The following is a 115,188-nucleotide window of genomic DNA, read 5'->3' on the forward strand; positions in this document are numbered from 1 at the left end:
GAGGGTCTGTGCATTATGTCAACAGTCGGTTGGTGTAGCTAAACTTTTTGGGATTATATATATACTTTTTTTTTGGTAAATTCTTTGGGATTATACTTAAATGGGTCTATCCATTGAATGGCCGAAAGTCTAAGAAAAGACAAAAAGAAGGGGTTAAAGTCTAAGGTGGTTTTTCCACAAATGTCTTGAATGTGATATTGGAACCAATTGATAATTAAGACAGCTCCTCAAGGGCCCTATGTATACAAGCTATTGCCATTCCAGTACTCTAAAATAAAACAAAATGTAATGATAAAATGAATTTTATATTCCCTTTGATTTAAATCCTCTTTAATTCTCTAAAAGTGCAGGTGCACTTCAGGTATAGTTCTAAGTATTGGTATCGTATCGCCTGATACCGGTTTTGTATGTATCTGATCTTGATATTGTGTTGATACTATATTGGTGGTACGGTACGGTCAAAGGATAAAATAGTCAAAAAATCTATTTTTAAAAGAGATTCAAGGGTAATTTTGTTTGCAACGGTCGATCCGTTCCGATAATGTATCAGTATCATATCGGTTTTGCAAATGACCGAGACCCGATCCGATACTGTGCACTAGAACCATGAGTTCAGGGTTGAGAACTCGACATTTGACAGGCACGACATCCAACGATTTGAGATCAATTGACCCAATTTTATTTTTCCTTCTCGAGCTCGATCGACACCATTGGAGAGGATTTTTTCTCCCTTAATATAATTCTCCTTTTCTATAAACTTCCGAATACGTCGGAAGGATATATCAAGTTCAAGAAATCAAACATTATACAAGTCTTAGGAAGAACTCCATCCCTAAAATCAGTTTATAAGGTGAGAGAGTCCAAAACCATATCAACTCACATAAAATTTCTTACGAAATCAATATGTGATTATCGTTCATACGACTAATATAAGATCATAATAGAATTTCACTTCTAAAATCGAAATTCTTTGACGATCCACTCTAGACATTCTTTTCTTAACTCAGACATTCCTTTGATATTATGTCACATTTTTCGTTTAAGGGTTAAAGATCAAGAATCAACTGTTCTGATACTATTGATATGAATCCCAAGAGATTTAAATTACCCCTATATCTAAATTTTTTTTTGGATAAAACCCTACAACTAACTTATATGGTGAAAAAGTCTTCTACTTTTTTTTGGGTCCTCTCCTTCAAAGGCAACAAAGTAGATAGACATCAAGTCCTTTGCAACTGATACTGATAAGATATGGCCTACCAAAAAAAAAAAAAAAAAAAAATACTGATAAGATATGGCATCAAAGAGGGCTGCTCTTCACTTGTCATTCTTAACAAGTGGAAAAGTTACCAAGTGACAGTGACATTACAGCTATCTACCATTTTGGCATTCAAGGGTCATGGGTCAAGGCCATCTACTATTCTTTGTTTCCCAATTCCTGTGGAACAAGGGTTTGGTGATGTTAGTTTCCACGTGATGGAAAGTGAGTGGAATGTCAGTTGGTTTGGACTTTGGACAATATAGAGAGAAGAGATATATATAAACACACTCTTATCAATAATCAATAGAGCTAGGTGAATTGAAAGAAAGGGGTTTGAGTTTTTGGAGAAGGATTTTTGGTCACTAATTACTGTACAACAACCTAATTATAGTTAATGGCAATTATGGGATTTGATGATCATGAGGAGCGTGGCACTGTGTGCGTTACAGGGGCAGCTGGTTTCGTTGGTTCTTGGCTTGTCATGAAGCTCCTCCGACGAGGCTACTTTGTTAATGCTACAGTCCGAGATCCTGGTTCTGTCCCGTCTTTTAGCTTCTCTTTACCAATTTCTTTTTTTGTATAATGGGAGGATGTTCTCTGGGTCGCAGCGCAGGTTGCGCCAAGACACATGAGTTTGCCATTCAAGGGACTCCCATGTGCCTAGGCGCAGCCTGTGCCGCCATGTGCCTGGGCGCAGCAGCCTACGCTGCGGCACAAAGAACAGCACCCCTTTTATAATATGTCTTCTTTTTCTTCTCATCAGTTCTTTTGGTAGCTTCATTAGCTTGCTTAATGAGTAAGTATTTTCATAAATTATGAGTGGTGTAGGATTTTCTTCAAATACTAAAAAGATAATGACCAAAGCTGAATTGTGTCATTAGACTACTTGGTTTGAAAAATGGATGTTATATACTGACAATCCAGCTGATGTAATGCTTTGAGAATCCCACATTTTTTTTGTGTGGAAAAATGCCTTGTCACTATCAGTTGTGATGCTTACACATGGCTATTTCATGGTTTTAAATATCGGTATCATATCGGGCGATATGTATCGGTTTTGCTAGTCACTTATATTGATATTGTGTTGTTACTGTATCAATAGCATGATACAGACAAAGGGTACAATGATTAGAAAACTCATTTATTAAAGAGATTTAAGAATAATTTTGTCCGATATAGTCGATCCAAGCCATAGTATTATATTGGTTTTACAGGTTTCCGATACCCGTTCCAAAACCATGCACTAAGACTATGGGCTATTGAGATATTCTTATCAACGGAGGGAATCAAAAAAGAAGGTCAAAAAATATATTTATTAAAAAACTAGAGTGATAATAAGTCGGTCACCATCCTATGTGGCATATGCATACAAAATATAAAAATTCATTATTGAGGAGGGTATTTTTTTTTTTAAACCCAAAATATCTCTTATTGTACGAGGTTTCTGAACCGATGGTCTTGTTGCCTTGGTGCCAAGTGAGGTGTAACCAACTGTCGTGACACCAAGTATAACTCAAACTAAAGTAAAGAAATACAGTCAAGATTTATTTTCAGGTTGAGTTCACCTCTTTGGACGATTTCATATCTCTGCTCAATGATTGAAGCAGAGTGGAACTTAGAATTGATTTGTTGCCTCAGGATTGTTCTTTCTTTCTCTGAGTTGAGCTGATTTATTGTATCCTCTCCTTTCAGAGAGGATGCTTTTCTGATCTTTATTTTGCTGCTGTGTTAAATGTGAATGTAAAATAATTGCAGGCAATGTGAACAAGGTGAAGCATTTGCTGGATTTGCCCCACGCTGAGACACGCTTGAAGTTATGGAAGGCAGATCTTGTCGATGAAGGGAGCTTCGACGGAGCCATCCAAGGTTGCACCGGAGTCTTCCATGTTGCTACTCCCATGGATTTCGAATCCAAAGATCCTGAGGTAGATCATCCATACATAATGAATTGGTAATTTGATAAAATGCTGAGTTCCTTAGGGGTTGTAAGTAGTAACTTCTTAGTCTGGATCACATAACCCCATAGTAAGAATGTTCCTGTTACAAGGCGCACACAAGGAAATGGGATCTTAAAAGGTAATTTAGGAAAATGCCTAGACCTAGGAGGGTATTGGCTGCTAGCTAGCCTTGTAGCAAAATCTTTTCCCCTTCCCATGAAGGGTCTGGCCGGATCTGTCCCTAGCCAAACTATATATGGTACTAACAACTTTAAAGATATCTTTACCAAAACAAAAAAATTTAAGATAGAAAGTGCAAGAGTGAAGGATACCCACCTAAAAGCATGGGGACTGGGGACAGATCTGGACCCTCCATGGGGTGTGGGACCCAACTCTGTCACTTAATACCCAATTCCCATGAAGGGTCCGGATCTGGCCCCACCCAAACTATATATGGTATTAATAACTTTAAAGATATAAAGTCCAAGAGTGAAGGATACCAGTTTAGTCCCACATCAGGTGTGTGAGTATGGTGTAAGTTGTGTATATTTGCCATTTTACAGTCGTAAAAATCGATTAACCTTTTGGGATTGATGTGTGGTTTGTGTGATTACACTTTCATTGGAAAAAAAGAAGAAGTGAAGGATACCCACCACCTATATGCAGACTACTAATGGCCTTAATTATTTGTTGTGTTTTGTTTGGGTTTCTTCATTAAGAATGAGGTGATAAAACCAGCAGTGAATGGGATGTTGAACATCATGAGGTCAAGTCTCAAAGCAAAGACGGTTCGGAGGATTGTATTCACTTCATCTGCTGGTACTGTTAACGTACAAGAACGCCAACTACCCAATTACGACGAGAGCTCATGGAGTGACTTGGAATTTATTAGGAAAACGAAGATGACTGGATGGGTATGCATCTATCCATCTATTTATCTCTTGTTCGGGGTTTTCACACAAAAGTAATTATCCCACATTGGATGTGAATAACCCGATGTGAAGACTTATAAAGACTTCGACATCCTCTCCTTAATGGCTAGTTTTAAGGATGAATTTTATCGAAGTCCCAACATGTATGTGAATGCTAATAATTCTCATCTTTTCTGTGCTCAGATGTACTTTGTCTCCAAGGTATTATCGGAAAAAGCAGCATGGGAATTTGCGGAGCAGAACAACATGGACTTGATCACCATTATACCAACTCTTGTGGTTGGGCCATTTATCACACCTTCGATGCCTCCTAGCTTGATAACAGCACTTGCACCAATCACTGGTGTGTGTTTACTCAATATTATTCATTAAGGGGCTGTTTGTTTGACGGGGAAGATGAGGTGGAAATGTTGTGGGACTGGATCCCACAATCTAGTGAGTTGGGATTTTTTTTAGTTTTCCCATGAATAGGATAGGGGGTGGGATTTTCAAGTGTCCCGTCAATAGATAAAGCATTTAATGTTGTCCCCTGAGATTTTGTAAGTCACCACCCCAGATTAACCAAACAAAGTTAAGATTGGATGGGATTTTGAAGTCCCACATCAGCCCTTTTCTACCCCAATTTCCCCAACCCAGCTAAGTTCCCCTCAAACAAATGGCACCTAATCGTTACTACCCATCATCCATTATATTTATAGCATTGTGACAAATTTTTGTTTGCAGGAAATGAAGCTCATTACTCAATTCTGAAGCAAGTTCAATTTGTTCACTTGGATGACCTTTGCAATGCTCATATCTTCTTGTTTGAGAATCCTGAATCAAAGGGTAGATACATTTGCTCCTCTGATAAATCCACCATCATTGATCTTGCAAAAATGTTGAGAGAGAAATTCCCAGAGTACAATGTTCCAACTGAGTAAGCTCCACACTTGTACAGTATATTGTTCTGGTCTGGTTCTTAAGGAGTCTCTCTGATCATTAATACTAGCTAGTGGTGCTTGTCATGCAGGTTCAACTACCCAGGTGAAAGCTTGGAAGTAGTAGATTTCTCATCAAAGAAGCTTACAGAGCTTGGATTTGAGTTCAAGTACAGTTTAGAAGACATGTACATGGGAGCCATTGAATCAGCTAAGGAGAAGGGATTGCTTTCCCCTTCTAATCCAACCAAAGTAAATGGCAAGAGCTCAAATGCTAAACCAAACTCTGAGGAAACTGAGAAAATCAATGGCATCAAAGAGGAATTAAAACGAGGGGCTGTGGAGATTGGGAATTAGATATGCGCATCATCATAGTAATAAATCTCTTCAATTTTCTTTTAAGTATTTTATGGTCTTTATGATTTGATGTTAAGGATGAGTTTATTACTCGTATTATGAGCTAATGTATCACATATTCGTACTGATGGTACTACTGCGCAAATTGAAGCTCAAATTAATAATATATGAAAGTTTTGTTTGAAGATTAAAGACAAATGAAATTGAAGAAGAAAAGGGAAACGTAATTAGCTGAAGTAGGCTTATTAAATTTGAGATGTGGATATCCCTTCCGTTCCCTTTGCATCTCCCTCCCCAACTTCCACGCTCTCTCAGCGTCCTCCCCTGAGCTCTGCTGCCGTTTCCACCCCCCTTTCCCTCAGTCTCCACCCGCTCTCTGTAATCCAGATGGAACGAATACTAAGATCCAAAAAGTTCACATAGTACTCCTCATAGTGAATTCGTTATGAGAAAAAACGCCAAAGATCCAAAATTAGACCCACTGTATAAAATGGGTTGGAAAGCATCACTTGAGTACCAGTAATTCATATAAAAAATCCATAGTAACCCAGATGACGAATCTCTCGGTCTTTTAACTCAATGGATCTCATTTGCTCTCGAAGACTCTATCTCTGTATTTTTGGCACCTCTGCGCCTGGGTTCTGATTCAGGCAATCTATCGAACAACTTATTTGCATAGAATGTTTCACATTGGTTGAATCATTCATCGATCAAGGGATATCAAAGGAAGGAACGTCTACGATGGCCAAGGATGCTAACAAGTAACATCGATGTACCAACCCCCTCTCACTTTCCAGCCATCCTTGTTGTGGTTGCAATCGCTGAAAGCTATGAATTCCTCACAAAACTACTCCCTTTCACACACAAGCTTAGGCATCTCATCACTAGTTCTTCAGCATCTCTCGCACTAACTCTCCTCTTCAATTACTTAATTCAACTCACCGTCCAGTGAAATTGTCACAAAGAGGAGCCTTGGTAGCTCCCGAAGTCGTAAGGCAGAAGCAGAGGATGTGTGTAGGAGAGGGAGCCGTAACCAGAGAAGAAAGGAGGGAGATCTGTGCAGAGTTTTGGTACGATAATCTTAGTTTGTGAAATTCCTCAATCCACCCTGAATGTATTGAACAATATGAATGAAAATCATGGGCAAAAATGTCGTAGTCAAACAATCGACTTCACTTGTAAGCGTGCTGTGGAAGATTACCCTAAAAACAAAATCAAATTATCATATAGGTCTATAACGAGATTTTTTTGAAGGGTAAAATAAAGACAGAAGTTTTAGAAGAGCACATTAGCACAATACAAAATGGAAGATAGCACCCCACCCGGTTGCGCCAAACATTTCATTCTTGCGCCTAACATAAGGGTGTATAAAATGACTATCACACTCCTGATCATTTTCGGGGTTATATGGGTGCAACGAGCATTTCACACATCCCTATGTGTAACATGTAAAATCTGATCTTTGGTGTGCCGACCACATACAAAGGGTGTTAGTTTATGTGAACAGATGAAGACAGAATGACATATTCCAGATCTATCAAAAGGTTTTAGCTATTTTTTACTTTCGTACTGTACTAGGCGGGTTTGTCTAGTTGTAACTCGGGTGGGTTACAAAAGACTTGTAACTTATTTTTCACTTCCCCCACTGCCTTATACAAGGAGAGTAATTAGTCTCCTTGCACCCTATATTGCTGCCATATGTCCTTCATAAAACCAATAAATTTTTTTTTTTTTACAGTTTCTCATTTTATCCTCTTTTTAATATAAAAAAAATAAGAGGTGTGTTTTTTTTTTTTTTAAACCCTGGTGTAGGGGTGTCTACTGGTTAGGTTTGTCAGTTTGAGTTGGGTCTAACCGGGCTTGACCAAGCGTGAAGCCTGCACCGTGATCGCGCCGTTTAGATAATTGGGCTGGACCTGTTCGGGCCTTGGGCTATACTTGGGTACTAGAATCGAGTCTTAATCGGGTTATGTGCCTATTTAAATCTAAACAGGCTTTAAACGGTATAACTCTAAAAAAAAATTATTGAAAAATTAAAAAATAAAAGAAGACTAATTTACATTATCCGATTACACCATAGAGGCGCACTCAATCCCAGCGTTCTTTCCTAACAACTATAATTTTCTTGTTGCAATGTGTACACACAATGACACAAGACCATTTGTGAAGCCTCATTAACATAGCAGCGATTTTTACTAGTTGATGACTCTATCTCTTAAAATATATAAGAATGCATAGAGCTGTATTTCTAATTGGTCGGTAAGAAACTAAATAATTGTACTATGAAATGACCTTCTTCTGTCTCTCTTTCTCTCTCTGGCATCTGGCCCAGTCTGTTATTGTGGCTTATTGTCAATCAAAACCCAAGTAAAGGAGATTAACCTCACCTCGCTTACGTTAAGTGTATCTAACCAATAAATGTCAAAGACTAACAAAGAAACAAACCAAAAGAAAGGGCATATGGAGGGAAGGGGTGGGAAAATTTACAAGTTAAAGGGTTAGGCTGTAATCGGGTGGGCTAGATCCGACTTGGAATCGATCGATCTAGTGGGACACCCACTTGGCTAGAACCCCATATTGGGACTATCTAATTACTAAATGCATTGGAATTTAATCGGACGAACTCGATTGGGCCTGGAATTGACACCCCTGCCTGATGCATTCGGAAAAAAGAAAAATACAAAAATAGACTGGAAGTCACATTCATTTTCTTTTCCAAATGTATTCCAAAAAAGGTAGAAAAACACCAGAACTATTTTTCAGTACCTCAGGCTGGTAGTGAGCTCTCAACTGAGACAAGGATCAAGTTGGCTTAGAGAGATGCTCGACATAGTGGGCCATTAGTCGGGGTATTGAGCCACTTGTAGTTGCACTAAGGATGAAAAGCATGGCGACATTGACGCAACACATTAACTTTCTATGGGTCTTCAAATGTAGTGATACATATAGAGCGCGGGATTTCGTTAGCCGGGAAAGTGTGAAGAGTTTTTGGGTTTGGTGGCTTTTATCTAGAGTGGATGAAGATTCGGTTCAATGGTCTAGTAATCATCTTTAATTCCTAAAAGTGTGTAGTGCGGCAGTGTTAGGTGGAGATATCGACACCTGACAGTTTGGACATCCAACGGTTCGAGCTCATTGACATCCATCGTTGAATGTTTGAGCTGTCAGGTGTCGACATCTCCACCTAGCACGGTCGCACTGCGCACTTTTAGGAATTGAAGAGAATTATTTTACACTAACTACAACTCTCCTTTTTTGTTTTTTTTGGGTTCAAAGTTGGGCCACCTGCTTGTAAAAAGACCTAAAAGGGTAACAATGGGGATTGAGGAGCAATGTTAGGCATGGGCTATGAGATGAAATAAAGGAAATGGAAGGGTAGATAAATAGAGAGGATAAAGATCCGTGACAAGGGCAGTTGGTTTCGTTGGGTCTTGGCTTCCATTCACCAATGTTTTTTTTTAGTTTATCTATTATCTTTTGGATAAATTTCACAGACACCCCTTGCATATATGCATTAATGATTAGACACACAAAAAACTTTCAAACTTTCAACCTTCCCCGAGAGTATAACACTATTATAACTTTTCATACCAAAAAAAAAACTCATTATATTTGGGTACTAATTTGTTTCATGGCAGGTCTAAACACCGTGAATTAGAAGGTGTGATTGCCAGGATGCAGGGTAGACTGGCTTCTTGGAAGGCCAATCTATTGTCCTTTGCCGATCGCAATGTCCTGATCAAATCATTGCTGGCTTCTACTCCTGCCTACTTAATGAACTGCTTTCGATTTCCTCTAAAAACTTATCACCAGATTGACTCTTTGTGCCTTAACTTCTGGCTGGGGAAAAATCGGAATCATCAGAGGAAATCTTGACTCATCTCCTGGGATAAAATGTGCACCCCCAAGAGCTGTGGAGGTCTTGGGTTTCGTAAGGCAGAAATCCATAACAAGGCCTTGCTGATTAAATTGGGTTGGAGGTTGCTTACTGAACCCCAGTCTTTGTCGGCTAAGATTCTTCAAGGGAAGTACTTTAGGTCCCGATCCCTCTTTGATCCTTCAATAAGAGCAAAACGGGGGTCCTGGGTCTGGTTATTCCACATTTGGAGACCTTGGTGATCAAAAGGATTGGTGATGGCTCTGATACTTTTTTCTGGTATGATAAATGGATTCCTCATCTATCAGGTAGTCTCGCTTCTTTACACCAATCCCCCCCTCCCCCCCCCCCTTCATAGGGGGATAGAATGTTGTTGGTAAGCTCTTTTCTTCATAACAATAGTTGGAATTTTTCTCCACTCAATCCCTATGTTAATCCATCTATTTCACGTGCTATTAGATCCATAAACATCTCTGACTCTCCTGACAAATGGCACTGCATTAGAGCTACAAATGGTATTCTTACTACCAAAGTAGCCGCTCGTGCTCTTACATCTATACCTATGAATATTTCTTCTTTTGATTTTGCTTGATGGAAGTTTTTACGGAAATGTCCAATTCATCCAAAATTTAAAATTTTTCTTTGGCGTTTGCTAAATGCAGGACTACCCACCAAGGCTACTCTATCGAATTGGATCCAAATTGACACAAACTGTGCTTTATGTGGGATTGGTGTTGAATCCTCGTGGCACTTGTTCTTTCTTGTGATTGGGTCAAACACATTTGGGCAGGAGGTCCTCTGGGGTTAAGAACAGATTCTATAGATCTGGCGGATCTGAAGTTTGTTTGTCTCCTCTTTTTCCTCTATTTTAAGTCTGATAAACACATGTTACTTTGGTTTTTTAGTGTCTTTTCTATAACTTGTTATTTCATCTGGACGGTTCGGAACAAGGCTGTTGTGGCGAGGGAATCGCCTGACCCAATTTGGGTTATGAACAGGATCACCAAATGGATTGCAGATCTTAATATTTGCCCCCCCACCCACTATTTCCTGTTTGTAACTAATAAAGATGAGGCGTTGTCTGTCCCTTCTTTATCTTTTTCTTTGCCTGTGATTAATTCTCCTATTCTAATCTGTGCAGGATACTCTACCACAGACATGAATACAACAGGATGGTCATATGCTTTTTTGATAGGTGGCAGACTGCAATATTTTGATATAGGAACCCTCCCTAACTTTGCCGAAATAGTACCAGTTCTTTTTGCGATCCGCAAAGGTTGCGATCGAGCGGCTTGCATTGGGTTGAAGATTAAAGAAGTGTGGGTGGATCATAAACTGATTACCGATACTCTTCCATCTCCTACCAGATGTCCTTGGCCGTGGTTTTTGTTTAAAGACTTTCTCTATATTTCTAACCATACCTAGAATGTTAGGTTTACTATGGAGGGTGATAAGTTATGTCTAACCTTAGTCAAGAATATGGCTAAGAACGCTTGTTCGAACCTTTGTAAATTTGATGATTAGTAGTTCTTTGTTTTCTTCATAACTTTAAATGTCCATTTTAATCCCATTATTGGTTATTTGGTTCATCCTGATATCATCTCGAACAACACCACCCTAAAGCTGTACACGTTACTCTTCTCCGTCAACTTGAACGACTTGATAGTTGGATCCTTTGCGGCTTGGGGTTGAGCGACCATCATTAGGGGTGTCAATGTGTTGGGCTGGGTCGGGCTTGGCCTTAACCCTAGCCCAACCTTAGCAGCCTTAGCCTAAACCCAAGCCCAGCTCGACCCTAACAGGGTTTTCCCAAGCCTGGCCCGGCCTTGATTGGTCCTGAATAGTAAACAGTCCATAATAGCCCAATGAGGCCACTTAACAAAGCCCCAGCCTAATGAGCCCACTTAACATATAACAAAGCCCCAGCCAATTTAAAATAGTCTAGTGTACATATAATATATATATATATGAATACATAGCCCCAACCCACTTTACAAAGCCCATTGTACATATAATATATAAATATATAACATAATACAAGATCGGGCTGGCCTTACCAGAGCCAAGGCCTCAATCCAGGCCCAGCCCTGTCTTGCTAAGGCCAGCAAAATACTAAACCCAGCCCAATCCTATCTAGAACACAGGCTCGGCCCAACCCTGTCCGGGCTCTAGACAGGTTAGGGTCGGGTTTTTTTGAAACCCCAAGCCATCATGTTGCGCTCAACTCTCAAGCCACCACATGAATATCATGCCAATCCAATGGTTGGTAGGCATTTTTTAAATTTTAAATGGTAATTTTGAATTAACAAAATAAATTATTCAGAATAATCTCCAAATAATTTCCGAATCTAAATTTATTAACTCTTCAAGCACAAGGGTATGGCTAGGAATCCAATTTGGAATTTGGAAAGAACAATTAAACAATTGAAAACATAAAGTAATGGTCGGAAAAGCCTAAGAACTCGTTATCAAAAAAGAACCGAAAAAGCTAAGAAATTATAAGAAGAGAGTTTCTCATGCAACCACCGTTATGAGGAGAATCTTCCGTGCCATGAAGAAAGAGAAGAAAACAACAAAAGTTCCAGAACCCATGTGAGAGAACAACATTACACTGTAATCCGGCCTGTGAAATTTTGGCATTATGTCCATCTACCATTCTCAAATCGATTTGGTAGGAAGTGGGTATCGGCCAAATTATTATTCGTCTTCTCAATTATTGGTATCGATTATCGATATGAATCAACAACCTGTATCGTCGGACGATTTTGCCCTTATTTTTTTCTTGATACATATTGATTGATATACCGATACAAGATTGACTAGGAATTGGTATCGACCTATGCCAATACCGATAAGTATTGGCTTGATCCGATACCACCGATTCTTAGAACCATGCTACGGAAAGATAGGACACCTACCATTCTCTACTTAACCTTAGGGTGGAAGACCGGAAGGTGGGATAGTGAGGACATTTGAAAAATTAGTAAATTTTGAATTATATCTAGAGACAAACACTTTGATCTATATGGGGTTTTTTGTGTTTCATTTCATAGTAGTAATTGAGGGTAGTATGGCATCTGATCATGATCTTGAGGAGCGTGGAACAGTGTGCGTGACCGGAGCAGCTGGTTTCGTTGGGTCATGGCTTGTCAAGAACCTCCTCCTCCGCGGCTACACCGTCAACGCTACAGTGCGAGATCCTGGTTATGTCCGGCCCCTTTCTTGGTTTTCTTCTCTTCACTAATTTTTTTTTTTTTTTTTTGTTTTTGCCCCTTTTTTGATCTGATCTGAGTCTTCTTATGATCATATGCTAGTTCTAAACTTCTATTCATCATCATCATCATCATCATCTTGATATAGAGATATATACTACGGCATTCTTTTATGCATTAGGTTTCAATTTGATGATGGCGATGCTATGATGTGTTTCACTTTTCCCTTCTTGATTAGCTTTGTTTATTAAGTGAGTCCTGATCCTCTATTTCTGCCTGTCCGGTACTATCGTGCGTTTCACACCCAAGCAAGCAAAAAATACCGCCTTACCCAACGAGAGTGGAAAACGAATTGGTTTAGGTGTATGGAGATGGACGGTGGTATGCATGTAATGGTGACCTTAAAATATTTGTGGATTAAAAAAATATAAATGTGATGGTGTGGGCGGAATAAATTACAATGAATTTAGTGTGTCGGTGATTATATATATATTTTTATATACATAGATTGAGATAGACATGAATTTGGATCCTCTGTGGTTTGGGGTTGTGCGGCCGTTGTGCTACGTTCAACTCTCAAGCCACCACCTCAGCACATATGGCCATTCAATGGTTGGGCATCGAGTCCGATTCAATTTTGAATTTTGAGCGATATTTTTTAGGAGCTTGATGCCCAACCATTGGATAGGTATTTGTGCTGAGGTGGCGACTTGGGAGTTACACGTAGTACGATGGCCGCACAACTACAAGTCGCAGAGGATCCAAATTCGATAGGCATAGTGTATATAAGGTCAGGTTGGGCTCAGCCCAGATCCAGTCCAACTCAAACTTCAAAATCCCAGCCCAGGCCCACCTTGTGGGTTGAACAATTCAGCCCAAGCCTTGACAGGGTTCATGGTGGGTTCAGGTGGGTTTGGATTAGGGATGTAAACGGATCGGATTCGGCTCGGATAGTGCTATATCCGCATCCGACTAGCTTTCGGACGGATTCGGATAGTGCTAAACGGATACGGATCGGATATTTTATCCGTTTACAAGTAAATATAGCTTTTCGAATAGCTATAGCCTATCCGTATCCGTATCCGTTTAGCTTTCGGATGTATTCGAATAGTGCTAAACGAATACGGACATGGATACGGAAACGGATTTCGGCTATTCATTTACATCCCTAGTTTGGATTGACCAGGCTTTTTTGATACTCTTAATAACATATTTTTTTCCAAAGAGGGTAAGTATTGTGATTTCACATGTGTAAAAAATGACGAGTCAAGACAATGACGTTTTTGTTGGAATGTTTAATAAGACAGATGACATTTTTTTATAATCACTTAATGATAAGTTATTTTCAAATTATTTTTGAAACCCTTTTCTATCCAAAAAAAAAAAAAAAAAAAAACTTTTTTGAAACCCCTTTTATATTGCTAATTTAAATGATTTTTTAGAATAAGACAAAGGACATATATAAAACCTAATTTTGCCACGCATCCAATTTTTCTGAACAAGATAAGGGACAAACAAATGAAGGTTACAACTTCTAAATTCACCAATTTGGTAACACCAAGTGTGTTTTGATAAGGAGTAATCAAACCAAGTTGCTTCTATACATATAATATAATTAAATGAGTAATCTTCGTCTCCATAAAAACTAAAAAAAATAAAAAAGTGAGTGATCTTTGTTTTTTCTTCCTTCTTAAATGTGATTGAATAATAATTGCAGGCAATGTAAACAAGGTGAAGCATTTGCTGGACTTGCCCCATGCTGACACACGCTTGAAGTTATGGAAGGCAGACCTTGTTGATGAGGGGAGCTTCGATGGAGCCATCCAAGGTTGCATCGGAGTCTTTCATGTTGCCACTCCCATGGATTTTGATTCCAAAGATCCTGAGGTGAGCCAGACCCACATTACAACTAGCAATAACCATCAATTTTTTGTGAGTTAGGTGGGTTGTACCTTACATCTTATATTTTTGTTGGGGGTACAACGTCTTGTATTCCATCGCTTGATTAGTTGGTTGATTTCGAAGGACCGTTAAGAGGAAAATTTGTTAAGGATTATATAGGTATTTCGGTAAAATTTCTGTATAAGATTTCACTATAAAGCGATTGGTCTTTCTCTGTAATTAATGAAATCCGAGAGAAATGTGTGGACGTAGGTAATATTGTCGAACCACGTAAATCCTTGTGTTCATTGTGTGATTGTTGTTTACGATTTCCATTCATTTTTTTATCATGTTAGGATTAGTTTTCAACAAATTCCTAAAGTACAACAAAATACATGTATGTTAACAATGGGCTTGTTGTGTTTGCGGTTTGGTCGATCTTCTTGTATAAGAATGAGGTGATAAAGCCGGCTGTGAATGGGATTCTGAACATAATGAGGTCATGTCTCAAGGCAAAGACAGTTCGAAGGGTGGTATTCACTTCATCTGCTGGTGCTGTTGCCAGACGAGAGAAGCAGCTGCCCATATACGATGAGACTTCATGGAGTGACTTGGAATTTATGAGGAAAAAGAAGATGACTGGATGGGTAGCATGCATGCATCTCTCTCTCTCTCTCTCTCTCCCTCTCTAATTAAGTCTCACATCTAATTATATCATGTTAGTGCTAATTTAATTAATTCTCATATTTTCTGTGCTAATCAGATGTACTTTGTCTCCAAGACATTATCAGAGAAAGCAGCATTAGAATTTGCCGAGCAGAACAACATAGACTTAATCACCATTATACCAACCCTTGTGGTTGGACCATTTATCACGCCTTGGATGCCTCCTAGCATGATAACAGCTTTTGCACTAATCACTGGTGTGGGTTATTTTTTCATTTTCATTTATCTTTGTTAGCCAGTGTCCCTAATTTTTATAGGGGAAAATGTTCTCTGTGCCGGGGGCACAGGCTGCGCCCAGACACATGGGGGTGGGCGCATGACCACCCTATCTCCCTGAGTGGCAGGTCCATGTGTCTGGGTGCAGCCTGCATTGCGGCACAAAGAACATGAGCCCTTTTTATAGTGTCTTCGTGTGTATATATATATATAACCAATGTGTATTGTATGCAGGAAATGAAGCTCATTACTCAATTCTGAGGCAAGTTAAATTTGTGCACTTGGATGACCTCTGCAATGCACATATCTTCTTGTTTGAGCACGCTGAAGCAAAGGGAAGATACATTTGCTCCTCTTATAATACCAACATCATTGAGCTCGCAAAAATGTTACGAGATCGATTCCCTGAGTACAACATCCCAACTAAGTAAGCTCTTCATCACTTGTACATAATATGAGATTAAAATCTTTTTCTTTTTTGGGTAAGCCCTAAAAAGCATAGTTGGAAAACTTGGTTTTTCGACTCGACTTGTCCTTTTCGAAACCTAGTGAGTCAGACAAGTCAAACCTTTTCAGGGCAGGTCATGTTTTTTTTTTTTTTTTTTTAATATCTTTATTTTTTTTTCCTTCTCTGAGTGTGAAGGTGCCGAAGCTATAGTTGTTTCACATTGAGAAGAAAAAAAGAGGATTAGTATTGAAGATAACAAAAAAAAATTCTAGGTTTTAGTTTTGTTGTAGATCAAACTTATAGTCTATGAAAAGTATGTGGCAAAAAAAAAACACTCTTGTGAGTTTCATATGACTTGGGCAAAAGTACTGAACCAATAAAAACTCAGACTGATTCGGACTTGGTCTATCATTTCTTAAACTCGAGTGTGTCTTTAGGACTCTTAACCAAGTTTCATGTTTTTTGACTCGATTTGGACGACTTTGTCTAAATCAAAACCTGATTTTCCAACTATGCTGAAAAGCCTGATCAGACTTCCCGGTTCCCCATTTTTCATTACCCCATAATTACTTTTGGGTTTTGGATAAAACTGAAAATTAACCATTAAAAATAGATCCGAATACATTTTGTTGGTCTGGTTCTTAGGAGGTCCTTTGATCATTAATACTAAAATGGTACTTGTCATGCAGGTTCAACTTCCCAGGTGAAAGCTTGGAAGTCGTTGTTTTCTCCTCTAAAAAGCTTACAGATCTTGGATTTGAGTTCAAGTACAACTTAGAAGAGATGTACAAGGGAGCCATTGAATCAGCTAAGGAGAAGGGATTGCTTCCCCTTGCTAATCCAAACCCAAGTCAATAACACTAGCTGGAACGCTAAATCGAAATGTGTGGAAGCTGGAAAAAAAAAAAAACAATGAAAATCAAGAGGATATAAAAGCAGGGGGCAGAAGAAGAGGAATATAGTGGAAAACCAGGTTTTGATTTAGCTGAGTTACAGGAATCCACATTTTTACTTGAAACATTTCTCTTCTCTAGTACTTGCTAGATTACCTCTCTACGGATTCTCTTATAAGCTTTTTCATAGTCAATAAAGACCATATGTTGTAAATCCTTCTTACAATTTCTAAATCTTTCCATGAGTCACTTAAGTAAGTAAATAGCTTTTGTCGTGAATCGTTTTGGCATAAAACCAAATTGGTTCTTCGTAATAGTAGTTTCTTGTCTTAAGTGTGCATCAATAACTTTCTCCCATAATTAGTTTTATGTCTCTATTGTTACTATAGTTCTGAATATCATCTTTATTTTTGTAAATTGAAATCACAATGTTTCTCCTCCATTCATCTGATGTTTTCCTTGTGGTCATAATCTTATTAAACAACTTGATTAACTAAGATAAACCATAGATTCCTAAGCTCTTCCACACTTCTATTGGGATCATGAATTCGAATACAAATAATTTTTAAGATGTAAGTTATTGAACTGACTCATTAGAATCTAACCATACATGCCTTTTGAGAATTAATTCTAATTCTGCCCCCAAAACCTAGAATTATGGTAAGCATAAGACTGATTCATATATATTTAGAAAATTCAAGGATAATTTCATTAAAAAAAATCACGGGACAGTATCAGGGAATGGGGCTACTTAGTTAAGTAGTAAACCAACCAGGGCTCCATGTAGAGGCCCATACAGCCAAGGCAATAGTGCTCTCTACCTATAGCAATGCTTTCCCAATACAGTACAAAGAGGTAGAATGGTAGTGGGTAGTGGGCTTCACCTCTCATTATCATCATATCTCAATGAAATAGTGGCTGTGCTTGAGTAAGAAATTTGACTTTGGGACTCTCTCCCCTCTTATAAATTTTGGTAAGAGGAAGGCAAGAGGGAAGGGGTCCCATGTTGTTTGTATTTTAATGAGAAAACAGAGAGAGTGGTGGTGCTGTCTCTGATGAAATCCATTCAGCAAACACAGCCAGCCTGTGATTCACTTTTCACAGAGTTCCATTTAATCTCAAACACAGAATTATCTTTAGATTGAAACCCAAATGGGCTAAAATCCCTGCAACTATGTCATTTATACTAGTATAATTCTCAGATTAATGTAGATTGTGTAACAACCAAGAGGGATAGTGGACCACTACAACTCTGTGTCCTTAGAAATGTTTGTAACCATTTTCACTCCATTTCTCTTTTTTATGGCTCCCTTTCCAAGATTAGTTGCAGCAGTAAAATAGAATAATTTCAAGTTATGGTCTGGACTTTGAACCCATCAATTAAAACTAACTTTCCTAACATAACAAACCCAGGCATTTCCCTTCGTTTGAGATTCTTCAACTATAACTCTGCTCTCTTCTATATATGAACCTAACCAACTGCTCCAACTCTCCATATTCCAGAAAGAGAAGCCCTGTTGTACCCATGGCTACTAGGCATTTCTCCTTTCTCTATCCCACCCTAATCGTCGTTCTCTTAGGCTTTTCTTTCTCTATGTCTCTGCCTCATTCAGAACCTATTCCACCAGAAATAGTCTGCAAGTCCACCCCTTACCCTTACTTGTGTACATCCATGTTCCTACCTAATAAGCCATCCAACATCTTTGACTATTTTCAGTTTTCTATACTAAGATCTGTGTCCACAGCAAGGGAATTATTGTATTTAGTCGACCAGCATCTTAGAAACAAGTCATCCTTGTCGAAAATGGCAATTCGAGCTCTCGACGATTGCCAGCTCCTAGCAGAGCTGAATATGGATTTCTTGTTAAGCTCCTTCAAAACTGTCAATTCCACAAACACTCTCCCTAGCTTCCAAGCCGATGATGTCCAGTCTTTGCTTAGTGCAATATTAACTAACCAGGAGACTTGCTTAGAAGGTCTTAAGGCTACACCATTGGCTTGGAATGTCAAGAGTGGTCTTTACACCCTTCTTTCCAGTGGGACCATGGTGTACAGTGTTTCTTTGGCACTCTTTACTCATGGTTGGGTCCATGAGAAGAATAAAGCAAAACTACGCAGGAATCTCCTCTTCTCTCCTCAATATCATCACTTACCTGTTACAATGTGGAGCAAACCCAATAATCAAGCAATCTATAACTACATTGGTGGAAGGAAACTACTGCAAACAACCATGAGGAATATCATTGTGAGAGATACAGTGGTTGTGAGACAAGATGGAAAAGGAAATTTCTCAAGCATCAATGATGCTGTATCTGCAGCTCCAAACAAAACTAGCATCAACAGTGGATATTTTGTAATTCATGTTGCTGCTGGAGTCTATGGGGAGTATGTATCAATTGATAAGAACAAGATGAATATTATGATGATAGGAGATGGTGAAAGCGTAACTCTTCACGATAACCTCTCTAAGCCACAAGAGGAGTCCTTACACAATACAAACTCTCAAGAGTCATCGTTAATTAAACTCTAAACTGTAACAGCTCTTATCCTTATCTCATCTTGAGTGATCCTCAAGTTACTTCTTAATGTAAACCTCTTGTACAAATACAATATAAATGCAAGCCTCACATACCAAATAGGTACTGAGGAATTCAAGCTTATATCAAACTTTACATGGTATCAGCAGCCTGCTAACCATTAGCAGTTCGATCCACTTTTTATTCTCTTTTCTTCCTTTCACGCTTCTGCTATGGCGACTTCTTCTTCTTCGTCGCTGACAACCACGCCTGCTGTGATCTCGGCTACCACTCCCTTCGGTTTTGGTGGCAACATCTCGCACATTTTGCAGATTAAGTTGGATCACACCAACTATCTATTATGGCGTGCTCAGTTTCTGCCCTTATTTAGGCTTCATGATTATCTCAAGTATGTCGACGGTTCCTTCCTGTGCCCATCGCCAACCGTTGCTGCAACCGCGAATGCCATTGACCCTGCTGCTACACCTCAGCTGCAACCCAACCCTGAGTATATCACATGGCAGCAGCAAGACCAGATGTTGCTGTGTTGCTTACTCTCGACTCTCACTGAGTCTGTCTTCTCTCTGGTTGTTGGTTTAGATACCTCTCATGCCGTATGGGTGGCTCTTGAGCGCCACTTCTCCTCTCGCTCTCAGGCCCGTATCATGCAGCTTGAGTTTCAACTCAGGTCCTTGAAGAAGGGCACTCTCTCTGTCGCTGAATATGTTCAAAAGGCGAAGACCATTGCAGCGCACCTTGCCGCGGCTGCTCAGCCCATCTCTGATAGCCAGATGGTTCTTAGTCTTCTCCATGGCCTTGGGCCTGAATACGATGGCTTTGTCTCCTCTATCACTTCCCGATTAGAGCCTATTGGCTTGGATGACTTCTTGGGCATTCTCACTAATCAGGAGGTTGTTTTAACTAGTCGCACAACTGAGGTGGTTCCAGCCACGCCTGCTGTTAATGTTGCTGTGAAGGAGACCACTCCAAGTTCAAATACCAGCCCATATCTTCACCGTGGCCGAGGTCGTGGTCGTTATCGAGGACGTGGACGGTACACCAATGACCATCGTGCCAAGGTAATTTGTCAAGTCTGTTCTGCAACTGGGCATTCGGCACTGCAGTGCTACCAACGGTTTAATCCCAACATCACCAAGCAGAACCACAATCCCACTGCTATGTATGCTGCCCCATCTCAGACCGGCACTGACGACTCCTGGTATCCAGACTCGGGTGCGACTCATCACCTTACTGCAGATATGGCCAATCTGTCCATTCCATCAACTTATCATGGCACCGATCAGGTTCGCGTAGCAAACGGATCAGGTTTGAAAATCTCTCATATTGGTTCATCAATTTTGAGTACACCTGTGTCCTCTTTTCGTCTTAATAATATCTTTCATGTTCCTCATATTCAAAAGAATCTTCTTTCTGTTTCTCAATTTACCAAAGACAATAATTGTGCTTTTGAATTTCACCCAAATTTCTGTTTTGTCAAGGATCCATACTCGGGGAACATCCTTCTTCGCGGCCAGAATAAGAATGGTTTATACGTACTCAATGGTGCTTCAGCTTCAGCTCATTCCTTGTCTTCAAGACCTTCCTCTGCAGCCACATCTTCTTTCTCCACAGCCTTTATTGGGGAACGGGTCTCACCTTCTGTTTGGCATGACAGATTTGGCCACCCTTCTCAACGTGTGGTGACATCTGTCATCAAACAAAATGCTCTACCCGTGGCCCAGTCCTCTAATTTTAATTTTTGTGAACCTTGCACTTTGAGCAAGTCTCATCGTTTACCTTTTACTAGTTCTTTCAGTATTTGTAATGCACCATTGCAGCTCGTTCATTCGGATTTATGGGGGCCATCCCCAGTACCTTCTATTGATGGTTTTAAGTATTATATTTCTTTTATTGATGCCTATAGTCGTTACACATGGCTTTTTCCTTTAACTACTAAATCTGAGGCACTCTCCACTTTTATTTCATTTAAAACACAGGTGGAAAAATATTTTTGTACCCATATAAAGAGTTTTCAATCTGATGGGGGAGGCGAGTTTCAAAAATTTAAGTCTTATTTGGATACTAATGGCATTCTTCATCGCTATTCATGTCCTCATACACAGGAACAGAATGGGATTGTGGAAAGGAAACACAGGCACATCGTTGATTCTGGCCTTACTCTTCTTAATAGGGCTGGTGTTCCAAAAATATACTGGGTACATGCTTTCCGTACCGCTGTGTTTTTGCTCAACCGAATGCCACGCCTTGATTGCAGCATAAGTCTCCTTATGAAGTTCTCTTTCAAAAGAGACCTATTTATACTGAATTAAGGGTTTTCGGGTGTGCTTGCTATCCCTGGTTACGACCCTACCAAAAGCACAAGATGGATCCCAGGTCACTCCAATGTGTTTTTATAGGCTACTCCATTCACCATAGGGGTTATCAATGTCTCCATGTTCCCACTGGTCGCATCTATGTTTCACGCCATGTTCTTTTTAATGAACGCCAATTCCCATTTATGGCCTCTTCAACAGTGGCTTCCCCTCACCCAAAACTCAATACACCGGTTACACTATATTTACCGGTTTCACCTATAACCCAAGGGGTCCTAGTGCAAGCACCTACACAGCCTTCGTTCCTCTCGGTTCCTCCACCCATACAACAGGTAGTTCCCAGTCCTACTTGCACACCCGAACCACCATCACCGGCTCCACCACCAGCTGTTCACCATCCAGCTCCCACACCTGTACATAATACACAAGCCGAGCAGGTTCCACATCCTCCTAGCACCTCGACTCACCCAATGCAGACTCGATCTCGCAGTAATATCCACAAACCAAAGGCCTATGCCACCAGCCTTCCACCTACTGCCCAAATCTCTTTGCCTCTTGAACCTACATGCTTCACCATGGCTAATAAGGATGCAAATTGGCGCAAAGCAATGGCTGTTGAGTTTAATGCTCTAGTGCACAATGGGACATGGGACTTGATTCCCTATAAACCCGGTATGAATGTGGTTGGTTGTAAATGGGTGTACAGGGTTAAGACCAAATCTGATGGAACCATAGACAGATATAAAGCCCGTCTTGTTGCAAAAGGGTATAATCAGGAGCATGGTTTTGATTATGATGAGACTTTTAGTCCAGTAGTGAAGCCTACAACCATACGCCTTGTCTTATCTTTCGCTGTCACGTATGGATGGCGTATCCGTCAGTTAGATGTCCAGAACGCATTTTTGAATGGCCACCTATCTGAGGATGTTTATATGGCTCAACCTCAGGGCTTCAGTGATCCACGGCATCCGGATCACATTTGCCATCTCCGCAAGGCTCTCTATGGCTTAAAACAGGCTCCACGAGCCTGGTATAATCGGCTCAGCTCTTATCTCCTTCACATCGGGTTCCATGTTTCAAAATCAGATTCCTCCTTGTTTATTAAGAAGGATATGCAGTCCATTTTGCTGGTGTTGGTCTATGTTGATGATATTATAGTCACAGGCAGTGCGCCTGCTGCAGTCAGATCCTTGATATCTACATTAGGGACAGAATTTGCCATTTCTGATTTGGGGAATCTGAATTACTTTCTTGGGATCGAAGCCCATAGATCCTCTACTGGTCTTGTTCTTACTCAAACCAAATATATGAGAGACCTCCTTCACCGAGCTGACATGGCTGATTGCAAGCCTTGTGTCACGCCAATGGCCACGTCTGGCTCCAAGTTGACAAAGGACTCTGGCCCATTATTCTCTGATGCCACCCTCTATCGTAGTACAGTTGGCGCCCTACAGTATTTAACGTTGACTCGTCCGGATCTCTCCTTCTCAGTCAACAAAGTCTGCCAGTTCATGCAGGCTCCTACTTTGACACACTGGATGGCTGTGAAACGTATACTGCGATATATAAAGGGAACCCTGACTTATGGCATCGTTCTTCGTCCACTGACTAGCTTAGCCCTCACGGCCTTCACTGATGCAGATTGGGCTGGTTGCCCTGACGACAGGAAGTCCACAAGTGGCTATTGTATTTATTTTGGTCCAAACCTAGTCTCCTGGAGCTCCAAGAAACAACCGACCGTGGCTCGGTCTAGCACCGAATCCGAATATAAAGGCTTAGCTAATACGGCTTCAGAAATTCTCTGGCTTCAGTTTCTACTTCGTGATATTGGGTACAAGTTGAAACAGCCACCTTTGATTTGGTGTGATAATATAGGAGCCACATACTTGGCTGCCAATCCAGTTCTTCATGCCAGGACTAAGCATGTTGAAATCGACTATCATTTTGTCCGTGACCAAGTCTCCAAGAAAATGTTGGATGTTCGGTTCATCTGTACACAAGATCGAGACGTGATGTTATGACCAAGCTTGTCCCACTCATTCAAGGACATTAGAAGCAAGCTTACGAGTTCAAGAACTCCGTTGCGCTTGAGGGGGTGTGAAAGCGTAACTCTTCACGATAACCTCTCTAAGCCACAAGAGGAGTCCTTACACAATACAAACTCTCAAGAGTCATCGTTAATTAAACCCTAAAGCTATGTGACTCTTATCCTTATCTCATCTTGAGTGATCCTCAAGTTACTTCTTAATGTAAACCTCTTGTACAAATACAATATAAATGCAAGCCTCACATACCAAATAGGTGCTGAGGAATTCAAGCTTATATCAAACTTTACAGTATCAATCAAAGCGTGATCACAGGCAGAAGTGGCAATGATGGGTGGACTACATTCAATTCAGCAACCTTTGGTTAGTCGCCTTTGTCCCCTTTTTAAATTTTTTGTTTTTGAGAAATAAAATTTTCAAAAAAAACTACCTTTTTTCTTCTTTTTTTTTTTTTTTTTTTATTTTAATAATAACTCCGGGAGCGTGCACGCTGCGCCCAGACAGGGGAGGGGGGGGGGGAATGACCCCCATGAAAGGCGGAAATGCTGCCCTTGTGTTGATGCTTCAACACACGCTGGCATAGGGGTCACACTCGTGGACGGAGAACATATTCCCTAAATTCAATTCAGAACTCGACACCTTTAAATTGCCCCTTGCCTTATTTCCAAAAGTTCTCTAGGATCATAGATGGCTTCATTTCCTAAAAACTTAAGCTTTTGGGTTGGATAATTCAACATGATTACAAAGAATTTTAATGTAATGTGTAGTAGAAGAAGAATAAGCCATAATTAGTACTTATGATTTGTTGCATTTAATATAAATGATTTTGGTTTAATTTTGCAGCTGTGGCTGGACAAGGATTTGTTGCAGTTAATATAACTTTCCGCAACACTGCAGGAGCAATCAAAGGTCAGGCTGTGGCAGTTCGAAATGGTGCTGATTTATCAACTTTCTATAATTGTAGCTTTGAAGGGTACCAAGATACCTTATACACTCACTCCTTAAGGCAATTCTATAGGGAATGTGACATATACGGGACAGTAGATTTTATATTTGGTAATGCTGCTGTGGTTTTCCAGAAATGTAATATCTATGGGCGTCTGCCCATTCATGGACAATCTATTACCATCACAGCACAAGGGAGATCAGATCTAAACCAGAACACTGGAACTTGTGTTCAAGAATGTAACATCAAAGCAGCTTCAGAGTTAGCTTCTAGCAATGCTAGTAGTACTAAGACATACTTAGGAAGACCATGGAGGCAATACTCTAGGACAATCTTTATGCAATCCTTCCTTGATAGCTTTATAAATCCTGCTGGTTGGACAGATTGGGGTGACAATACTACATTAAGTACACTATATTACGCGGAGTTAAACAATACAGGACCTGGATCAAGCACGAAAAATAGAGTTAGATGGCCTGGATACCATGAGATCAATGCTAAAGAAGCCGCCAACTTCAGTGTTTCCAACTTTATACATGGGGATAATTGGTTGCCTGCAACAAGAGTTCCTAACATTGGTGGTTTGTAATGGAGAAAACCTTTGGGCTTTTAATGGGTTTATCTGCTATTGAATGTTGGTCTCAACTCTAAATCACAAGGCAATACTGCCAAAATGTTATATATCTTGATGTCTTTCTTCCTTAGAAAGTTATTGATTAACACTCACTCTATAATTAAATAGGGGAAATGAACGTTTCCTGATCGCGTGCCTTGTGTGGCTCCTATGCCTAGACATAGAAGTGAGCGAAAGTACTATGTTACCCCCATGGAAAAGTGGAAATCCCGCCAAGGGTGAAGCTTGTGCTTGCACTCCCATTGGCCAGCGCACCAGTGCAGACTCTAGAAGCCCAATTAAATAATGGTCAAAGGTTTTATGTATAGTCGCCAACAAAAAGTGGGATTGGGATAATAGTGAGGGTCGAAATGACCAAAACCTACGGATGTAAACGGATCGGATTTGGATCGGATTCGGATCGGATGTGATCGGAGCCAGGAATTCCCTAGCTGAATACGGATACCTCTAAACGGATGTGGATGCGGATCGGATTCGGATCGCATGTGATCGGAGCCGGATATTCCCTAATTGAATACGGATACCTCTAAACGGATTTGGATGCGGATCGGATTCGGATCGGATACGGATCGGATGTGATTGGAGTCGAATATTCCCTAATTGAATACAAATGCCTCTAAACGGATTCGGATGCGAATCGGATTCGGATTTTCGACCATCCGTTTAAATCTCTGCCTTGTGTAACCCGAACCTTCCTCCCCCTAGCAGCTACAATTTACTCTCAATCCATATCTCTTATATCATGATTCTCTTTTCATCATATTCTAGAACTTGTTGAATCTTCAAAAACCCTCAAAATCATTATTTTCTTAATTTTTTATTATTAAGTATTCGGATTTTTTTTCGGACTGATTTTAATCGAAGTATCCAGATTATTTTCCGGATATCTCTAAACGAATACAAATGTCCCTAAACGGATACAGATAAAGATGCGGATTCGGATTTCAGTTATCCATTTACATCCGCAAAACCCCTACCCTATTTGACGAATGATTCTTTTTCCATGTTTAACCATGCATGAACCTTCCAAAAACGTTGCCCGATCATGTGGCCTCTGCACTAGCACAGGGCTTATATGAGGACGCTCAATGGCATCAATCAAGGAAGATTTTTCATTTCGTAAGAGGGTGGGGTGGTCATTTTAGGGGCTGTGTCAGGGCACAGGCTGCACGTGACCAGCAGCCTCCACCCCCCCCCCCCCCCCCAACACACTATGGGTTCTCTGTCATGGTAAATGGCTGTCAATGTGGCCATTTCTTGGGCAGACACAGCCCCCTAAAATGACCCCGTCTGCCCCACACTATATCCCAAGCTTTCAATCATTGGGATTTGGAATTTTAGCACTGGGGTTGGATCAGATCGGGCTTGACTTGGGCTGAGTTCTTGGCCAGAGCATGGTCCTACACTCCTACCCTACACATGTTGAGCCCAAGGAAGGCACGGGTTTTCATAAACCTGGCCCAGCCCGGTTGCAACCCTTGGTGTAGGGCTTTTGTTTCCTTCTTTACCCCTGAATATTTGTCACGTCAGCTCATTTGCCATTAACTTTGAAAAATTTTCAAAATCCAATTTTGGCAACTGTTTTAGCTAAAAAATAGAGAGTAAAAAATTGATACATGTGTGTTAAATATTTCCTTTGGAAGAGTTGGGGTTTGAGCATTTGGTGATATGGGTTGTATCTAAACCTGAAAATATGATGTGGCTAGTTCAAAGTATATACTACTCATCAAGTATTTAGAACAAGCTTATCTCAATTGGATTATGCAAAGCACACCTTCCCTATCATGATTTTCACGATTTTTTTTTGAGCAATGGATAGATAGATGATGATGATATAGACAACATGTTAATGCAGTGAAAACGGTATACAGTTAGACATCGAAAAAGTTTTAGGCAGCATTTGATGTGTATTTTTGGAATGTATTCTAGGTCCATTTCACATTCTGGGATGCTAAAAATAATTGTTTTTATGGCTCAAGAATGCAAAATCAATATAGAATACATACCAAACTGAAAGAGTAAACAAACTCTAGTTTCTGAAAAGAGATAAGATGGTAGAGTTTAAAGCTATCAGTTTTAATTTCAATAGGTTATAGGTACTGGAGACCTATGCTATAAATAAACCCATTATTATTACACACCCTTAATATATATCTATTATGTGACGAATTCAGTTTGGACTTGGGACCCTCATAGCCATAGGTAACCCCATTAGAGGAGTTCACGATTCCTTGTACGCTGCAAGTAGGAATTTCCCTATTAACTGAAGTATAACACTTAGTTGTCTTCCACTAGGCCAGGGTTGTTGAAGGATTGGGGCTGGAATAAGGTCAACCAGACAACACACCTTCACTTCTGTCCTCTAGAACATCATGGCCCAGGTGGGTTTAATTGCCTTCTGCTTGGGCTCGCCTGACCTACTGTGCAGCATTACTCTCAAAAACAAACACCAACAAACACAAACAGAGAAAAAGATGACACACTGATTTAAATTGGTTCATACACCAGTACAATGTGTTACATCCATGGGTGAAGATGAAGATGATTCACTGTGTAAATGGAAAAAGTACCAATGTGGAGATCTCTCAAGAACATCTGAAACGGTGCAAAAATTCTCACCTAGACTAGACACCCTAATTCGAAAATCCTCAAATCTCACTCTATGTTTTTTTAACATATAAGTACTCTTCCAAGCGGGTTGATCCATCAGGTCGGATCGCACCGCCAAACCCTCTTCTACCATCACAGACCTCAGAAAAAAATCTCATTTAGAACGTCACAAAAAAATGTCAGAGGAAACAGATATTCGAAACGGGTATAAGAATTCAAAACACACATAACAATTACCATTATTTTTGTCCAGTGCTGCAACCATGCTCTTTAAACTCAAGCAATTGCATGTGCAGCTGGCCACATTCATACGGTCTTACATGTTGTTCCAATTGGGAGAAAGTCAATACTACTCCGTGTAGGGCTTCCACTCAATATGTGGGGAAAGAAAAAAAAGTATTATTGAGCAGAAAAGGCCATATATCAAATCATGGAAGAAACACGACAAGGAAGATCTACAAAGTGCCACAATTGACACTACTGCCAATACCTAGAAAATTTATTAATTAGAAATTTATCCCATTAGGCCTTAATGGTTTTATTAAACTGTGAATACCTTATCTTGATTATAATCTTGTCCTCAAGGGACCTTATATACAGAACTAATTACCTAATGAGGTGTATCTAAATATGGAACATACAATCAAGGGGATACCTACAATCAAAGGGATACAATCAAGGGGATTACAACACAATCATAGGGATCACAACGGCTATGGATAAGGTCGACACCAAGGCATGAAGAGTCATGCTAACAGGTTTAAACTTTAAACAAGTAATTAAGAACTGTGGACAGTAAAAGCACCTAGAGAACCTAGCCATGGTGGAGAGGTGGACCAGTAACAGTCACTGGGTAATGGAACAAAGGTCAATATAAACCCATCAAGCTCTTCCTGACATTCCACCCCCACAACATTTAAAAACTTCCACAGAAATCTGCCAATCAAAGATGTATCAGTCAACAATACAAGAAGAGAGGTTTTGTTAACCACCACAAGAGAAGCTTCCTTTTGAGGAAATTCAATAAATCTCCATGGATGGACTTGAAGCTTAAAGAATGGCAGTCACGGGTTGTTGGACAGGGCAGTGATGGGGGTCACACCAATGCTCATGACTTGCAGTTGATCTAAATTAAATGACTCTGTTCCAGTTTCCAAATAAAATACCTCCGTTCACGTGTGCTTCTTAGGTTCCTTTCAGTGAATTTGATTTGGGAATTCGAGTTTTTTTGTCTTAGTGAGACAAATCCTTAGTTACTGCCAGCTTTAATCATCTCTTAAACTATTCTAGATCTCATCGCTATCTATGTCAAACTTCACCGACAAACAGATACAGAGACATATAAGATTATATATTAATTTTACTTAGTTTAGTATACTCTAGAACACGGGTCACAATTAGAATAATCTTGTTTGTTACCTGCTTCTTCAAAGAGATTGGTTTGGGAAGCTTCATGCCAAACATAATCATGAACATACGCGTAAACCCTTATGGTTTACAGGTTAATTTTCCATTTTTAAATTAAACCATCATCTGGGTTGATGAGAAGGACTGCTTAAAAGAAGCAGACCAGACCGGTGGACTTGGTGAAGAACCCAAGCTTGTTTTACTTAATTAAAACAGATTAGCAAAGATGTACAATATGGACTACTATTACAAGTCTCTAATTAACTTTTTCTACTCCGTTTCCTTTTCTTCTTTCATTTTTTAGCATATTTGAGCTCCAATGGTACAAGAAATTCACAGAAGATTGTAAAAAATTACAGCTTGGCTTCTCCATTATTAATGGAGATCATTGGCTACTGCGAATTGCACATGCAGATTACGCGTTTTTGAGGAGTCGTTTAAGTTGACCTTCTTCTACATATCAATTCAAACTCTCAGTTCTATATATAGTCTAAAACTCACTACTACTAATCTCATCTCTTCAAAATCTTTAAGCCCTTCTGAAACCATGGCTTGTAGACTCTGTTCTAACTCTCTCTGTTTCATCCCTCTCCTTGCCCTTCTTTTAGTCCTTTTCTCTTCTTCTACATCTCTGGCTGATGTATCATCATCAATCCCTGCATCTAGAGATTCAATCTGCAAATCAACCCCATATCCTTACTACTGTAGATCAGTTCTTCCATCCAATGATTCATCCAATGTATATGACTATAGTCGATTTTCTGTCAGCAAGTCTCTGTCTTCAGCAAGGAAGTTCTTGAGTTTGGTGAACAAGTATCTTAGACAGAAGAGCTTGTCAGTAATGGCAACTCGAGCCCTTGAAGATTGCAGGCTTCTAGCACAGCTGAACATTGATTTCTTGTTAAACACATCCGAGACAGTCAATTCCACAAACATCTTCCCTACCTTGCAAGCCCAAGATGTGCAGACCTTTCTTAGTGCTATACTAACTAACCAGCAAACCTGCTTAGATGGACTTCAAGCCACAGCATCAGCTTGGAATGTCAAGAATGGTCTCTACACCCCTCTTTCCAATACAACAAAGCTGTACAGTGTTTCATTAGCACTCTTCACCAAAGGTTGGGTTCATAAAAAGAATAGAACACATCAAGGGAGAGAGCTTATGTACTCTGGTACAGAAATTGATCGAAATGGTCACTTGGCTTTGAGAATGTCGAGCCACCACCGCCGGCTATATGAATCATTCAGTGGAAGAAAACTAGCTCAGACAAACCAGAGCAATGTGCTAGTGAGAGACATGGTAGTTGTGAGCCAAGATGGAAGTGGAAATTTCACTACCATCAATGCTGCCCTTGCTGCTGCTCCTAACAATACCAACATCACCGACGGCTATTTCGTGATTTATGTAGTCTCTGGAGTCTATTCTGAGTATGTAACGATTGACAAAAACAAATTGAACATTATGATGACAGGAGATGGTATAAGGAAGACAGTGATCACAGGCAACCGAAGCGTTGCAGATGGATGGACTACATTCAATTCTGCAACTTTCAGTAAGTAAAATTCTTTTCATCTTTAATTAACTCAAGAAAGATCTCAGTTCCCACATATGCTCACTTTGAGAGTGTACTTATTTTTTCGCAGTTGTTCTTGGGCAAGGATTTGTGGCAATCAATATCACATTCCGCAATACAGCAGGGGCTATAAAGAATCAAGCAGTGGCAGTTCGAAATGGGGCAGATTTGTCTACTTTCTACAGTTGCAGCTTTGAAGCTTACCAAGATACCTTATATGCACATTCTCTCAGGCAATTTTACAAGAAGTGTGATATCTATGGAACTGTAGATTTCATATTTGGCAATGCAGCTGCAGTTTTCCAAAACTGTGATATATATGCAAGGCTACCTCTGCCACAACAATATAATACTGTCACTGCACAAGGTAGAACAGATCCAAACCAGAACACTGGAATTATCCTTCATGGATGTAAGATTAGATCAACTGTGCAATTGGCTTCTAGCAATCTCACTACTAAGACATACTTGGGTAGACCATGGAGGCCATATTCCAGAACTGTTATTATGCAATCCTTCATTGATAGCTTGGTAGATCCAACTGGTTGGATAGATTGGGGTAATACTACAGTTTTAAGTACACTATATTATACTGAGTTCAATAATACTGGAGTTGGGTCGGTGACCACAAATAGAGTTCAATGGCCAGGTTTCCATGTTATCAATTCTACAGATGCTTCCAACTTTACTGTCTCAAATTTTCTGCTAGGAGATGACTGGTTACCTGCAACTGGAGTTCCTTACACTGGTGGGTTTTTATTAAAATTGCCTTCCTCGTTATAATTTTCTTGAAATATATATATATATTTTTAATTAAATAGAATGTAATTTGTCAAGCCTCAACGCTCTAAGTACAAGGAAATGTAATTGTATATTTGTATTGCTTGAGGATTTTTCTATACATTCAATTTTTTTTCCTTTGAAAAGTTTCAATAAATTCTCCTACTCCATCCTAGTCCCAGCCCCAAACAGGATTTTAGTAATCCGTATCGGTATCAGTCTTTGTCGATACCTATCCAATACCAATCGAGATCGATCCAAGATCCTGCACCAGTTCATGGGCCAAGGCGCTGGGATATGATTCCGTACTTTCTTGGCACTTTATAAGCACAAGTTTGTTATTCCATGAAGAGCTTGATCAACCATCTGCATTGGACCTCTTTCACAAAAATGAATAAAGTAGGAGAAATAAGGTCACTTTGAAAAATTCCTCTGGTGCATAAAAAATTATCACATTGACAGCCATTTACCATGACAAAGAACCATGCAGAAGATATACTATTGTTGATGAGCAGCACCATTTTGTCTTCAAACCTAAATTTTCGAACAACTACGAGAAAGTCCCACTATATAAATCGACTAGGAATCAATATCGATCTCCACTGATATTAATACGAATCGATCCATCCAATAGCGATTCCTCAAACCATGGCCCAAAACCCAAACCCAAACCCACCCCATTCTTATAATAAGACTTGTTTTTTTATTAGGTAGTTATCAAAAACAAAATAGATTTGTTTTTTAGGTAGCTAAAAATCTTATCTTTGGTTGTGGAGCCTCGCCTTGTAACATGCCATGTGCCTCACAACAAGGTCAGACTATGGCCTATGGGCTACCCCAATACGGTCCAAATGAAGTCAAATTATCTGGACACTTGGCCAACAGGCCAACCATTGTTAACCAGAAACAAAAGCAATTTTTTTCCCCTTTGGAGGGCATTTTCACATCAAATTTTACCACACGGGAGAGTAATGTATCAAATTTAATCATATTGATGTCTATAAAATATCGAAATTAGTCACATGTCGAATTTAAAATGCAGATTCATCCACATACTCCCTTAGTTAATCATATGGATACCTTAAAAAATTCTAAATTAGTCATATGTGAAATTCATGTATTATGGATTTTCTTGTATTTTTAATGATCAATTTCTTTTTAAAAATTTTTTAATTTTTTTGGTTGGATTTTCAAGACTTTATTTTGCCATTTTGTTGACTCTGGTTTGGCTTAAACTAGATATGTGAGGACCTTCTGGTCTACTTATCCACAAAATTTTTGTTATATCCAATTTACCACATGAAAGATATTTGTGGGGTTGCCAAACTAGAGAAATAACTAGTAAAAAGTGGATCTGGATCCTCTCAAATGAAGCATTCACCCAGCCACCGTCTAGTGAGCATGCAACAGATCTGCGTTGCACTCATCTCGACGCATGTCCAGTCAACTATAGAAATGTATATGACACAGCCCAACTGTCGAATGCCTTACTGGACTCTCCAACTCATTGGAGAGGATCCGTGCCAATAAAAAACAAGTCAAACCAAATGGTCAAACTGGTTAGAACAACTTTAATGGTTCAACCATATTTTTCCAAATCAGATTAGGGAATGGGGAACCAACATAGCCCGATGGTGATAAAATCTAGATTCGACTCATCAAACTTTAGTTTTCAAAAGATAATAAAAATAAATAAAATACAGTTTTATACACAAACAAAAATTCATGAATACTACCCTACCACTAGTCATTCTCCTTAAGATCATAGTTGCCTCTTATGATGCACTATGGATTATTGCGAATCAACCTCCAAGATAAAATTGTTTCTTAGGCCTTATTACTAAGTCATATCATGACTAAAATTGTGCTTCTTGGAGACTCAAAAAAATAGCTACTACTAACATCTGATGAATTTTGGATAATGCACAACAAAATATCTTTGACACGGGTGACCCGTTGGACAGAGATCATCCGATGTCAGACAAAGTGTAAAGCATGTTGGTAAGTTTTTAACAAACCCTGACATAGAACATACTCTGGCTGGCATTCAACATACAAAGATCGATGTCGAGGAAAGGTCATCTAATGCCTGAAAAACCATATCACATGTCGACAAAAAAAAAAAAAAAAAAACTTTTATATAAGTCAAGCCACAAGCAAAAAGGAACCACACAAACCAAACCCCACATTTGAAAGTGTATGTTTTATCCAAACAACAACAGGTTTAGAAGGAAATCACAACAAAAACCTTACAATGCCTAAAGGTACTAAGTTAGTAAGTTTTCATCCACTCGTTCTTTTTCCTTCAAATGATGTGACCATGTGATTGAATTCTTAAGTAATTACATTCTCAACCTCCATTCATAAAGTCAAATAAATACCTTCACTTTTTTTCCGCTTGAAACTTCTCTCCCTCTCTTCTCTTTGAGATTTTTGCTCTGAACATTTGATTCTTGCTCAAACAATCTCAGGAACTTTGGATTCAAAAGACTTTTGGTCCCTATTTCCATCATTCCTCTCTTTTCCTTCTCCATTTTTCCTTTCACAACCTTGCATAACTATACGAGAGCCAGCGGAGTAAGACCCACTCCACAATGATGATGAGCGAAATGATGAGAAAGAAGACAATCCTGATCTTGCTCATGCATCTTGGTATAGAGGAACGGTGTTGAAAATTACCTCCTTGTACATTTGCAACCGGATTTGGTCCGGTGAGGTAAGTGCTCAAACCCCGTGGATTGTCTCGTGTTCTACCACAACCTCCTATGACAAAAGTGTGAATCATTATCTTAGTTTTCAATTTTTATAATGGGAAAGAGAACACCACCAGTAACGCACACACCTTGAAACTCTGAAAATGACCAAGGATACGACGGTAATTTACGCACCCCGCACCCTTATATTAAATCACGGGGGTGGCGTATTCAATACAATGGGGTGGCGTTCTATTAACGGAATAGCAGATGAGGACAATCTAGTCATTAAAGATATGCCAAAGACTAGGTCGACAACTGATTCACATTATCCCTAAACTTACTTTACGGAAATTTCAAAATTTATAAAATAATTACCTTAATTTAAGGAACCGTATAGCTATACTATTGGAGTTTAAACTCTCCACTCTCCTGTATAAATGGATACCAATACGTCAATGCAAATCATCTAAGTTGAAGCTTAAGTCTTTCAAGTCTTTTACGTTCTTTCTCCCTTTTTGTAGTTTATCTTTATTTATTAATATTATTATTATTATTATTATTTTTGTAGAGTATATTATGGGGCACATACATCACTTGGAATATTCTGTTTTGCAAAAATACCAAATGAATGTGAAGCCCAATTTAACCGGATAGATAGTGGTGCCTAATCCCTGGACCACTTACCTAACACGAACCTGATCTTTTGGTCGGACTAGTTCGTATGGCATCATAAAATTTTATTTATGGGTCTCACCCTAGATATAGGTTGCAATTCACTCTGTAGTATTGAGACCAGACCCACCCTTTTGGTCAACTGTTCTCACACAGAAGGCCCCACTTAAATAAGTTTCCTATACGGTACTAGCTTAGCCAAAACAAAGTATGCCCAAAAATTGACTAGTAAACAATCATTCCTTGTTATCTATCTATAACTTTAAAGACTCCCTGAAATTTTTTAAGGTAAATGATTATCTGAATCACCTATAAGTTGCAGTTCAGCATAAGAGGGAAAAAGAGCTTAATTGAATTTCCAACATTAAAAAAAAAAAAAAAAAAAAAAGGCTAGAAAAGAAATAAAAATAACAAGAAGTGCATAGCTGTAGTATGAACTGCACTTAAATTTCAATTTGCTTCCCCTTCACATACTAGTAACTCGAGTCTTGTGAATCAAAACATCCAAGCGAAACCAGACACCTAGTAGTAATGTTCTTCCTTCACCAACACTATCGAGCAGATAACTCGGTAATTGACACTTCATTTATCGACTTTGTTGCTGACTTAGTTACCCTTGAATCATTTCCCATGGAAGGTTCATCTGACTCGATATTGTTATCCATTACAAAGGCTGGTGGCGAAGGCAATGGGAGATTTGCAGAGTATCTACTGAGCATGAGAATAATAGAGTCCATGGTGGGTCTGTTAGATACATTTTCTTGAACACATGATAGTCCAATGTGAATGCATCTAATCACTTCAGACCTATTACAGTTTTCTCTTAAAATTGGATCTATCAATGCCAAAGCTGTACCCTCTGTCCATTTTCTCCATGCCTACAACAATATATCAACAGACATGTGTAACTAAAAAATTAATTAAACTATGGTCAAGAGTTGAGAAGTGTTCCTACTTACATAGCTGAGAAGGTCCTCGGAGCTCCTTGATTGATTGAAATTGTTGCTTCTCTGACCAGTCACGATCTCTAGAAGCAAGACTCCAAAACTAAACACATCTGTCTTAACTGAGAATTTCCCTTGCGTTATGTACTCTGGCGCCATATATCCACTGCATTCCATATCTCAGTATAATTAGTTTCAAGTTAGAGGAGTATTCATAATATTAGTGAGAAGTATAAAAGATAAGAATTCCTGTTCAAATCAAATTTATGATCCTTTTAACCAAATATTCTCAACTTCTCTTGGTTGAAGTCAATAAAGACAGGCTTATGAGTGAAACATTTAGGTCCTGTTTGTTAGAGGGGAAGTGAGTGAAATGAAATAAATTAATTGTTTGTGTGGGAACTGAAGTGAAATTAGAGTAGAAAAATAAAATTTCAGTTGTAAGCAGTAAAGGGGGGGGGGGGAAAGAAGAGAGAGAGTTTTAATTCACTCTTGCCTTTTTCACTCACTTCAATAGTAACCAGAAGGATTATTAAAAAATTCTTCAACAGAAGGTGCAATCCATGGGCTCATAGAGTGTGAACTTACCATGTTCCAACAACCCTACTAGTACTGGCTTGAGTTTGGTCAACTCCAAAGAGCCTTGCCATGCCAAAATCTGCAATTTTTGGATTCATCTCCTCATCTAACAAAATATTGCTGGCTTTTAGATCACGATGAATAATCTTCAATCTAGAATCTTCATGAAGATAAAGAAGCCCTCGAGCAATCCCTTCAATAATTTTGTAACGCTCTTCCCAATCCAATTGTGAACATTTGACTGGATCTACATATCCATGATCCCAAAAGAAGTAATAAGTTCACTCAAATCATGCAGTATCTGCTCATCAAATTAAAAATTTTGAAAGACAACTACTGCAAACAAGAAAGTATTATAAGAATCACATAATAATGCTTCAAGGTTACTATATAGGTGGATGATTGTATTTAGAAGGTAAATTTTTCATCGCAGAAGTTTTCTTTTCAGTAAGAAGAAAATTGAATCTTACATTGCACAAAAAATTTTGAGGTACCTTCCTCCGACCAAAAAATCCTAATTCCTTGGTGATGTACATAAAAGTAACCACTCAATGGGCGAATGACACGTGGACAAAGACCAATCAATATAAGAGTCGAGGCATAGCTGGAGGGAACCGCTAGGGAATGGACTCTTAGACACCATGGCCAGTGCAACAACCAACTCCCCACTACAGGGCACATTTCCCAAATCAAGGGAAGGACAACCCCCATTCTGTCACGTACCAGTAATATCTAATCTCCCCAAGCACGAAAGGACCCCAACTGCCGCAAGGACCCAACAACTTCCCTGCAACGGCCTCAGCAACTACCCTTCCTTTATATAGCAAAGGGGGGGGGGGGGGGGCAAGGTACGATTCATTCACAATCTCTCGAACTTTCCTACAAATTTATTTGTTGCACAGGTCTGACTTAAGCGCCGGAGAGTCCCCCCTCTGAGTCCGCTCTAGGTCTCTTCAGTGCTCTTACCCTTTTGCAGCAGTCCACATCATCCGGGCAGATTCTGATGGCAACAGATTGCCGCCATCTGTCGGAAACCACAGAGAGAGTAAGAATAATTGACAATGACAATGACAAGTGGAGCACTCACAGCAGCCACAAACCAGAACGAAGAAAATCAGAACGCCCTTGAGCGCAGTCAGGGGGTTCAACCTTTGGAGCAAAGCTCTCCTAATTCACAACGGATTCCTCCGGCGGCTCCCCACAATGCAAACCATGGTAGTAGGAGCCAAAGCTGAGGTACTCAACGAACTTATCGCAGATGTAACCAAGCCTGTCCGGGTATGGAGCAGCCTGATCTGCAATCTCCAGTAACCCAAGCTCAATTTAATGCCCTACAACAGCAGCTCTGGGACCTAACGCAGGCCATCAAGTAGAACTCAGCCTTCAAGGCTATCATCTTTCTCCTTCAAGGCTTTTTGGAACTCAGCCTTCTCCTTCTTCAGTCGCTCCACAACCTCGTTGGCATCACTATACAGGCCCGCGACCTCCTCCAACTGAGTAGTCACCTCGGAGGTGTAAAGGGCAGCCTGCACACCAGAAGTTTAGAATATGACTAAAGCCAGTCAAGAGGAAAAGGTACCTGAAGACCACACTTACTGAGGCTATGGCAACATAGGTAGAGGCTGCCAATTTCCTGTTCGGTGCATTTCGAAGCCGCTGGGCATCTTTGGGAAGCCGACCGCCACAGAGATATTTTCTCGCCACATGCGAGCTCGCCATCACACTCTCGTCGGCCTATATCGCCCAAGCAGGGGCGAAGGGAACAACATCACAGGGGGTCTGAGGAGTATGCTGACCCATTCGGGCAGCCTCTTCCTCATGCAAACCGTGCCCATCCTCGGTCGGGAGGTTCTGGACATCCCTAAGGGCCTGAACGACAGTCCCCTCGCCCCAGTAGACACGGCTTTCTTCTGCTTGCCCTTCTCACTTGAAGGCTCAGCCACCCTCTTCTTTTCCTTCTGTTGCTCCTGTTCTTGCCGTTTCCTCTCAGCATTCTGCTCAGTTATCACCTAGGCGAATTCGTGAGGGTCCATGCTCACTTCAAGGAGGAAGAACAGAAATTTAGAATCACTCATCAAACCTGAACAAAAACTTAGCATTTCAAATCTAGTAGCTCACCAGGGCTGAGCCCGTATTTGATGAGAAAAGACTCCTCCTCCAGGCTCTTATACCGAATAGCTGGGAACCTCCCAGCTTTGATCATTCTCAGAGACTCTGCATCAGCCGTACTGAGTTTGAGAGGCTCGTTAGCAGAACGCTGGTTGGGCACTGACGGTATTGAAGGGAAATATTTCCTCTGCCTTTCACAAAGAAAAACTTGGTCTTCCACTCATGGATCAAAGATAAGACCTTGTCTATCAGTGTCACGTTTTTCCTTTGACGGAAATAGAACCATCCATCTCCACCCGGATGAGGGTAGAATATAACGCAATTGATAGGATCATTCTTAAGGGTAATTGGCCTACCGAACCGTTTAAAAATGACAATAAAAATTGATACGATCCTATATAAGTTCAGTGCTAGTTGAGCGGGGATGACACCATAATGGCGAAAGATTTCTTAATGCTTGCTCCTCCCTATCTCCATTCTGAAAGTCGACTTCTTTTAGTAGGATTGGAGATCGAGAAACCTCAACTCGCATTTTCCCGGGATTTTGCGTTGTAGACCTTTTCGCACTAATAAGCTCGATCAACTCTTAGGTTAAATTTCGTGAAAAGGAAATTGGAGACCAGCTTTGAAATGGTCCTCGTACAGACATACCTCATTAAAGTTCCTAAAGCTAGTCTTCTCGGCCTCCTCGGGAAGTCTAACTTGGAAGGAATCTGGGATGGCATACACCACCCTAATGTGCTCAAGTGCTTAAGGGGACAGGCTACTGACCTCATTTAGAGTACCGACCGGGAAGGCAGGATCGGCCAGGGTGGAGGCATCGGAAATGTCCTTAAAGAAGGTTGCCTCGTCAACACCAACCTCCTGGAATTGAATCGAGGTGCTCTGACCCACTATTTTGTCGAGTAGGATTTTAGGACGACGAATGGGATGAAGGATAAAGACAACCCGTCCGAAGACAAGCTCTTACTACCACTTTGAGTAAGGTTTAAAGGAGACATCATGAATCGAAGAAAGCAAACGAAACTTTTTGTTAACAAAAGGGTAGTTGAACGACGATCGACCAATGAAAAGCGAAGATGATCAACCGATCAAAACACCTCCGAGCAAATAAGAGACACAGTTTTTTGAGTGAAGCATCCAAGTAAGCCCCCACCTCGCAATGGCAGGGTAGGCGACGTTTGTCTCCTCAAGGCAAAACCTTTTGAATCCCCGAGGCAAAAAGCTGACGTGTCCCTGAATTTTATCAAAGGAGGACAGCAGATGGCGGCAACAGTAATTAGATACCTCGAAGGTTGAGATCGGTTTCCTCGATCAATTTTGCTTGGATAAAACACCAAAGCCGCTCGTAACCTACCGAGGATGCATGGCACCAAGCCGAGCAAAACCTAACCGAAGATGCATGGCACCAAAGCTGAGCAAATCTGGTCGAGGATGCATAACACCTAAGCCAAGCATAACCTACCGAGGATGCATGGCACCAAAGCGGGCAAAACTTAACCGAGGATGCACGACACCAAACCCAAGCAAACCTGGCTGAGAATGCACGGCACCAAAGCCGAGTATAACCTATCGAGGATGCACAGCACCAAAGCTGAGCAAATCCTGACCGAGGATGCACGGCACCAAAGCCGAGCAAACCTGGCCGAGGATGCACGGCGTCGAAGCCGAGCAAACTTAACCAAGATGCACGGCAACAAGGCCGAGCAAACCTAATTGAGGTGCACGGCATCCAAGTCGAGTAAACTTAACCGAGATGCATGACACCAAAGTCGAGCAAACCTAATCGAGGTGCACGACATCCAAGCTGAGCAAACCTAACCGAAGTGCACGACATCCAAGCCAAACAAACCTAACCGAGGTGCACGGCATCTAAGCCGAGCAAACTTAACCAAGGTGCACGGCATCCAAGCCGAGCAAACCTACTAATGCAGATACATCACCAAAAGAGGCTTATTTTAATGGGAATAAGTCTAGGGTTGTGTTATATACATGTTGGGCCTTTGATCCCATGGGTTTCCAATGTAATAGGTCACTTTTATGGACCCAAACTATGGGTAATAAGGTTACATGCCGGATTAGTTAGTAGATTTCTCTTTTAGTGGTCAAGTGATCACTTAAGTGATTATGTGACTTGGTTGAGTGGTCATGTGACTATTTAATTATTTTGTAAGTTGGGCTAGATTAGGATTCTATTTTGAGTCTATTTCAGTTTTCTAGTCAGTTTAGGTTACCTAATAGGTTTAGAATTGGGTTAGGCCTTTCCTTTTTAGTATAGGAGTCTATTTTTGAGTCTTTTATATAAGGTCGTAAGGGGGGCATGCACTAGACACGAATTTTTTATATTAATGAAAAGTTTTTTTGTTGCTCTTCTTCTCCATTGTTGTTACATTCAAGTTCAGGTTCAAGTTCTGATTTTTCAAGGATCTTCCATTCAAACAAGTTACAATCGAAGTACTTCTTCAACATAGTAAGTTTGAATCATCCCTAACCTTGGTCATTCTTCTTCTAATCCTCCATACACCCAAACCCTAGATTCACCCTTTTATTTTCAATTTTCCAAGACCTAAACTCTGTCTAGACCAAACCAGCCATCCAAATCACACCATAACCTAATCAAATTCTCCTCCTATACCTAGGAACACTCGATCCAAGTCCCATCCCAAATTGACCATCCTAAACCCTAGAAATCCATCTTCTTCTGTTTTCATTTTTCAAAAACCCAAAACCCTAACTCTAACCTTGCTGCCAATTCGTTCCAGCACACTTCCCTCCATTAAAACTTAACGTAACCTTCACTGGAAGACTCCCCTACATCATCTTACACTAACTCTACCATCAAACCCTAGGATCCATTAAACCCTAATCCAAATTTGACCAAAATACCAATTTTTGACCTACCCGAGTTATTATTCATAACAGATCCTAGTTATTGGCTTCTAGTTGGTCGCCTACCAATCTAGAACTACATTACCTACCCGAGGTGCACGGCATCCAAGCCGAGCAAACCTAACCAAAGTGCATGGCACTTAAGCCAACAGGGCCAAGAGTGCTCATGCCTGTGGCCGACTAAAATGGACTGAGCAAACTAAGGTCCTAGCCGACCAAAACCTCAAAGCAACCAGGGACTGACCAAAACCCCAATGCAACCAAGAACCGACCAAAATCTTGGTTCAAAAAAAAAAACTTAACTCCCTTGCACTCATTTTGTGTCCAAGGGAGTGGGTGGCATATGATGTACATAAAAATAACCACTCAATGGGCGAATGACATGTGGATGAAGACCAATCAATACAGGAGTCCAGGCATGGCTGGAGGGAACCGTTAGGGACAAACTCATAGACATCATGGCCCAGGCAAACTCGAACTTCGTGCAGCAACCAACTCCCCACTATAGGGCACATTCCCCAAATCAAGGGAAGGATTACACCCATTTTGTCATGTACCGGTAATATCCAAATCTCCCCAAGCACGAAAGGACGCCAACTGCCGCAAGGACCAGACAACCGTCCCTGCAACCACCTCAGCAATTGCCCTTCCTTTATATGACAAAGGGAGGCCCAAGGTACGATCCATTCATAATCTCTCGAACATAATCTCTCTTCATACTCCCTTTACAAATTTATTTGTTGCACGGTCTGACTAAAGCAACGGAGAGTCCCCCCCTCGGAGTCTGCTCTGGGTCTCTTCAGTGCTCTTACCCGTTTGCAGGCAGTCCACGTCATCCGGGCAGAGTCCGATGGGAACACTTGGTATTCTGATTCCATTTATAAATATGAAGGTAATTTTGTTCAGCTAGGCACACTAACGGATACAAGTTCAAATATAGAAGGAACAGAGTCAAACCAAAAATAAATTAATCAAGACTTGTATTTGGCACGAATTCATAGATGAGCAGCTTTTCCTCTCCTTTCAAGCAAAAGCCAAGGAGCCTAACAAGATTCCTGTGCTGCAACTTGGCCAATAATATAACCTCGTTCTTAAATTCAATTTCACCCTGTCCAGAATTTCTTGAGAGCCTCTTCACTGCCACTATTTGTCCATCCAAAAGCTTACCCTGAGTATATATAACATACTTTAGAAGATTTAAAAAAGTGTATCTTCATCTATGTTGAATTTAAATCACCTTCAATTATTTGAAACCTAACATTACATACTGAAAAGTAACATATCTAGAGGTAATGCAAAGACTTGGTATCTTGTAAACAGCCCCAAATCCTCCTTGTCCAAGCTTATTTGCATCAGAGAAATTGTTTGTAGCAGCTTTTATTGTATCAATGTTGAATTGTAAGTAGTTGGCACTTATAATCTCATCCTGATCATCTTTATCTAAACAGAATATGTAAATCTCACAAGTAAATATTTCCTAAACAAATGTGATTCAATGAATATAGATGCACCCTCGGGTGGTTTGAATTGTATTTTACAGTTCAATGCAAATTTCTATTGTCATTGATGCCTTTATGAATGTGCATGGCTCCTTACCATGAAATTTGTGCTTCAGCTTCCTCCTTCGAGAACGTAGATAGAGGATGGATACAAGTATAACTGCAGTAAATGTTCCGACAACAACAACAACAATGATAATAACAGATGAATTTCTCCCTCTATTTGCATCAGTACCTGACTCATCAAACAAACAAATCAGGAACCTTCATAGTTATAATGGACTGGGCCAAGTTGTTGAAGACATAATTTTCAATCTAAATTGAAGATCATGTTAATTTATTAGTAATATTCTTAACATCTTTACGAAGTAGATTGTAATGAAGATTGAGATAATCATAGAATTGTTCAAAACTAACATTCTAGAGATACATATGCAGTTGTATGCATGCTTGCTAATAATCAACCTCCTCTACCTACCCCACAATTAGTGACCAAAACCCCCTGATTGGTGCAGCAGGATTCCATATATATTTGTTCATAGGAGGTCCATGTAGACCTTGTTACTATCACCCCTAAAAATTTATGAAATAATCAAATTTTGCTTCCAACATAAAAATATGATTGATTGGCCAGACCAATCAAAAGAAGATTGATCGATCACATTAAATCGAGAATTATCATCATTGACCAAGTTCATGAGTCAAGAACTCAAGATTGAACCAAAACTACTTCATATTTGTTGTTATGGTCATCAAGAAAATTCAAATTAATAATTCTTTAAGATATCTATTGCCTAATGATATGAATAGAACATGCAGATTAGACCCAAAAAAAAAATTTATTGGGGAAGTATATTACCTCAACTCAACTTAGCTTTATCCCAACTACATGGGTCGGCTACACAGATCTTTAATTTACCCTTCAACCAACTCTATTCAAAGCCATATATACTCATTACAAGGCCTAAGCTATGCATCTCTTTACAAGGCCTAACTATGCTAGCATATTACTTAAATAAAATCCTATATATAATATATATACACGTACCTCCAGTGCCAATAGTTGGGGTCATTGATGGAGGCAACGAAACGGCCGATGTTTGATAGAAAGGATCGTTGAGCTCATACCTTACAAAACAGCTCGGTCCATGAATCCTCCCACCTTGCCTTCTGGTCCCATTGCAACAGTTTGAAATACTACCCACAGCCCCAACTAGGCATCTGTTGCAATCAGACTGTGCTAAATCAGGAGTGCACTGCACTAGCCCGTATATCTTCTCAAGGCTTGTAAAGTTTGCGTTATTGACTGCAAAGTACTTCCGGGTAGAAGATGAGCCCGTTCACACGGCCTGACTCACAAGGTCACTCAACAAATCCCCCAATGTCTGATCAAACTGAACCGAATTGGAGACAATGTTTTTATTATACACAGAATCTCCCGGATCTTGTTCCATAACTGAGAATACAGACCGATTTGGGTATCGTAACGTACACCACTCATACCATATTATGGCCTCTTTTGCAGTGGGACAACGTTGCCTAACATCATACCTGGCTACCTCAATGCATCTACTACAGATTTTTGGGGTAACATCACCTCTACAAAGGAAGAGACCATAAACTTTGTCGGCATTCTGGCCGGTGGTGGTGTTATAGAATCCAGAATCGATTGTGGCATTAGAGGATAGTGAAGAGAGGAGGAGGTTGAGGTTGGTTTGGTATGTGCTATTGGCAGTGTAATTTCCTCCTAAGCAGTTGTGAAGCATATAGACAGATTGTGCAGTACAGTACTGTCCTAACAGAAGCACGGAAGAAAGAAGTAAGAACAATCTTTTGAAATGCACTTTTGTGGCCATATGGAGCTATATGCTTCTTCTTCTTCTTCTTTTGGTGGGATATATAATCGTTTGCTAGAGAGATGCTGGCTATCTGTGTTTCTGCAATTTTATTAACTATTAAACTGACTTATTCCTTCTTCCTGTGGTGGTGAGTTAATAATTGGCCTGACACATTGGTGGTGTTTTTGCAATTCAACTTTCAAAAACAGAGTAGGAATAAGTCAATCAATATTGCGGTTCAATTACGTTGAAGAAAATCAGTATGCCCATTGAAGTATATGAAGGATTGACAGCGACAGAACAGAAAGTCTCAGGGAATGGAAATTAAGGACCAAAACAACTGATTGGAACACTATGTGATGCATGTGTCGATGTTATCTATGGGAAAGCATGGCCCTGCGCATGTGTAGGGCCAACAAGAGTGCATGAGTTGGCATTATGGGGGTGGGATTTTCACCTTTCATGGGGGCGGGGTGGTCATTTCATCCCCCTCCTGTGTCTGGGCATGAGAGCTACACTCCCTCATAGAGAACTTTCTCTTTTTAAGGTCAAAATAGAGAAGAGTTCTGATGAGAACATCATACCATCCCATCGAGGGTTCAGAGTATACCAGAGGAGACGTCGCAGAGCTCAGTCGTCCACTGCTTCTGGATTGACGACGAGTTCCGCGGTTACCGTATTGCTCAAGCAAAGCCTGTGGACCCCACTTGCAGCAGCTTTCATTATTAGCTAGTGATTCTGATTTCTGATTTCTATGTATTACTATTTCTATTTCTATTTCAGTTTGTAGTTATAAGGTATATCTATTTATTGGTTATGTGAGGAGAGGCTTTTCTTTTCTTTTCTTTTTTTATGACTGTACTCCCCTGATGCAGATTCATCATCAAATAGGGCTTATTTCATTGGGAATAAGTGTAGGGTTGAGATACATATATGTTGAGCCTTTGTTCCCAAGGGTTTTCATGTATTAGGCCACTTTGTGTGGGCGAAATAGGGGTATATAGGTTGCATACGGGATTAGCCGATACTTAGTTTTTATTTTATGTTTTTAATTGAACCGGTTTAAATTGGTTGCATCCAATTGGTTCAATTGGTCCAATTTAAGTGAAGTGATCCTTATTGGCTAAGAGGTTCTTATATCCTATTGCTCTTGGGAATCTTCTTTATTTTAAGTAGTTTAAGTTGTTTTAAGTCATTAGGACTCTATTTTGAGTCTATTTGAGTTTCTAGTCGGTTTAAGTTGCACTAATAGGTTAGGGATAAGGTTAGAGCCATTTTTTTTAGTGTCTAAGTCATTTTTGAGTCTTTATATAAGTTTGTAAGGGAGGCCGGCATTGGACACGAATTTGATTAATGAAAAGCTTTTGTTTCTTTGCCGCAGGCTTCTCTGCTTCTCTGTTGAGTGAACCTTGTGAGTAATATCAAGGCTACCTTGTGGGTAATATCAAGGTGAAGGGATTGGTGGACTCCGATCGACTTCTTGCATCTTGTAGATCGGGAGGTCCTTCTTCTAGTTCTTCAAAGCTACTACCATTGAAGATTTAATCTTTCAAGTAAGTAGTTTATTAATTCAGCATTTAACCTTCTTCTTCTAATCCTCTAACCTAAGCTCCATCTACTCCTATTATCACCCCTTCCATTAATCCATAGATCCATTAGAACCCCAAAACCCTAAATCCAGTCGCCTAAATTGCAGAATTTTGTAACTCATCCAAACCCTAACTTCTTTATACCAAAATAATCCCCTAGACACGCCCATTAATACCCTATAAACCTCTTTCCTAAAATGCCCTAAACCTAGATCTTACAACAGTCCATTTTCATAAGGCATCCTACCCAAAACCTAGAATTCCAACCTCAACCAAATTTGATCCAACTTATACCATTAGACTCATAAAATTCTGCACATCATTACCAAATAAAACCTAAGTGAAACCTAACCATAACCCTAATTCCCTAATTAGCCTAAGTGTCCCAATCGGCCCTTGTTAAGAGATCCATTCCCTGGTTCCTAGTGGGATTACTCCTACCTAGGACTACATTATCCCGCCCAACAATTTAGATTTCCCCCTTTATTTTATTTTCTTTTCTTTTAGAGTTAGTTATAACTACCTCCTGTAACCACCCACCCCAGCCCCCACAGCTTGGCTTATTTCCCCTTTTAGTACCTCTTTGGCAAAGTGGAAAAATGAACGAAAAGAGCTAATTACCTCCTGTAACCACCCACCCCAGCCCCCACGGTCTGACTTGTTTCCCCTTTTAGTGCCTCTTTGACAAAGTGGTCCCCCTCTCTCTCCTTCTTCTTCTGCTAGAATTCTGCTCCCCTTCTTCTCCTTCTCGAGGTCTTATTCTTCTTCTGTTTCTTCTTCTATTCTCCTCTTCCAGGTTCTCTATATTTATCCCTTCCCCCCCCCCCCACCCTGTGTACTGTTGTCTTGTTGTTTTTTTCTGCTACACTGAATATGAACAAAAGCTGCCATGTATGAAGACTGGTTGGTACTTGCATTCCCCATAAATCTGGCCAGTATTACTATTGGTTTTCAGTTTTTTTTTCCTGCATCAATTGTTGCTGTCTTAACAAGAATATAGGATGCTACTACTAGTTTACTACTCTTGTTTAGCCTTGCCATTTTGGGAATCTAGAAAGTTCATGCATGTAGTATTTGACTAACTGCTGCCTGAATTTGACCTCTATGGTACTCAATTGGAATATTGCTTAGTCTAATGTATTTAGCCTAGGATTTATATTGTTCAATGCTTGTTTCTTTTGCTGTCTATCTCATGTATGCATTCTATATATGTTGCTGCCAGCCCTAACTAGACAACCTCTAGGTGTATTTGGAACCTACCTTAACCTAGAATTGTTGCCTTTGTAGGAAAATGTAGTCTCTAGGTTTTATCCTACATCAATTTTAGTATCAGAGCACGGTTTCCCATGTCTAGTTGCTGCTGGTTTTAGGTTCTATCAGTGAGTTCAATCCCATTGCATGCCTTTACGTAGTGATCGTGATTACCATATCATGTCTACTACTCTCAATACCCCGATGTCGCCTAAGCAGTGGGCTAGGTTACTTCAACAGAATGAAGAGACCTTGAAAACCTTCCAAGCTAACCAGGAATTGCTTAGGGCTGCTCATGAAGAGTTGATTGCTAGTAGGACAGACCGTAGAACACAAACTGCTAGCATCCAAGCCATTGACCAAACTGTCCAAGCCATCACGGCAAGGCTTGTAGCCATAGAGACATCTGTCCTAAACCCTGAAGGGTAACGTGGCCGTGATACTCAAGGCATTAGACGTAGGTTAGGGACTCCCACTCCCGATGTGGAGAACCATGACTATCAAGGGCGACATAATTACTTTGATGGTTATAACAGAATGGGGGATAACTTCTTAGGCAGTGGACGTGGTTGAGGTAGAGGTCGAGGACCAAGGTCCTGCTCAATTGGATTAGACAGATGGATAGGTACTTTGACTTCTATCATACGTCTGAAGAGCTCCGCTTCAGGTTTGCTAAAATGAAGCTTACTAGACCTGCCCAAGACTTTTAGACTGAGTTAGAGTATCAGGAAATGAGTCTAGGACATGAAACTGTCTCAACTTGGGTTGAGATCCAAGAGAGACTCAAAAGGGACTTCTTGCCTATCACATATAGGCTGCAATTATTGAAAGACATGAACACCCTGAAGAAAGGGAAAGTATCAGTGATTGAACCCATGACTAAATTCAATGAATTGAAAATCCGAAGCCGGACTCGTGAGGATGTCAAGCAGACACTTTCTAGGTTCCTTACGAGACTTAACTATGACATCCACTTACGCACGGCACTAGTGAGAGATGTTCCACAAGCTTTCCATACAGCTCACGAATTAGAATGGTCCTTGAGAAACACCTCCCAAAAGAAGATTGTTTTCCAAGCCGGGGGAGTCTAGTTACCGGAAACCAATCCAAAGTCCCTCTACTCTTCCAAAGCCACCCGTTAACCCTCGACGTCAATTTGACAACAATCTGGGTAAAGGCCTCTTGGGAGAGGTACCCAAAAAGAATGGCAAGCAACAATGTTTCAAATGCAAGGGATTTGGACACTTTGTCAGAGAATGTCCCAATAGAAATCTTTATATGGAAGGACAAGACCATGAGGATTATGAGATACTCAGGAGAATGAGTATAAGAACCATAGGCCTTATGAGACCATGTCAGATGAGGAGGTTGAGGAGATTGATGCCTCCAGACTTGGTGTTATGCAATATATAGTCTCGCAACCTAAGGGCAGTGATGATTGGCGATGGACCAACATCTTTATCACTTACACCTGCCACTAGCGCAAGAACTGTCGTGTCGCCATTGACAGCAGTAGCTGTATGAATGTGGTTGCCCAGAGTGCCGTCACTCGAATGGGACTCAACCAGAAGCTCAGCCCAAACCTTGTAAGGTTGCTTGGGTCTATTAGTCTACTATTCCAATCACATTGAGATGTTTGGTTCCCTTGCACTTTGCAGGTTATGATGATCAAGTGTGGAGTAACGTTTTAGAGATGGAAGTCGCCCACACCATCCTTGGTGGACCATTGTTGTATAACCAAGATGTGATCAATTATGGGAAATCTAAACCCTATGTATTTGAATTTAAAGGGAAGAAGATTAGACTGATCCCCTAGCGCTCCCAAAGAGGTAAAGTTCCAGAATAAAAAAGGGAAGCACCACTACACCAAAACCCTCAGAAAACACTCAACATAATGAACTGAAAACAATTTGAAATTGAGTGTAGAGATTCCGAGGTTGTGCATGCTCTAGTTGCCTTACAAAGTATTCTAGCTAGTAAATTTACCGAGGCCCCTAGAGAGGTGTAGCCTCTGTTGAGAGAGTTTGAGCATCTATTCTCTGAGGAATTACCGGATGAGTTACCATTTATATGTAACATTTAACAAACCATTGATCTAGTTCCAGGTTCTTCTTTGCCAAACTCACCTCATTACTGTATCATGCCAAGCTTAAACGGCAAGTGAATGAATTGCTTCAAAGAGGATTCATCAGGGAGAGTCTTAACCCCTGTGTGGAACCTGCCTTGCTCACACCTAAGAAGGACGGTACTTGGCGACAGCGTATGTACGTAGATAGCCGAGCCATCAACAAAATCACAATCAAGTATAGGTATCAATCCCTAGGCTTGATGACATGTTGGACATGATGGTTGAATCATCCAATATTTTCTAAGATTGATCTCAAGAGAGGGTACTACCAGATTTGGGTTAGACCCGGGGATGAGTGGAAGACTGCCATCAAGACAAAGGATGATCTCTTTGAGTGGTTAGTCATGCCTTTTGGCTTGACTAATGCACCTAGTACCTTTATGAGAGTAATGAATCAGGTGCTACGACCATTCAATGATAAGTTCTTGGTGGTTTACTTTGATGATAGTCTCATCTATAGTAAATCCCAAACTACCCACCTAGATCACTTATGACAGTTCTTTCAAGTACTTCTGCAAGAGAAGTTTTTTGCTAATCTGAAGAAGTACACATTCATGAGTGATCAGGTCATTTTCTTGGGATTTGTTGTATCAGCACAAGAAGTATATGTTAATCCTAAGAAAGTACAAGCGATTGTAGAGTGGCCAAAACCGATTAACATCCATAAGGTACGAAGCTTCCATGGCTTAGCTACCTTTTACAAGAGGTTCATTTACCGGTTTAGTTCCATCATGGTTCCCATTACCGATTGCATTAGAAAAGGGGAGTTCAAGTGGACAAAGAGTGTTACGAAGGCTTTTGTTGAAATCAAGACATTAATGATGGAATCTCCAGTTCTACGTCTTCCTGATTTCTCTAAAGTCTCTGAAGTAAGTTGTGACGCATGTGGCGTTGGAATAGGTGGCGTCCTTGGATGAGAAGGTTACCCCATTGCTTATTTTAGCGAGAAGCTTAATGAAGCTAAGCAACGATATTCCACGTACGACAAGGAATTTTATGTGCTAGTCTAGGCTCTGCGCTACTGGCGTCATTACCTTTTACCTCATGAGTTCGTGTTGTTCTCCGATCACCAGGCTCTGAAATACTTGAATGCTCAGAAGAAATTAAACCCAAGGCATGCTAAGTAGGTTGACCTTCTCCAAGAGTACACCTTCGTACTCAAACATCGACCTAGTGTTGAGAATATAGCAGCAGATGCATTAAGCCGGATGAACATGTCCCTCCTTCCCATGAGTGCAAAGAGTCGGGTTAATGTGCTACTCCACACGATGAGTGTTGAGGTCATAGGTTTCAAGCGAGTCAAGGACCAGTATCCCACCTGTCCAGACTTTAGTGTGCTTTACACTTCCCTGAGTGGAGACTCTCCTGCAAATCACTCAGCTTACCTACTTAGAGATGGTTTCCTTTTCAAAGGAAGTAGGTTGCGCATTGCCAGGACTTCACTTCAAGACTTCCTGATTTGGGAATTGCATGCTGGTGGAGTTGCCGGTCATTTTGGTTGAGATAAGACCTTTGACCTTGTTGAGGACCGATTTTATTGGCCAAGCTTGAAGAGGGGCGGACGAACAGAAGCACTTAAAAAAGAAGTAAGAACAATCCTCCTTTAAAATGCACTTTTGTGACCATATGGAGCTATATGGCTTCTTCTTCTCCTCCTTTTGGTGGGATACATAATCGTTTGCTAAAGAGAGATTTTGGCAATCTGTGTTTCTGCAATTTTATTAACTATTAAACTGACTTATTCCTTCTTCCTGTGGTGGCTAGTTAATAATTTGCCAAACACATTGGTGGTGTTTTTGCAATTCAACTTTCAAAATCAGAGTAGGAATAAGTCAATCAATATTGCGGTCCAATTACGTTGAAGAAAATCAGTATGACCATTGAAATATGAAGGATTGACAGCGACAGAACAGAAAGTCTCAGGGAATAGAAATTAAGGACCAAAACAACTGATTGGAATACTACGTGGTGCATGTGTCGATGTTATCTATGGGAAAGTGTGGCCCTATGCATGCACGGGGCCAACGAGAGTGAGTGAGTTGGCATCATGGGGGTGGGATTTTCACCTTTCATGGGGGTGGGGTGGTAATTTCATCCCCCTTTTGTGTCTGGGCATGGGCAGTACAGAAACTTTCCTCTTTTTAAGGTCAAAATAGAGAAGAATTCTGATGAGGACATCATACCATCCGATTGATGGTTCAGGGTATACCAGAGGAGACATCACAGAGCTACGCCATCCACTGCGGCTATGTGATTGACGACGAGTTCCACGGTAACCGTATTGCTCAAGCACAGACTGTGGACCCCACTTGCAGCAGCTTTCATCAGTACCTAGTAATTCTGATTTCTGATTTCCGATTTCTGGTTTCTATTTATTACTATTTCTATTTCTATTTCAGTTTCTAGTTATTAGGTATTTTTGTTTATTGATTATGTGAGGAGAGGCTTTTCTTTTCTTTTTTTTTTTAAACCCCCCCCCCCCCCGGCACGAGTTAGCTTTCCCCCTTTATTTTATTTTCTTTTCCTGTAACCATCCATCCCAGCCCCCACGGTTTGGCTTTTTCCCCTTTTAGTGCCTCTTTGGCAAAGTGGAAAAGAATAGAATGAAAATGAATGAAAAGAGGGATTGCTCTCTCAATTTCTGCTCTTCCTCTTCTTCTTCTTCTTCTTGAATTCTGCTCCCCTTCTTCTCCTTCTCAAGTTTTTATTCTTCTTTTCTCCTATCCAGGTTCTCTATATTTCTCCCTCCCCCCCCCCCCTTTTGTGCTATTGCCTTGTTATTTTTTTCTGCTACACACTGAATATGAACAGAATCTGCCATGTATGAAGACTGGTTGGTACTTGCATTCCCCATAAATCTAGTCGGTACATCGGCCCTTACTTTTGGTTTTTAATTTTCTTTTTCCTGCATCAATTGTTGCTTTAAATTCTTCAAATTGAACATGTTGTCTTAACAAGAATACAGGCTGCTGTTACTACTCTTGTTTAGCCTTGCCATTTTGGGAATCTAGAAAGTTCATGCATGTAGTATTTGACTAAGTGCCTGAATTTGACCCCTATGGTACTCAATTGGAATATTGCTTAGTCTAATGTATTTAGCTTAGGATTTATTTTGTTCAATGCTTGTTTCTTTTGCTATCTATCTCATGTATGCATTCTATGTATGTTGCTGCCAGCCCTAACTAGACAACCTCTAGGTGTATTTGCTAGAATTGTTGCTTTTGTATGAAAACTTAGTTTCTAGGTTTTATCCAACATCAAGTTCTCTGTGGGAAGCGTGGCCCTTATGTGGGCATAAGGCTAATGGGTGGGTGGGATGCAGAGGAATGGCAGGAAGGTTTTAAAACTCAGAATCGGTCAGAGAGGATTCCAATTTGAATCGGATCGGAATCGGCCTGAATCAGTTTAGGAATCGAGAATCTAAGCTATTTTATGGTAAAATTAAATCAGTTTAGGAATCAGGAATCAGGAATCGGGAATCGGCCCATGAATCGGTCCGATTCAAGATGGTTTATAAAGAAAATGACTAAGAATCGACTGATCCGATTCCGATTCAGGAAGCAACTATTAGGAACGGTGGAAATCGGAATCGATGTCAGCTGAAATCGATCCGAGTCGACCGATTCACCGATCCAATTCCCGATTCTTAAAACCATGCATGGTAGTCATTACCCTCTTCCTTTTTGAAATTCACCAAGTTAATAGTGATTGGATTAAAATCCTCTCCGGTACCCGCATCTGCCATGCGGTGCAGTGTAAGCGTCGGAGCTTAACACGTGAAAGATGCTTCATCCAATGGTACATGCTGGATTCACCCAGTTTTTTTTCTTTCTTCTCGAGCTCAGCACCATTGGATGTCTGATCTTCCATGTGTCGAGCTCCAGTGCCCGCACCATCCAAGCACCGGAGAGGATTTTTTATCCTTTTTTCTCACGCCATCATTACAGAAGTCTCGCCCCCACGAGAAGACAAATGGGCTTTTCACTCTTGAAAAGTGAAGAGAGGGTGTGTGAGGCGGAGGTGCAAGGGAGATGGCGAAAGTGTTCAATGACGGAGGTCACTCGGGGATCACAAAGGGGACTACCGGAATGATCACGGCCAGGGTAGACGGTGGGCTGTTCAGGATCTGCGGGTCTGTTCTGGAGGTGTTGCTGCGGAAGAATAGGATGCGCATAGATAGGGAGTAGAGCGACATGGCTAAGTAGAGAGAGTGGGAGAGGGGAAAGAGTGCTGGGGAGTAAACTTACCCCAAAGCACAGAGACTAGAAAGTTTTGTACCGATGATGGAAAAATCCAGAAGGAGGTGGCTTAGATTGCATGAGAACGGCCATGAAATGTACAATGGACACTCTGATTTTGCCGCCAGAGTTGCGGCGCTGTGACATGAGTTCCGTTATAGGCATCGAGATGAAACGACACCAACTGACAAATCAAGGAGTGACAACCGACTCCAACAGCAAAAGCTTTAAATAGGGTTTTCACTCTCACCAACCCAATTCTCGGAGAAAAATTAAACTTATGCAACAACAGAAAAAATAAAAACAAATGATCAAAATAGAAAATCCAAAAAAAGAGTACGTCCGCCTACCTCTCCATCGATTGATTGATTGATTGATAGCGAGATAGAGAAAAAGAATGCAAATCGGACCAATAATAGTCGTCTTCTTCTTCTCTCAAGTCTCAACTAATGGTGTGGTGTCCTCAGTCCTCACTGCTGCTGAGTTTTTTGATTCTCAATCTCAGCGAGTATGCTGTCTTTCTCACTCTGTTTTTGAGTTTCCTGTCCGAAGTTTGATCCAAGGGTTTATGCCTTAATGGCTTTGTGGAGGTTGGGAGTGTATAGTTTTGGATTGGTTATCGGTTACATATAAACCGATACGATATCAGCATGGATCGACCGGATAAGTTAACCCCTGATTTTCCATAAATTAAATTTACTATTTTAGCCCTAGTCCATACAGTTTCACCGTATCCGCTGCTGTAACTGGAGCATTGTTGTGCGCATCGTGCAGCGCAGCAGCGGCCATGTGTGCACAGTGGGGCCCGCTATGCACACATGGCCGTTGTTGTAAACAGTGGGGCTCGCTGTGTACACATGGCTGCTGTTGCGCCGCACGATGTGCACAGCAACGCTCCAGTTACAACAGCAAATAAAAATTCATCGCAATGCCGTTTGCTATTGCTATAAGGGCTGCTCCCCTTTATACAACTTGGCTTCGCTGTCGCTCCTATTTAGTGGTTGGCTTTCAAAGTAGTATTTCTACAATCATGGTTTGAGGTATTGGTATCGTATCGTCCGTATTAGGCAATAGTACCAGTTTTACAAGTAGTCATTCCTGATACTGTGTCTATACTGGATCAGTGACACGGTACAAACAAGGGGTCAAATAGTCCAAAAAAATCATTTTTAGAGGAGATACAGGGGTAAATTGTCTGATATGGTAGATTCGTTCGTTTTACAAATGACCAATATCTGATCTGATATTGTGCCCTAAAACCAACCATGCCTAAATTTTGAAAGAAATTATTGTCAACTTCTTTCAGACATTTTTGAAATGCCCTTAATAACCAACAAATGGCAAGTATTTTTTCTTGTGTTGATCCTATTTCAATGGGAACTGGATGAGTCAATCCACCTACACTCTTGCTTTTACTGCTATATCAGGAGTTACTCCACGTATTATTTAACATAAAACAAATAGTGGATTTGTTTTTGTGGTGAATGATAGATGCCTTAGCAGGAGATGTCTTATCGAAAAAGATGATAGAGCTCTTTTCATTGTTGACTTTTGTCCATATGCTTTTTTATTTCAAATCATCACACACTTCCCCCTTTTTCTTTTTGTTATTGTAATTTTTTTATTATTGTGTGATGATTTATTCACTTTTCATACATATAAATAAAAAGAGGGGAGAAAGTTCTTTGTCCGGGAGTGTGGCCTATGCTAACACCCCCATGAGTCTATCTCTCTCCTCCATATTTGAAAAGATACATCTACCTCCTTGTTTTAAGGAGGAGAGAGATAGACACATGGGAGTGTTGGTGTAGGCTACACTCCCGGAGAAAACTGCTTCCCAAAATAGACTATAAATCATGTGGCACTGTTCTCTGTGCCACAGCGCAGGTTGCGCCCAGGCACATAGGGATGGGCACAATGACCATCCTGCCCCCCTGCACAGGCTACCCATGTGTTTGGGCACAACCTGTGCTGCGGTACAGAGAACATTCTCCCAAAAATCATATCTCTTATGTCAATGACCTTTTTGAGCACTCTTTCCCGATGATCAAACTGGAGCATACGATACTCATACCTCAAACCATAATTCTTCTTTTTTTCTTTTCTACTCTTTTTATATCCAACCAAACACAATCTTAATAGCAGATCTACATTGACAAAGGTTTGTAGTGTTGGGATATCCACACATAAGGCAAAAAGAATAGTCCCACATCGGATATGAAAGAGGATGTGGGTGGGTTAATAGGTACTTGAGCACCCTCTCCTTAAAGGCTAGCTTTTGAGGATGAGATCCAAGTCCTTATCAAGTAGTATCAAAGTCGGGGCGTGAAAATTTCTGTTTGGTTGAGGGTTCTCGGGGTTTGATCTCAGGCTCCATGTCAGCTCCCACGTGGAGGGGGAGATCGGAATCTCAGGCTCTACGCATTTGTCATCCGCGTAGAGGGAGAGATTGTTGGGATATCCATGCATAAGGTAAAAAGAATAGTCGCATATCGGATATGAAAAGAGATGTAGGTGGGTTAATAGGTACTTGGCCACCCTCTCCTTAAAGACTAGCTTTTGAGGATGAGACCCAAGTCCCTATCATGTAGAAGGATTGAAATGCCTTAGTAACTGTGTTTGATGTTTCATTTATAAAAATACAATTGAAAATCCATTTTAAACAGATTAGATCAATAGATGTGCCATTAAGAAGCGATTTTGTAACCTTGCTAGGCAATTAGCCATGTTGGAAAAGTTCAAGGACAACAAAGACCCCATTACCAATGATACTCTTTTTTTCCTGGTGAAATAATACTCTGTTGAATCAACCAACTAGGTCACGAGAATATAATTAGAAGGAGGGTGGAAATATAAATCCCATATTTACAAAATAACAAATGAGAGTGGGCTTGGTGCAACGGTAAAGGTTGCTCCATTGTGACCAAGTGGTCACGGATTTGAGTCTGGAAATATCCTCTTTGTGAAAGTAGGGGTAAGGCTGCGTATATTATGACCCTCCCCAGACCCCACAGTGGTGGGTGCCTCATGCACTGAGTACGCCCTATATTTTATCAGTATACTACATGATTTTACACATGGTGAGCTTTCATTTCAATGTCACAGATTTAATGATTCTGATCCAACGGAAAGGGTTCTTCCTCCTCCGTGGGTGAAGCGCTAAGTGTATTGATGTTCAAATGAAGAACACTAAACAAATCCCTAGACACTTGCAAGAGTCTCTCTGTATCAAGCATGGTTTTCACCAGACCCACAGGAATCTGGAAAAGAGTGTTTGGCCCATTAAACTTGTCAAAACAATAGAATCCAATTCCTCTTGCACTCTCTGTTAACTTTCTAGCTTCAACATTTTCACTATGCTCAAAAGCAAAGAGTGCTTTCCAGGCCAAATCGTCTACCATAGTAATTCCAGACAAGCAGTGCTTTGCGAATTGCTTCACATTAGGGTTATCGCTGTAATTCTGTAAAAGAGAAGCATCAGTTTGAAAGGCCTCGTTCTCAGTGATTGTAGATTGGATGGCGATCTCAGCAAGGCCATGAAGATCTGCATCATAACTTCTTCTATATTTTTGTAGATATTTTAAGCATGTAGGTGCTTGTGTTGTCAGCCAGCATGCTTGGTGGATCAAGTTCTCGTCTCCATTAACAAATGTGAAAGAATGAAGGAAGAAAGAGGGGAACAACCAGAGAGGAAGGAAAACCAGCAAAGAACTACTTAGAAAGTTGTGGAAGGTCATGTTCTTAACGAGATAGATTATGAACTAAACAACAATAGGAAGGTGACAAAGTAGAAGATAGGTGGACCAGATATTGTTCTAGTACAAACGATCTTCGAATCCACAAGGTAGAAGATAAGGACGAAATTGTCAAATTTCAATAGATTTCAAGCTGAAAATTACAAACTCTAAAGAGGCCTTATATAATAGGTCAAAGACAATTTGAAATTCAAAAAAAATGCATTGAAAATTCAAAATTATGCCAAAATTCAAATTCAAATTTCAAATTTTGGCGGGCTTTTTCGCCTTCGAAACACGTCCAAAGGGCCAAAAAGCGTATACTCTCCATAGGTCACTGACCCCTGAAGAGCTCATTGAGATCTTCGATTTGATATATAATTTGTCCTACTTTGCTTTAATACCTCTGACCAATCCGGGTGGACTTGGGCTGGTCTAATCGGTTCAAGAACTCGTCTGATATCTCCTTCACATCAGAAGGTAGGATGAATAGTAAGGGATCTTTATCCTTTCAAGTCCGGTGCACCGCTCAGTGCACCCACGTGGTGCATCAGACGGTGCAAATTGGGAGGATAAAAATCAAATGCACCTTATAGGTTGCACCGGACTTTAGACGATAAAAAGAGTTCCTTTTTTTTCTCTTGGCCCTAAACTTCCGCGTTCTACCAGTTTTATTCTACTTACCCTTAGAGGAATGATAATGTTTCTTTGGAATGATAATGTTTCTTTGTGACAAGAGTTACTACTGCCTTTTGCTTTTTAATAGTATTGGTCTCTGCTTCAAAAAGCATATTTGTAAGTTCAGTTAAGTTGCATATCTCCACCTTATTCTTGTGGAAATTAATAATAAAAGAACTATAGGAATTAAGTAGAGATGTAAAGATGATCTCAATCTTGAATTGTAGATCAAATAATGTACCGAATGACTCAAGATCCTGAAAGTATTTATTCATCATCATCATATGGTCTAGGATCGATGTTCCTTTAGATATTTTGGTTGTATCAAGTGCCGGAGAGATTTTCTGGCTAGCAAAACGATCCTGCTTGCCAAAAGTTTCCCCATGGTGCTTCATATGCTCATTTGTAGTATCAAAGTCATCATATGAACTTTGAAGGCTTTTGTCAATAGAACTAAGTATGTAACTGGTCCCAAGAGTGTCCTTTTATTTAAAAATCTCCTCGATGAAAAAAATCTTCACTATCAATAACAATAGTGTGAGGTAGGGGAGGTATACACGATGTGAGCACAATGTGAATCTTTTCATCTCTCAAGACAAGCATAGGCTTTCTCTTCCATACAATATAATTTGTGCTGGCCAGTTTATTATCGTTCAATAATGAATTAATAACAATGTTGTTTGTTATACTGGACGACGTAGGAAAGTCTAACAACAATGTACAAGTAAATTAAAATGCGATTATAACCATTAAACACAAAATAACGAACAAGTGCAACATGATTCAATGGTCTCACACAATTTTGGCTTCCCTCATAGCCCGAAAAATGTATCGGAATCTACCAAGCCCTTAACATGCACAAGTTGTCATTTCGAAGTTAATTGTACATGTCCTTTGCTGTCAATTCTCTTCATAGAAAAAATAAACTCCTATATAATTGGCCACTTGAGTGTTAGTTTTGCCCGTAGGAATTTCTAAACACTTAAATCAAGTACTTACCTTTCTCCTAAGAGTGAATTGCTTTGGGATAATACCCACATGAAGGGCCAAATCATACCTGCCATGTCTGCTCTTTATCACACTGGAGATGGGAGTGAGAAACCTACCAATCAAATTCAAGTATTGGCTTGTTGGAATTCCCCAAGAGCCCTGAAGGAGGTCCCCAGACCCACCATTAATAAGGAGGCCACGAGACCCTCACCGCTTAAAGGTTCTCGTATCATACTTGCATTTAAAGTTGAGGGTAAGGAAGAGTATTCACTAAAAAATAATGCACTACACGACATACACATGACATGCTATAATTAACTTCCATACATCACATGCATCAAGTAACACGTAAAATTGTAAACTACCTCACAATACGAAAACATAGGCATACACATCAATCATGTAAAATAATAATTACAATTACTTGTAAAAACATTTTAATGAACTATCCATCTAATATTCAGAAGGTCTTATAAAATGGGCCTAAGGTAAATGGGTAATTTGGTTTTAACCAATGCAAAACAAGTTCTATCAAAAAAAAAAACCAATGCAAAACAAGGCTAAACTTGTAATTTTCATATCATTTTCCTAATTATATAATGGAAAAAGTTTTCATACATGGCTGTGTAAGCCGTGTATGTGAGAGGGTCTCTCACAAAGAGTTGAAAAAATCATAAATTTCCACCCATTAATTAATGCCTTGAAACTCCCACCTTCTCACATACACGTATGTATGAAAACTTTTCCCTTATATAATTTCAAACAATTCTTAAATTATACAATAAAAGCTGATATAAATTACTGCTTATGTCAATAAACCCAAAATAGATTCAAACCGGCTCATAATCAAGTCAAACCCAAAATAGGTTCGTGTCCAACTCATAACCAGACATGGGTTGACCCATTTCCAGATTTTAACTATTAGAATTTATTGGGCATGATGGGCTTTAACCCCAACACTCATATAATTCAGCTAAGAGCTCCCATGGATCGAACTTGCAGAGATTGACCTTGACAATGAAAGTAACGAGAGGGATAAAGAATTGAAGAAGCCACCTTCTTCAAGTAGCGACCAGCGAACAATAAGTTCTTCATTAGTGGGGTGGAATCAGAAGCATGTTAGGCCGGTGGGGGAGCTGCGGCTGTTGCAAGCTCGTTGTAACAGTGCTTGCCATAACTGAATAATTAATTAATCAGTTTCAATTTGGAAATTTAGAATAAAATAAAAATTCTATTTGATTTGATTTTGATTTTGATTTAAGTCCATTCACCCCGACTAAGAACCAAATCGGTTTACACCCTTATCTCTAATACATACATTCTAAACAGATCAAATTTGAATTGAATATAGCATTATCCGATAGGCATTTGATTAGCTTTCAAATGGATTCAAATAGTTTTTGGAAACCAATTTTTCGAATATGAATTTTCTCTAAATAGATATAGACATGAATCAAATACATATTTTCAATTATCCATTTACATCCCTAGTGGAAAATCTGGAGACTAGAGAGTGGAGTCGAGGTCTGGAGAAAGCAGCGCTGCAGCCTTATTGCTTACATGGAGCGGTGGAGAACTGGAAAAGGCAAGAATTCGAAAAGACGAGAAGGTAAAGGGTTGAGTCCACGACCTCACTAGGGTTGATGTTGAAGTGATATATTTAAAATTACATAGATGTCTTCATGAATCTTTTTATTTCATTTAATTTATTTTAATATATCACGAATTTAATAAAAACATTTTAATATTAAAAAATAATATTCATAATACTATTATTTAATTATAGGGGAAAAGAAAACTTTGGTTGCATGGCCCATGTGGCTCCTGTAAACTCTGACTAGACACAAAAGCACACGCAAGTATTGTGCTGTCCCATGGAAAGGTGAAAATCCCGTCCAGAGAGATGCTTACGTGCGCCAACACATACATGCAGGCTCTAGAGACCCAGGCAACCATCTCTTTCCGTTAATTATATTTTTATAATCAACCTAAAAAATAGGTAATATTTAATGTGATTCTTAATTTGAAAGTATTTATATTTATAATATTAAAATATATATCTTTATTAACATCCAATTAACTTTCGAATACCTTTTTATATAGTTTTAAAAACCCCATTTTTTTTGGACCAAAAAATATCTATATTTTTTGAATATCTAAGTTAATACAAATATGAACCGGATATTGGATTTTCAACTATCCATTACAAGTTTTACAACCCTATGAGGTGCGTTTAATAGTCGCTGCCATAGGGAAGAAAGAAAAAGACCCCCAACGAAAGAAGTAATTAATTCGTCGAACGCCACGTGGCTAATCGTGATCAGGAGGTTAACCGGATAACCGACTTCGCCGTCCCTTAATATTTCCCGTATAAATATACAGCCCGCCCCAATTGCGCAGCCCTAATTTTCATCTCTTATTTCCGCTCTCGCACGGGAAGGGGAGCCCGAGAGAGAAGACAGGCGAAGAGAGATCGGATTTAAAACAGGTTTGTTTGTTCATTCCTCCTCAAAACCCTACTCTTATTTGTTTGGTCTCACGTAGGGTTTAGTTTATGAGTTAATACTGTTAGAATTTTAAACTCTATTCCTGAATCATGAATCCTGGTATGAAGCAATTTTGTTATTTCTCCATTAGACTGTTCAAATTCGATAATTGATGTCCTGATCTGTTTTTGACTCTTCCTTTTTGTTTGTAGTTCCTGTCAGATCAAGTGAAGAATTAGGTTTTTTTTTTTTTTTTACGGTTTGGAATCCCTATCCGAAGGGTTTTGTAGCCTCAGCTTTTTGTGTTTTTGTGAGAACGATTCTGAGAAGTAAACATGGCATCCATAGACGCTGAGTTAGCTAGTACCCAGGAAGAAAGGAAGAAGATGGAGCAGCAGCTCGCATCCCTGACCTCTGTTACCTATGATGTTGATCTTTATGGCGGAGACAACCGGTTCGAGGGTTATGAGCGATCCATTCCCGTGAATGAAGATGAAGAAAATCTAGACGCCATGGATTCTGAGGTTGCCAGAAAATTGGCTTCTTACACGGCTCCTAAGTCGGTTCTGAAGGAGATGCCCCGAGGTGCGGATGAAGATGATGACTTAGGTTTTAAGAAACCTCAAAGGATCATTGATAGGGAGGATGATTATAGGAAGCGGAGACTTAGTCGGGTGATTTCACCTGATCGGAATGATGCTTTTGCCATGGGCGATAAGACTCCCGATGTGTCTGTTAGGACCTACGCAGATGTTATGAGGGAGGAGGCATTGAAGAGAGAGAAAGAAGATACTTTGAGAGCCATAGCAAAGAAGAAGAAAGATGAAGAGGAGAATAAAACCTTGGAAAAGGAGAGGGATGCTGGGGCTGCCCCTGAACAGCCCACTCAGAAGAGGAGGAACCGGTGGGATCAGTCTCAGGATCCAGAAACTACTAGCAAAAAGGCAAAAACTGCATCTTCGGCTTCGGATTGGGACATGCCTGATTCAACCCCTGGAATTGGTCGGTGGGATGCAACGCCTACGCCTGGGAGGGTAGGTGATGCAACGCCTTCCTTATCTAGAAGGAACCGGTGGGATGAGACCCCAACTCCTGGCCGTTTGGCCGATGCTGATGCCACCCCTGCTGGTGGGGTAACACCTGGGGCTACTCCGGCTGGCATGACATGGGATGCTACTCCTAAATTGGCAGGGCTTGCTACCCCAACTCCCAAGCGTCAGAGATCAAGATGGGATGAGACACCTGCAAGCATGGGGAGTGCCACACCATTGCCTGGGGCTACACCAGCTGCAGCATACACACCCGGTGTGACTCCAGTTGGAGGGATTGACCTTGCAACTCCAACTCCAGGAGCTATCAATCTTCGTGGTGCCCTTACACCTGAACAGTATAACTTACTCCGATGGGAGAGGGACATTGAAGAGAGAAACCGCCCATTGAGTGATGAGGAGCTTGATTCGATGTTCCCGCAGGAGGGTTATAAGATCCTTGATCCACCAGCCTCATATGCTCCTATTAGAACACCAGCAAGGAAACTTCTTGCTACACCAACTCCTCTAGGGACTCCTCTTTATGCGATCCCAGAAGAAAACCGTGGGCAGCAGTTTGATGTTCCAAAAGAAGCACCAGGTGGGCTGCCATTTATGAAGCCAGAGGATTACCAATACTTTGGAGCGTTGTTGAATGAAGAAAATGAAGAAGAACTTTCACCCGAAGAACAGAAAGAGAGGAAGATCATGAAGCTTCTGCTCAAGGTTAAGAATGGAACTCCTCCACAGAGAAAAACAGCATTGAGGCAGCTCACTGATAAAGCTCGAGAGTTTGGTGCAGGTCCACTGTTTAACAGAATTCTGCCTTTGCTTATGCGGCCCACGTTGGAAGATCAAGAGAGGCACCTTTTGGTCAAAGTTATTGATAGGGTGCTATATAAGTTGGATGAACTGGTTCGTCCTTTCGTTCACAAAATTTTGGTTGTTATTGAACCTCTCTTGATTGATGAGGACTACTATGCCCGTGTGGAGGGACGAGAGATCATTTCCAATCTTAGCAAGGCAGCTGGTTTGGCCACTATGATTGCTGCAATGCGACCGGATATCGACAATATAGATGAATATGTCAGGAACACAACTGCTAGGGCTTTCAGTGTTGTTGCATCTGCTCTAGGAATTCCTGCACTATTGCCCTTTTTGAAAGCTGTGTGTCAGAGTAAGAAATCCTGGCAAGCTCGTCACACGGGAATCAAGATTGTGCAGCAGATTGCCATCTTGATAGGTTGTGCAGTTCTTCCTCATCTTAGGTCCCTTGTGGAAATTATAGAGCATGGTCTCAATGATGAGAACCAGAAGGTGAGAACGATTACTGCATTATCTCTGGCTGCTCTTGCTGAAGCAGCTGCTCCATATGGTATTGAAAGCTTTGATTCAGTCTTGAAGCCTTTGTGGAAGGGGATCCGGTCACACCGTGGGAAGGTCTTGGCTGCTTTTCTAAAGGCAATTGGGTTCATTATTCCTCTTATGGATGCAATGTATGCTAGTTACTATACAAAAGAAGTGATGTTCATACTTATTCGTGAGTTTCAATCACCAGATGAAGAAATGAAGAAAATTGTGTTGAAGGTGGTGAAACAGTGTGTGAGCACAGAAGGAGTAGAGGCTGACTATATTCGTAATGATATTTTGCCCGAGTTCTTTCGTAATTTCTGGGTTAGAAGGATGGCACTGGATCGCAGAAACTATAGGCAACTGGTAGATACAACTGTGGAGATTGCAAACAAAGTTGGTGTTGCTGATATAGTAGGGAGAATAGTTGAGGATCTTAAAGATGAGAGTGAACCATACAGGCGGATGGTGATGGAGACAATTGAGAAGGTCCTTACAAACTTGGGTGCATCTGATATTAATGACCGCTTGGAAGAGCTTCTTATTGATGGAATTCTATATGCTTTCCAAGAGCAGACCAGTGATGACGCTAATGTGATGCTCACTGGGTTTGGGGCAGTAGTCAATGCTCTTGGCCTCAAAGTGAAAGCCTATCTTCCCCAGATATGTGGTACCATAAAGTGGCGCTTGAATAACAAGAGTGCAAAAGTGAGGCAGCAAGCAGCAGATCTCATATCAAGGATCGCCGTTGTCATGAAGCAGTGTCAAGAGGAGCAACTGATGGGTCACTTGGGAGTTGTCTTGTATGAGTATTTGGGAGAAGAATACCCAGAGGTATTGGGATCCATACTGGGAGCACTTAAGGCAATCGTCAATGTGATTGGCATGACAAAAATGACTCCCCCAATAAAGGATCTTCTTCCTCGTTTGACACCAATTCTGAAGAATCGGCATGAGAAGGTTCAGGAGAACTGTATTGACCTTGTTGGCAGAATTGCTGATCGGGGGGCTGAGTTTGTACCTGCAAGAGAGTGGATGAGGATATGCTTTGAACTACTGGAGATGCTGAAAGCCCATAAAAAGGGCATCAGGCGAGCCACTGTGAACACATTCGGGTACATTGCCAAGGCCATTGGACCACAGGATGTCCTGGCAACACTGTTGAACAACCTTAAGGTGCAGGAGCGTCAGAACCGTGTGTGCACGACTGTGGCGATTGCAATAGTTGCTGAAACTTGTTCTCCTTTCACAGTTCTGCCGGCCCTGATGAACGAGTACCGTGTGCCTGAGCTGAATGTGCAGAATGGTGTTCTCAAATCCCTGTCTTTCCTTTTTGAGTACATAGGTGAAATGGGGAAAGACTACATATATGCTGTCACCCCATTACTTGAGGATGCTCTCATGGACAGAGATCTGGTGCACAGGCAGACTGCGGCATCCGCAGTCAAGCATATGGCCTTGGGTGTGGCTGGGTTGGGATGTGAGGATGCTCTAGTACATTTGTTGAACTATGTGTGGCCCAACATATTTGAGACATCACCCCATGTTATAAATGCTGTCATGGAAGCGATAGAAGGAATGAGGGTAGCCTTGGGTGCAGCTGCTATCTTGAACTACTGTTTGCAGGGTCTGTTCCATCCCGCGAGGAAGGTCCGAGAGGTGTATTGGAAGATCTATAACGCTCTCTATATTGGAGCGCAGGATGCATTAGTGGCTGCTAACCCTGTACTGGAGGATGAAGAGAACAACATTTTTAGCAGGCCTGAGTTGATGATGTTTGTATGAGATGTTGGTTGCCTTTTCAACTGATGGAAGAGCCTATACACCATATCTTGATGGCCAGATTGACATTGTGCTTCTGCCTGCAGTGTCTTTTAATATGGGTAGTACATCTCTGTTAGTACAATTACTCTTTTTTTTCTGTGGAAATTATTACATTTACTCTTGCTTTTATGCTACATGCCTATTGTTATTTCTTGATATAGATCAGCTTAAGAACTGAAACATGACGGTGTATGGAGAAGCTCTTCTGGCTCTAATATGCTTGGTATTATTATTGATGTCATTGTGGCTGTTTGTCATTCATCTTTCTTGTCAGAGATCTTAAGTTGGGGTATAGCATACTAGATATACCTGCCATTTCGGTTCATTATATAGGGATGAGTCATGAGTTGAAGTACAAGGCTTTATTCATGCCACCAAGGGTTAACCCAAGAAACATGAATTTCATAATTTGTGAACAAGTTTCTTTTTATTTTCGGAGGAGGATACTTGTTGGAATATTTTCTTGCTATATTCTTATTATTTGGTTGAGTTCAATAATTCTTCTAGGAAATGATTGCTTTTTCTTCCAACGGTTTATTTCACAGGTTTTTCATCTACCCCCTGGGCAGTGGTTTGGGTGGGGGTGTGGAACTCAAGCATTCACCATCACAAGTTCAGGCATCCTTGAGGAAGCCTTTTTGCGAGAGGTTCACACAAGTCGCAAGAATTTTGAGCTGGGAATGTATTTGATCCCAGGCCTATTGTGGTACCAAACCCATTTTACCCTCTGCATTTGGTACAAGAGTTGTGAGATTTGAAATGGAAGTTTAGTGTATGACACAATTGAAATGCAAAGTCAGCTCAATTACTGCCTATTGTTGTGGTGGGGAGTGTATTTTAAAAGATTGGTTTCAAGTAAAGCAACATCTCTAAGATGGTTAAGGTGGTTAAGGTATGAATAAAGAGAAAAGCATGTGATATGATCGTCCGGGTAGGCTTCCCTGATTACTTGCCCAATCTTTCTGGTATTCGTAGTTCTTGGTAGTCTGGTACAGAAATCAGTCTTGGGCAAAGCAAGATTGAAGTTTCTTGTGAGTGCTCATTTCAGTATGCTGCCGCTCATTTACTGTTGCGGGAACGCTAGACTGAAGTTCACCTCAGGAAAATGATCTACGGTTCAAGCGTTTGCTAGAATTTGTGTTCCTCTTCCTTGTATTAGAGGCTTCTTATATGGTATCATCTCATGTGGTACTCAGTTGGGATGGTGAACGCTTGACTGCCATTGTTCATTGTCCAATACAATGGTTTCTGTTTGAAGTGATCTGATCTTTTATGGATTTACAGCTTTGGGGTTTTTTTATTTTGGTGGTGGGGTTTGGGGGGGTGTGTGAGGAGGGGGAAGAGAAGAAAATCTATATAAAGAGAATCAAGGAATACAAATGTTGTTTGCATTCAAAACCTTCCTACTAGGTAACTTAGATTACCTAACCGAAGTAGCTATACAGTGAGCTAGACTTATTTACATTCTATTACCTTATTTTTACAGGTCGGATTTGAAGAGTAGCTGAATGTCTGCACATTTTCCATGGTTAATCCTTGGTGTGATCAGGTTGTAACCACCTTTCCAACTGAGCTGAATCCTTTTAGATTTCTAGAGACTTTATGCCTTTCAAGACTGCGTCTTTGATTCCTTGTTCAGTTGCTTTTTGCTGCTGAACTTAGCAAAATCCATAACCAGACGGTATAAAGATTTCATCATTTCCCAAGAGTAGGTAAGGTATTTATTTTGCTTCTTTCCCCTGCTCCAAAATGCTACCATCGGTGATATGAGAAGAGAAGTACTACCTTGCTGGTTGAGAACAAGATTTATACACATGTTGGTGCTGTAGCTTAAAACCTTCAAAATTGATGAATTAGGCAGCACTAAGAATAAGGTTAGAGGTTTGGAGCAAATGGGAAGAAAATTAAGGTTTACGGAAACTGTTCCGTAATCTTCCTGTTCAGACTTGGGAAGTTGCATCTATACTGGTATTCTTTACATCTTCAACTTACGGCAGGATAGGCATGACCTATATTTCATTGACCATTCCTTCACTAGGACGTAGGGACAGCTGAGATTGCTGAAAGAGATTGGGCTCTGTGATGCTATATTTTGGAACAAAGCACAGCAATTAACGTTTCAGATTTTCCGTATGACCCAAACTATGAAGTTCTTTCATGTAAAGTAAATTTTTGATTGCGTATCTGTGATGACATCTGGTTTTCAAAGTAGCTATTCACCTTTTCAGGAAAGAGGAACAACAAATTTTTAAGGGAGACCCTTAAAAAGAATTGGCGAAAGTCTTCCTTCACTGTCTCCACCGGTGAAATAAACCCATGACCATGATCATTATTACCTCCTCTAACTCTATTGACGAAATCGAAACTCCCCTTCCTTTTGGAAATCCAACGGTATTGATATCCATGGTGAAGAAATGCCTCATGAGGTTCAAAGTGGTATAATTATAACAATTTAGAACCTAGTTACAGTCTACAACTATTGAGCCCTGGCTGGGTAACTAATTTTCCGATTACTTGGCTTGTTTTTCTGGAATCAACTTAAGATATGGTTCCAGAAATGGAGTTGCGTGTGCAACAGCTTTCGCGTGAGGCGCTGTTACTTGTTAGAGGCGAAGTGGAAGACTTGACAGCAGGCAAAATTCAACTACTTCACCTACTTCACCTACTTCATTGCCTCCAACCGTTTACCATACCTCTATTGAAACAGAATGGTTTCATGATTGGTCCTTCACTTACTTCATTGCCTCCAACCGTTTCCCGTACCTCTATTGAAACAGAATGGTTTCATGATTGGTCTTTCCTCTCTGTTCGTATCTCCTCCGATTAGTTCACAAGATTAAATGGCCAACAGGAATCAACAGACTGCAACTTTCAAGAAAACGAGAACTTTCCCAGGACACTTGGGGATGTAGTTTGTCCAAAAGTGAAAAAATGAAGTAGGGGTTAAGTCTCATTTACAGCATTTGGACATAAAGTGGATTAACAATATGAAATACCTGAGATTCACAAATAATATGGAAGGGAAAAAGGCCTCTAAGGCAGCATAGGTTATGGTTATGCTAGCAATCTCTTTCCTCTCCACACATTATTTACCAACCGTCTCCCACCTTCCCTATCGGTTCTCCTCACCCTGCCAGCTTAAAGATCATTCTTCTTACTATGAAATACTTGAGGACATAATGAAGTTCATTCTTAATACAATTTAACTAAGGAGAGATTGGCAAAAATTTGCCCCCCATGGAATGTCTGTTTTACATTCAATAACCAGGATAAAAAAACACTAACAATTGCAATGCCCATGAAAAGGTCAGTAGAAATATTTCCACAGATTACAATGAAAGTGGCTGATTGAGGAAAGAGATTTTATTATTTCTGTCTCGTATTTCACTGCGCTCGCTTTTGTCATATCCATTACGGAACTCAAAAAATTTGACCAGTGCAAAAACAATTTTTTTTGGATGCTAATTGTAAAAACAATTGAATTACAACAAGAGCACAATAAAAGGAACACCCCTGATTCATCCGAATCAGTGAGAAAAAGAGAAGCTACTTGCACCTTATTAGTGAGGAGGCTCCCCTACTTACAACAATGAAACGCCCAATTGTTAGAGTTTTGGTTTTCTTGCTGGGGAACACGAAGCCTTGTCTTTGTTGTTCTGGTGATCGTAGACCACACCCTAGGGGTGGAAGGACTTTCTTCTTCGCTCGTCTCTACCTTCAACAATCAACAACAATTTTCTCTTGTGATGTCATGTGACTCCTGTCCACCATAAAAATGACAGGTTCCAAGATTAGCTCCAAAAGCTCCTGTTTTGGTCCTCCAAGCGGCCAAATGAAACTTAGAACTGACCTACTCTTGCATCCGTTACAGTCAGTTTTTTCTGCGTTAATGCCTTCTCTTTGGCTTTCAGCATGAGCTGGTCAATTGTTCCAGGTAAAGAAACTTCGATAGCATTCCTAGAACTACTTGTACAAATTTACTCTCTCTCTCTCTCTCATTCCAGATACAAGCTCACTTGCTTTTGGCCTTTTGAGAAAATTCAAGATATTTAGCAAATTCCTCCTAAGATACCAAAAACAAGCAGTTACAACAACCAAAAGCTGTAAAAGCAAGACAAGAGATTTTAAGTTCGAGACAATGGTAATGCAGAAAACTAAAAAATTAGAAGTCAGCATCTAAGAAACAGCACTATGAAAAGTAAGAATTTAAACCCAATTAAGTCGAGCTGTCAGTTTTAACTGATACCTTGTCCTGAAGTTCCTACCTTCCTCCTGCAGTGCCAACTTTTATTGTTGTTCCTACTAGAAAAGAGGTAACAAGTAGGACAAACATAACAAAAGAAAGGCTTACTCCTAAACAGTCAATCACCCAAACCTATAACTCCCCAAAGCCCTTGCATGCACATGTGGGGGTGTGATTGTTTACTCACAAGTTCATCTATTATTAGGATAGAAGTACAAAAAGCATCAAGGATTAAAGTTTCAATTACCAAAATTCTTTATTTACAGAGCTCACAAATAATTTAATCCCTTTCCTCTGTTTTGTTCTTCAATGTAAATGTGGAAGTACAGTTTCTCCAAATATCCACCAAAAGTTCAAATCAGAGTCACCATCTATTAATTTGTTCAAGTATCCCAACAGCCAGCGAATGGAGCAAAGGGATTATAAAGGTCTCTCTCAACTTAAATATAGATAGCCAAAACCAGTAAATATATCTCACACAAAGTACTGAAAAACTCCATCAATACCCAAGAAATTGAGGAAGAAAGATCAAATTGATCTGATAAACTATGATGTGTGGTTGAGTACCCAAAAAAAAAGGGCGTACCCAATGCATGAGGCTCCCGCCACTGCGGGGTCTGGGGAGGGTCATAATGTACGCAGCCTTACCCCTGCTTCGCGAAGAAGCTGTTTCCTGAATCAAACCCGCAATCACTAGGTCGCAATGGAGCAACCTTACCGTTGCACCAAGGCCCACCAAAAAATCTTTAAAAAAAATAAATTATGTTACGTTAGTGAAACAATCACAACACAAGTACATTATACTTTATGTTTGCTCTTAAAATAGAGGCATCTGAATTGTCTGAGTGACATAGCAAACACAAGCAGAGAAAGGAAATGAGTTAAGTGGGCAATCAAAGCTATGTCGAAGTGCCCAAGTATCATGGCAAACAATTTTCAATCTCAAGGAAAATATAAAAAACTTGTACCTTGGGCAAGCCCATGACTATAGGGAACCAAGCTAAGTTACTGAGACTGGCAGGCACAGGATTTTAAACTAGAATAAAAATAGAACAAAACATTTGGAGCCTAGGACATACATATGGGAGATCTGAAAATGTTATCTACATTGCGACAATACAATCTATTAGATTCTCTAACATCATTCCTACCACAAACAACCATTATACTTTAAACCATCACCAATCGGTAATTAGTTCCAAGTTCAAAAAGTGTGTTGTACCCAAAGCACATTCACTTTTTTAATGGTTTTTTTAAAAAAAATTCCCTGTGTTATTTATAAAAAAAAACTGAATATTCTAAGTTCATACACTACATATGAATGTTAATATTTTGTATAAGAAAATAATTTGTGTTCTGGGAGGGGGGGGGGGGGGGGGAGAGAGAATTCCCAAATGTGTTATTAACATACAAGGCTAAAGGAGCAAAGGGAACCACTATGAGGCCTACTGGATAAAAAGCATTAGCTCTTATTTCCATCTAAGATCAGCCATGTACGGATACAGAGAACACTTCATTAGTGAGCCCCAAAGGATCAGCAGCTTTTTGGCCTTTGAAATTTGAAGCCAATCAATGAGAGGACTTGAGCGTAATGACTGGAAGTCCTAGAAGGACCAAATAATGTGGTTTGAGGTCACATAATGAATAGGTTTCAAAAAGAAACAGTAAACCAGAACTGCAGATAAGGTTAAAGAACCAGATTCAAGAGAAAAGCAGAACCAGAAAAGGCCATGATATCAGATCTCACCAATTTGCTGATCGAAGGATCTTTTTATTGAGGTGAACAGAATATCAAAAGATGAAGTCAATCCAAGGGTCAGATTATCAGCTATACTGTAGACAGGATCGTTTAAGAACAAACAATCGACAGGAGAAATTATAATGTTCAGAACAGAAATTAATTGATAATCAGAATCGGGGGGGGGGGAATAGCAGAAAAAGCTCAACGTTAACAGGAGAACAAAATCGTGAATAAGAACTAGAAAACAGAAACCAGATTTGAAGCAGCACAGAAATATGGATATTAACTGAAGTGAAATAAACTAATAAACAGAATAAGAAGAAGATAAAAGGAGGATATGACCTTGGAATCACCACCAATCAAGCCTACTGATTCGCCGCAGCAGGGGTCTACTGAATCACCACAGAATTTGAGACAGAAAGCCAACTTTATTCAACATCAAAATCGTGGTCAGGCTGTGAGCCAATTAATGCATTTAAAGACTAGAAGAAAGGTTTTCAAACTGAGGACCAGTCAGAATCCTTCATTGACAAACTGTGAAATCTCCTCCAACCGCAGGTTGAAAAGAAGACTCCTAAACTGACTCGGAAAGCTGCAAAAGTGGAGAAAACAAACTCTAGACAGGGATCAAATTTATAACTTATTCCAGCCTGATTACACCACTAATTAAGAAATAAAATAATTAAATAACAGCCTAAAGAGACCCCACAACCTAGCTCTTCAGGTGAAACAGAAACCTGAATTGCAGACCACTAAAAACTGATCCATAGTGGTCCAAACCAGAACCACAAGCTACGATTCTGGTCTGGTCTTCTTTCTCCTGTGTTGGTACTTCAAAGAGTACCTCTGATCTACATCAACCCTCCTGGCTTAAAATAATTTGTCCATGACGAATGCATATAAAGGACACATGGTGCCAGTAGAAAGCCAGGTTGAACCTCTCGAAGCTGTCTGCGTGAATCCACAAGCAGTTAGAACTTGGATGGTCCTTCCACTTCACAAGAAATGAATGGAAACCACCTCCCTTGCGAGTGATAGTATACATGTCGTCCACGACTTCCTCGATCCCACTGTTAACGAGTGGTTCTAAATGGGGTAATCTCAATATGTGCTCAGTATCTCCCTCATCTAAGTGATGTCCCAAGTAAAGTGTAAGATCAACCATGACATTCTTATGGCCATATCAGCAGGCAAATCAAGCACATAATAATGAGGTCCAACTTTCTTAAGGACCTTGTAGGGACCCATCTTGTGTGGGTGGAGCTTCATATTTTCACTAGGAGGGAATCTCTGAGGAACAATGTGAACCATAACCATATCACTCGATTGAAACTCCATGTAGCGATGACTACGATCACCTGAAGCTTTATAGGCATGATTGCTCAGGGCTATCCGTCGTAAAAAATCAGCATGTACGGATGTACCTCTATGATGTGGCATATTAACTCATCCGCTTCAATACTAACGTGTGCTTGAGAGAGAATGGGAACAAGATCAATGGGTCACTTTGGTTGAACTCAGAAAACAATCTGAAAAGGAGTACGATCCATAGTTTTGTTCACCGAACTGTTATATGCAAAATCGACAATGTCAAGTATGGAAGACCATGCCTTTTCATAATCTCGAACAAGGCAACAAAGAAATTTGCTCAAACTATGGTAGACAACCTCCGTCTAGCCATTTGTGTGAAGATGAAAAGCTATAGAGAACCGATGTTTAGTATTGGTCTTCATCCACAATATCTTCTAGAAATAGCTCACAAACTTGACATCTCTATCTGATAAAATTGAAGCTGGCAGCCCATGTAGTCGCACAACCTCTTTGAAGAAAATAGAGGCTATACGACAGGTATCAAACGTCTTGCGACATGGTATGAAGTATGCCATCTTCAAAAACTTATCAACCACAACAAGTATAGAGTCCTGCCTTTCCCATGGAGTTGTTAGTCCAAGCACAAATTCCACACTGAAGTGTACCCAAAGTGCGTATGGGACAGAAAGTGAAGAATATAAACCTGTGTTGTGCTTAGTCCCTCCCTTTGGCGAGCTGATAAATATGGCATCTCTTGATCACATGATCCACATCCTTTTGTACTCGTGGTTAATAATATCTGCTAGCGACCTGTAGAAGGGTTATCCTTGTCGAAATGTCCTCCAAGACCTCCACCATGCAATTCCAGTATAAAATGGTTCCATAGAGACGACTCAGGAAGAGGGTGGACCTCTGCGCAATTGTAAGGTTGCTCCATTGCGACCTAATGGTTGCGGGTTCAAGTCGGGAAACAGCCTCTCTGCAAAGCGGGTGTAAGGCTGCGTACATTTGACCCTCCCCAAACCTTGAAGTGCCAGGAGCCTTGTGTATTGGCTACACCCTTTCTATAGACGACTCATGAATGCATAAGCGTGTCCCCATAAAAAGATACCCATAGAGAAGTGAGTATTTATGATCTCTTCACCTTGCTATAACATCTGGTAGATGGCTGAGAAATCCTTATATAACACATACTTATCCTTGATGTGGTCTATACTCGTCACATTGGCTGAGAAAGTATGTAGTGTTAACACTTTTATGCTCAAAGCGTCAACAAGAGTTTTCGCTTTCCCAACCTTGTACTTAAATACAAAGATAAACTCTTGTAAGTATGCGACCCACTTGGCATGCCCATTATTGACTGATTTCTGCAAGTGGAGGTGCTTGAAAGCCTCATGCTCAGTAAAAATAATAAACTCTTTGCCTATAAGATAGTGTCACGAATGTTTTAGCACTTGTACAACTGCTGCAAAGCTTTAAATCATAAGTAGAATATTTCCTGTTGGAGGAGATTTCTCATTGTACAAGGGATGACATCCTTGCATGAGAAATCCTCCAATACCAACATGTGAGACATCAATAGCAACCTCAAACACCTGGTCAAAATCCAGCAACTGTAAAACGGGAGCCTCAGTCATCTTCCGTTAAATAATCTTGAAAGCTTCGGTAGCTACGGGTGTCCAAGCAAACTTCCCCCTGCTCTGCTTTAGACATTCGGTGGTGGGAGCTATAATCGAATTGAAGTCTCTAATAAACTTGCAATAAAATTAAGCAAGGGCATGGAAGCTTCTGACTTCAGTGAGGGTTTTGGGAACCGGCCAATCTAGGATGCTCTTGACTTTTTCTGGAGCAGCCTCAACACCTCTCGAAGACACAATAAACCCAACCTTAGATAGCATGAAAAAGCACTTCTTAAAATTGATATAGAGCTTCTCAAATCAAAGTACTCTCATGACTTGCCTCTAGTTCAATATGATCGTCCTCTTGTTTATTATAGATTAGTATGTCATCAAAATAAGCAACCAAAAGCTATCAAAGAGTAAAAAAGGCGTAATCCAGTGCACGAGGCTCCTGCCACTGCGGGGTCTGGGGAGGGTCATAATGTATGCAGCCTTACCCCTGCTTTCGTAGAGAGGCTGTTTCCAGACTCGAACCCGTGACCACTTGGTCACAATGGAGCAACCTTACCGTAGCACCGGACAGCATGTCCAGCACATTATCTAGTCATGGATGGGAAACATGTAGTTCACTGTAATCTTATTGATGGCTCGGCTGTCATTAGTATGTCATCAAAATAAGCAACCAAAAGCTATCAAAGAGTAAAAAAGGCGTAATCCAGTGCACGAGGCTCCTGCCACTGCGGGGTCTGGGGAGGGTCATAATGTATGCAGCCTTACCCCTGCTTTCGTAGAGAGGCTGTTTCCAGACTCGAACCCGTGACCACTTGGTCACAATGGAGCAACCTTACCGTAGTACCGGACAGCATGTCCAGCACATTATCTAGTCATGGATGGGAAACATGTAGTTCACTGTAATCTTATTGATGGCTCGGCTGTCAATGCACATACGCTAAGATCCATCCTTCTTCAGTGTGAGTAAAAGCAGGTACTGCAAAAAGGCTCAAACTCACCTGTATATAGCCTTTTCTCAACAAATCATCAACATATCGCTTCAACTCTACATGCTTTTAAGGGCTCAATCTATAAGTGGGCATGTTAGGTAATACAAATCCTGGCACCAAATCAATAGCATGTTGAATATCACACAGCCCATCTGGTAACTCCTCAAGCAGTAAATATGAAAAGTCCGATATCAAGTCCTGTATTTGCTTTGGAAGTTCAACCTCAGGCTGAGGGACTACTTCCCTAGAGACAAGAACCAATTAGTCTTGAATCCTTGTTGGACGCTAGAAAATTCTTTCTACATGTGGTCTCTGGTTCTCCCCGACTTGAGAATTAACTCTCCTATCGGGAGCCTTCAAATTCTCCTCAGCACTTAAGGCTTTCTGGAAGCAATCCTGAACATCATAGACACCATGTACATTCAGCTCCTTTCAAATCTCAGGATTCAGTCCTTTTTTAAACCATGAGACTAGTTGTGTGTCATTTTCCTCAATCCCTATACACGCAACAAGAGCATCAAACTGTTTCCATGTTCCCTTCGACTGATAAGCTGCCCTGCCATATAGTATTTAGTTTATCATATAGTCGAGCTATATAAGCTTGGGGAAGATACTTGTTCTTCAGGGTTTTATCATCTTTGCCCATGTGGTAAATACTGTACCCGTGTCTGTAACTTGCGCTCATTATTTTTCCACCACTCTTTGGTCGGTCCTATCAGTTTAGCCCATACAAGCCTCAACTTCCTGTCCTCTGTCAAAACAAACCAGTCAAAGTAATCATCCAGACAGGCAAGTCAGTCTCTAAATAATTGGGGATCGAGTTTCTGTTTTCTCTTTCAGCCTAAGCTTCACCTTTTGAGTGTCATCAGTACAGTGGTTAGGTTAGCCATTCTAACCAAAGTACAGAAAGTATCCTCTAAGGTAGGTTGTGGTGTAAGAATCCTCTCTGGACCTCTCCCAAAAACTCTTGTGGTATGGTTTTTAGTGAATGATCAAGCAAACCCTCATCAGTTCTATGATACTGAGAATTTTCAGGCATGTGGTTGTGGAGAGATTCACCACATTGCTATTTTAGAACAACACCAACAGCATCTGACAATTCTCTAAAATTATCAAGCACTTGTCTGAGACTTTCAGACAACAAATTGATGGAGTTCTGAATGCTGGCCATGTTAGGATTCTCTGAATCACTGCCTGTCATGGCTCTAATACCAAGTAATGTTGTTCTAGGTCACCTAATGAATAGATTTCCAAAACCAACAGCAAACCAGAATCAGAAATAAGGTTAATGAACTAGATTCAAGAGAAAATCGGATAACAGAAGATCAGAGTATCAGATCTGATCAATGTGCTGGTCGAAGGATCTATTTAATTGGGTTAACAGAAAATCAAACTATGAAGTCAATCCAAGGGTCAGATTATCAGATATTGAAGGATCCTACTGTAGAAAGGATAGTTAAAGATCAGAAAGACGACATGAGCAATTATAAGGTTCAGAACAGCAACTAATTGTTAATCAGAACAGGGAATAAATAGCAGAAGAAACAAAGCATTGACAGGAGAACAGAATCATAAAATCAGAACTCGAAAACATAAACCAGATTTGAAGCTTTCATAAAATCATATCTGAGATAGGACACATGTAAATCGATGGAAAGATGAAACTTTGAAATAGAAAATCAACTAGAACAGAACTATAGAGATGAAGTGAAATAAACTAAAAACAAAACAAAACGGAACCAGAACATAAGAACTAGAATGCGCAAGAAGAAATTGACTTAGCTTGATAGATGAACAAAATAGGAAGATAAGAAAAGGAGGATAAGACCTTGGAATCACCACCAATTGAGCCCACTGATTGACCATAGCAGGGGTCTACTGAATCACCACAGAATTTGAGACAGAAAGCCAAGTTTATTCAACATCAAAATCATGGGCAGGTTGTGAGCCTATTATATTTATTTAAAGACTTCAGAAAGGTTGATTCAAACTGACATCAGGAAAACTGAGGACCAATAGGAATCATTCCTTCACTGAACATGAAAACTAGAAACCAAAACAAACTATGAAATCTCCTCCAACTGCAGGTTGAAAAGAAGACTCCTAATCTGACTAGGAAAGCTGGAAAAATGGAGAAAACAGATCTAGATAGCACCGGAATTTATAATACTTAGTCCAGCCTAATTACACCACTAATTAAGAAATAATATAATTAAATAACAGCCTAAAGAGACCCATGACCTGGTTCTTCAGGTGAACCAGAAACCTGAGCCGCACACCAGTAAAAACTGGTCCAAAGTGGTCCAAATCAGAAAAAACTGGTCCAAAGTGGTCCAAATCAGAACCGCAAGCTATGGTTCTGTTATGGTGTTTTTTCTCCTGCGTTGGCACTTCAAAAAGTACCTCTGATCTGCATCACCAAAGCAGGCACAGGTGCCAAAGTTCACAGAAGGTGACCTTCTACGGCTGGAGGCTTTACGACAACAACCAGGGACTACATCAATCAAGTAAATGCCAAAAGGAACTACGAGGTTGGACCAGCTCTCCACAGCGAAAGGCAATGAAAGAGATGTGAACAAGACAGTCTCAATCATGAATAGACCAGAATAGCAATCTGCACCATAGTCATATCGATTTGTGAAGACTAATTGGGGTTTCATCTCCATTAGCAGCTCCAATGTGATGTTGGCAGATCCCTGTGGATGCAAGATGGGCTGCCTAACTTTGGCCTCAGTCTTATGGGGTCTTTGGCTTGAGAGGAACTGTAAGGCTTTTGATGCTGCTCAATTAGCACAAAAGGAGGAAGATGAAGAAAATTGTATTACTAAGGTGAAGGAACAAGTACAAGAAAACGAGGGTCAAAGAGGACCACTCAACTCCAGGTCTCTTGGGGACTCTCTCAATCAAGTGTGGGACACTTTTACCACTAGAGGACCTCTAACACTCTCAATGGGGCTTCAAGCACAACCAAAGATGAAAAATAGTAGAAAATAATTCCTTCCCTTCAAATACTAGACAATAACATATTTAAAGAGGAGGGGGGGTATAAGAGCCGTAAGGGGAAGGGAAAGAGAGAACCAATGGCTCTTTGGAATTTTTTTTTTAAAAAAAAGACGTTTGTAAGGGGAGGGGGGGAAGGTGGTGGTTGGCATTTAATGCCTTTGAGGGTTCTTGTCCCCGGATTTTAAAATGACTGAAAAATCTAAGGAGCTAACAATTTTTTGTTTGGGATGAGGAGATTTTCTAAATTTGACCACCACTGATGCAAGGACTAATTGGTACTCCTTTATGGTATGAATGCAGCTTCTGTGGTGGTGCATTGCATGGTACAGTGAGGCCTGTCGTATGTTTTGTGAGGGTGTTTTACACCCTATGCAAATAAATTTCTGTGAGGGTGTTTTACACCCTAAGCAAATAAATTTATCTGACTTAACAGACAGCCACACACACACACAGATGGGGCAGGAGTATGGTCCAGATAAAAGGGCAGATCTTACCGGGGATATCCTATGACCAGACAGCTCTAGCCAAGGAATCCAGGAGAGATTAATAAAGAGACTCCAAAAAAATTGACTCTTAAGCTTACCAGTTCCTCATATTTCTAGGCGCTAATCACATATGTTCAAGAGGATGTGAACATTGTAACAAGACCATGGAAGCTTATTGGAAGTTTGTTATCATTTAACACCTTAAGGATGATGGATGGCCAAACTGCAGAAGGAGCTTCATACTGCACTATATGTCATCCCATGGCTAAAGGATACCAGCAAACAATCCTGATCATTGACAGAGACAGACCAAGAGGAGATTAAGTGCTTCAAGAAGCTGGTTGTTTGTTTCTAAGCTGCCATGACCAGAGAAATCCATAACCCTGAGGAGAAGAGGTACAAGTTTCATAACTTCTATTATGTTGGGTTTCCAAACAATAACTTATGCAACAAAGTGATAGACATCAGCCTCTCCTCAATCTTAAAACAAGAAGTCTGCCTGAAATTTTCAATTCCATTCAACACTAGACCGCATGTGTGTGTGAGAGAGAGAGCTGTATCTAGCTTTGATGAGGATACTTCATGCCTTAAAAACTATAAAAACTTCAAATGATACTAATTTCCATTCAACTAACTCCACTAATGGAACCATATAGCAGTTGATTTATAGGTCGCACCTAGGGAAGGAGGGGGAGGGAGCAAAGCCAAAAACCCACTGCCTAAGCAACCAGGAAAATATCAAATTCTGCAAATAAGATTCTCAAAACAGCTTGAAACATAGAAGGATGCATAGTAGATATCTAATTTAGTGGGGTAAAGCTCCGGATTTAACTAAGAGGGGACAATGAAAAGCTTTTGCAGCCCATGCCAATATCATGTGAGAGATTTGGAAACGGAGAAGGGTATTCCGGACAACATTACCACCATTCAGGAAGCTCTAGCTCTCAGGCTTTATGCGATTGAAGTCCGCCGGGTTGTGATGTTCTCTGACTGTCAAGTACTTGTTCACTGCCTGGATGATCAAAGGTCCCAACCACTGACAGAGATCTCCACTATTTGCATGGATATAAAGCTTCTTTGGGAAAGTCAAGATTTTAGTTCCTTTGCTTAAATAGATCAGAGAACTTGCATGTCCATAGCATTGCAAAATGGGCCTTGGTTACCCTCGGCAAGGAGTTTGGAAGTCCTCTTTTCCTGAGGATCTCTTGTATTATAAACCCGTTTTTACCCAATGAGGCTTAATGAATTTTTACCCCACCAGGGGGTGTTGCACCAAAAAGAAATAGACAAGTAATCCTCCCATACGCAAGCCAGAAAAGGGAAGCATTATAACTCTAATTAAGGAAGAAAAAAAGGACTGGAATTTAGGGACAAAATCCCATCCCATCTTAACTATCCTATGTATCTATCCTACATTATTGCAAACAACTAATTTACAAAGAACAAATCAAAAGCCTAAAATAAAATATCAAACCACAATTGCGGTGATCATGCTCCGGCATTATTTTATTTTTAGTATAAATACCAGAAATATGTAAAAATTTACAATCAATCCCAAATTACTTTCCTCATCAGTCAGTTAACCTATACCATGATATTCTGGAAAGAACTGTCTTACTAAATCATCCAGGGCTCCAGCAATCCAAGAGGAAAAGGAACAAAAATAAATTAATCAGAACTACATTGGAGGGAATTAGTTAACATTTACGGGATTCATATCAACTCATAATATGGAAAGATAGATTATCAGAACTATAAACCAAAATGGAAGTAGGAAAATAGATCAAAAGAATCTTACAGACTAACATAATTCTGTGTAAATGGCTCTGGATTCCTGAAAGTTGATCTCCAAATGGCACTATCCGCTAGGCACAAAAATAACCTCCCCAAAAATCAAAAAAAAAAAAGATCACCTCCCCTGCTTTACAAACACACTCAAATCAAAATGTGTCTCTTTTTCCAATTCTTAGTTTCCTTAGAAGTTCATGAACCATCTGGGCTGGAATGTATGGAGAGACCACCTCAGGAGAAATTACAAACTATTTTATGGGATCCTTTGGTCACAGCATTCCAAGCTGAAGTTGAATTGGGATCAATGTGGAATGTGGAGCCCGATCCTCCATGCCCAATTATCACCCATCTATTATCTTCCCTTTCAGCACCCAAAATAGAAAATAAATCTTCTCTAAAGTACACCAGAACTTCATAATCTAAATCCTAAGTGGGAACTTTCTGGGCAAACTTTGTTCGAAGAGATAACAATGGCTGTTCTCTCTCTCTCTCTCTCTCTGTGTCTAACATCTCTGTAAACCCGAACCAGATGACCCAACTTATGCTATGCCCTGTGGGCCTCGACCGAGACGGTCCACTCTGGACCGGGGTTGGCCCCGACGAGTTTGCTTTATCTAGTCATGAAAATGGTTCAGTTCAAAACTTATCAAACTGGATGGATGAGGTTGTCGTCGGCTCGTCGCAACTCGGAGCGAGAGCTGTTTCGGATTGAACTCTCACTGTATGTATTCGAATCGATTCCACCTACCTTTTGTGTTTGGAAATTCTTTGCTTCGTTATGCAAATACAATTGTTAAAAATTCCAAGCTTCATTCAAGTCCTAAAGTAGATTTTCTATGTTTCAGCTTCCGAACTTTGTAAAGACCCTAGAAAAATTTCTGTTGTGTAGCTAAGTTAATGTGTATGAAAAAACCCGGGGTTGCCGTTGATAGTATTGAATAAGAACTTAGAAACACTACAATGCCAGAATTCCAAAACGGAACAGTTTTAAGGGGAAAGCGAAAATGAATATTGTTCGCCAGAGAGTTTCACTGTTTAATCACAGAATTGTTTGTACCTTCAATTCTGGAGTGGAGAATCACAGGAATTCGAAGTTATTCTTCGCATTGCAGATAATCCTAGACAATCCACCAAATGGTTTACTCAATTGTCGACAAATCTTCACATTCTGCAATCCATTCCATGGTTCTTTTGGAAGGCAAAGGATCGAATTGGGTTCTCAAATGTCTTGGCTTGGGAGCCCCAAAAGGTCTGGACCCTTTACCTTATTGAGGGGTTATGGAAACGAAGCTAGTCATAGATCAGTTTCCTGCAGTGTTCTAGTCAGAAGTATGGTTTCTATTATTCAGAAGACAGATCAGTGGGATTCGTTGCTCAGCAGGCTTTGTGATGTCTCTTCCTCCATTATCACCCCTCCCATTGCTGTCCGAGTTATCAAACGAATTAGGAAACCGGATGTGGCTTTCAAGTTCTTCGAGTGGTTAGAAGCGCATGGTGGCTTCAGTCATGACAGTCTAACCTACTCAGCAATCCTCAAGGTCTTAACCAAAGATTCCCATCCTTCACATGCTTCCATGGCCGATGCTTTGCTTCATAAGAAGATTCATCTCCGTTTCAATGTAACCCCTTCTGACTTTGACATTGTGATGCAGCAATGGGTGAGAGTTGGGGAATCAGAAAAAGCACTACAGTTATTGGATGAGATGAGAGCTCATGGATTTGTTCCCTCTCATTCATCTTGTAATGTTCTTCTGAATAAGTTACTCAGTTCAAAGCACAAGAATCTGGGTTGGGAGTTGTTCTACCAAATGCTGGATGGATGGATTGATGCGTTGGATACCCAAACCTTTAATATTGTGATGAAATGTGCTTGCATTGAAGGGAGGACTGATGAAGCCATAAACCTCTTTAATATAATGAAGCAGAGAGACTGTATGCCTGATCTTGATAGCTTCAATATCTTGATCAAAGGTTTTTCTGAAAAGGGGGACACACAGATGATCTGTAGGATTTTCAAGCAGATGCTGGATTTGAAGGTTAAGCCAGACAGTTACACTGTGAACCTTCTCATCAAAGAGTTATGCAAACTGGGCGAGCCTGAATATGGGAACAATTTGTTCAACTACATGAGGAGAGTGGGTTGGATTGACAGGAAATTTGTATATACTCAGCTGGTAGATTCTCTCTGCAACTATGGCTGGTGGTTAAAAGGTTTGAAGATATTTACGAAGATGATCCGGAGAGGTCACCATCCTAACATCAGTGTCTACAATAACCTCATATGCCGCATGTGCCTGGGTGGTAAAGTAAGTGAGGCCTTCCGACTGAAGGATCTTATTGCATCCAAGGGATTTATGTCAGAAATTGAGAATTATAATGCCTTGATGAAAGGAGTCTGCTCGGCAGGCAGAATGGACATGGCTAACAATCTTTTACATGAGATTCAGGATCGGGGACTGGAACCTGATCTTAGAATGTGTAATACAGTACTCCGTGGGCATTGTATGATGAGAAATGTGACTGAAGCCCTAGAATTAGTGGAAAAGATAAAACGAAAAGGTTGGCACCCAGATATCGAGTCATGTAATTCATTAATAACGAATCTTATGAGCGAGGGGAAGGATGAAGAGGCAATACAGGTGAAGAATTGTATTCAGGAGGATCAGAATATCAGCTAAAAGAAGTGTACCCCTCAAGATCAATGAACTCTTCAAGGTAGATACTGCCCAATGCTGCCAAACTTCTAAGAGAAATATGCTTGTGATCTCTAGCCAGAAAAAAGATAGTTATATGGTGGTTCCATGGTTGAAGGATATTCTCAAAATGGAAACTTTTCAGAAACTCATACTATATTTTGTACTGGTCCAAACTGACTGCAACGGATATGGATTTGGAGCAAGGAACTGTGGCATCTATCACATATCGGCAGTTTTAATATAGGTTATTTAAGATTAATGATTGGTATACCTTTGATAAGCTCAGCACAATTCCATCAGCTTCTAGTATGATGAAATGTCATGGCCTTCACATGTACACAAGTATATATGAAGATCCCATTAATGGATTTATACACTCATTTATCAAAAAAAAGAAAAATTAAGAGGGGATTGGTGGTATACACTCGTATAATATGTGAACTGGTTTGTGTGATTACACTTTCATCAAAAATAAAAACATTTGAACTGGTTTAACTTTTCAGAAACTTGCTCATGTGAATCATACTTGGTGAGGTCCATATGAGAAACTAAACTTAAGATAATGAAGAATATAAGAACCTAATTTCCATTCTCTACAACGTGAAGCAACTAAGACAAGGCCAACAATCTTATCGTCTCTAGCTTGAATGCAATTAAACAATATTGATGGATTGATATATTATAGTATAATATCTGAACAGTCTCACTTCTCAGAAACTTGAACGTGTGAATCTTATCGTTGGTCAATGTGAGAACTCAAACTGAACCCCAACGTCATTTGCTTCTAGATACTACCAACACAAGCCCAACAACGTTATAATTACTGACATGAAGGCCACAGCCAACCACTGGAGAAAAACATCATTTGTTGTGTGATTCCACCTGCTTGTGTATTTCCATTGTGTTAACAACAATCATATTGACTTTTCCTCCAGGGTCCAGACTCTGGATCTGGCTCCTCTGCGGGGCACATGTGCACTGCACACCATGCCCCATACGGGATAGGAGCCTAATCCCCAGACTCCAGACCCATTTTTGTCCCCTCCAAATATCAAGGAGAAAACTTTCACTTATCTCAAAGTTTCTGAATGACACCTCTATAAATGTATTTAGAATTTGACACCTTTTGACTATCCCCGTTGTCTTATTCTTAAAAATCTTTTAAGAGAGGGGTATAAAAGGATTTTCAAAAATAAATTAAAAATAACATATCATAACAGTCTTATGCTTAAAAGTCCTTCATGTGAATCTATAATCCATTCTTATGTTTTTTTTTTTTAAATGTAATCCACTCGTACTTTGTTGATGAATATGCTGAATAGGCTGAGTGCTCCAATCTTTCATGGATCTGAGGAATATAAAGAAGAAGAGAACAACTCGGAATGAGGATAAACCAGCCTGGATTCTGCTTTGAAAACTCCTTTACCTATCCTTTTATTTGTGCTATGAAGAAAAAACTTACCCAACGTGTAGTTACCCCAGACTGCCAGACAACAAACTGATGAAATGATCTCAAATGTTAACCTGGTTAATAATGAAATTTACAAGATCTGGGAGAGCCGGGTACCTCCAGGAAGTAGGTTGATCAGGTCAAACTTTTCAAAAAGCAGGATGAATTAGACCATGTCAAGTTGGAAAACACCCAAGCTGAATCGAAGTTTCAAACCCATTAACAAATTTAACTCAGGAAAGGGTTAAGGGAAAGACAGAAGCGAGCATACTTTGCTCTGTATGGAAAATTTGTCTGTAAGATTCTCTACGTTGAACACTAGGTGTTGCCATATTCAGTGGATAGCACTAGAAATCAATCCAGAACAACCGTTTGGATTTCATCAATACCAATGTAAAAGACCTCCAGGGCCAAAGCTGAATGCTCGAGGTCTAAATCAGCAGGAAAAGACTGTTCAAATTGAGAAATGTACACGAAACTGTGATTTCTACAGATCAAGGAAACACCCCAAATCTACACTTTATCCATGATTTACAGATCAATCCCAACAAATACACTTCAACCCAGAAAAGAAACATACAAGACCAAGACTGCACAGGATAACTGAACCTCCAATTATGGAGTCCTGCAGAATCTAGAAACGAATGCAATTTCGTAAGTAAAATCATGTTTGATGTCCACTACGATCTGCATAGATGAGCATGGAATCCACAGATACTGCTCATAGATATAGAAGCCTCCAGACTATCTCCTTGCTCGTACACTTGTAAGACATCTCCATGGTCTCATCCGAGGGCCCTTATCTAAAAGCATCAGCAAGCCCACATTTTCGGCCGACAGCCCAAACATATACCTGATTACATATTTAAGAAAGAAACATTGCAATAAATTAACTGTAAACAGGCAACCAAAAGTCCAACCATTGATCTGCTGATATGAGGTTATCTACCTCAAAAGGCCATCATAATCCATAAAACCAAACAGGTGACCTCTGCATATAGGGTATGGAGTTTCAGTTATTGATCATATGGTTATGGTCAATGGATTACTACAACTTTCAACCGACGACTGATTTAAGAAGTGGGCCAGCAATTGATGGCTAGGATCCTAGCCATCAATTGCTGGCAGGAACATAGAATCAAAGGGGAAAAAATGTCTACAATATAACAATAATATAATCGAAACAAACAAAAGAAAAACAATTCACTCACTTGCTTCGGCGTGCTTTTTTTCTCCAGAAAACAAAAGGCACGATCCACTGAACACAAAAGTAGGGTAGATATAATAAACTCTCAAAAAAGATTATTTGAAAAAAGAAGAAAGGAATGTAACTTAGCACTCAAGAAATTTAAACATCAGATTGCACAAACTGCAACATCATCAGAACCTACGAGGTCCCACTTGATGTCGCTTCACAACCACAGAGAATAACCCCAACTATAAGATAAACTTTCATTAGTGAAATGAAAAGTATTAACACATTTTCACTCAAACCCCAGGTGATAAAACGTAGTAATAGACTTTATTCCTGAAATGCATACCCATAAACCCACATAAAGTTTTCGACGCTTACTCAAAAACTAATTGATAGTATGAAAAGAAACCACCATAATCAGAGAGAAAACATTAGATGATGCATTCTCTCCCCAAACTTTCTCTAAAAATATTCACTTTGGGAGGGGAGAAGGAAAAACAAAGGCCAAGGAAAATTCTCATCAAATCCAAGTTGAAGTGTTTGGATTTCCAATGCTCCCTCAAATCGCTAAATAGCCTAATGCTTTCCCATTAACTAGAGATTCAACAAAAGCATGTCAGAGATAGACCACAGGGTGTAGATGATTATTACTTCTTGGTCTCTGTACCTCATTAAATTTCAAATGTCCACACAGTTTTCCCCCTTTTTGACTTGATACCGAATTTCAATTTTTTTTAAGGGGCAAGATATTCCACTCGTTTTTCCTCTCTTTGTTTTATTTTTGAGTACATCTTCTGTATTATGTTAATCCCAAGCATCTAAGAAACCCTTCCATCTTCTGTAGCATTATTTACTTAAATGAGTTTCGGTTCAGGTTTTCCAGACTCTTTTTGAGTACCAGAATCTCTTCTGGTTCAATTTAAATCGATCGAATTTACAAAATCATAAACTCTTACAAGTATCGTAATGTGTAATTGCATAACACTTGTGACTAAACAGTCTAGCATACTAAAGAATCCTCTACAAAGTACAAACAGACAAGGGGGAAAACTAGAAGAAACAAATGCATGGAGCTGCAATAAACTATGATAATTATGATGTTGACTGATGACAATTAGGATGACCAATATATTGCACAAGCTACTGAAGAAAAAAAATAAGACTAGTGTTTAGTAGAAGCAAACCATATAGGAAAATTTTTGCAAAGGGAATGCATCAATTATAAAAAACAAAGCATAACCATAGATATTGGTGGTGGGATGTAAAAGTAGGATTACCTTCAGAACTGATATGAAGGAAAAGCACCCAATCAGAGATGGCTTCCTCACAGGTGGAGATATCTTTCTTTCTGGTGTCATTTCTTTATACAATTGTTGAGCTATTTCCCTCAGTAATACTAGTTGTGCTTTATCAGTCCGCATCGAAATAATTGCCTGCTTCATTGATTCCCTATCTGCCTCAAGTGCCTGAAGCCTCGTATAGAGCTTTTTGACATCAGGATCACCTATATCAGCCCGATTCAGTGAATCCCTTGGAGTGTTTAAGTAATCTTCACAGATTCCAATAGCAGGTTTGTGCTCTGCACTTTTGTTATAAGATATTCCATTATGGACAGAGTCAATGGTATATACACGGTCACTCATGTCATCTCCAAGATCTGATGCATTATCAAGCTTTCTCAAATTAGAATACTCCTCTGTGTGTGAAAAATAATTCATCTTTTTGAAGCTGGGAGCAGGCTTTGGACTTTCCATCCTGCAATCCTGAGCCGTTTCTTTAACTGTACCATACAATGAACCCGAGCTGTCAAGGGAGAACATCCTGGCATGCCCAGGCTGCTTGGGAGACTGACCAATCACCCCTTTCTCAGAAATGTTCCTTGAGCCAGAAAATTCCTTATCCAAATGTTTGCTGCTTGGATTTCTCTCCATTTGATAGATTCTGTATTCTAAATTCTGCAAATGTTCCCGGGTATAAGGGCTATCAGCAACAGGTCGAGGGGTTTCACCAAAGGCATATTTTTCAAGATCGACATCATCCTCAATATCCGGATGACCCTGGGTTTCATTCATCTTGCATCTTAAAGGAGGGTAGTCATATGGGGGAAATCCGAATGGGGATTCAACATTGTCATCCAGGTCGGGGTTACAAGTCTGATCACTCTTTTTGCCCTCCACCTCTGCCTCAGTGAGCCCAAAACTCAACATCCTGTGCTTATACGACTGTATCTCGCAGGTGAGGGCTTGGATAGCCTGATCTCTCTTATACAACAAGTCTTCCAACGCAAGAAGCTGTTGCTGATCATGGGCCATTTTCTCCTCTGCAAACCGTTTGAATTGCCGGGCTTCCATCTGGATCTCGGCTTTTTCCCTCTGCAACCTCAATATCATAGACATGGCCTCATTTGCAGCAGATGATGAAGCATTCCTTTCCTCGTCCAATTCAGTGTAGAGTTCCTGAATGGTCTGCTGCTGGCTGCTGAGCGTCTCTCGCAGAGCAGTACATTCATTCTCAATCTCAACTCGAGCAATGGATGATTGACTGAAATCGAGTAGAACATTTGGGAAACCATCTTGAAACTCTTCAAACTTTCTTTTCACAGAACGGTGCCAAGTGACAGAGCCACCGTTGATCATCTTGCAACAATAGCTACAGCCACAGCCACAACCTTCAAGCAAATCTGTTGAAGGTGGCGAGGTTTCGCAATCCTTAAACATACTGGCATGAAACACAAACAAACTTCAAAAAAAAAAAAAAAAAAAAAATTCCAGTGAAAGATAAAATCTTTTCTATCCGGGAAGCTCGATTTCTTCCGTAGAAGATATTCCAGATCCTTTTAATGTCCCCCTTTGCCAAACCCAACAACCGGCTATCCCTTTGAGACCAACAAATCTAACAAGAAAATCTCAGTTGTAAAAATGAAAAAGAAAATTCTCTTCCTCTCTTTCTCGCTCGCCCGTCCACCTGTAATCGAAACAAAGACAAACGTCTTCAACTTTTCTTTTTCCCTTCTTCCCAACACCATCATCATGGAAAAACATCAACATAAACAAGAACCAAAGAGAAAGACAAGACCATAATTCCCCTTACCTTAGGTGAAGCCAAAAAAGAGCTCAAATGAGAGGTGTCCGGTAGCTCACAGATCTAATAAGGGCCAGCAAACGGGTGAAACCTGATCGTTCCCCCCAGATTTTCCGGAGATTGAAATTGCAGCGGGAATTCACAGTAATGGCGTTTGCAGAGAGCAGGAGGCGAAGCCAAAGAAAGAAACAAGAAGAACAGTTTGATCAAATTTGAAACCTATACTGCGTCGATGGTTGTCTCTTTTGTTCCTTTTTAGCTTTTCTTTGGGCTGGAGAAGACGAGACAGATAGAGAGAGTTTTCCCAAAAAAGCTGTAACAAATTGGTTGTGTTTGTCGGACATGATAACAATATAACCGTGTCTTTTTCGTTTGTTGGATTTTCTTAATCTGATATAATCGACATCGAAAACTTAACCTGGCAACCTCCTTAATTTAACCATCCCTGGGACCTACTTCTGCTGAGTCAGCATGTCTCATAATCAATTAATCTTAGCTATTTACCCAAAAGGAAAATTTTCTCATAATCACAGTACCAATGACTTATAGGGCAATTAATTCTGTACTATTATTATTATTGTTACAAAGGTTTGAAGACTCCGGAAAATATGTCATGTCTTAAAAGAGATTTTCGTGTTAGTATCATCTAAGGTTATGTTTGGATGTCAAGAAAAGAATACAAAGAATTTGAAAAGAGAGAAATAGGTACATAAAACAAATATTGAAAAGAGAGAGATAGACACATAAAACAAATATCGGATCATGACTTCTATTTCATTATGTTTTTTTTTTTCTTTTTTAAACATATGAACATAACTGAAAGTGTCAAATAATTTATAACTTTTCCAACGAAGATAAATACCGTCATTTTTGCAAGACAATAACAACTTTTAATATTATACCCTTTCAGAAATATTTGAATCTCTTGCTTAAATTTTTTTTTTTTTTTTTTTTTTTGGACCTTCACATACATAAGAAAGAAGCAAATGTTTGTATCAAACTTATTTTCCATTTTTTAAAACTTTATCTCTAAGAAGGGCGTCGTCTAAGATTGAGATTATTTAGGTGAATCTCAAGTGAGGTCATTATTGGATTGAAACACATATATTCATGAATTGCATGTTTGAGTCAATTAAGTTACTTGGTTAGTTATAAAAAAAATTTAAGGATTGGGTTAAAAAAAGATGTGAGATGAGAATTTTAGAATGTTAATTTAACTCATTTTTTTTTTAATACTAAATCTAAAATGTTAGTAAAGGAAACAGAGTATGAGGTGATGATGAAAATACAATATAAAAAGATGTGATTATTGAAAGATAAAAATGAACTATACTTCTTCATGTAATTAAGATAGAATACAAGTTGTTGTATTAGTTGAATAATTCTAGCTCAAGTTGCTTTGTTACATTTAATTTTATTTTATTTTTGTGTGTGCAAACTCTTGAAGGAGAATTTTATTAAGCTACACTGTGCAAAAATTGAACTACATTAGACAAGATTCTCAGTAAAAAAGGATCCTTTGACACCTTGGTGAGGATAACTCAAAGTCCATTTTGCAACACTATAAGCATGCAAGTCCTTTATGCTACTACCAAAATGGAAAGAGTAGAAATCAAAACTATCCTTTTTTACATTATAAACTGTTAAAAAAAGTTTAGATATAATTTAAGAACGTGTATAACATGGTAATCAAATGATTTTTGTTGTTTTTTTTGTTTTTTTTTTTTAAAATTTGGCAAGGATATTGAAAGGGAACACATGTAAAATCACCCTAAATAATTATTGTCCTTGCAAATGTTGACATCTTTTTTTAGTTCTTCCATACTCGAGCAACGAAGGGAACAAGTTCACGCAACCATTGTGTTTCAAATCGACTGCAATGGCAGCTGGCCCACAAACTACACTCTACAACACTAAGGCAGGATCCTAACGATCTAATCTAGTTGGCCATAATAGAATTGTTGAGGTGTTTAGGATTATCTAAGGAGGACTTGTTCTGTTGCCAATTTAGAGGCTGGGTAACATATTGGGGACTTCTAAGATCTAAATATAATAGGAAAAAGGTTTGAAAATATCAACACGCTTTTTTCGGTAACTAACCAAACCGTCACAGCTGACATTCGGAAATTTGGAATGTGCCAACTATTGTGTGCATATCATGTTATGTACCGTTGGTTTTTGCAGTTGGAGAAACTTTTCTTGATTTGTCCCAAATCCCAGCTGAACTAAAATCCTCTTTAGTATCGGTAGGGCGACAGTCCACATCCGACGGTACAACAGAGACCATGTGTGTCACCCAACTTCAAACTTCAAAGTTGGTGGGTGTGGGTTCTATCAAAAAAAAAAGTTGGTGGGTGTGGAGTCATTTACTGTCGAGCTGTCCTTGTCGTGTGTTCCAGACACAACAAAATGGTAAAGACCACCTTACCCCTGCTCAGTCCAAATTCTTCAACCATAGCGTCTATTAGTTTGTGCCTTGCTTATTGAAGCCTGGTCAAAGTTTGTACTCAGGTTCAAGTCTCCTCCCAATCGAAGTACCCTTTTCCTAGTCCTCCTAAGGTCCCATTGGGCACCCCAATCACTTTCTTTTAGGCCACCATAATGGTGGTTCCACCTTGGCACCAAAAAAATTGTTGGTGGGTATGGGACCCTCCCCCCTTCGAACCCAAAAGACAAGAGGATTTATCTTATCTAATTTAAATAAGAGAACACCTGAGCTTTTTTATTATGTGGGTAGGAGAAACCTAACTTGGTGGTCCATACCCCATTGGTTTTATCCATTTTATTTTCTTGCAACAATTTCGTCTATTTCCGTCTATCTATTGAAATAAAAGCAAAATTTTAGTAATACGGTATTAGTGACTGCATCAGTCTTGGCTGATAGTGATATCGATATTGATATTGATATAGATCGAATCGAACCATTTTATCCCTAAAAATACCCTATATCATCGATTTTTGACCATTTTACCTATTATATCATTATGGTATATCAATATGGCTGATAGGATACTGATACCTAAATACTCCATGCATAAGAGTCCCTGCTCTTCTCAATTCTCAAAATGATTGGTTAAGATGATAGTTTGGAACATGTTTGGATGATTAAACTAGATTGTAGTGGATATGGGCACCATAGTGTTTTGATCCACAAAAAACAAAAACTATAATATATATATATCAGGAATAGAACGGTACCTAGTCGTGCACAAGACGTGGCGACCACGCTTAGACACAAAAAGTGCCTTGGACGCAGGCCTGAAAATTCTTTTTTACATGGGATAAAGCGGTAATTTCCAGGCACCAAAGGCACTTTTGTGTCTAAGCGTGGTTGCCACGCCTTGCACACGACAGGATAGCATTCTTTTCCACTAGTTATATACATCTCCATATCCCAAAGGTGGCTGTTGGGGTTTTACATTTGGAATGTCTATTGACACCCATATTTTTATCTTTCTTCCACTATTTATATTAAGGGTGCAAGTTTGGCCCTGTTGGCCTGAACCCGCCTTGACCCCGAACAGGGCTTCAGCTGAGATATTTGGCCCTGAGGACGGGTCAGGGCTAAAAATTTCTGGCCCTGAGTTAGGGTCGGGTCGGGTCAGGGTTGAGGCATCGGACTAAGCTTGATCCGGCCCGGCCTGACCTTGAGGGTGGTTCAGGGTTGGATTTTTCTGGCCCTGAGTTAGGGTCGGATCGGGCCTAAGCCCAGCTAAGGGAACTTAAGGTTAGGCTAGAGTTCTATAAAGCCCAGCCCACCCCGACCCTGTTGCAGCCCTAACTTATATACATCTCCATATCTAATATTGAATGCACCGTAAATAATTATTGCCCTTGCCTTCATGTTGACATCGATTTCTTTTGATTCTTGTGGGGTTTGACTATTTCAACCTTTTAGTCATTGATACTCTAGAAGAATTTCCCTTTGTGTTATGGAGACAATCTATTTTTAATGCTTTCTATCACGATTTAGTGTCCCCTCCCTCGCTTTTCTATCACTTTATTATTTAATTTATGGTCTCACAATATTTGTAAGTCATATTCATTTGATCTTGTACTCATCCATAAGCAAGGAAAATATTATATCCATTGGTCTTATGTTGTCTATCTTCAACGTAAATGATTATGGTAGGCATATACTTCAAAATAATGAGATTGTGCATCTTGTTTAAGTTAAAAAGGAAAAATATTAAATTTTAACTACTATGAAATCCAAGAGAAATAATAAGAAGAGTAAGAGATGGTTGGTCATGTAGCCCCTCCACCAGTGCAGGAGCTAGTGAGAGCATGCGCAGGCATTTCGTGCACTCTTGTATCTTGGCCTAGAACCACACAACCAAATACCTTTCTTTTCCTCAATAAAAAACATACCAAACTTTTTTATCCCTTAATTAGAAGTTTCTTAAATTTTGTTTTTTTTACCGATGATAGTTTCTTAAGATAGTTGTGTACGTCGATTCATAACTGATGGACACAACTTTATGATGACATAATAAGGTGTCTATACTTTTCAAATTCCTTAGTTTTCAGATAGTCAAAATTCCAAACCATCCCAATGAAGATTCGCACAAGTTGTTTTGACGAAAAATCATATGGAATAGTCATTAGGGATTTGAGTGCCAGAATTAATAAAAGAAAATCCTCAAATTTCTATATATTAAAAGAAGTGGCAATTCGCACAAGCCATCCCATCTCTTGACCTAGCTACTCCCACGTGTCTTTTAAATTGTATTATTTTTTATTGGAAAGATTTTATCTAATAATCCATAATGAGGTATTTTATTTGTTATATCTTTTAGGTTTTAGGTCAAATATTCTCTGTGCCGGGGGTGCATGCTGCGCCCAGACACATAGGGTGGACAAAATGACCACCCTACCCCCTGAATGGTAGGCCCATGTGTCTAGGTGCAGGCTAGGCTACGGCACAGAGAACATCAGTCCCTATCTTTTGATAAAGGAATCCATAATTATTTTTTTTCAGAGTGGCTAAGGGGCGATATAGTCACTACTTATTTTTAATTATAAGGTAGACTAGTCACAAGTGACCATAGTTTTTGAGAACTTTGATTGCATTAGTTAGATTTAGGTTGTGGATTTGAATATAGCCACCTAATGTCAAACTTTACAACCTACATCGATGTTTTTTCACCCTTTCCTTAAGAAGAACCCCTTGTGAGGAGTGGATCAAATGCCCTATGTTGGGAATTTAACCCTGGATGTCGGGTAATGCTTGATGCATTGGAGGATCGGATTGATCTTATATGTGAACTTTATTGTACAAAACTTCAATTGGGAGTACATGGATTACCTGTCAACTGCAATCGAAGTCTCTCTATGTGATTTTAGTTCTTCCATACTCGAGCAATGAAAGGAACAAGTTCATGCAATCGTCGTGTTCGTCAGGAATGCACACTGATACTCTCCAACCTAAGGTTTTAAAAAAACCCTAATTTCTCACCAGAGAGAGAGGAGCAGTCAAAATCATGGACTGTTCCCTCCCCTTCCTTCTCTTTTATAAAGTAGGTTGCTTACTTTGAGTGGGCAACAATGTTAGAGTGCATTTGGGATTTTGAATCCCAACGACAAGAATCTTTGTCATTCCCTATTGTCTTTGTATGCTACAAATTGGGAAAAGGAAGGATCCCATTGGGTATCTTACTAAATCCAAACAACGCATAATATCAATTAATGTCATCAATAACGTTATCAAGATATTAAGAGATAAGCTAGTACCAATTATCTACCTAAAGAATAAGAAGTTGTAACCTAATCAAATTAATTACATATTAGTTCTCCATTAAAACAATATGACATAATGAACTATAGGACTTGTAATTTAATTATTGTCAAAACCTCAATCCATTATAAACTAGCTTTTTGTCTCGGTTTGATAAATCTTACTTTATAAATGTAAAATTGTATATGTTAAAAAGTTTTTCAATGTTTAATTTCATATAAAAAATATATATATATTGAAAAAAATTTTAACATGAAAAATATTACATGTCAAAATTTTGTAGTAAAAATTTTAAGTAATATTTTCCTGGTAAAATTTTACACAAAAATAAATTGAGACAATAAATAAAAAAGTGTAAAACATAATGAGAAAAGAGTTAGAAAGGTTTTCAGAATAATTTTTGAAAATATCAACATGCTTTTCGAAATAACTAACCAAACCGTCACAGCTGGCATTCAATAATTTGAAATGTGTCAAGCTATTGTGTGCGTATCCCTTCTTAGAGGAGTTGGATCAGCTACCCACATGGGGAGCAGTGGGATCTTTATCACCTCTAGTTTGCTGACCGGCCCAGTTCCCCAGTTCCTCTAACAAAGGGGGGCTGAAATGACCTCTCTACCCATGCCCAAACACCCTGCCCGGGTGGGGTCCACCATCCCCCTATTAGAGGAACTGGGGAACTGGGCCGATCAGCAAACTGGAGGTGATAATTTTCCGAGAGCAGTGGGGGTGTTCCCCAAAAAAACCAAAAAAAAAAAAAGTTATTGTGTGTGTATCATGTTATGTACTGTAGGCTTTTTGCAGTTGGAGAAAATTTTCTTGATTTGTTCGAAGTTCAAACTTCAAAGTTGGTGGGTGTAGCGGTCAACCGATTCAGGTACCGGATTCTCTCAAGCGTGCTCAGAATTTTTTATTTTTTATTTTTAGTTTCTAAACATAGCATTGACTGGTTTATGCCTGGCTTGTTGAAGCTTGGTCAAGGCTAGTACTCAGGTTCGGGTCCCCCCTCTCAGTCGAGGTACCCTTTTCCTAGTCCTCCTAAGGTCCCATTGGGCACCCCAAGGGCCCAATCCCCCTCTTTTAGGTCACCTTAATGATGCACTTTGACACTAAAAAAAATGTTGGTGGTATGGGACCCTCAAACAAACTCCCCCCTTCAAACCCAAAAGACAAGAGGACTTATCTTATCCAATTTTAAAAAGAGAACACCTGACCTTTTTTCTTAGGTGGGTAGGGTACACCTAACTTGGTGGTCCATACTAAATGGAACGTAAGCCAAAACCTTGCTATTGGTTTTGTCCTTTTAATTTGCTTGCAACAAGAATATATGTATCATTTCATCTACTTCGTCTATCTATTGATATAAAAGCAAAATTTAGTAATATGGTATTAGTGACTGTATCAGTCTTGGCTAACAGTGATATTGATATCGATATTGATATAGATCGATAGCATTGAATTGAACCAAACCATTTTACCCCTAAAAATACCCTATTGACCATTTTACCTCTTATATCAATATGGCCGATATGATACTTCTACCTAAATACTCCATGCATAAGAGCCCGATAGTTTGGATTGTGTAACACGTTTGGATGGTTAAACTAGATTCTAGTGGATATGGGCACCATGGGGTTTTGACACTTTGACCCACAAGAAACAAAAACTATAATATATATACGAGGAATAGAACGGTACTTGATCATGTGCAAGGCGTGGTGACCACGCTTAGACACAAAAAAGGCCTTGGATGCCTAGAAATTCCTCTTTTACATGGGGGTAAGGCGGTAAGTTCCAAGTGCCAAAGGCATTTTTGTGTCTAAGCGTGGCAACCATGCCTTACACAAGATCGGGTAGCGTTTTTCTTCCCTATTTATCTATATCTCCATATCCCAAAGGTGGCTGTTGGGGTTTTACAATTGGAATGTCTATTAACACCCATATTTTTTTATCTTTCTTCCTTATACTGATGTGGATTTGATACCTCTCTTTCTTTCACTCCTACTGACTTTCTGGTTTCTGCAAGTTCTTAAAAGTTAAAACGGTCATATTAAAACCGAAACCCATCAAAGAGAAGTAAAGCAGAGAAGCTTGATATTCACAATTCAGTAAAGGAAATTAAAACGATCAAAAATGGTTAGAGGCCACCCACCAAGCCAATTTGAACTGAACATACTTGATCATCTTTAGATTCCGTGAGCATTTGAAAGTTACGGGTCTTAATTATGGGAAAAGCTATTACATGTCACCTATAGATTTACAACTAGCTACTTCTGGAATAGAAATTAAACCATAAATTTATCGTCCCCCTCCCCTTTAAATGATTCTCCTGCCCCTCCTATATGATGTCTCGATCAGTAATCTCATTGGTGTTGTCTGCTAGTGTATCGCATGCGACCTATGTGTCTATCTCTCTCCCTTTAGATTTACCCAATTGGATCCAAACCACATTCTCTTTCTAGAATCTATTCTGTACATAAGCAATGAAATGCTTCTCATTAAACCAAAACTCATTTCTCTCAACCTTTTCTAAAACAGAAGAGAAAATCAACTTAATCCCCAGTTCTAGGAAAACCTTGGGTGGGGACTTGAGCATATTGAGTACATGAAAAGTTAAGTTAATTGTCTGTTACTGACATGGTGAGGATAGAAGAAAACCTCCCTCCAAGGACACTGGTGTCTGGTGACAATTCTCAGCCCAGCCCACCTACTCTACTTTATGGGCCAAATTTGGGAATCTTTTCTTTTGGGAGAGGATTCCCTAAAAGGCAGCATCGCCTCTGCACCAATGCGGAGCCAATAGGCATATACGTGTGTGAATCAATAAGGGTGAAATCTCCGCCTTTCATGGGGTGGGGTCGTCATTTAGCACTCTTTTGTCCTTCTATTTTTGGTTGTCTTCATGTTAGCAATTAGGGAAAACAAAATTTAACTGGACCAGTAGCCCCTGCGCTTAGACTCATGGGGGAATGAAATGACTGCCTTTACCCCCATTATACCTCCGTGCACGGTGCATCCTCTCATTGGCCACAGCACATGTACAGGACGGGAGGACCTAGAGGTCCGGTTAGCATTCTCTAACCCTAGCAGTTGTTATTAGTACTCATTAAACGATTTAATTCCACATATATTCCCACCGTCACTGGCACCCAAACATTATAAAGCATCTTTGCGCCTTGCGGACCACTACAAAATTCACGACGGCCGTACATATGTTATTTACATGAGTTATTCAATTTACAATAACCTCACTGATATGAATGCGTTTGTAGTCCAACGGTTAGGATAATTGCCTTCCAAGCAATTGACCCGGGTTCGACTCCCGGCAGACGCAGAAAATGTTTTTTTTTTATTTATTTCTAATGGATTCCCCCATAAGAGTTTTAGTACTCAGGATCAATCCGAATCAGTCCGTATCGGACAAATTTACCTTTGTTTTCTTCGAAAAAAAATGAATTTTTTTTTTTTTTGTAATTTTAACCCTGTCCGTACCGATCTACCAATTCAAATCGGCCGGATGCAATACGAATTCCTCAAACCACGATCCCCATTTGAGTATTCAGTGAAAGCAAGCAAAAAGTATAGGCACCAGACAAGGTAATCTCAGGATCACATTACAAATTTCTTTTCTACAGTCTCACGTTTCAATTTTAATCAGACATTTCCCAGAGAGAAATGTAAACTATATCAACAGAAAGAAGGTTGAACAGCAGGTCTCATGGTACGAAGGATGAACAAAAAGATACACAAACATAGGCATGGCTCATAAGCGTCTTGAATATCCAGAACCCCCGCACTTCTTACAAAGTATCAATCCTGCAGGGAGATGGGAACAAGAATTCAGCACGGAAATAAATGTAAGACTATTAGGAAATTTGAATGTCCCATGCTCTCTCATGGATGGCAATTCTATGTTTCTGAGTCCTACAGACCATAAATCAGATGCACATTGAAGCAAGGGAAAATATCTGGTTCATGCCCAGATATTTAAAAATTTCCTGATCCAAAAACGAACCAAACTGAATTTGGATTCTTTACTCTTTTGACTGAGGATATTTTTTTATAAGATCAAGAAAAGATGGAGAGTTACCCATATGGGCTCATTACTATTCTGTCTATAATTAACAACAGCCACCTTTTGGGCTTGACAGAGAAATTGGTGACACAAGCTTGAACTCAAAAGTTCAACAGAGAAATGACAAACCCAAGGCTCTTCTGGCAAATCAGAGAATTGCCTATGACTAAACCAAATTAGTATCCAAAAAGGAAGAGAAACATACCTCATATTCTGATCAGGAACTTTTTGAATGTCTTACAAAATTCAGGCAACTTAAAAGTCGACAGCAGTAATACAACAGGAAAACTTACCCGCTCCCTTGCATACCCTGCAATCGACCAAGCCCGTTTCTTGTTTCATCTTGCCATTGTCGCAGAAAACACATTTGGTGCCACCTGTCCATCATTTTTTTTTCCCTCCATTAGGATGAAAATATATCACAAATGATGCAAACAAAGAAGTGACTCCAGTAGTCTTTAGTCTAAATTGATAGTTCATGGATTGCACTATTAAGTTCTCATCCCACTGAAAGGAATAAAATTCAGCAAACCATCTGCAATAGAAGCATAATTAAACATTGTGTCTTCTAAGAAAGAACCATTATCTGCAGCCAGCAGTAGGAATGTATCTTATGTGTCTCTATATGCAACCAGCAGATGGAACGTATCTTATCTATACATTGGAATGAAGCAATAGATAAGCATGTCTAGCCATATTTGTCTCTATGCCTTCTCATATAATCCAAACATCTACGATGAAACTAAGAATGTAAGTGTAGTAGTCCCTGGGACATTTGGTCCCAGGAACTACATATCTCTGGTCATAAATGTGAAATTTGTACAAAAAAGTATAGAGTGCGATGTCAAAGGAATGGAAGATTTACCAATAGGCAAATCAATATTCACAATAGATCATATCTTACACTATGTCTTTCTCATTAGGTTCTAAATTACCAAAATAACATTGAAAAAGTATTTCTAGTCAAGCAGCCTCTAAAAGTTCCATAAAGCATCAAAACGATTCACAACAGCTGTTTTGAGAAAGAAAACTACAGAAAATATCCTACTTAGTAATTTACCAAACAGTGGCATGCATACTTATCTAGCATGTGGAATATGCAACAAAACCAAACATGAAGCATCACAGTTTTTTTTTATTTATGGTCAAAGTTATTTGGAGGTGGGGCGAGGCAAGTTGAAAGCAAGTGGACCAAAGTTGGTAGATTAGTGACGAAAACAGGTTCTGAAGGTCGGTCTGGTATCACAACTTAAAGACTTCTCTAAGCAACAAGGCATCGTGTCATACTTCATACTACCAGAAATTTTTCTAGGTTCACAAAATGACCAAAAATGAAGAAACGCAATCCACATGTCTCAATGTTTCATGCATTCCTAATAATGCTTGTAGACAGAAAAATATTGGACAAAGTCCATTTGCTTAGCTGTAACCCCCCATTTCTGAACTCCATACTACTATAACTCATGCCAAAATTCCACCAGCAAATTGCATTACCCCACCCCCTTTCTATAAACAACATTTTGTGTCACAATGAAGGTGCTCTTATGTTATACTGTTTGGTAATTAATTCTCATTGATTCCCCTATTTAATGAAATTTTAAACCCATACTACCTTTCTGACATAGCTCTTTTATTTACAAATTGCTTTTGCTGATATCAAATGAGGGGGGGAGGGGGAAAACAATTGAGTGAATGAGCTCTAACACACAATCAATCCACCACTTCTCCTTTATCCAAGGATATGTGGGAGAACCTATAGAAGTTAGGAGTAGTTCCCAACGTCTAGAATTTTCTTTGGAAAGCTATCCATAATACTCTAGTTGTTAGAGCTAATTTTGGAGAAGAAATAGCTCGGATTCTCCATTCTGCCCATGTGTTCTCATGGAGAATACTCGGTTATGCATGCTTTACTTTTCGTGAGAAGGTGAAGTGTGTATGGTTTGCTTCTAATTTGTCCATCAGAGTGGAAGGTATCAGATTTTATTCTTTAAAAGACTGGTTCCAGTCATTGTTCATTATAGACGGACTTCCTGAGGAAGACATTTTTTATGCTACATCAATTAAGGCTAATCTGTGTTGGAGTATATGGTGTGTTAGAAATAAAGCCATTCATGAAAAAAAATTAATACAACCCTTTTATATCATGCACAGGACAGCAGTTTTGCAGGTTCCTACTCCTTCAGGACCCTCTATGTTCTTCAACAAAATGGACCCCTCATACTCCAAGTCATGAAGCTCATTTCCGGGTCACTACGATTGAAGGTTATTGGAAAATTAATACAGATGGACCGCACAAAAGGGACCAATCAGGTAGCCGTGGAGAAGTTATAAGAGTTTATAAATGCTCACATGTTGCATCTTTCCTGAAGGTGGATCACACGGAAACTCTTGGCAGTCTTGGAAAGTCTCAGACTGCCTCTCAAACTTCAGTTGAAGCGTATTATAGTAGAATCTGATTGTGTTAAGATTTATTGTGTTCTTTCAAGCCATTCCTTCAACTGTGATTGGGATTATCCCACTATTTTAAGTATTTTTTTCTTAAAGCTCTTGCTTTGATTCTGTAATATTTTATCATAGCACGAGAGTTTGTAATTGAGTTTCCCATATTCTTGCCTCAATCATTGCTAGATTTAGGATGAATGGTGAATGGGTTTGTTTACCACCCATCTTTTTATGTTCTGTACCAGGTGCTGGGTAAATAGCCCTATGTGAAGGCTTATAAGGATTTGGACACCCTCTCTTTAATGGCTAGTTTTTAAGGGTCAGTTCTACTCAGTCCCAACACTCCAACGATGATTTTTCTTTAAAAGCTCTAACAGTATTCATCGGACTTAAATCAATTAACTTTATCAGTTCTTAACCAAAACTTCGCAGGCAATTCATACATAAAAAGAATTTCAAAAAGTTCAGCTGGGTTACATTTAGATGATTAGGACAGACAATGGGAGCTCCATAAGAAACCAAAATAACCAATTTACGCAGGAAGAATTTTCTATTATTTATCATACCTCAACCATATTCCCGACACGATACATATTAATCATGTCAAACAGTTGGAAAGGAGAAGGAGTTACCATTACCAGCGCACTTATTGCAAGAAACAGGGTCTCCCTGCAAAACCCACAAATTACAGATTCCGAATTACAAAACCTAACCCTACAAATTTCGACCAAGAAAAATAAATAAAGATTACGAAACACACAAAACAGAAGGCAGAGAAATCACCTTCAATCCTAGAAACAGAGACAGAGCAATGGCAGCGAAGACACTAACAGTGGTAAGAAAAGTCTGAGTGTCTACAGGCCTTTCGTAGCCATTTAACAATAAAATGGGATGGAAGAGGAGCTTTGATGGTAGTATGAATTTGGACTTCAAAACGAAGAGTTTCGAAATCAATGTATGTGGTTTTCCGCTCAGTTGAGAAAGAGGCTGAGAGTTAACAGAGCTGAGAAAGAACTGAATTGGAGCAGTTGAGGGTGGAGAATTATAAATTAAGTTCGAAGAACAAGAAGAAAGCGAACCAAAACGATGTAAAGAGCAGGAGAGCGTCGCCATGGATAGAGTATAAGAGGAGCTCAGCTGTGGGCTCGCTAATTTTAGCGGAAAGAGCATAAAAAAAAAAGGGCTCGAATTGACCGATATACCCTTGGGCCATGGCCTCTCCAAATCCGAAGCATTGTGTGATAAATAAAGGGAAGAGGGTTCCATGACACTAGTATGAGGAGGAATCAGTATTCCCCACCAATGGTGACGCTGAAAACAGTATCGTCCACATGGTTAGAATAGGAGAGAGAAATAATAGAGAATATCTCATGTGATATCTTATTTATCTTGTAGAACTATTTGTTTTGTAATTTATTTTTCTTATATCGTAGATTTAGAAAGTTATACCAAAAAAATAATAATAATAAATAGGGAAAGAGATCGTTGTCTACACCCAAGCATCGCCCTAGGTAGGATTTCCACCTTTCCATGAGACCGCACGATACAGGTAACATTCTTTTCCCCTACTTAATAATGTTGTGAAATTATTTACAAAGCATGCCATCAGATCTTCTAATCAGTATCAGTAATTCTCTCTCTAGATATTCTCCTTGAATGAGAAGTGCGTTCCATATCAAACGCCTCTTTTAATTGACTAGCAAACACCATGAATCTAGTGCACTGATATATCATCCGAGTAACATCGACCTTTAGTTTATCTAAACTCATAATGTCAAAACTGTGACGATAAAGACCTCTTAGGTTTGATGACTAATTGCAACCTACCAAAGAGAATCTTGTATTCAACACATTGGCAATCCTATGATTCAATGCAATATACACAAGTATGTATGCTCATAAGTGTGTTTTAGAATCAATATTTGGAGGACATACAACATGACAACCATTTAAACAAAATGCCCAGTTCTGTCCCTAGTTGTGAATGACTTTTAGATTAAAATCTAAGGAAAACCAACAACCCATTAATATTATGTAATAAACTAATAGTAAATAATTTAAAGGGTAAAAGAATGCTACCCGGTCGTGCATGGCTGCCATGCTTGGACACATAAGGCGCCTTGACCACTTGGAAATGACCGCCGTGTCTAGGCGTGGGAGCCACCGAAGGTGCACAACTGGGTAGTGACTATTTCCCTAATTTAAATATTGATTTGATGGACATGCTTACAACACTTGTCACGTTACAAAATTAACCGTGTTTTTAGGGAAAATTATCGTCTCCATTTATCTGCCCCTCCATTTCATCTAATAGGGGGGGAGTGGACCCCACCCGGGCAATGTGTTCGGGCAGGGGTAGGTGGTCATTTCTGCCCCCCTCCCCCTATGAGATGAAATGGAGGAAATGAAGGGACAGATAAATGGAGACGATAAAGATCCGTTTTCCTCCCCCTGCTCGGCAACGAGCCCATGCTTTATGAAGTACAATGTTGCATTTAAGAAGCATAAAAACACAACATGAGCTTAGCTGAAATAAAGATGTTGTAAAGGATGAATATCAGAACTGAAAAGGAGAACCAGAAACTGATGCTTCCACTGGAAACTTAACATCAGAACCAATTAGGTGCAATTGATGAAATGAAGAAAGGCCAACTACGGTGAATTGTTAATCAAAGCCCATTGCCAAGAAAAAATTATACAAAAATAGAGCCAAGCTTGATCAACCGTAAGTACATTCAACAAAAATAATTCAAATCTGTTTCACTTTCTCCAAGCTAGAATTAAGCAGCTTCTATTCCAAAAGACGAGACTTTATCCAGATACTGTACCCAAAGGACATCTGCCATTGTCAAGTCCTAAACCCCAAGAAGAGCTGGGATTGTGAGTCCCAGTACTCTTTAGATTGCTTGACCATCTCAACTCGTTCTTCATGCAGCCTCTCTTTCCAGTACTCCTTGCACCTACAAGATTTTACATGCAACTCAGAACTGAATTTTACATAAAAACAGGAATCTAAGTATCTGTTGCTCACCTGTTTTTCAGGAGCAAATCAAGTTCCATCATGTGGACAGAATTACAATACACTCCAACCTGCACAACAAAAAGCCAAAACACAATCAAAAGATGACCATCTTAGCAAATAGGGAAGAGAACCAAGACTTTGATCCATGTCAGTCAAAGCCATCAAAAGAACCTAAGTACCACCTCAGAGTTGGGCACTCAAGCAAGTACCCAGCTAGTCTGTATAAGAGCCTTCAGTTCAGAATTTAATCCTTGTATTGCATGTGGTTTCATTACTTCCTCTAAAGCAATTAATTGGTTGTCTTTACTTCCTCCGAACCAATTCATTGAGCATACAATGTCTAGAAAGAACATATTTGCATCTATGCATGAAACAGTGAGCGAGTCATACCACTCAATCGGAGCTTTTATTCAAAGACAAAACCATGGTTTAAACGCAACCACAAGCATAGTAGTCAGCAATGAATCGAATTGTAGAATCCCAATGAGGTGTTGTTGAATCAAATTGGGATCTGAATCATGAATCATAGGATTCAAAATGATTCCCCAGAAAAATTGTAAAAAAAATGAAGAAAAGCATAGAAAAATCCAAGATAAAGAAAGAACTAATTATCCATATCATAGAATGCATATCATTACTGAAAATCATATAAAAGTTGTTTGGAGGTTGATACAGCGATACTGATACTGTACAAGATTCACATTTTATATCTACAGAAACATCCTCTTAAAATGAAAGAGTACCATCCACAAGCAATTAAGAAAACAAAAAAGTTGAAGTCTCCACTAAAAACTCTTCAAATCATCTCCATTCAAAGCTTCTAAATAAAAGGCAATAAAGGCATTGAATGGAAACAAATACCATTAGGTATTGAAGGATATTCCGAGTTCTGGGTTTTAGGGAAGGAAAAACTTGAAAATCCCCAACTATTACTCAAAGGAACTAAAAACAGAAAATCAGGGGTCTTTAAAACCCTTAGTCAAGTATTAGAGGGGCTAAAGAAAAGGAAAAGTATTGGAAAAAAGCAACAAAGGAAACCAAAAGATTGAGTTTTGTTGTGAATGAGTTCGACTAATTTCCACCGAGTCAACTCGACCATATTCTTTAAAAATCATTTGAATCGTAAACAATTCTGAATCAGTGGCCAAGTCTTAACCAATTACCATGATCTAGCTAGAATGCAACCCACTAAGAGAATCTGAATCCGCTAGGCAGAAAATCGTATTAAATTGTAGGATTCAAAGAATGCATTGGTCTGATTAAAAACAGAGTTTACAAGGAGAACAACAGACAGACACCTTGCTTGTTATACACGTTATAATATTTTATAACTAACTATAGTATTATATACATTTCAATTTTCTAGTTTAACCATAACGCATCATAGCTCTGATTGCAACTAGTTAAAAACAGTTAATTGAAATACACCATTAAATAACTGAATAATGACCAAAATCACCCATTAAAAAATTATATTAACCCCAGGGACACGAATACAATTGTCCCATGTTTTCTGAAATGTAAAATCCCAAAATTAAGCTGACAAAAGTCAAATCCTTTGCTAGCCTGGTTCCCCACAATCAATGTACAGACTGTAGATGTTTGCTGAATCTAACCAAACCTTAGGTTACTAAGTTAATAAGTCAATCTGAAAATTAAATACCAAATACTCAGTAGAGTTCTTAATATTAAACAAGCTTGTAAATATACTCAACTTACTATGGTTAGTTAGGCAAGTTTTCAACCATTATGTGTTTAAACCATGAAGAAGAAAAAGACTCAAGAATTAAATAAGAAAACCTAAATAAACTGAGTTTAAGCCTTCATCTGTCTGAAAAAATTAAGTACTTCCCAAAATTTCAAGAGTCTGCTATGAGTTGGACATGTTAGTGATTATATGTAATGTGTTTAATGAGTATTAATTCACCCACTTCATCAACTGCCACATCTTCTACAGTACCTAATGTATACTGATCAACAAACAAGTCATCCTATTCCTGTTTACTCAGCTACCCAACTGATTGTCTGCTCGTGCGGTGTCCTCCAAGTAGCAATCTGCATGGCTACATCCAGCTCTTCCTAGAGAATCTAATGCATTGATAACTCAACTGGGAGGCATATTGACAGCAGTGGTTGCTTGAACTGTGAAAATATTTGTCTTCTTTTGCATAGGATTTAGGAACTGATTAGATCCTCCTCAGGACTTGCTCACATTAACGTGAGAGCACAGCGGCATCTCCTGTGTTGTGCTCCCAACAAATGTTATCTATTAAATTGACAAAGCAACAAATATAAAAACTAAAATTAGATTTCCCATGCAATACATAATAGTGCAAGATCTCTTAAAGAGCATGGCACAGGAAACTTACAAATGAGAAATTAGGTTGTGATCCCGCATGGAGGCGTAGATTTCAACTTAAGAATAAAAGACGAATGATGCAGTTACCTTAGGCACTGATTCCGCATGGAGGCCTAGATATAAGTCTAGAAGGGCCAAAAGGGGCATGTGGCAGTCCAATGGGATGAAAACATACTTTGGGTAGTAACGTTATAGGTTGGAAATTTTATTTTCTTGGGTTTCATTGTAACAGACCTAATTTATAAGCCCATAAAATGGAGGTGAAGTTAGTACAGAGGAATAGTAGTTAAGTGTTTGAGTTAGATTAGGATACTTATTAGCTATATAGAGTTCTGTTTTGAGTCAATTTAGTTAAATCAGTGTGTGAGAGTCATATATGTATATACATTCCCTTCAATTAGACATGATTTGAATATAGAATTGAAGTCTTTCAAGAGTGTTTGAGCTGTTGAGCTCTACAAACGTGGATGAAGGCTCTTCTTCTGACCTACTGCTTTCTTCTTCTATTCTTGATCTTCTAGTTCTGTTTCTTTAATTGCCAGGTGATATCTCTCCACTATTCTTCTTAGTCCTTTTCTTCTCCCAATCCTATCATATTCTTTCTCTTCTCTTTTTTACCACAATCAATTTTATAATTCTGGTTATTTCTTGCTGGATAATATTCAAAGAATCAAAATCTGGTTATTGAATACTGTTTACATCATATCTAAAAAGTTCCTCAGATCTGATCATCCATACATTTTATATTATCTAAAGTTCCTGAATATAGCTTGAAAATAGTGATCCTGGTTGTAGCTCATTCTTCTAGATACCTTTTTAAAACCCTGAACTGCATTATTGAAGATGAAGAAGAAGAGAAGGATTCAAACTATGTACCTCTCTACAAATAGGGCACTTTGATTCTGGAACTGCAGCTTTAAGTCCTTCAAATATCATAACAGAAGCTGCAGAGCAAGCACAAGCTTTACAAAAGAGATGGCCACAACTTAAAGCATAAGGATTAAAAAGAGTATCCTGTGAGTTAACAAACAGAAACAAGTGAGTAAACAATATTAGAAATATTGTTACTTTTCCTTCAGAATGCAGCCAAGGAAAATATGCCAGTATCTTACCAAGCAAATAGCACAAGTCAAATTGTATTCTAGCTTCATGGAATTGGGAAGCATCAACGTCAGGACAGGCTGAGTTGAAGTAAAATCACAAGAGAACTGATGGAAATACTCAGGGGAATCTCCACCATCAAATCCGTTGGAATTTATATAAAATGCACCCAATTCAATTAGCCAAGGTGATTGTAGAAGCTCTATGTGTTCAGCTCGGAGTTTAGTTTTAAAGTTTCTACCATTTATAGAGCTATGCACCTACAAAGAGGATTCAGAGAAATTGTCAGACTTCTGCACAACAAAAGATCAATTAGAACATTGAAGTTCTATTGAGTACAGAACCATCAAGAGCTAACCTTATCGTATTTCTTAAGGATTTTTTGTATAGCAATTGCATTCATTATGACATAATTAATCAGCATCCTAACTTCTTGATCCATGTGATGTTGGTCATTTCGAAAACAATGAGACAGCTGTAACACGTATTTTTGCAATCCTCTTGATAGGTCAAGATGGAGGAGGCGCCTTACTCTAGAACTGAAAAACCCAGAAATCTCTGAAGCCTCTTTCATTAATTCAGAAAAGAACATCTGATCACACACTACAAAATACAACATCTTCGGCATCAACAACTACTATCTGGTGAAAAAAAAAAAAAGAATTATACAGTTCCAAATTAACAGAAACAACAGCAATTTCAGCACATATATAGAGATAAGCTAAAGGAATGGAAATGGACATTTGTTGTGCTATGATGGAAATGAGGAAGATTTGAAGGGAAAAATGGTGGTGCAAAGAATATCAAAGCACATACATAGACCAGAGGAAACAAGACACACTTGTTTGAATTTAGAACTAAGGACCATAAGAAACTTTCTACCAGATGATACCAATGAAATTGAATGTACCTTTTCCCCCTTCTGATGGGGAGGAAAAGAAAATAAAATGAAGAATGTAAAAGAGGGAAAAATTCAAATCAGCATGCACATTTAAGACAGAAGTATCTGATTTGACGTTTAAGAAGCTCAATACTTAAAATCTTTAGTGCAAGAAATGATTTGCCTCTATTCCATTAAACAAAAGTTAACAGACAATAAATTAGTACCACTCTGAAAAAATTGAACATGCCCATATAGTTAACCATGAATGTATTGCCACCGTTTTACAAGCATATGTGGCACTCTTCTAGGTGGACAGTACTTACATTCGACAATCCATCAAGGGAATTTGCCACTGGTTTAGTATGACATCAACCACTAAACCTATTACATTTGTCACACACAGTGGGTGAGCCTTGGCGCAACGGTTAAGTTGCGCTATTGTAACCTGTTGGTTGTGGGTTCAAAACTTGGAAACAGCCTCTCCTATGAGCAGGGGATAAGGATGTGTGCATTTGACCCTCCCAGAACCTGCAGTAGCGGGAGTCTCGTGCACTGGGACACTCTTTTTAGGTCAGAAAGGTTGTCCCTACACATTTCAAAAGATTATCTTGCCAATAGTTAGATTCATATCATTACCAAACACATCCCAGAGGAACTTACATGCATCCTAATCTTATGATGATAGTAGACCCATTCTCTAAGTCTCCTCAAGGGGTTCCTTCATTGCATTCTTTTCTATCCAGGCCCTGTCTGTTTATTTTACATAAAATAAAGGTTAGAAATAAAACATTTTACCTTTACAAGGGGAAAATTTTACAGTTTATTTGACATGCTTCAACTTCTCATTGAAGGCCACTATAAAGTGACAAAGAGACAAGAGTGTCATCTGAAATGCTATCTGGTTTTGTCCTCATCTGTGAACAAAAGGTAAAATCCTGTGGAGCAAGGTTCAAGAACTCGGTTTCAACCAGCCAGAAACCGAGATATGGTCGAAACCAGGGATTTTTTTCCCAGCCAAATCGATGAAGTGGTTGCAAGGCCCAAAAATGGGTTTTTATCTGATTTTTGCTATACAGCCTTTTTTTTTTTTGACATTTTAAACACAATGCATGAACTATTTTCACAAAAAACTCTCATAATAGTACTTGTGGTTTTGACCAAGTTTGTTAGTGTATATTGTTCTTGGACATTGATTGGAAACCAGGACAAACACTTATTTATGCCAAATATCATTTAAGTAAAAGAAATCACATTTTGTTTTTTGTTATTTCATTTACTTACGATAATATTCGTAAATAAGAAAATACCCTCTATTTGAATCCAATAAAAATAGTTAAAAAATCAAATTCCAAAAGGATAAAAAGTCAACCCCCCAATTCAAGAACAAAAACTGAACTTTTAGCAGTAAATGCAATTTTCAACTTTCTAATGCTTTGGTTTTTCTTAAATCTAAAAATTTCATAAATCTTAATATGGTAAAACATTGTTAAAAACCAAAAATGCGGTAAAATATTCATTTGTTTTGATGTCTAAAAAAATACTTTCATTCAGCGATTTTTAATAGCATTTGCACACACCAAATTATGTTTGACCGGAACATTACTCCATTAATATAAATCAGATTTAAGAAATCTTGGATTTACTTAAATGATATTTGTCATAAATAAGTGTTTGACCTGGTTTTCAGCCAGGTTTCCTCAAGTTTCAATGAGGACAAGTGACACTTACATAGGTGTTTAGATCGAAACTTGCGAAATGTGGTCAAAACTAGTCGAGTTTGGTCGAAACATGGGATTTTTTAAAGTCGCATGACATCTTCGTCTCGGTTTCTTGCAAAACCAAGATATCTCGGTCGAAAATGCAAGTTTCGACCGAGATTTAGTTCCATGCTATGGAGTATGGATGCACAAGCTACTGTGCAGCCAATCCAGTTGGCAAGGAATTGTAGAATCTTTGAATGGAAATAGATATCTTCCAGCAGCTGTGCATTGCAATAGAGAGATTTCTTATGGACGGGGCAGCCACAAAAAATGAAATTCTAGGTATTCAAACTTCCAGATTTAGGAAGAACTGGCAAAATATAATCTGCAAAAATTAGAAACCTTTGCAATCTATGTTATGTTTTTGTGAATTGAATGTACAGTTTCTCCCCCCCCCCACCCCCCCCCCCCCCCCAAAAAAAATCACCTCAAAAATAGTTAAAATACTTATTCGTTTCCTACGGAAAAAAAAAAAAGATGTGTCTTCAAATTAAAGCAACCACCTCCACAGCAGGTAAATTTCATGATGAAGTAAAAATCTTATTAACACAGAAGTTCATTAACGAAAAATGAGCCCAATGGAATGTTATATACGCTATTGGACCCAACAAGTAATCAATTTAGCACAAATATCCACATGCTGTATGTATGAAGCATCCATTGCAAAGTGGGACACAAAATTGGATAACCTCAAATTCAGAGAGTTATCAATTTACTTCATCAGTGACAATCCAGTTTATATATGAATAAAATGAACAAAAAAGTTCAGAAGTCATCAACTTATCTTGTTGGTCCTAGTGATATCTATTTTTCATTCATTGTAGCTGGAAACATTTTTTTATAATTACAATTACCAATTTAACAACCGAACCAGTTCCACTTAGTACTTTAGTAGTTGCTCTATCCTTTTCAAACTCTTGAACTTTTACTTTTTCAAATGAATCAGAAGACACCTAGTGTATTTAATGTTCGATACCAGCTGTTGTGTAATCCTAGTAGAATAGGTTTGTCTGATAAGATGTACAGTGCTTTTGCCTCCAGAATATATATAACACATAGTAGGTTGTGACTTGTAAAGTGATGGTACCAGAGAATACATGAACATTGAAATTGATCATTAGAGGTTTTCTATGCCCACTTGACACTCTGTATTGGGTTGTAAATGATGGAAAAGAAACATAACATCCATTTTTGTCCCAACAAAGAACTAAAATTGTGGATTGGTGTCAGTGACCGACAAGGAATAATTTTCTGCTCAGAAACAAGTCGGGAAAAAAAATCGAGACTGATATGATTCACTCTTATGTTAAATTTGTAATTATGCAGTTCGCTGTTCTTTCTTGCCTACCCAGATGTTATAGACTACATAAATACTCTAGTTTATTCTAATTCTGTGAGTATATACTCCCTAATCTCTATACTTTGAGAGAAGCAGTAGATTCAAGCAATAAGACACAAGAAAAATAACAAATTTAGGGCAACAAGACACACACAAGCGCACACGTACATACATGAGCAAGATTCGCATTGGCAAAGCGGTGCCACTGCGTCATTCCCCTCCGCATGCGTTCCTTCATTGTCAGAAGAATCTTGCAGAGCCCGGCAACTCCGGCAGCTCTTCAACACTTTCTTAAGGCGCTTATACTCCACATGCGAGCATTTAACCAGGAATCGCTCCTGCTCTCCATGAAGATACTCAGTAAAGGTTTCTCCAAACTTCATCCTCCACAGCCACAACAGGAAAACCCCAGAGAAACAAAACAAGCTCGAATCAACCACAGCCTCTCATGAACGTTCAAAATCTGACGGAAAAAAAAAACCCTTTCCCTTCAAATTAGAGAGATCGGGTACTTCCCAAATTCCAATCAGCAATTATTCGAACCCAGAAAACGTTTAAGACGTTAGCATATATTAATATTGTTTTAGGTTTAGTCAAAAAAGATTGAAACGGGTAAGATTATATAAATCCAGTAATGGAGAATCAGAATAACCGGTTTTGGAAATAGGGTATAAAAACAAAAGTTGTAACCGAAATTAATGATTAAATCGCGTACCACACGTTTGACTCTCTCGTCGCCGTAGGCTTTGCCGCGAAAACTTTGCGTTTGAAGCACGGAGTCCTGATTGCATACGACGCACGTGTATGGGAGTTTCACGCATCGTTGGTCTAGTTGTCACTGTCTTATTATACAGCCTAAACTTGTGGACCCAGGCATTTCAGATATTGGTTTTTCACTCCAAAATTCAAACAGTTTTAACACCCATTATTTGTTGGGAAAGAGAGTACTGTCAGGGCGTGTAGTGCCTGAACCAGCGCACGCCAATGAATATTGATGTCATTTTTGTTTCATGGGTTAGGGCAATACTTTTGTGTGTTCTGTGCTTGGGCATAAGAGTCATGCGATCAGATAATGTTTTTTTTTTAAGGATGTCAATGGATATTCGAAAATATGTATTTTATTTGCAATCGTATCCGTTTAGGAGAATCTGAATCCGTCTGAAAACTAATCGGATATAAATATGATAATCCCCCTATTTGACCGATTACTATCAGATTCGGTTAGTAATCCGACGGTAATACAATGTCTGAAATATGCATTTGTGTCCGTCTATTCGATTAAGTTAATCACACTTGCCAATAGAACAACTCAAGAATACATGTAAAGAGAAAAAATACGGGTTCAAATTATTTGATAACTTAAAGGGATATAAATAAGGAGGAGTTAGAATGCATGATATGTAACAACAAAACAATACAAATACATTAGATTTAAATCATCTGGGGGTATGTAACCACTACCCAGAAAGGTAGGAATTCTACCAATTAAAGGATTACACACACCCACTTCTACATGCAATAACAAGAAAAAATAAGAAGCAAATCAATGAAATAGAATTGAATGAAACCAAAAGCAAAGAAAGAGATGTTGTGTAGTAGGAGAATCGCGAGATGGAAGGGTTGGAGAGTGCCCTTGACTTGTGAGAGAGTGAATCTCATTACCAAAGCACCTAAAGCTCAATGAAAGAGGATTGGAGTTTTAAAATTATATTTCAATGGCTCCTAACTAAACAGGGAAATCTGTAAAATGTGAGAGAATGATATATTTATAGACTTTTTTTTTTTTTATGGAAAGAAAAATATAAAACTAAGAAGAAGAAGGTTGCAGTGCTATTGGAATCCAACTCTTTTAGTGTCAACTTAGTCATTTGATGTCAAATGTCAAATGTTGCCGCTATAACTAAACTAGGCTAGTTCTATTTTTGATTTGGATTGGGCCGGACCCAAGGTTGCTCTTAAAACTTCGGATGCCTATTTCTTGTGCATTGTGTGTTTGAATTGCATGATTCTAAAATAATTTTTTCATATATTCTTGCCAACTTCTTCTTGGTATGAAAATCAAGGACTATAGTATTGGTCAATAAGAATCGTCTCTAGCGGGGTCTCACTCAATTGAAATAGAATATTCTCCCAATTAAGTACCAAATAAATTTGTTTTCATACCAAATTCTAGGGTCAAATAGTCACATTTAACTATAATTTACCTTCTAGTGGTATTTTAATCATTTTGTTTGAACAAGTAATTGATGTGTCAAAGACGTAGGGAAACCCCTTAAATCCACATATATATATAACATCCCTCGATATTAAAGAGTTATTCTTAATCATCAGGGGCACCTCCAACTCTCCAAGGTGATAAAATGAGGTGTTTATAACTATAGTTTCGATTTCCTCTCCGCAACAATCTCCTTGTTCGGCAACAATCTCAATCTCCCTTCTAAGGTTCTCCTAAATTTCAATACAATCCCCATTGCTCAAATGTGATTTGTATTAGTATTTAAGAGATTTATATTTGTACATATCAGGTTTTTATTTTAATGACATTTATTTAATAATTATGATCTTTCCAAAAAAAAAGAAGTGGCTGAAAGAATTCTTCAAAAAGGAAAACTTTCGCCTTCAAGGTATCAGCTACATGAAATCAATCGATCTGTCAAAATCCGCATATGATGCCGATATGTTTTGTTGATATCAATTTAAAAAGTGGTGTTTTTAAGCTTGTAGCAGGAATGTTCTTGCTACAAGGCTGGCGACCAAGGAAATGAAATCATAAAGGCTATTTTAGAAAATACAAAAACTACGGACTTTTATCCTCTCAAGTACAGTACAC

The 115,188-nt window shown here is 39.5% G+C and overlaps 10 protein-coding genes, 1 non-coding gene and 1 pseudogene across 12 annotated transcripts; 7 read left to right on the forward strand and 5 right to left on the reverse strand.

Annotated features, from left to right (window-relative positions):
* Positions 1-1,641: 1,641 nt before the first annotated feature.
* LOC122666599 (dihydroflavonol 4-reductase-like) lies at positions 1,642-5,424 on the forward strand. Its single transcript, XM_043862622.1, has 6 exons — positions 1,642-1,794; positions 3,017-3,186; positions 3,918-4,112; positions 4,314-4,473; positions 4,854-5,046; positions 5,140-5,424. Exons 1-6 carry the CDS (start codon positions 1,656-1,658, stop codon positions 5,402-5,404), a joined length of 1,122 nt encoding a protein of 373 aa, XP_043718557.1. The 5' UTR covers positions 1,642-1,655; the 3' UTR covers positions 5,405-5,424.
* A 5,150-nt stretch (positions 5,425-10,574) lies between these two features.
* LOC122666608 (dihydroflavonol 4-reductase-like) lies at positions 10,575-16,661 on the forward strand. The gene is made up of 7 exons (XM_043862635.1): positions 10,575-10,604; positions 12,338-12,484; positions 14,211-14,380; positions 14,827-15,021; positions 15,138-15,297; positions 15,551-15,743; positions 16,454-16,661. The coding sequence occupies exons 2-7, from the start codon at positions 12,352-12,354 to the stop codon at positions 16,620-16,622; spliced, it is 1,020 nt and encodes a 339-aa protein (XP_043718570.1). The 5' UTR covers positions 10,575-10,604; positions 12,338-12,351; the 3' UTR covers positions 16,623-16,661.
* Positions 16,662-18,117: 1,456 nt separating this feature from the next.
* Positions 18,118-25,183, forward strand: LOC122666616 (pectinesterase-like). The gene is made up of 3 exons (XM_043862646.1): positions 18,118-19,092; positions 23,816-23,914; positions 24,395-25,183. Exons 1-3 carry the CDS (start codon positions 18,123-18,125, stop codon positions 25,084-25,086), a joined length of 1,761 nt encoding a protein of 586 aa, XP_043718581.1. The 5' UTR covers positions 18,118-18,122; the 3' UTR covers positions 25,087-25,183.
* A 4,487-nt stretch (positions 25,184-29,670) lies between these two features.
* LOC122656963 (probable pectinesterase/pectinesterase inhibitor 20) lies at positions 29,671-31,637 on the forward strand. Its single transcript, XM_043851673.1, has 2 exons — positions 29,671-30,701; positions 30,793-31,637. Exons 1-2 carry the CDS (start codon positions 29,696-29,698, stop codon positions 31,503-31,505), a joined length of 1,719 nt encoding a protein of 572 aa, XP_043707608.1. The 5' UTR covers positions 29,671-29,695; the 3' UTR covers positions 31,506-31,637.
* Positions 31,638-35,309: 3,672 nt separating this feature from the next.
* LOC122665576 lies at positions 35,310-61,292 on the reverse strand (annotated as a pseudogene).
* A 742-nt stretch (positions 61,293-62,034) lies between these two features.
* LOC122639485 (splicing factor 3B subunit 1) lies at positions 62,035-66,263 on the forward strand. Its single transcript, XM_043832355.1, has one exon. It carries the CDS (start codon positions 62,158-62,160, stop codon positions 65,983-65,985), a length of 3,828 nt encoding a protein of 1,275 aa, XP_043688290.1. The 5' UTR covers positions 62,035-62,157; the 3' UTR covers positions 65,986-66,263.
* Positions 66,264-74,467: 8,204 nt separating this feature from the next.
* On the reverse strand, positions 74,468-74,956 carry LOC122665641. Its single transcript, XM_043861808.1, has 2 exons — positions 74,881-74,956; positions 74,468-74,742 (listed from the first exon to the last, which is right to left on the reverse strand). The coding sequence occupies exons 1-2, from the start codon at positions 74,954-74,956 to the stop codon at positions 74,468-74,470; spliced, it is 351 nt and encodes a 116-aa protein (XP_043717743.1).
* Positions 74,957-82,222: 7,266 nt separating this feature from the next.
* LOC122665707 (pentatricopeptide repeat-containing protein At5g39710-like) lies at positions 82,223-83,896 on the forward strand. Its single transcript, XM_043861874.1, has one exon. It carries the CDS (start codon positions 82,223-82,225, stop codon positions 83,894-83,896), a length of 1,674 nt encoding a protein of 557 aa, XP_043717809.1.
* Positions 83,897-85,890: 1,994 nt separating this feature from the next.
* Positions 85,891-89,495, reverse strand: LOC122648892 (myosin-binding protein 7-like). Its single transcript, XM_043842187.1, has 3 exons — positions 87,837-89,495; positions 86,576-86,622; positions 85,891-86,217 (listed from the first exon to the last, which is right to left on the reverse strand). Exons 1-3 carry the CDS (start codon positions 89,274-89,276, stop codon positions 86,109-86,111), a joined length of 1,596 nt encoding a protein of 531 aa, XP_043698122.1. The 5' UTR covers positions 89,277-89,495; the 3' UTR covers positions 85,891-86,108.
* Positions 89,496-98,639: 9,144 nt separating this feature from the next.
* TRNAG-UCC lies at positions 98,640-98,711 on the forward strand. The gene has a single exon. It is a non-coding gene; the product is annotated as a tRNA-Gly (tRNA).
* A 255-nt stretch (positions 98,712-98,966) lies between these two features.
* Positions 98,967-103,062, reverse strand: LOC122655034. 2 transcript variants are annotated; one of them, XM_043849294.1, is made up of 4 exons: positions 102,678-103,062; positions 102,533-102,563; positions 99,746-99,829; positions 98,967-99,193 (listed from the first exon to the last, which is right to left on the reverse strand). In XM_043849294.1, exons 1-4 carry the CDS (start codon positions 103,005-103,007, stop codon positions 99,141-99,143), a joined length of 498 nt encoding a protein of 165 aa, XP_043705229.1. In that variant the 5' UTR covers positions 103,008-103,062; the 3' UTR covers positions 98,967-99,140. The 2 variants fall into 2 exon arrangements, with proteins under 2 accessions (XP_043705229.1, XP_043705224.1); XM_043849289.1 differs by having other exon boundaries at positions 102,527-102,563; positions 102,678-103,059.
* A 1,470-nt stretch (positions 103,063-104,532) lies between these two features.
* Positions 104,533-112,815, reverse strand: LOC122657071 (probable E3 ubiquitin-protein ligase BAH1-like 1). The gene is made up of 6 exons (XM_043851834.1): positions 112,531-112,815; positions 108,735-108,979; positions 108,388-108,636; positions 108,152-108,289; positions 104,926-104,984; positions 104,533-104,854 (listed from the first exon to the last, which is right to left on the reverse strand). The coding sequence occupies exons 1-6, from the start codon at positions 112,739-112,741 to the stop codon at positions 104,743-104,745; spliced, it is 1,014 nt and encodes a 337-aa protein (XP_043707769.1). The 5' UTR covers positions 112,742-112,815; the 3' UTR covers positions 104,533-104,742.
* Positions 112,816-115,188: the final 2,373 nt, after the last annotated feature.

Source organism: Telopea speciosissima, chromosome 1 (genome assembly GCF_018873765.1).
Source record: "Telopea speciosissima isolate NSW1024214 ecotype Mountain lineage chromosome 1, Tspe_v1, whole genome shotgun sequence".
NCBI classification, from domain to species: Eukaryota; Viridiplantae; Streptophyta; class Magnoliopsida; order Proteales; family Proteaceae; genus Telopea; species Telopea speciosissima.

Excerpts from the sequence above, each read along its gene's own strand:
- LOC122657071 (XM_043851834.1), bottom strand. The coding sequence starts at position 112,741 with ATGAAGTTTGGAGAAACCTTTACTGAGTATCTTCATGGAGAGCAGGAG. Across the intron at positions 104,985-108,151 it reads AGTGCCCTATTTGTAGAGAG|GTTGGAGTGTATTGTAATTC; the intron begins GTACATAGTTTG and ends TTTGTTGTGCAG. Across the intron at positions 104,855-104,925 it reads GATTTGCTCCTGAAAAACAG|GTGCAAGGAGTACTGGAAAG; the intron begins GTGAGCAACAGA and ends AAAATCTTGTAG.
- LOC122666608 (XM_043862635.1), top strand. The coding sequence starts at position 12,352 with ATGGCATCTGATCATGATCTTGAGGAGCGTGGAACAGTGTGCGTGACC. Across the intron at positions 12,485-14,210 it reads CGCTACAGTGCGAGATCCTG|GCAATGTAAACAAGGTGAAG; the intron begins GTTATGTCCGGC and ends TAATAATTGCAG. Across the intron at positions 15,022-15,137 it reads AAAAGAAGATGACTGGATGG|ATGTACTTTGTCTCCAAGAC; the intron begins GTAGCATGCATG and ends TGTGCTAATCAG.
- LOC122648892 (XM_043842187.1), bottom strand. The coding sequence starts at position 89,276 with ATGTTTAAGGATTGCGAAACCTCGCCACCTTCAACAGATTTGCTTGAA. Across the intron at positions 86,623-87,836 it reads CCTTCATATCAGTTCTGAAG|TGGATCGTGCCTTTTGTTTT; the intron begins GTAATCCTACTT and ends TTTTGTGTTCAG. Across the intron at positions 86,218-86,575 it reads AAAAAAGCACGCCGAAGCAA|GTATATGTTTGGGCTGTCGG; the intron begins GTGAGTGAATTG and ends ATATGTAATCAG.
- LOC122656963 (XM_043851673.1), top strand. The coding sequence starts at position 29,696 with ATGGCTTGTAGACTCTGTTCTAACTCTCTCTGTTTCATCCCTCTCCTT. Across the intron at positions 30,702-30,792 it reads ATTCAATTCTGCAACTTTCA|TTGTTCTTGGGCAAGGATTT; the intron begins GTAAGTAAAATT and ends ATTTTTTCGCAG.
- LOC122666599 (XM_043862622.1), top strand. The coding sequence starts at position 1,656 with ATGGCAATTATGGGATTTGATGATCATGAGGAGCGTGGCACTGTGTGC. Across the intron at positions 4,474-4,853 it reads AGCACTTGCACCAATCACTG|GAAATGAAGCTCATTACTCA; the intron begins GTGTGTGTTTAC and ends TTTTGTTTGCAG. Across the intron at positions 5,047-5,139 it reads GAGTACAATGTTCCAACTGA|GTTCAACTACCCAGGTGAAA; the intron begins GTAAGCTCCACA and ends CTTGTCATGCAG.
- LOC122655034 (XM_043849289.1), bottom strand. The coding sequence starts at position 103,007 with ATGGCGACGCTCTCCTGCTCTTTACATCGTTTTGGTTCGCTTTCTTCT. Across the intron at positions 102,564-102,677 it reads CTCTGTTTCTAGGATTGAAG|GGAGACCCTGTTTCTTGCAA; the intron begins GTGATTTCTCTG and ends TGGGTTTTGCAG. Across the intron at positions 99,830-102,526 it reads CAATAAGTGCGCTGGTAATG|GTGGCACCAAATGTGTTTTC; the intron begins GTAACTCCTTCT and ends AATGATGGACAG.
- LOC122665641 (XM_043861808.1), bottom strand. The coding sequence starts at position 74,956 with ATGACTGAGGCTCCCGTTTTACAGTTGCTGGATTTTGACCAGGTGTTT. Across the intron at positions 74,743-74,880 it reads TATTGATGTCTCACATGTTG|GCAAAGAGTTTATTATTTTT; the intron begins GTATTGGAGGAT and ends ACTATCTTATAG.
- LOC122666616 (XM_043862646.1), top strand. The coding sequence starts at position 18,123 with ATGAACCTAACCAACTGCTCCAACTCTCCATATTCCAGAAAGAGAAGC. Across the intron at positions 19,093-23,815 it reads TATTATGATGATAGGAGATG|GAATTCAAGCTTATATCAAA; the intron begins GTGAAAGCGTAA and ends ATAGGTGCTGAG. Across the intron at positions 23,915-24,394 it reads ATTCAATTCAGCAACCTTTG|CTGTGGCTGGACAAGGATTT; the intron begins GTTAGTCGCCTT and ends TTAATTTTGCAG.
- LOC122639485 (XM_043832355.1), top strand. The coding sequence starts at position 62,158 with ATGGCATCCATAGACGCTGAGTTAGCTAGTACCCAGGAAGAAAGGAAG.
- LOC122665707 (XM_043861874.1), top strand. The coding sequence starts at position 82,223 with ATGAATATTGTTCGCCAGAGAGTTTCACTGTTTAATCACAGAATTGTT.